Raw genomic sequence first — 144,179 nt, 5'->3', positions numbered from 1 at the left:
GATAAATGGCGGCAAGCTTGGCAAGTAATAATGGCCTGGTAGGATGTGAAGGAACCTCATCTCTTTGATAAGGAGGAGGATGCTTAAACGGGAGATAAGGTAAGTTTTTAGTTTTCTTATTGTCTGCTTATGTCCCAAACAATTTAATTCTGTTAACCCCATAATGGGTGGAACTCTTATAGAGTTGCGTCAGTTTTTTTTATTTCCTATATTAGTATGTTCTAACCTTGTTTTGCAGATGTTCCAGAATTTCACGCGTTTCCATGATATTTTTCTACCCTCTTTATTTAAATGCTTTGAGGACAAAGCATGCTTCTTGTTTGGGGAGAGGGCATAGAAACACGTGTAATTAAGGCATCTGTTAGGATATAGATATGTATAATATGCATTTGTTTTCAAGTTAAAAATTTCAAAAATATAAATAAATAAGTTTATGCTATACACTTAGGAATATTGGTATTGTTTTCTTTCTCTATGCTCTTAACAATCTAGAAGTCTCAATGTAGCTTTTGCATCGTAATAATTGTTGTTAGAAACTTAGGTTAATATGTAGGTAATAATCTTTACATCTATCTATAAATATATTACATGAGTATCTATGATTGTTAGCAGATAAGTTTTCAAAATCTAGGCTAGAGTACTTATTCTACAAATCCTGTGAGAATATAGCCTAAAGCCTTATATGAAATAAAACATTTGAGAAATGACACAAGGGAGAAGTAAAATCCGGATAGAGAAATCACACGTCCACTTGCTTGATCACTATGCCATATCCTAAGCGAGAATTTAGGCCCTCTTTGGATCGATATAGCCAGAAATTCAAACCTATGAATTATTTTCCGCTAGTCGCCCCTCTGAGCCTTTCTTTAGCCTTCCATAAACCACAATTCCTTTACCCTGTTACAAAAACAAAACAAAATAAAAAAAAAAATCAACTTACCCAATCTAGAATAAGTCTGAGAATAGAATGAGTGAAGAAAGAAGAAGAGAAAAACCTGTGTAAACAAAAATTAGTTAGTTGCTTCAGAAAAAGAAAAGAAGTTTCCATCCAAGGAAAAGAAAAAAAAAGAAATAAATAAAAACTCCAAAAATAGAATAAAAGGGAGTCAAAAGCCAAAGAAAAGAAAAAGAAAAATATGGCTAAGGATGGAAACAAAGTATAGAAGAAAAAGAAAATAACAAGGTTTTCTTTAAGTTACATAATATGAAGACTCTATTATCTCGTGACTTGTCCTTTTGAATATCCATTTTCTTCCTTCTTAAACCATCTCCTCGATCCCCACAACACCTAATAAAGACCTCTAGCTCAATTAGGAATAGGTTAGTGTGATAGTAAGTGGCGAGATGTGTTTGATCGACTCCGGCTTCCTTGTTGTCATTGAGATTGTAAGGTAAAGTGTGCCCACGCATTAACCGGAGTAGCTTAAAACTTGAGAGAAAAAAAATTAGAGTGGTTTTGTCTTAACATTTATGTGAGGACCTACTTAAGGACGCTTATTCCAAGTTTTCAGAAACTAACCTGCTAGGCATTTCATAGTATTACTTACATATATATATATATTTGTATCATAGATGATTGATTATTATGCATATATTAGCTTAGGTTTTGACTTGGTTATTCTTATTCATTTGTTTGGTGAGATGTATAGATAGTTGAGACATGAATGAGGAAACAATAGTTTTATTTCTTAGTATTTGTAGTATAGATGAAGTTTGTGAGTACCTTCAATCGGAAAACTCTCACGAGGCTATAACTTCGTCCACTAGGGAATTCCTAGTGGTTTAAGGCCTTGTTGCATATGGTCAATGCAATCGCGACTCAAATAAACGAGAGTAGTTAGAACTCCATTTTGGTCATTTATTCTAATTTCTCATATTTGCTTGAGGACAAGCAAAATGCTGTTTGGGGGTGGTTTGATAAGAGCCCAAAACTGTAGTTTTAACCCTGTAACAATCATACTTTTAGACCAATTATGTGAGTAATAATTAAGAGTTAATATTGATTACGTGTTTTTATGCGTTTCAGGCTTCAAAGTCAATTATGTGCAGAAATGTGCCACTTTGATGAGATAAAGGAGCAATGGTCGGTTGCTAAGGAGTTCTATGATTAAAAGCCAAGATTCAAGAAGACAAAGCCTTTCTAAAGCCCGGTCAAAGTTGAAAAGTCAAAGTCAACGCGGGCAGAAACAGCACACAAAGTCAGCAGAACTTCCGAAGGCCGTATCTTTGGACTCAGACCTTGGAATTGGGTCTACCTTATGTCAAAACGACCGGCTTGGAAAGATATTTCCAATGGTCCAAGCCTTGGTCCAATCAAAGGAGCAAAAGTGGACAAAAAGTCTGTCGAAGTCAACTGCAGCTGAAGAGGCCTTTTTGGACTGAAAGTATTGGGTTTTAGGCCTGATTCTCTGGCCCAAAACATGGCTCCAAGCCTATGCACGATTTTTGGATTTGAACATATAAAAACAAAAGCTTAGCTCTTTGTTAATGGTAGCTAGTTAGACCTAAAACTATAGATAATTCTAGATCTAGTTTTCATTAAGTAAAATTAAGTTTAGTTTAAATTTAATTCTTGTTTTAGATTAAACTCTTAGAATCATTGTTCTTCATTAGTTTGATAAATAAAATAGTTAGTTTGTCAATTTCGATTTTTGTCATTTACAATTGTTTAGATCTAAATTCCTTTATTACTTGTTATTCATTTCCTAGTTATTACCTAAGATTTCAATTATTGTTTAGATAAATTGCATAAAGATAGAATTTTTATATGATGTCTAGTTTTAAATAAATGGGAAATGATAGTAGTATGAATCAAGGCTAAACCTCCATTAGAGGGGTTGAAGAAACCTTAATGACGCTTGATCTTTGTTAAACTTAGAAATCGTCGTGATAATTATTCCACTCTAGAAACGATTAATTCACCATGAGAATGGGTTTAATCGCTCACATGCTAGTTATGAATTGGTAGAAATACCATGTATAATTAGGGATTATAATTACTATTTTGATATGCAAAGCATTCAATTTGGATCACGACGAGTCTTTATTAGTAGGATTAAGTCGAGTTAAGGTGGATTCAATTCCCTTTAATTCTTTATCTAGATTCAAACCCTTAGCATTCTCTCATTTCGTTAGTCGTAACTTGTTAATTGAATTCACCTCGTAGTATAGAATTCCCCTCGTAAATCTCTCATTAGACTTAAGACCGATTAATTAGACTAGAAAACATTCCATGCTAAAGAACTAGGAGTGGAACGAATTTGTTACTCCACTCTATTTCGATAGAATTGAGAGTAGAAAACTTGATAAACCTAGGCACATAATTAAGGTTTAGTTTACTTACGTTTTGAGTTTTATCGTTCATTTCGTAGGTAAACTTTTATCATTTTATGTTTTATCAGATATCACAAAAAATGGCATCAAATTTTCATCTAAACCCAAAGTAGATGATACTACTAAGCTTAGCGAAGATGAATTTCCTAGAAGTATCCAAAAATAGTAAAGACAAAGCTGAAATATTCAAAACATACAGTATATGACAACGAGGCAAAATATTCAAAAAGCGCGACATCATCTCCTACGAGCCGTTCCCTAGATATGAATATAAGATTACTCTCAAGTTCAACTAATGCACTAGTAGTATAGCACATAAATCTCGAGAGACTAGATAATCACATAACTCCATAGTCCTAAACAAATATTCGTAATATTACTACTTAGACGCTTCAAGATATAATTTATGCACGATTGCATTGTGGGGTTGGAAATATTATTTGGAAGTAACTTAATTTATTTATTCAAATTATCAGAGAATTCAAATAAAAGAATGATAACATGACCAATTACACACTTCAAGAATACCTTGAGAACTTTAATAGTGCTTGCATATGTAGAAGGCCTTCCAATCCCAAGTTCTTCAAGTTTGTTAACCTTTCAGCATAGTAGGAGAAGTGACAAGTATGATCAGCAAAAATAAGAGATTCCATAGTTACTTTTCCAATTTAAGATGCTAAAACCTAAATAGATGTCATAGCAATCAACATACATAGCAAGAAAATGGGACGCACCAATAATCCCTCATTGTACCATGACGGAGGTTGAGTGGAGTGTTCCTTGAGATCCACTTTACCAAGTTGCAATGAATCTCCTTTCTAAGGAAATGAAAAAATGATAGTGACAACAGAAAAGAAAATAAAGAGCGGCAATCATAGAAGAATGTAACTACTTAAGAGACGAGCACAATGCACCTAATAAGTAAGAGAGGTCATATAATTCTCTTAAACATGTGGTGCATATACTGATATACCAATCAAGATACTCATCGTTACCTTCAGTTTACAAAGAACTTCAAAAGCCTCCTCACGAGCGTCTCCTTCCTTCTCATTAGACCCTAGGGCAGCAGCTTCTTTGTCCTAATAACATTGACAAAATGAAGTTAAGTAACAATTAAAGTAATAGGATTTAACATATACAATTGTTGGGGAAAAGAAACTACTATGCAAAACTACCTTGAGTTGGAAGGATAATTGAAGTATATTAAGGCTTGCCGCTAAGCATCCTAGACATTTGTGTAAGACATGAAAATGGGTCTTCAAGTACTAACCATGAAAATAGTCTAGCATGTAGCAACAATAAATTTTTGCAGTCATCTTGGTAAATCTAGGACTATTAGAACATGACAAAGTGCAATCATGTACCAAAAGAACATCAAGCTTTACTTTTTAAGCTCAAAGTGAACAAACTTTTTAAGGTAATGAACATGAAACAGGGGAAAAAAAAGCAAGTAAAAAGTAAAAACCTTGTAAACTGCTTGATATCTAGGAAAGTCGACTCTTGAACATGTAGATCGGAGACCCAAGAAACTCCCTGCACCTCCAATATCAACTTGAATCTAGTTCAATCAAGATAATATCAAACGCCATTAAAGACTTTTCACTAAATCTAAAACCCAGATGCATGAGCGTAAAAAATTAATAACGTTGGTCTCTTAAAATTTCAAAATTTGGTAGTTAAAGTTTGAAAATCGAGCAGAGCAGTGAGAGAAAAGATAACAAAACCCTAACATTGGTAGCAGCTGTGAGAGAGAAAGAGAGGGTTTTTATTTCGACATACGAGAGCGATTTCTTTTTTGTTTCCCTATTTTTGAAATTTCAAAGTTGTTTTGGTTTTTTGGATTTCTAACACTTATCAAACGGTTTTAAGCGTTAGAAATTAATTCTTGTAATTCATGCGAATTTAAGCAACACTTAACAACATTCCCAACGCTTAAAAACCGTAAACGACTTACCATCGGTAAAAAACTGTTGCAAAGAAAAAAATATGTGTGTTACAAATTTCCTGTTATGGTGTAGTGCAAGTTGCCAACCATCCCATGGTTTGGCATGCCTATGTAAGACAAATCATGAAAAACAACCATAAGTCACCTTCACGCAATCACCATCTCACCTCTGCTTTGTTTCACATCTCTTCTTTATAAGGGAAAGACTACTCAAACGTCAATAGTGAAGATTGAAGGAAAGAACTTATGTAAGACAGAAAACTGGAAAATAATATAAAGTAGGAAATGGAAAGTAAATGACAGGAAAAGAAAATGTTTTAAAAAGAATGTAAAATAAAGAAAAAGAAAATTATATACTTGCTCCATAATGGTACACTATTCAAATTACGAGTAAAAGTGCTAACAAAGAATATGCAAGGTATACGTGGACTCAAGGCTCTGACACTTACAACCACACACTCAAAGTAGAGGGTCCGGTTACTTTTAGGATACACTCCCATGGAATGCATCAAGAAAATATAATATGAATATTTTATAGTCAGATAGTCAAGACTATAGGTGTCATTTTAAGTCAGATTCCCCAAGACTATGCAGAATATGGATGATATGCTGTTTACTATATACTAATAGTCTAAACAGTTGGGGATATTTATAGAAAAATATATGAAAGCATACACCCCCAAACAGAATGAAAATGATGCATTTAGAGTGTAATATGCAGAATGATAAAAGAAAGTTTATGTAACACATCATGAAATTTATACAATAACCCATCATATTTGAATTGTCCAAGAGAGTGTGAGTGTGGTAGTAGTTATTCTTCATAAGGCTTAGATGATGAGACATATGGCAAACTGGGTTTTACAACCACTTGAATAAAAGGATCATCGTATGCTCTCAAGAACTCATATTCCACCTTAGATTATATTTCCTCTTTTTCTGGCACTTCAATCAATACAGGGCTATTCTCAACTGGAATGATAGTCTCGAGAGTTTGTATGTTGGGAAAAGTCTCTTTACTGGGATGGTTTAGAAAATTATGAAGGATTTTAAAGGTAATTGGCTTAAGTGCAAGCTTAAGGTTTCTTTGAAATGGTTTAGTGGTGCAGTTCTCAAAATTTGGTGGATTTTTGATGAATGGAGGTTGGCTTTCAAGAGGTGTTAACTCAGGGGAATGATGGTCGGGTGGTAGTTCTTCATATGATCTCGAGGACTCAGAGAACTTTTCATCTAGCTTTGGTGTTTCCACAAAATTGTGGTTCATATAGGCAATATTAAGGATGTCACAAATTTGTTCCATCGATAAGTCTTTAACAGCCAAACTAAAATTAGTTCCACTTTCCACTATAAAATTTATATCAGTTTCTCCAAGCACTTGATTTTCTTTGTCCTCTTTGTCATTGTCCAAGTGTGTCAAGTCATTTTCCAACACATGTTCTAGATTTTCTTCTGCCGGGCTCATCCATGGGTGTAGTACCAAGACAAATGGGAGAAACTATAATTTTAGGCATGTAATCATCATAAGAACTATAATTCACATGATAGTCAGGTGGATGGTGATGGGGTTTTAATTGGTCATAAATATCAAGATAGACTTTAGCAATTGGTTTTGTTACAGCAATACCTTGTTCATCTTGTTAGTTGGTTTTTGAACTGGTGGGAAGAACATTAGTCTCAGACATGGTATTGATTGAAATAGATTGGAGAGAACAGAAGCTCTTTGCTATCTGTTGTATTTGAATTGTTTGCTCGGACATTGCTTGGTAAAGTTGGTCTATGATAGATAGTGGAGTGGGATATAAATTAGATATGGATGGTGATGTAAATGGTAATGGGATTTGGGTGAAACCACGCTCTGACTGACCATATGGATACATGAATGGTGGTTGACTATCTGTGATGGAACTCCATGAATTGTTTGCATGATTAGAAAACTCTGGGGTGTATTGGGTACTACGAAAGTTTGAAAATTGAGGTTCGAAATTGTAAGGATTTTCCGTAATATACTCAACTTCGGCATATGATGTGCATTGAGATGCCCAATGATATGGACTACCACAACAAGAACATGGTTCTGTGTTTGCATTGTAATCCCATGACGGTTGTTCCATATATTGGTAATCCATGAAAGCTCAAACAAGAATGATACACAATCTGCAGAAATTCATTTGTGACCTTGAAGTTTTTGAAAAGTTTGCATGGAATATCTGTAGATTAGATATTATGCCCTGTTCGAATCGAACAATGGGCGCAAATCTAGGATTTTCGCTCTACACGCGTCAAGAGAGAAGATTGCCACTTCACCAGATGGTGTGCCACTAAGAATCTCATTCACATTAAATCTGAGGGAGGGGAGTGAGTAAGGTGGTTGGTCCACTGGAATCTAGTAGTTTACTACTCTTTTTGTTCATGCTAGATGTTTGTCCTGATGAACGTGACTAGATTGGCTCTGCTTAATTGATTTTATCTTTTTAGTTTAGTCTATGTAACAAACAGTTCACGCAACGTCCATTCTAAAGTGAGGCTTAATCCCACTTTTTGTTCTTTTAGGGCTCGGGTTTAGCTTTAGCGTTAATGTAAAGATGAGACTGAAATGTAAATCACACAATCATACAATCATGCCTTGAGCATGCAAGTATCCTCTAACACTTTGGATTGAGGAGGTTTAGAAAGTATCGCCCAAGGTGTGCGTACACAACCCTTAGGGTGAAGGCGACGCGGTGAGGTTAACGGAGTATTTGGTGTCTTCCGTGTTAACCCACCATTCAAACATTTTCTTACGGTTACAAATATAATCTATCTAAGACCCACAAGTCGGTCGAAATGTCGCAAAGCCAATAAGATACAATTGGTTGCCTTCGTGCGCTTAAAACTGTGAAAGCGGTAAACACAAAAAGTAACTACGTTTAACGAAATTAACTAAACTTGATTTAACTATTAACTATGTGATTATGAAAATCTAAAAATAAATGTCAAAGATTGAATTTTTAATTTTCGAATTGATTCATAATGCGCGAGCGTATTATCACACTACTCGCCTCGTGCATTCTAATGTCCCAAGTTAATAAAAAATCCAACACTTAGTAAATTTAAAAAACTTAAACCAAAAGACAAATATTTTCTATTTTAATCCTAAGTTTGATATTATCCTAAACTTTATCTTTAAGTAAGTTGATATTATCCTAATTAATAATGATAAAAACAAAATATGAAATTTTCTAAAAAAACTTAAACTTTTTCTACAAATGATAATAAACTAATATGTTTTTATTTTCTTTTGTTTTATCTCTATTATAGTTTTATATTTTTGAATTTGAAGAACACTAAATCTTTGAAATCTATCTAGTTTTAAATCATTAACAATTTGACAAATACGAGTTAAGCAGAGAGTTATACACTTCCAAATCTTCAATCTGAGCCAAGGGTTTGCCCTGGTTCAGCGAGGTGGACGGGCGGATTGCAGGTAGACGCGGGTCGATACGGGCAGGCACTAGTTGAGCACGGGCGGTCGCAGTCGGTGCTCCAGCCACTTTTGATCGGCTTCCTCCAGTTGCTTCCCAAGGTTATTTCCAACTCAGATGGAGACCTTAAATCACAAATAAAATGGATCAGTAAGATCCAACACGAAAAAAAACTAAAAATTAAGAAAAACAAGTTGAGAAATTTTGGAAAAAGAGATAGATACTTTCCTTTTGATTCACTATTCTCAAATCTGTAGATCCATGATGGCAGCGTCATTTGGTATTTGTAAATCGTGGTTTGAGTTAGGGTTTTTGTTGTTCATCTTAAATCTAAGTGGGAAGAATGGTCATGGAGAAAACGCCACATTTTTCTTGATTTCTTTATTGTTTTTGGGTTTATTTTTTATGAATAATAAAGTTAGAACTAGCTATTGTTGTTTTGATGTTGAAAACATTGAAATAAAAGTTTTTTGATAATGAAAAGTATGAAGAACATGATATGAACAAGGTAACTTGATTAGCAAGTTATACTCATTTGAATGATTCAAATGAGTATAACCAACTTATGTTGGGTGAATGAATGAAATAAGAGATGTTTTGAAGAACTATTGTTATGAAAATCAAGATAACACAACTTGAATGGAAGAAAAGCAATAAGATTCAAACAAGCTTCAAGATTTAAGTAATGAAAATGGAAAATAAAGTAAATAGCAATTAAACTATATATTTAAAACATTTAAACTACTCTTAATTACCAAAGATTAATTCTAGGGTAAACTTCTCTCTCCTCTCACTTTGGTTTATATACTACACCATTTACATATTACAACTTTGCCCTCATCCTTTAGAAATAAGACACATCATTAGGGTTTTGGTATCTTCTTGAACAAGCTTGCTAATGATGCCAACTTTTGAGTTGAGGACATAATATTTGGTATTGTAGGTTAAGGACATGATCTTTCATCTTTTGGTTTTGAGTCCCTAACTGTTGACCGTTGACTTTGACCTTGGCTTTTCGGCACTTTTTCTTCTAAGCTAGAATCTTCCCAAGCAACGTCAATAGCAATCATTTTGGCGCTAAAATACACGTTTTAGGAATATACGTCCTAAATGGCCTGTATCCTGCAAAAAGTAGCAAAAACTATAAGTTGTCTATTTATTAAGCATAAGAATGACATAATTGAAGCATTGTAAAGGTAATCAAACGCATATTTGGGGACTGATCACCTATAATTAGGACTGAAAAGAATAATATTTTGAAATAGTTTATTAAGAGCATTTCTATGTGGTGGAGGCATCAACTGCATGTTTGAGGACAAAATTTGAGGCAAGCTGTGGTGGTAGGGTAAAAGCCCAAGGAGATCAGCTGGCTGATACGCCCAAGTTAGCATATGGTACATAGCCACAGTTCACAGGATCAAAGCAAGGATAGTAGGTCGCGGTACGAAAACCCTATACGTGGAAAGATAAGGACCGCGAGATTAGGGGACAGATAGAAGGCTAGGATGGAGGGAGGGCAGGATATAAAAGAAAAGGAGAGAGAGAAAGAAGAAGAGGAGATTCATTAGAAAGAGGAGGAAGACCTAGAAAGAAGATGAGGTGGCCAAGATAGAGAGGGAGTGAATAGTGTTGGATGGGAAGGGGAATAGTGGTGAAAAAGAGTGAATGGTGCTTGTATTAGTGTTAGGGGTGAAACATTTGGGGCCGTCTGTGGGGACGATAGCATAGAAATGGCACCAAAGAAGGCAGTGGGTAGACCCAAGAAAGTAAGGGTTCAAGAACCGATGCCGGAAGCAGTAATTGAGGAAATGGAAGAATGAGAAGAAGGCCGAGCAGAGGAAGAAATGCGACTGATGCAAGAAGAGATCGAGAGGCTGAGGGAGGAAAACAAGGAGTTGAGAAGAGAAAGAGAGAGGGCGGAGGAAGGAATCGGGGAAGAGCCAAGTGAGGGGTCGGAGAGCGAGAAAGCAGGGGACGAGGAGGAGCATGGACCGACTCTGGTGGAAAACCCAGTGGTGGGGTTAACAGTGGAGCAGGTCCAGGAAATGATAAACAATGACCGGGAGGTGAATCTTCAGTAGACGAAGACTCAGGTAGGCACGGGCAGCCAGGTGGTGGCTGGATTGAATCGCAACCCGTTGGCGGATGGGATATGGACTTCAGAGGTACTGAAGCGGTTCAACCAACCAAGGTTTGAAAGGTACGATGGAACAGGGGACCCAGTAGACCACATTCACCACTTTAGGCAACAGATGCCACTCTGGCAAGAGCCGCGGTTTGATGGGTTGCGGTGCATGATGTTCCCGGCTAGCTTGAAGGGAGGAGCTTCGGACTGGTATTACAGGTTGCCTTCGAAGAGTATAACTAATTTTCAGGAGTTGGAGCAGGCGTTCAAGATCATTTTATACATCAGAAGAGGCGGGTTGTGGACATCGCAGCCTTATTTAATGTAAGACAAAGGTCTGCGGAATTGGTCAGGGAGTATCTGTGCCGCTTCAAAGCCGAGACCTTGAAGGTGGAGAATTTGGACGAAAGGACGGTGGTGATAGCATTTGAAAAGGGTTTGCGGCCTGGAACGAGGGTCCATCAGTCCGTGGCAAAGAATGAGATTGCGACCTTGCATGAGTTATATCCGCGGGTAGAAAAATATATTAGGTATGAGGACACCATGCAGAAAGATTCTAAGAGGGGAGCAAAGGCAGTGTCATCGGTAAAGAAAAGGGGGGGACCGCATAAAGATAAAGGCAGCGGACAAAAGTAGCGAGCGGTATCGCGGCCAATCATAGCGTCCGGAAAGGAGTAAAGAGGTAGCGCGGAAAGAACAGAGAGAAAGGAAGCCATACCACGAGCTAGAACACACGCCTTTAAACAAGCCATTGAGTGAGATATTGTCGTTGATCAAAAACATGCAAGGGTATGAGGGACCCCCGACCGTCCCCGCCGAAATGCCAAACAAGTCGTACTGTGCGTACCACCAGGTATGCAACCATGAGACTAATGATTGCTACACATTGAAATGGTTGGTCCAGAGGTTGGTAGAAAAGGGAATGATGAGAGAATTTATAGCGGAGGCCCCGAATGTGGAGCCGGTGCCAACTCCAAGGAGAATATTGGGAACCATTAATGTTATCTTTAGTGGAGAAGTGCTGAGTCACAACGCCCACAGAGACAAGGTGAGGATGACAGCAAGTATCCATCAGGTCAATGAGTCGACTAGAGGACCGCGATACAGTGCAAAGGCAATGGGCGGGGAAGACAAGATTACATTTTCTAGTGCAGATCTCTGAGCCGTCGATACCTTACATGAGGATGCGTTGGTCATTACGGTGGCAATAGGCAATTACATGGTCAAAAGGGTGCTGATTGATTGTGGCAGTGCGGTGGACTTATTATTTAGGGGAGCGTTGGAGGAAATGGGGATTGATCCGGGGCAACTAAGGCCGCCGCGGTCCAGTTTGTATGGATTTAATGGAAGCGTCACGGAGCCTATGGGATAACTTTTATTACCAGTGACGACAGGACCGGTGACTGTGTTTTCAAGAATCATGGTGGTCGATTCCAACTCTCAATATAATGCGATCCTAGGGAGGCGGTGGATTCATGAGATGAAAGTGGTGCCTTCGACATATTACCAAGTTATTCGATTCCCCACCACGACAGGAATGTACGAGGTCCGCGGCGATCAGGTGGCATCGAAGAACAACCATCAGGATACCGTTAAAAGGATGGTTCGCGGGCCGGGAGGCAAACCATTCTACCCCAGGAAAAGGCAAGCATAGCAATTACAATGCGGGGTAGCGGAAGGGGATGATGAGGCCGCGGTAGGACCAAAAACTTTGGATGAGGTTGAGATAGTGAATTTGGGAGAGGGCGAAGAGGAGAAGTTTACATCAGTAGGGTCTAATTTGACGGAGGAGTGGAAAAATAAGCTGGTACAATGCTTAGCGGAGAACAGGGATGTGTTTGCATGGGGGATAGAGGATATCACCGGGTTGGACCCTGATTTCGCATGTCACCGGCTGCATATAAGAGAGGACGCGAAACCAGTTAGACAGAAGATGAGGGGTGTGAGACCTAAATATGTGGAAGGAATCCGAGAGGAGGTTGCCAGGTTGAAAGGAGCGGGGATCATAAGGGAGGTGGAGTTCACGGACTGGCTGTCCAATATAGTCGCAGTCCCAAAGAAAAATGGCAAGGTGCGAATGTGTGTTGACTTTATGGACGTAAACTTGGTGTGTCCCAAGGACAGTTATCCTATGTCGTGAGTAGATGAGTTGGTGGACAGAACGGCCGAGTTCAAAATTTCCTCATTTATGGATGCATCCATGGGGTACAACTAGGTTGCGATGTACGGACCTGATCAGGAAAAAAACGTCATTCATAGTGGAAGGGGGTACATACTGCTATACGAGAATGCCGTTCTGGTTAAAAAACGCAGGAGCCACCTTCCAGCGGCTTGGTGAGAAAATGTTCAAGAGTAAAATTCGAAAGGGAATTGAGATATACATAGACGATATGGTGGAGAAGATAATGTCAAAGTCAGAGCATTTGGAGGGGTTGAGGGAAACATTCGGGATACTGCGAGCACACAATTTGAAACTCAATCTAGAGAAGTGCACATTCGGAGTCACTACGGGGAAATTCCTGGGGTATATTGTGACACAGCGAGGAATAGAGGCAAATCCCGAACAGATAAGGTCATTGGTGGAGATGCCATCGCCTCAGACGGTGAAGGAGGTGCAATGGTTGGCAGGACGAGTTGCGACCCTGAACCAATTCATTTCAAAATCATCCGACAAGTGCAGGCCACTGTACAGATTGCTGAGGAACACCACAGATTTTGCATGGACAGCAGAGTGTGAAAGAGCGTTTCAAGAGCTAAAAAGGTATCTTGGGGAAGTACCTCTGTTATCGCGGCCCGAAGTAGGAGAGAAATTATATTTGTACCTGGGGGTCACGGAGCATGCTATCAGCTCGGTCCTCATTCGCGTTGTGGATAAAATGGAAAAGCCGGTGTATTTCCAAAGTAAGACTTTGCTAGATGTGGAGACTAGATACAGCCGAGTGGAGAAGTATGCTCTTGCCTTGGTATTTTCGGCCCTTAAGTTGAAGCCTTATTTCGAAGCTCATGCAGTGGTCGTGGTGACGAATTTGCCTCTCAAACAAGCTCTGAGAGCGGAGAAATCAGGAAGAATGTTGAAATGGGTCGTGATGCTAAGTTTATATGAAATTCAATATCAGATCAGAACGGCGGAGAAGGCCTAGGCAGTGGCGGAGTTTTTGGATGAGTTCCCGACGGAAGATCCTACGTGGGGGGAAGAGATGGTCTTAGAGCCCGAGCGAGCAGAGGAAACGGATTGTTTGGATCCGTGGGACGAAAGGAATGGATGGAGGGTCTTCGCGGATGGATCAGCAACAGATGCAGGCAGCGGAATAGGTGTGGTGCTGGTCACGCCGGATAACAATAGACTGGAACAAACAATGAGATTGGGATTCGCGGCTTCAAATAATGAGACAGAATATGAAGCAGTGATTGCGGGCATGAGGATGGCTGAGAGTTTGGGCATGAGGGAACTTATCGTTTACTCTGACTCGAATTTAGTGGTATGTCAAGCGAACGGCGAGTTCACGGCAAGGTGCCCTAAAATGACAAAATATTTGGGAATCTTACGAAAGTGGGCAGCGAAGTTCACACAGATCTGATTTGTACACTTAAACCGCGGGGAGAACCGCCATGCAGACGCTCTGGCCTATGTGGCCGCAGCCATGCCAGGATCCGAGGAAAGGATTATCGGGAAACTGGAAAGACCACCAAGTATTGAGGAGCCTCCGGAGGTACTGAACACCGCGGAGGAGGATGAAGGGTGGATGGAACCTTTTAAGCAATTCTTGTCTCAGGTTGAGGTGAGTGACCCGCAAGAGAAACGAAGACTGGAACAGGCGTCCCAGAGGTATACGCTGTTGGGAGGGGAATTATACAAAAAGAATTTCAACGGGCCTTTACTGAAATGTCTGGGGCCGAGGCTGGCGCAAGAGGTGCTCGGGGAGTTACATGGGGGCGATTGTGGGAGTCATTCAGCGGGCAGGACAACGGCACACCGGCTGTTAACGCAGGGATATTTTTGGCCTCACATGAAGAGAGACGCTGTAGAGTTTGCCAAGAAATGTGAGAAATGTCAAAGATTTTCTTAACTGATATTTGCCCCAGCTGAGCCGCTACACAACGTGTCTAATCCATGGTCATTCGCTATGTGGGCCCTCGACATAGTAGGACCGCTACCCATGGCCAGAGGGAAGAGGAGATTCATGTTGGCTGCGACCGATTACTTTACAAAATGGATTGAGGCTGTGCCGCTGCAACAGGTGAAAGAAGTGCAAGTGATCAAATTCTTGTGGAAAAACATAATATGTCGGTTCGGGCTGCCCTATGCTATTATCGGGGACAATGGAACCCAGTTCACGGGCTCTAAAGTGAAGAGGTTTTTGCAAGCCTATCATGTAAAATAGGGATTTTCTGCCCCTTACAACCCCGAGGGTAATGGACAGGCTGAGTCCTCCAACAAAACCATACTTAATAACAATCTCAAGAGGAAATTGGATGATAAAAAAGGGCCTGGCCAACGAATTAAACCATGTGTTGTGGGCCTATCGAACTACTCCACGGACAACCATAAGGGAGACTCCCTTTTCTTTGGCGTATGACGTAGAGGCCGTGATACCATCAGAAATGGTGGCGACTACCACTCGAACTTGAGCTGTCGAGAATGGGTCCAACTGGGGCATTGATAAGAGCCCAAAACTGTAGTTTTAACCCCTTAATAATCATACTGTTAGACCAATTATGTGAATAATAAGTAAGAGTTAATACTGATTACGTGTTTTTATGCATTTCAGGCTTCAAAGTCCATTATGTGCAGAAATGTGCCACTTTAGCGAGATAAAGGAGCAAAAGTCAGCAGAACTTCCGAATGCCATATCTTTGGACTCAGACCTCGGATTGAGGCCTACCTTATGTCAAAATGACCGGCTCGAAAGAGCTTTGCAATGGTCCAAGCCTTGACCCAATCAGAGGAGCAGAAGTGGACGAAAAGTCTGTTGAAGCCAACTGCAGCTGAAGAGGCCTTTTGGATTTGAAAAGACTGGTTTTTGGGCCGATTCTGGCCCCAAAACATGGCTCCAAGCCCATGCACGATTTTGGATCTGAATGTATAAAACAAAAGCTTAGCTCTTTGTTAATGGCAGTTAGGTTAGGTAGATAGTTAGACCTAGATTAGTTAGCCTCCATTAATTAGTTTTAGAACTTAGTTTAATTAGTTTCAATTCATTGTATTAGATTAAACCTTTGAATCTTGTTCTTCATTTGATTAGATCAATAAAGTAGTATTCTTTATCAATTTTGATTTTGTCATTTCCATTTCTAGATCTAATTTCAATTCTTGTTCTTATTTCATTTTAGTCATTAATTTAGATTTCATTATTGTTTAAATTAGTAAATTTCAATGCTTTATATTATGTTTAGTTTTAATCTAAATGGAAATGATTGCGGAATGATTCAAGGCTAAACCTCCATTAGGGGTTGATGAAGCCTTGATGAAGACTTAGTTGTTTAGTATAGAATTGGTTGTAGAATCTATTCCACTCTAGAAGGTCGTGTTTTAGCCATGAGAATGGGTGGACGACCTCACATGCTAGTTAGTATCCCAGGTAGAAATGCCATGAACACTAGGGATTAGACTCAAATTCTTGCCGTGAAAACGTAAGAATCGAGATCGACAATCTATACTAGGTTATTAAGTTGGATTCGAGGTGGATTCAATTCCCTCTAATCCTTTATCTAGATTCAAACAATCGTATTTCCGTAGAGCTTCATTGATTAACTTTAGTTTATATTTTATCTTGTTACTTATTATATCTCGTTAGTTAAATTAACGCGTCTTGTTAGCATAACATTTAAGTAAAGCTCTCATTGACTTAAAGACTGATTTCTTAGACTTAGAAGACAATCCATGTTAGGGAACTAGGAGTGGAACGAACTTCTTACTCCACTTAGTGCAATTCGCATTGAGAGTAGAAGCTTTGATAATTGAGAGTAAAAGAATAGTTGTTAGTTTACTTACGTTGTGAATTCATCGTTCATTTCGTAGGTAGACTATACATTTTACGGTTATCAAATGGCATGCCCATATCTTTAGTTACACTTTAGCATTGTTTTCCTTGTAGAAGTAGTCATTTTAAGTCCCATTAAACCCACCCACCCTTGTTTGTTTCATACCGTGGTTGCCCATTTCAAGCGTGACAAATTCGCGAGAAAATACCGCGGGCGCCAGCGCCAGCAAAGGAGAGCGACCACCCACGCTAAGTTACTTGGAATTTAAGCCTTAAAAAAGCCAGCGCCCATTCGCATACAAAGCGACCAGCGACTCAAACACTGTAATTCAATTTACACCGAGCCCGCCCCATTTTTGAGCGCGCGACCAGCGCTAAAAACGTAATTTGAATTTGACAATTACTTATCGAGCAGCGACCGCCCGCAATGTTAAATTTTTCGGTTTCACGGTTTTGATTCGAACTTTGATCTTTCATATTTTTCGGTGTTCTAACCTCGCTCTATACACCAACAACAAGCGTAAACAAGACGCTATTCATAAGCGAAACAAGGACCTTGTCAGGTATTCCTTTCTTCCACACCTCGCGATCTCCGGTTAGAGGTTTCTACTAGTATATCGAATTGTTTGGAATGTTGCATGTTTAGTTAAGTTCGACTTAGTCTTGCATGAGATTAAGGTCCCACCGAACAAAAACACCGAACGTAAATACACAACAACATCAACAATCAAATCTATCTAGTATACCACCCACTACACCTCTAACTACTATTTCACACACACCACCGATATAATGGGGAAGAAAGAGAGACTCCTCTCTCGGACTTCTACAAAGCCTTGGCGATAGCCCCAAATCTTGCATCGTTCTAGCGGACCCAGTTTGGGATTTCCAAAATCCCTCCAAATATTTTTAATTTGTTACCTTATCGACACATCGTAGGATTGAACAAGTCTTAACAACATTCCACCATCCTACGGTTGGTGCGGAACAAATTAAATTAAGGGTATTCCCTTTCACCTTAGCCGATAAAGCGCGTCTTGGTTAACTGCCCAAGCGCTAATTACGTGGACTCGTGGGCTAAACTTGTTCAAATGTTTATGGAACATTTTACCCACCCCTAAAGACGGATGAGATGCTTTCCAAGATTCATTTCTTTTCACAAAAACCCTCAGGAATCATTTTCGAGGCTTGGAATCGTTTCACCGATCTGCTTATAGAGTGTCCACACCATAACTTAGCGAAAGACACGTTAGTTCGTGCCTTTTTCAAAGGACTTCTACACCACCATAAAGAAGTCCTTGACATAATGAATGGGGGTAGTTTCTTAAGCAAAGGAGCCCTGAGGCTTATAAATTTTAGAGGACCAAACTAAAAATAATAATTGGGGGGTAGTGGCGATTACTCCCGCTCGCGCTAGTTCTTCTTCAACAGTAAAGGCCGGTATGTTTGAAATTAAACATGATTCGAGCTTAAAACTCTAATCGAATCACTCACTAAAAAGGTAGAGGCCATTTCAGACAACAAAAGCCTATCCCGTCATGAATGTAAATTCAAATCCATGTAGTTTCGTTGGAGCCTGAGCATCCCGACTCCCATCGTCCTATAGCCTATGAACAGGCTTATTTTATTATAATAGTGAACCTAACGCCCTTGGAGACAAAAAATCCCAACTTCGGTTGGAGAAATAACCAACACGCCACACCTCCGTGGTACAATAATCAATATGTTAGGCCAACGAACGCGGCTTTAACCAAGCTCCACTACGACAAGGGCGAGTCGGGGTAATTTTAATAATTATAACAACCAAGTGCAACCTCGACAAGGTCAAGCACAAGGTCAAGGTAATTATAATAATTATAATGCTAATAGAGGTATCGTTCCTGTAAATAATAATTATCGAATCCACCAATAAATAATTCACGTGAATAGTTCCAAATACCACACCACCCGTGACTACTACACCCACACAACCGGATCGCCTTGACACCTTCATACAAGTGAGCCAAAACTTTTCCAAACCATGGCTCAATCTAACCAACAACTTCTACAATCCGTTAATAATTTAACCCAACGGTTGGCTCAAGATAAAGCCCAAACCAAAGGTGTGTTGCCGGTCAATAAATACCTAATCCTAAAACAACAAACACGCCTTTGAGGTAACCGATAATACTAGTAATGAATATGAAAATGTAGGTGAGATAAATGCCATCACCACTCTCTCGTTTAGCAGATTGGTTGATAACAAGGTAACTATGCCTATAGTTCCCCCATTAGCCCACTACACCTACTATTTTACTAGATACCTAAATAGAAACTGAAGAGCCTACCACCGTAGAGGTACCAATACAACACAACCTAAGAAACGAAAAGCCACGGTTAAACATCCAGGTGATACCATTGCTAAATATAGACGAAACCACCGTTTCCACAAAAAATTAGCCATGTTAACTAGGGATACAAATTACGAGGAGATTAGGGACGCGTTTTCAAGAATCTAACTATAAACCTTCCCTTCCTCGAAGCTATTAAAAAGCTACCATATCATGCTAAGTTTCTTAAGGAATTGTGTACTACTAGGCGCAAGACAAATATACCAAAAGACGCTTTTAACGAACAATTCCCAACCTTATCCTGAAAATAATGGAATTGTTAAGTACAAGGACCCCGGTCGCCCTATCGTCATAAATGCACCTTAGAGATTCCTATACGACGACCGTTATTAGACACGGGGGCTAGTGTTAACTTACTCCCATTTTATTTGTATAGACAAATAGGTCTAGACAAGATGCAACCCACTAAAATGACGCTTGCAATTAGTCGATCGGTCTATTAAGTATCCTAAGGGTGTAGTCGAAAATGTGGCTTTGGTAAAAGTTCAAGATTTCTACTATCCGGCTGATTTTGTAGTCCTCGATACAGAAGTCGCTAACGACTCTGTCCCGATCATTTTAGGGCGTCCTTTCCTGGCAACCGCCAATGCGCTCATTAATTGCCGTGATGGTTCAATGTCCATGTCTTTTGGCCATCTTGTCGTTGAAGTCAATGTTTTAAAACAAGGACACGGTTACCGATTCGCCTATGGATGGAGAGGTCGACATGATCGAGAGCTTCAACCGAGATTATTTCAACAACACGCGTTCCCCGATAGTCATATGCCCAAAATTCTTTCCTTTGGAAAGTCAGACTCCAACATTTTCATCCCTACACTAGTCGATACACATATTATTGATGAGGACGGGATAGATGACTTTCTCAAAGATGTAGAGGACTACCATAGTAATGTGGATATGACCAATCTAGATGAGGAATTCGATGAGTTTTTTCGAGTAGGTGACAATTCACCCTATCAAGAACTAACTTGCACAACCGCCACCTTCGATTCCCCTCCTTCCACCCTTTCAAAGGAATCTCGAGTTTGCACTTTCGATCCTTTTGTTTCTCCCCATGCTTCATAATTTTTTTTAAATCCTCTTAGCAAAACGATACTTCCGAAGGACAAACTATTTAACACCTTCATTTTCAGATTGAGACAGTCCCTACACAATAATGAATGAGTTCGTGCTAAAACCACATCCTCATTATTAATGCAGTCGTCTTTCTACAACTTATCCATATCCACCATATTATCCACAACCATTCACTTTTCCACACTTATTTACTAAAACACCCACTCATTCAAAAATTAAAAAGAAGGTGCATGATAGGTTACACAATAGGGTTATCCGACTTCGTTTTCATTCCACTAGGTCGTCGTAGGAAATCTTGGTGCTTGATTGTGTTTGGATATGTTTTCTGTGATATTTATTTATGGAATGATCCACAACTATTTCGGTTGTTGATATATGATCAACTGCATATTCATACATATGTTTTAGATAAAGTCTCGAAAGTATCCGACTATAAACGACTCAATTTTGTGTTTGGTGCACTTCCTTTCACTTTAATATATTGGTGAGTGCACCATTAAGGTAACCGCCCCCCCTATGGAGTGTGTGGTCTGTAAGTACCGGGATCCTAAGTCCACGGTTCACATAGTTCACGCTTTCCACTCTTGCATGTTTTTCTCCGGATTTTTTGAGTCATGTTTTTCTATGGTGTGAATTATTATGTCTTTATTGCTTATTGTTTTCCTTCTAAATAAATAAATAAATAAATAAATAAATAAATAAATAAATAAAAAATAAAAATAAACATAGTAATCTAGGAAGTCTCGGGAATCTGACTTTAAAAGACCATTTGCTAAAACAAATTTTCTAAGCTTCATTTGTAAAAAAAATTTGTTTGGGGGTCAGGTGTTAAATGTTCCGTACTAAAATGTTTTATGTCCCATTAGAGTTGTTTAGGCCGTTTAATTGTATTACGATTTGGATTGACATAATCTATTAATTTAGAGTTCATTCGTTCGCATAACTTACGTCATGCACGCACTTCGAGGCGTTTTCCACTATCTCGTATGTCACCTGAAGTCGGAATAGAGTGTTTTATGGGTCATTGGATAGGAAATTCTCTCCTGATCATTTCCATATCTCATTCGCAAAAATCGGACCGGTAACGAAGCGGGAATTTTGAATTGAAGTTCGCAAAAAAATCGAAAAAATCAAAATTTCGATTTTGGGCTTGGGGGCCCAACCCCACGACCGGTTCAGCGCCCTTACCTTTAGCAACAGTTCATTTTTTTTTTTTTTTTTTTCCTCCATTCCGCCATTAACAAAGCTCCAAACCTAAACAAAATAAAAATTAAAAAGGAAATACAATAAACCCAGCCCAAAATCAAATCCTAACCCCAAATCTTCTCTAAAACCAAACCACCACAACCCCCACCGATTTAAATCACTAAAACCACCGAAATTTACAAATTTTGGTCTTTAGCAATTACTCCCACCACCACCACTGCTCTTTCAGTCGGTCAATTTAAAACCACCACCACCACATCATATTTAAACCCTCACTCCATTTCAAACACTAGATGGCTCAACAACGCCGAATTATCACCGAGCAAGTTTTCATCTTTGCCGACCACGCGCCGTTTTCTGGTGTGAAATGGCTAGTAGAGATGGGGTAGTTTGTGGTACTTTCGACCCGAAGCCTTCTACCATGAAGACTTGGTCCGACGGTTCTACAACACCGGGGGAGTTGGAGGGGAGTAGGATTTTTGTGATGGTAAGGAAGAAGAGGAGGAGTTGACTCTTTCGATCGTTGTTGGCTGAGATTCTAGGCATTCCGCCTAGAATCCATCTGGATGCCACTCTACAGGAGCCCCAGTTTGACGGGGTAGAGCCTCTGATGGGCGTGACTGTCATCAATGGGAGCTACAATACAAACTCCCATTGTGTTCGCCAGGCATCCCTCAGGACCAACCAGCTGGCTACAGCCCAGTGGATTGGTCGGAATGTCCTAGGGAAGGACAAGGTCAGCGACATCGGTCTGACCTGCCTCCACGTCTTATGGGTACTCCAGGAGCGTAATGCGATTTCTGTATCTTGGAGTTTTGGCGAGCATGATTAGGGGGTCGGAAAGTCTTTGGCACCTCTTCCTGTGTTAATCACCAAGATCATGCTGAAGATGAAAGCAACTCCGGCGTCTGATAGGATTTACATTACCCTGCACCGTAACACGCGTATCTATAGGGAGTGTGTCCAACAAGTTTGGAGGAGGGCTGAGGATAGAGAAGAAGAAGAAGAGGATGGTGGAGCTGAGAATGAAGAGAAGGCTGGGGGACATCAGGATGCCTCCGAGGATGAGGAAGACTTGACCTGCTTTGATGTGGATGCCTTCCAGAGGTGTTGGTCTGATGCAGAACGCATGGCTATGCTTCATAGGGGCATGCGTTCACTAAACACTATCTGTGCAGACCTCCGGACTCGACAGGAGACTATTCATCACAACCGAGATCCGCACCGAGGATGAGGATGAGAGATGAACAGCGGTGAGATGGAGGCCCGCCCGGTTTAGAGTGGACATGCTTGCACGCTTCCCACCTCATCTGACTCTGCTTCGAGGACACAGCTCTTTTGAGGCATGGCGTCGTCGGCGAAGGACGACTTCTTCTTTGGACCTTCGGGAGCCCGGGGAGCCACCACTAGAGAGTGTGCCCTCCACCCGATGGCGAGGTGTTTAGAAGTCCGAGGTTTGATAGTGGTTGTTGTTTTATTTATTTTTGTTGTTTTTATTGTAATGTAATTTTTATTTTCATTATTTTGAATTTTGTAGTGAAAGGTACTCACGAATGAAAATTTTAATATAAGGGTTATTTTCAGTATGTGTGGTTGTTTCATATTGATCCCACCTTCCCAACTTGTTTGGGGTGGTTTTATCAATTCAAGCTTTATTTTTATATAACCCTATTTGTTAGAATTTATTCTTGAGTCAAGGTGAAAATATGGTTGTTTAGGCAGAATATGATTAAGTATCATTGTAGGATGAAATCTAGATTAAATAGGTACATTCAATCATATAATCAACCTAAAAGATACTGGGTTTGAATTAGAATCAAGAAAATGAGTTGTTTCCGTTTTCGGGTTTGGAAATTTTAGGATCTCCGGAAACTGCCGTAATTAGTTTTGGCAACTTTCCGACCCATTTTAGCAACTTAAAACCTATATAAACTTGATACAATCTATCCTCACAACTCACACTACACCTAAACTCCATCACGCACCTTTCACACCCGCGATTCCCACGTTTGCCTCCATTTTTGCAAATCGCAACTTCGAAAGGCGCCAGCATACGGAGGAGGCCTTCTCTACACTTCCCGAGAAAAATTTTACTCGGGCGCCCGCCTGAGGCAAAAGCGCGACTTCGCTAAAACACCGGAATTCCAAAATACAAAGCGCGACTTCGGCGCCTAGTTGGCCTTCGGCCTTCGCCCTGACTTCCGTGGACCAGAAATTTTCCAGTTTTTCGCGTAGTACCGGTTGTTTTTGCAGTTGTTCCAGGCGTAGTTTTGAGATGACATCTCCTATAATAATACCGAATAGTCTTTCTAAGATTTGTTCCAAAGCACTACTTCACGGTGCTTGGTTTTGTGAGGTGATCACATACGTTGGTAGGGAACCTCTTATGGTAAAACCGGCTGAACTTTATTCTCCGGACTTGCATCTTATTTTTATAATAACTGCATTTTCTTTGAGAGACCGGATGGAGAACAAGTGTTCTCCATCAACATTGACGATGAACCAATGGAAATTACCGTGTTCTTGCTAGCATTTGTTCTTGGACTTGCTATGCCCGGCTGAGATACAAGACCCATGGTGCTATTGGGTCGATAATATGCATGTCTACACTTATGAGTCTTTGCACGAGGCTTATGGGGCGGCATTTTCCGTATTGAGGACCAAGGGGACTATAATGTTGCCGCGGTAGCTTTGTCCATGAACATAGGAACTGTTATGTTTTGGATTATGCTAAATATTTTAGGGGAATGGCATTTTTCTTACGTGAATGGCGCCACTTGCAGCGTTTTCCTTGCTTTAGCCACGGGGCGCTGGTTCTATGACCTTCCCGAACTTTGATGTCTAGTTTAGCACGAGCCCATACCATGAGGCATAAGTACCTTCTTATGCCTGTTCTAATTTCAATGTATTATGCTATGTTTCTTTCCCTCTTTTTGTACACGTTTCCGCGGATTGGATTAGGGTAGACACGGGTCGACCCACCAATAGTCTTATTCGATCTTTCCGTTGCAATGACTTGGCAAGGGTGGCGGATACAACCTCACTAGGTTGCACCCTACACCCCATCGGACCAAGTGGCACTTAATAGGTTAGCAACCATAGATGATAAATGGCGTGAAGCCCGGCAAATTATCATAGCATGGCGGACGCCTTGAAGGAGCCTCACTTCTTTATAGAAGTGGAGGATGACGAAGATGACGAATAACGGCGGAGTGGAGGTAAGTTTTAGTTTACGTTGAGTGTGCGCTTATGTCCCAAGCAATTTAATTACATTAACCCCATACTGGGTAGAACTTGTATAGAGTTCGCGTCGGTTTTTATTTCCTATATTAGTATGCGTTCTAACCTTGTTTTGCGGATGTTTCTGAATTTCCGCGCTTCAATGGTATTTTTCCTACCCTCTTTATTTAAATGCTTTGAGGACAAAGCATGCTCCTTGTTTGGGGGCATAGAAACACGTGTAATTAAGACATCCGCTAGGATATAAATATGTATAATATGCATTTGTTTTCTAGTTAAAATTTCAAAAATTTAAAAATATAAATAAATAAGTTATGCTATACACTTAGGAATATTGGTATTGTTTCTTTCTCCATGCTCTTAACAATCTAGAAGTCTCAATAGGTTGTTTAGTCGAGAATAATTGTTAGAAACTTAGGCTAATATATAGGTAATAATCTTTACATCTATCTATAAATATATTACATGAGTATCTATGATTGTTAGCGATAAGTTTCTGAAATCTAGGCTAGAGTACTTATTCTACAAATCCTGTGAGAATATAGCCTAAAGCCTTATATGAGTGAAACATTTGAGAAATGACATAAGGGAGAAGTAAAATCGGATAGAGAAATCACACGCCCACTTGCTTGATCACTAAACCATATCCTAAAAAAGCGAGAATTTAGGCCCTCTTTGGATCGATATAGCCAGAAATTCAAACCTATGAATTATTTTCCCGCTAGTAATTAATCGAGCCTTTCATTAGCCCTTCCATAAACCGCAATTCCTTTACCACATTACAAAACAAAACAAAAATAAAAAAATAAAAAAAAAAAAAAAAAAAAAAAAAAAAAAAATCAACCTACCCAATTTAGAATAAGTCCGAGAATAGAATGATGAAGAAAGAAGAAGAGAAAACCTGTGTAAACAAAAATTAGTTAGTGCTTGAGAAAATAAAAGAAAATAAGTTTCCATCCAAAGAAAAGAAAAATAAAAATAAAATAAAATAAAAACTCCAAAATAGAATAAAAGGGAAAAGTCAAAAAAAAAGAAAAAAAAAAAAATATGGCTAAGGATGGAAACAAAGTGTAGAAGCAAAAGTAAATAACAAGGTTTTCTCTAGTTACATAATATGAAGACTCTATTATCTCAGACTTGTCCTTTTGAATATCCATTTCCTTCCTTCTTAAACCATCTCCTAATCCCCGTAACACCTAAGAAAGACCTCTAGCTCAATTAGGAATAGGTTAGTGTGATAGTAAGTGGCAGATGTGTTTGATCGACTCCGGCTTCCTGTGTGTCATTGAGATTGTAAGGTAAAGTGTGCCCACTGTACACTGGAGTAGCGAAACTTGAGTGGAAAAATCAGAGTGTTGTTTCTTGACTATGATTGTGAGAACCTACTTAAGGACGCTATTCCGAGTTCTCATAAACAAACCTGCTAAACATTTTATAGTACTACTCATTGTGTATATGTTTATTGTAGATGATAGATTATTATGCATATATTAACTTAGGTTTCTGACTTGGTCATTCTTATTCAATTGCTAGAGAGATGTATAGATAGTTGAGCATGAATAAGGAAACAATAGTTTTATTTTCTTAGTCGTTGTAGTATAGATGAAGTTTGTGAGTACCTTCACTGGAAAACTCTCACGAGGGCTATAACTTCGTCCACTAGGGATTCCTAGTGGTTTAAGGCCTTGTTGCATATGGTCAATGCAATCGCTCAAATAAACGAGTAGTTAGAACTCCATTTTTGGTCACTTATTCTAATTTCTCATCTTTGCTTGAGGACAAGCAAAATGTTTGTTTGGGGTGGTTTGATAAGAGCCCAAAAGTGTAGTTTTAACCCCTTAATAATCATACTTTGTTAGACCAATTATGTGAATAATAAGTAAGAGTTAATACTGATTACGTGTTTTTATGCATTTCGGGCTTCAAAGTCCATTATGTGCGCGAAATGTGCCACTTTAGCGAGATAAAGGAGCAAAAATCAGCCAGAACTTCGAATGCCATATCTTTGGACTCAGACCTCGATTGAGGGCCTACCTTATGTCAAAACGACCGGCTCGGAAAGAGCTTTGCAATGGTCCAAGCCTTGACCCAATCAGAGGAGCAAAAGTGGACGAAAAGTCTGTGGAAGCCAACTGCAGCTGAAGAGGCCTTTTTGGACTGAAAGAATTGGGTTTTGGGCCTGATTCTCTGGCCCAAAACATGGCTCCAAGCCCATGCACGATTTTTGGATCTGAATGTATAAAAACAAAAGCTTAGCTCTTTGTTAATGGTAGTTAGGTTAGGTAGATAGTTAGACCTAGATTAGTTAGCCTCCATTAATTAGTTTTAGAACTTAGTTTAATTAGTTTCAATTCATTGTATTAGATTAAACCTTTGAATCTTGTTCTTCATTTGATTAGATCAATAAAGTAGTATTCTTTATCAATTTCGATTTTGTCATTTCCATTTCTAGATCTAATTTAAATTCTTGTTCTTATTTCATTTTAGTCATTAATTTAGATTTCATTATTGTTTAAATTAGTAAATTTCAATGCTTTATATTATGTTTAGTTTTAATCTAAATGGAAAATGATTATGAATGATTCAAGGCTAAACCTCCATTAGAGGGGTTGATAAAGCCTTGATGAAGACTTAGTTGTTTAGTATAGAATTGGTTGTAGAATCTATTCCACTCTAGAAGGTCGTGTTTAAGCCATGAGAATGGGTGGGCGACCTCACATGCTAGTTAGTATCCGGTAGAAATGCCATGAACACTAGGGATTAGACTCGAAATTCTTGCCGTGAAAACGTAAGAATCGAGATACGACAATCTATACTAGGTTATTAAGTTGGATTCGAGGTGGATTCAATTCCCTCTAATCATTTATCTAGATTCAAACAATCGTATTTCCGTAGCCGTTAGATTAACTTTAGTTTATATTTTATCTTGTTACTTATTATATCTCGTTAGTTAAATTAACGCTCGTCTTGTTAGCATAACATTTAAGTAAAAGCTCTCATTGACTTAAGACTGATTTCTTAGACTTAGAAGACAATCCATGCTAGGGAACTAGGAGTGGAACGAACTTCTTACTCCACTTAGTGCAATTCGCATTGAGAGTAGAAGCTTTGATAATTGAGAGTAAAAGAATAGTTGTTAGTTTACTTACGTTGTGAATTCATCGTTCATTTCGTAGGTAGACTATACATTTTACGGTTATCAGGCATCCTGTCGAGGGACATGAATTTGGCTAAAGAAATAAGGGACACCGCGCGCATCAGACTTGAAGAGTATCATCGCCGCCTCCAAAGGCAGTACAACAAGAGGGTGAGGGTGAGGAGGTTCAAGATAGGAGATATGGTGCTCCACAGAGTGACCCCCAGCACAAAGAAGGTGAGCGAGGGGAAGTTGGGCCCAAATTGGGAGGGACCCTATACGGTGGTCGATGTTGGAGGGACAGGAACATACAGGTTACAAACCTTGGAAGGAAAGATGATAGAGAGACCTTGGAATGTAAGATTATTGAAAAAAAATCACGAATGAATGTAATGGGAAAGACCATCAGCTGCATGAGCTATTTGTACATATATAACACCATAGCACTTTTGAGATGGACATTGTTGCATGAACTTCGCTTGCCCTTCAAAGTGAAGGTGACGGAGGAGATGAGCCCTCCGCGGACGAGAGGTCCGAGCTAAGCAGGGGCCAAATGAGTTGCACTTGATGAGTATGAGGTCCCAATCGGGCCGGGGCAAAATGAGTGACCCCGAACGACGGACATGAGATCCTAGGCATGTGTCGGCGAGGGAGTTTCCATCGGCTGTGGACAAGGGGTCCGGCCTGAGTAGAAGAAGAGGGGCCCTGGCATAGGCAGGGGCAATCAAACCGTTGAGTCAAAGGAGGAGGGGCAAATCGAGTTGCCTCCAGTAGGGAAAGTAAATGTGGGAGCATGAGTTTCACTACGACAAGTGCATTACCGTGTAATGAGTCCATGAAGAGATAAAATATAGACAACAACATATTATGTAGAGCAGTTAACACAACCATCACAAGCAAAAGGAGGCAATAAGACCTCATCAACCATCATAAGGGGAATAAAAGGGAATAAAGTGTAGCGCAACAAATGTAGCCAAAAAACAACGGCAATGGGAGAAAATACAAGATACACAGAAATTGTTCTCAAGACAAGGGACATTTAAACTTTTTCTTGAATCACTACACCCGCGGCCTCTTCAATGACAGCATCTGCGGCAGCATCAATGGCCTTAGCTACCAATTCTGCTACCTCGGGAACGGTGACCAGCGGTGGAAGAGGGAGGATCCATGGGTGCCATTGCGACCTCGAACCCAAAGACAGATACAGGGGCTTCGGGAAGGAGGCAGCCTTCTGTGATAAGCATGTCATACTCCTCTTTGATTTTCTTAGCCACCCTCTTGTCTGCCTGGGCCCTGAAGTGATTCTGGAGATCATCCATGTCAGATTCATGTTGTTTGAGGAGGGCTGTCGTATCTTCCTGATGTTTCTGGGAGAGAGAGGAGATGGCGGCATTGTGCTGCGATAGGAGGGTTTCACGCTGTTGACTCAGGCGGTCATTAACCTTATCCATGTAGGCCAGATGGGAGGCCTCAGCAGATTTGAGTTCGTCCTGGGCTCTGAGTTTGTCCATCTCCGCGGCCTCACTAAGTTGTCCAAGTCGGGCAACTTCTGTCTCCAGCTGTTCAACTTTGGACCGAACGCCAAAGAGGTCGTGGATCATGTATGAGATATCCAGACTTATCTGAAAGAGAAAACAAGGGTCAGGCAACCTAGAAATGAGGAGGAAAGCTATCTAGTGCAAGGAGGAGAGAGTACCTTTTCCCAGCCAGTATAGAACGAGGTTCGGTGATGATCAAATGAGCCCCCTTCCTCGTAAGCAAGATCTTTGGGAAGGTGCGACCCATAGAACAGGGAGGAGGCCACCGGGGTTCTCCAAGGCCGAATCGTTGGTATTAATGACGCGATTCCGGACCTTAAAAGTGGGCGCGCGAGGGGGCGGTCGCCCGACCCCTTTGCCGATCCGGAGCGGCTCCTTACCATGTCGCTGTTCTGGACGAGCGGGGGCAGCAGGCACTGTAGTAGGTAGATTGGTGGGGCGCTCATCAGATGCAGAAGGCCGCGGACACTTGGAAGCCGGGCTAGGAGATGAGCGGATAACAGTGGAGGGGGCAACCTCGATGATAGCATCTTCATCCGAGTCGCTGTCAAACAGCTTTCGTTTGTTAGCATCCATGTCAAAAGGAGGTGAAGCAGTAGATGGGGAATGAGGAGACAAGTATTGATCTTCCCAAGTGGTCAGGGAGTGGTAAGAGGGATGAACCGCGGAATGAGAGGAGGAATTGGAGGAACGAGTTGGGGGCTGGCGTATAGAGACTGTAGGGTGTTGTGATTTCCGGGGATGGTACCTTTTTCGGACAGGGGGTGAATTCCGAGGTTTTCGTTCCTTGGGTGGAGGGGGCGGTATACCCTCCGATGACCTTCAGTTGGGGGTCAGACAGCAGCGGAGTGGCAGTGTTGGGATCGATTCAGACTGCGGATTGGGAGAGTCCAAGATCGTAGAGCTTCTAGAAAATGGTGGAGGAAATGTGGTCGTAGGGTCGTGACTTCGAATCTGGGCACCAACCTGCAAAAAAAAGTCACAAGATTAGAGGAGGAACCAAGGTGCATACACATCAAAGGATAAATAAAAGGGGGACTCACCACTGGGAAGGAAAGCCAAATGATTAAGGTTCAATTCAGGAGGAAGATCCGCGGATAGGAAGTTTCCTGAGATATACAACGGATAATGGTGCCACACCTTGTCCGAAGAGGTGACACGAAGGACAAAATGTTGTTTTCTAGGGCAGGATCGGACACAGAAGGAATGATAGCCCACGCTGACATCCTTCATGCTCTTTTTAATGTAAAAGTGAGCGACCATGTCGCGAACCGTTATCTTGGGAATCCCAAATCTGTTGTAGTGGTTCGCGGCATACATGACCCTCCAGAAATTGCCAATGCCTTGGCAAGGGGGGATGTTAAAATGGTTACACACCTCGACATCCAAACGGGCGAGGGGTAAGCGAAGACCAGCAATGATTTGCCCTACCGTGGCCACGAGACACCCCGATTTGTAAGGGACCAAATGGGGATAGTAGGTTAGGTCAGGCATGTGTTCTAAAGTGACATCAGCAGAAATACCATAGGCCGCCTTAACCGCCTCTAGGTTAGGTTTACGGCTATGTGGGGGAGGCGGCGGAAGGGAAAAGGGTTGGCCGGAGGTGGAGGGGGCCTTGGTCGGATCAAGGGGAGGGGGAGAGGCAACACTGCGAGAGGGGGAGTATGAAGAGTCGTCGGATCTAGAGTCCAACATGTTGGGGAAGACTTCAAGGAAAAAGACACACAGTCATAGCAGGTGGGAAAGGGAGGAAAAAGAAAATCACAGTTTAGGGGGGAAATACACAATATAAAAAGAAAAGGGAAATAGAGATAGAAGAAGACCAACCTGAAGAAGGAAGGAGAGTGGCTGACACAGAAGCTGGAGCACAAAGAAAATACGGGAGACGACCACGCGCTTGAGCGGAGCAACCAAAAGACAAGATGAGAGTAAATTTGGAAGAGAGTAAAGTGAGAGAGAAGAAGTAATCGAGCGGGCTTTTATAAGAGGGGGGTAAAAATGTAATTTGAGAGGAGTTGAAATCGAGGAGACCCCGAAGGGACCAGCCAGGGGATGACGCGTGGAAACACAAGAATCGAAGAGGCGCAGACCGTAGGCACGTGGGAAGTGTGTGAATCTAGCGAGGCAAGGAAGGAGGAAAACCCCGACCGATGGCTAAAATAAGCCGCACTCTCGACTCCCCGATGATATGAGGATCGCGGACTCGAGAGGGGGCATCTGTGGTGGTAGGGTAAAAGCCCAAGGAGATCAGCGGGCTAATACGCCCAAGTCAGCATATGGTACATAGCCGCAATTCACAGGATCAAAGCAAAAATAGTGGGTCACGGTACGGAAACCCTATACATGGAAAGATAAGGACCGCGAGATTAGGGGACAGATGGAAGGCTATGATGGAGGGAGGGTGGGATATAAAGGAAAAGGAGAGAGAGAAAGAAGAAGAGGAGATTCATTAGAAAGAGGAGGAAGACCTAGAAAGAAGAGGAGGCGGCCAAGATAGAGAGGGAGTGAATAGTGCTAGGAAGGGGAATAGTGGTGAAAAAGAGTGAATGGTGCTTGTATTAGTGTTAGGGGTGAAACACAAGCATCCGCAAACAATGACCAACTTTAGGTGGACACAAACCAGAATCTCAAATTTCGTGTAGGATCGACCTACCCCACGCGACATTACCACTGTCGCGTGATAGTTGGAGTGTCGCACGTACCATTCCAAAAGTCAGAAAAACAACCCACGACAGTGGGAATGCCGCGCTACCAGTACCATTCCCAAAAAAAAAAAAAAAAAAAAACTCGCGACACTAGAAGTGGTGCACGACATTACCACTGTTGCGCCACATTCGCATCCAAAACTGCAAATTTGTCTCCACAGATGCGACTAGACAGTTGATACCTCAATATTTGCCTCCATCTAGAGATGGTTTTTAGCAAAATTCCGAATGGTGGAGGTAAAGATGTAGTTGATGCCTCCACTTAGAGATACTCTACCAATCAAAACACAAATTTTCTTTTACAAAATTTTTTAATATTCAAAATCAAAGTTTGGAGGAACCCCAACATGGAAACAAATAAGTCTCATAATAATTTACAAATCAAATCCATAATTTTTCTCTACATTATTACAGTTGAAATCAAAACAAAATATTTAATGAAATTATTCAATCACACATTTGAATACGCCAATTCGTTCAATTTTATGAAAGATGATTAAAATTTTGAATTTTTTCAACATTGAAAAGGCATGTTGATTCAATGGAACGTAAGATAAAACCAAATTAATCAAAATTAAACAATTCTTTTTATTAAAAAATAAATATCTTAAGTGGTGCCTATTCAATTTTCAAGTGATTTCTCATTTGGTCTTAGAATTCGTTTGGTTTTGTTTTGGGTGTGGACAGCCCTTGGTAAAATATATAAGTGGTGCCTTTATGAAAACCTTTAGTTAAACTAAGCTAAATATCAGTTGGTACTACTTATCATTGACATATATATAGTTGTCTTTATAGGGTAATGAATATTAGAGACAAGTCTTAAGTCTTAACCCCTACTATTTATCTATTGTTTCATTATATTTTTAAGTTCGGCACTGAACTAAGCAAATGTCAGTTACGAGATCGATTTTGGTAGTCTGGTTCTTTGAAAACTACTAGCTTTTAAGCCCGGGCCTATGGCTGGGCTGCCTACCTTAATAGTTAAGGATTCAAATGTCCAAACTCCACTTGAATAAATAATATGTGTACATTGATAGTTAATGATTTAATAACCCAAAGTCTTCTTGAATAAATAATTATATATATTGGATTTTGAATTAAAATCCCAAATCCCATTAGATCGAGTTATTAATTTTGATTTGGACATTTTCTTTTGTTCATTTGTTTTTGTCTGCTTAAGCCCAATTAAACAGTAATTACCTCTTATATATCGACATAAAAAATAAACTTACGTGTTTGTTTGTTTATTCCACGTGTAACTAACACTCACTAAGCTCTAAATTTTGAGTACATCTTTGATAACTTCATTTCCATATTGTCCTTCTCGGTTTTTAAGTGTTCCAACTTCTCCAATGAGCATTTGTATGACACAAACTTAAAATCGTAGCTTGGACTTTAGCTTCCTTCTTGAAGAACCTTGGGATCAGATGTAGAATGAAAATTTTGAGCACAGCCGTTGTTAGGAAATCTCTCTCTAAATGAGTCATCTTGAACTATTTTTTTTCTACCTTTTTCTCTAACAAAGTCACCCTGTGTACACAGTCAAAAGTCAAAACTAATATTTTCTCCTTCGCAACTCTTGGAACCAAACAAATAAATGGTTAGTTCACTTGTTGTTGCCAAAACAATATCCAAAATTGATTTTGCTGCATACTTACACTATTCACAATATTAAATTAAAGTCATTTCTGATGGGGTTGTTCCTCCCTAGAAAATAGCATTGAAGAAGAATTTGATTCAGGCTGTTTTTGAAATATAGTGTGTCCATGTTACATAGATCAAAAGAATTGAAGTAATACATCCAAAACAAAATTCAACAAATTCTTTTCCCAAACTCAAACTAATAGGCACTAACTATAAGTCTAATTAAAATTGACTGTATGTAAGTTCTATCCAATTTATAGGTTATAGGTTCGATTCACTGAACGGGTGCCATTTTTATGTACCTTGTGAATAATTTTTAAAAATGAAGCAGAAAATAATTATTATATAACTTTATTTATAGAAAATGTGAATTGGATAGCAGGTTCCACTATTAATTAAAATGAAAATTAGAAAAATAAAATAAAATAAATGGGTTATTGTCAAATATTCTAAGAAAATAGTTTTAACAGTTAAAAATTGAGTTCAATGACTTTTCCAATTTGTGTGTGTGTGTGGGGGGGCACACTTTTAATTTGCTTGTGGATGCATGAGTAAGGTATTTTGGTTATGGTTGCATTTAGTTATTACTCTTTCTTTAATCTCAAATTGCTTGTGTTCTGCTTAAATTGGTGTCATCTTGGTTGAGAATAGTGTTCTATATTGAAATTTTAATAGTGTCATACTTGACTAAAATCATGATTGATTAATCTTTGACAGTGCGTCTCAGTAGTAAGAGGAAAAATCAGTATAATTGATTCGTTACAGTTTTACTTGGGAAAAGCATACACATTATATTACATTTGAGATATATTTCTACAAACAACAAATGATCTACAATGACCAAAATGGATAGTGGATATACATAATATTATTCAGTTCAACCAAATTTCTACAATCCCAATGTACTAAAACACTTCCCTGCAAACTGTTCAAGCATGGATTAAGATGGCTCATTCCTCATTTTTAAAATTTCCTTGAACATCATGCCCGCATACCTTACTGACAACGACTCCAATGATCTATGTTTCTCAAGTGGCGTAGTATCAGTATTCCTTTCAAACTATTTGGTCGCCATTGCTGCGCACGGCTATATACAGTGAAACTTGCTAGCATTTCTTTTATCCCTTTTATAATCAAACTACAATATATATTCACAACTAGAATAAACATAATAAGCAATGAGATGAATGCGTGAAAGAAAAATGTAAAAGAAATATCATGTTGGAATAAATCAAAATAACAAGTAAGTGCCTTCTAGCTTAGTTGGTAAAACCTTTGGGTGATGATAGCATAGGTCTGGGGTTCGAACCACACTACACACAACTGAGTTACTGGTCTCTTTAAAAACAGGCTTGAAGATCGTGCAACTGTGCGTCGACAACGGTATTATTTACATTAGTTCTCAAACACATGTTGGTTTCAAACAAACTTGAGAAAATATTAAAACACGATGATTTGTGTCTCAAAGAGCCTCACCAATATACAGTCTGTGGTAACTTCTCTGCATTCTCGCTATTTGATATAATACATTCTTGTTGTGCTTAGTGTTTGTCTCAACCATAACCACAAACTACACTTTCAAATAGAAATGAAACTTCAAAATATTTCTTCATCTCCACAGCAATACAATGAAACATACAAATTTAGAACACCAAGTCACCGAAGTCGCGTGTCAAAATACAAAAGCTAAAGCAATCAAGTTATGAATGTGAAACTTTAATAGTAAAAAAACACTCTGAGTTTGACTTTTTCTTTAACTATCTATCTATCTATAAGATGAGTTGATCTCTATATACTATTATCAAGAAATCAAGTTCTACATAAGAATAGACATGTTACATAGCATCGTCCATTGGTCTTCATCTATTACCACCCTTTACATGAGTCAAGATCAGTGTGCACGTTTATATACATTCATTCCACTAAGACTAAGACAGCCCAACCATTAACATATTAAATTTCAAGTAACATATAGCAGCAAGCCAGTAACAATGTAATAATTTGAAAAAAAAAATATATTATAATAATCCACAATGCATAACGAAAGCAGGAATGCATACAGTTCAACCATCTCAAGCTTATATATATATAAATAACTTCGGAACCTAGCAGTGCAAAGATCAAATTTTTACAAAAACATTATATGTAATGGATTGAGTACTTGTGGAGAAAAAAAAAATAGTCATGAAGAAGGCAAAAAAAGGCATAACATTATAGGAGGCATGAAAAGCATGAATACTTGATGAAGAAGAGTTGAGGTTTGGTTACGCAGCTTGCTAGAAAATTTTGACTACAAATAAATATACACCTCTTGAACTTTTGAGAATTTGAATTTTCCTAAGAGAGTTTGAACAAACAGAGACTTTATGTTTGAACTATCCAGACAACCAAATTTTTGGTATAAAAATGAGTTGTTGGAAAGTTATAGACCCATAAGAATGGAGCCCTAATGAAGATGGGCACTTATCAAACGTTGCATTGCAACGCTTCAACTGAAAGGTGCACATAGTTTTATGCAATGAGTTGTATTATGATAATAGTTACTGTAGTTCATAAAGAAAAACAAACGTACTAAACCCCAACATAATATAAAAAGAAATATCTAAAGGCAGCCCTATATATATATCACTCTTCAGCTATGGTTGTTGAATTCATTGTCCTAAAAATCAATATGCAACCTTGCTCCACACTTCTCAATCTTCCCCTTGAAGTGAATTGAATCTTCCTACATCACCAAAATGCTATACACAATATGCTATCGATTCATATTAGTAAGGGATTCACACCATGTAACTATTAGAAACTACGAATATACAATTATATACCTAAAGTACGTGACTTTTCTGAAAAATTTCGACAGTCACTTCTGTATTTTCGACATTTTATAAATATAAAATCTGTCATAACCTAAAAATTTAAAACAATATACTTCTCATTGATTAACCCAGCTATTTAACCGTCTTGACTAATGCCAAAGCAGTTAAATAACTGGTTTAAAAAATGAGATCACTGCAACAGTAGGACTGAGTACAGCAAATAACTTGAATGTCTCGACTAATGTCAGATCATCCAAGCACCTCGTACAAATATACTTCTCATTGATTAACCCAACTACTTAACCGTCTCGACGAATGCCAGAACAGTTAAATAACTGGTTTAAAAAATGAGATCATTGCAACATTAGGACTTAGTATAGCAAAGAACTTGAATGTCTCGACTAATGCCAGATCATCCAAGCACCTCGTCCAAAGCCATTACTGAAAATACATATTAAATATATACTTTCGAGTCCAACGCCCCAAAACTCGAACAATTATATACCTAAAGTACGTGACTTTTCTGAAAAATTTCAATAGAGTCTCCTCGGTATTTTCGACATTTCATAAATATAAAACCTGTTATAACCTAGAAATTTAAAACAATATATTTCTCATTGATTAACCCAACTACTTAACCGTCTCGACAAATGCCAGAACAGTTAAATAACTGGTTTAAAAAATGAGATCACTACAACATTAGGACTTAGTACAACAAAGAACTTGAATGTCTCAACTAATGCCAGATCATCCAAGCACCTTGTACAAATATACTTCCCATTAATTAACTCAGCTACTTAACCGTCTCGACAAATGCTAGAGCAGTTAAATAACTGGTTTAAAAAATGAGATCACTGCAACATTAGGACTTAGTACAGCAAAAAACTTGAATGTCTCGACTAATGCCAGATCATCCAAAGCCATTACCAAAAACACATTAAATATATACTTTCGAGTCCACCACCCCAAAACTCGAACAATTATATACCTAAAGTACATGACTTTTCTGAAAAATTTCGACAGTCTCCCTCTGTATTTTCGACATTTCATAAATATAAAACCTGTCATAACCTGAAAATTTAAAACAATATACTTCTCATTGATTAACTCAGCTACTTAACCATCTCAACGAATGCCAGAGCAGTTAAATAACTGGTTTAAAAAATAAGATTACTACAACATTATAACTTAGTACAGCAAAGAACTTGAATGTCTCGATTAATGCCAGATCATCCAAACACCTCGTACAAAGCCATTACCGAAAAGACAAATTAAATATATACTTTCGAGTCCCATAGCTATCAAAAGGTTTACATCATTAACAAATTCGAATGAAGACATACCTCTTTCGACTCAAATTTTTCCAAAAAACTTGAACCATGCCAAACTCCTAATCAAATAACCATAGCTCCATGAGCCACAAAGTCAAAAGTTAAAACCAACCTGACACAACTAACAAAATATACTATGGCAAACAGTAAAATTCAAATGTATGAAAAAAATGATGTTAACCTATAGTTCAGGTTAGTTCTTCGAGATTTGATAAACATGCTACTCATTAAACTCACTGTTTAGCGACAATACCATCCTTGTATATAAACAAAATCTGAATAGCTTCTTGAATCTTACAAAAACAATATCAACATTCATCACATACAAATCTCAGATTAATTAAAAGGCTACTCAAAAAAATATCAAGTCATGTCTATTTCGTGTAAACAACACATAAGTGGTTTCCATGTAGTTCATATACACTTCAATAAGTTTTAAAAAAAAACCCCTTTGAATGGGTGTTGAAAGCTTAGAAAGACTTCTCTATCAAGAACCTAACTTCTTAGAATTCATCACATGGTTTCTATCCAGTAATGACAGAATGTGTGACTTCATTTAGAAAAGTTGTGCAACTCCCCAAAGGTTAGCTTGGGGATCCTTTTAAGAGGAACTTCAGTTGGGCCTTTTATTTACTATGGTATATCTAGAAGGGTCATTAATATAACTAAAAGTTTTAATGCTGCAACTTTGATTAGTTCCATGTAAAACAATGTTATCATGTAGATCTTGCACTCTAGATATGAGACTCAGTGTGTTAATGATGACCAAATCTGGCATTTGTATGTTTCAATTTTCAGACTCGGGTCTTGATTTATCTCAAACCTTAATTTCTTATGCCTTGCCCAATTAGACAGCATAAAGCAAGAGTACTCCGGGCATAATAATTTGTGAACAACTAAAAGAACCTTGGGATTAAGAGTTCTATAAACCTCAACAGCGTAATCGAAGTAATTATTTCACATGCTTAGACAGTCCCAAAAAACATCCCACCAACAATTCATATATGCTCACGAAAAATGAAATACTCGCACAAAAGTAATCCAATGTAACTTTTATCATGGACCAAGTTTGTTTTATCAATACTTTATCTAATCATATAATTGTAATGTTATTCAATTTCAATCCATCAGTTATTTCCACAACCACAGGGGATCCACTTTCATGTACTTAGATTCTTAAAGTCTGAAAAAATAAATAAAATAAATGAATAAAAAGTAAAAGTAAAAAACAGCGTAGCATGCATGTTTGTATGTAGAAAAAAGAAGATGGGAAACAAAAAAGCAGCTTCCTCTCTTCAGTAGTTTTAATGCACAGATTTAAGTTGGAAAAAAAACTCCAAATAGGTCATGTTTAGACATTTGCTAAAAAGCAATAGTTGAAATGACAGTTAGTTATGGCATGAGAATTCATGATAAAACTTTCACTCAATATGAAACAATAACTGCATTACCTAAAGCTTTTCACTGGTGAAGTCAACTTCCTTCAAAGGTTGATTTGCATCTGTGCATTAGGTACTTACATGTTGCTGTGCAAATAAAGCAGCCCTAAAAATCCAAGTATTCCATCAGTTTGTTGCTATCAATTTGATCCTTTTCACTGAGCATCAACAATAGTAGTCTAGTGGAGGTGAACATACCCATTAAAGCATCTTTGTGGTAGCAAGGACTTCTATTTGGTGGGGAAGACACCATAATGGCTCGAACTTAATTTATTGGAAGTCTATTGGTTAGAACCCAATATCTCATAGTTGTAATGGGTTGAACACAATGCCCAAGTTTATTGTGTTTGGAGTGAATGCTTAACAAATATAAGTTTAATTAATTGATATAAATTTAGAATTTAGTCATTTATTTTCATAGTTTCGTTAATATCGATCAATTATTCTAATTTAGTGACTTATCAAACCAAAAGGAAAAAAAAAAATGAAAATCAAAAAGAAGAAGGAAAAGAAGTAATACAACACCTATAGAGAAGATAAAACTATAGCATTCATTATCATGAGATATCAAGAGAGACATAAAATTACAACATAAAATTGATAATTAAAACAAAAAATATGATAGATTAGAAAGAAAACCAAAATTTTATTTAAAGAAGTACCTGAAAATTGAAGATATCAATAGATGTTTACTTCAAAAGCCTCTATTAGTCGTCCTCTGCTTCAATTTTTCTCAACCATTTTGGCACTCGTTCATTATTCATACCAGGTAGAATTGGCACTTGCGGATGTCACTCCCATTGGCACTAATGTAATCATTGAATGCCCTATAGTGCAAGTTGCAAGCATCAATCCAGAAGTTGTTATTGCAATCCAGATTCCAGAAGCACTTCCCATGGTGGGTGCAGTAGTGGCAGCAACCACAATCATAGTTTCAGTTTGAATGGTGTGAGGACCCATTATATGATAGACAAATTGATTGTTCAATACCTAGTGAGTTTTATGCTAAAAAGAGTACAAATATCAGCAAGAAGCAAGAAGCAAGAAAGAAAGCATGTATAGATAGGATAAACAAACTATTGCTTACCGTGATACAACGATACAAATATGTTTTATTTATCACAGTATCAGGTAGTATGTTGACGTGTAGATTCTTATTTTTACACGTGATCTTATATTCTCCCATTCCACATAAAGGAAGCAAAACAAACTGGCCACTTATATATTTTTGTAGAATGAAGGAGATAAATTTGGTGTCAACTTATACTAAGAACCCATGAAAAGAGATCTGGTAATCAGTATATGACGCGTTTCCGAAACTAAAATTTCATGCAAAATAATATACATAAACAAATAACAGTACAATCTCACTATCTCAGGCAAGAGAGTATGAGTTACCCTTCTCGGAGGGGCATGTCCGTTAGGAATATCGAGGACAACACCAGTTTCGTGTAAGTTATGGTGGTTAAACATGAGAAAATGGTTAGCATAAAAGGCTTCGAATGGGTGTCGTTATATAAATTATTCTGAAAAATATTTGCTACTATGATATATAAATATTATATTGATTGCTCATTCAAATTTCCATTAATAACATATTATAGTAGATATATGTGAGCACTTTTTTCTTGTATCCAAATTAAATCTCAATTTCTTAGAATATATTGTCATAGCTTCTAAAGCTATGTCTTTGGGTTCCGATATAAAGCAAAACTCTACATTCTCCAAATAACAAAAAAGAAAAATGTTTGTTCAAGGAATGATCTACATTGCATAATAAGGATAATTAATTGTGCAAGCAAATCAATTGAAGAGTTGGACAGTAAAGTCTCGACTATGTAGTTATTATAGCCACAACTGTCAAATGTCAAGTTGAATCTAAATTAGAGTGCATAATATATTCGAAAGTGTTTACCACTAAAATCATACTAAACCCAATAGGCTAAATCCCTATGGAAAACAAAAATATCAAATTGAGATATTAGTAAATTAACATCAACCATACTCTATAGATTAATAAGAGTTGTATGGTTACCTTTTGTTGAACAAATCATATTTTCGTCTTAAAAAACAAAGGCTTTGTTCTAGGTTCTTATTAAGTCATCCTTTAATAATCTTTCAAAAAATTAACTACATCACTAAGATTTACCTAAGGAGTACTTGACGGGAGAAGAAATCATGTTTTCGTGTTGAGAATCTCGAAGAGAGAGGGTCTAAACTAAGAGAAATCATATTTTCGTCTTTACTGGAGTCTCTCCTGTTTTTTCGTAATACCTCCGTCTTAACTTTCGTGGGTTTATTTTTTAGGGTTTTTTTCTCCAACTTTTTCGGAATACCCCTAATTACCGAATTCGCCTCATTACTTAATACCTCAACTAACGTGAACAGCCACATCTAATTGAAACTCGCCTTGCAAATGCAATAATGAGTGCATATGTAGTAGAAACAATGGAAAGTCAAAATAAAACAAAGGCAACTTACCATGGATGCATTTCTCACCACAAATAACTTGAAAGAACACTTCCAAATATGCAAGAATAGTGTTTAAACCTAACTGTACCAATATATATGTGTTGACTTCTTTAAAAATATGAGGCATAAGTGTCGTTCTTAAATTTTTATGTAGCTTATATGAATGTATCTTAGTTTATCCATGCTTCAGTGGTTACTTTAATAACTTCCACGTATATGATTGCATATGATAGCTAAAGCTCACTTTACAACGTAGATGCAAACCTATCTCTTCCTAACTTGTTGAGGACATCCTGTTGGAATAAAAATAGCATCACCAAGGTATTGCTCAAACGTCCAAGGTTCAACATCTGCAAAAAGTAAGCATCCAATATCAACTATGACATTTTTCTGGGTTTGCCTTTGCAAAGATGCAATCACTTACCAAATTCATTTTCCAATTGCTTCTTATGCTTTTCATCCAAGAAAAATGATTGGTCATGAATAGGGTGGATGACCTGAAAAATTAACAGCCAAGTTTACTAACGTATTATTTAACCAAAAGTTGAAAATACTATGGTACTATGAATACTATCAATGATACTCACGGACTTGACTGAAAGATTGTCAATATGACGAATTTTTTTCCAATGCTTCTACATAAACTCAACTAACTTTGGTACATCTTGACTCTGGAAAATATTCCAAATGGCACTCCCTTTGCCAACTTTAGCAATGTCATCACTTTAGATAGAGTTCTTCATATCTCCGCCTGACTTCTTCAGTTCTTTACAATCAACTTCTTTATCCGCTGAAGTAGAAGTTAAGAGACCATCTGTCTCCTTGACACGAATCTCTGCCAAGTTGGCATTATTGATTGAACAGAACACTATCTTGATTGAACGTCATCTCCTGTTCAGATAACGGTTCACACTCTGCATCAATACCAAAAGCACAATAGAAACATTCAGTAGTAGGAGTGCAAACACACTCACCTCAAATATTAAAAATACAGGTTTAAAATCAACATCCATCCAATCTAAGTAGCACAGTATTTCACGACACATCATCCTCGATCTCCCCCGTAGTTACATATCAATTTGCTCACAAATAACTTTCTTTCAAAGAAAACAATGAAATATATCTTTTTGCAAATACAATCATATGACTTGGAACACATTAGAATAAGACTATAAAAAATGCCACCATTTTTGTATTGGTCTTTAACTTAAAATAACTTAGAAGTTTATCTAATACTTATTTTTACTTTTTTGGAGAAACCAAAAAGTGACCCTTTAACTCCAGATTTCTTATTGTATGGTTAAGATTGCCAGTCCATACAACTATTCATTTTCACTCTATAACTTCCTAAGGTACTTGCACAATCCATCAAAAACAAATTCTTGATATATCTAAAATTACTCTTTGACCCATCTATATTAATAAATAGGACGTGATATAAACCAACTAGCCAAAGTGTAGACTGCAGACACACACATGAACAAAGAGTAATGTAGACACTTCTCAAAATGACGTTCTAAGCAAGATGACTAACGTGCTTTAGGCATTAATAAGAAACAAATGCTTATAATTTAGGAAAACATAATTCTACTATTGAACATTGAAGAAGTGAGCAAGGAATACAATAAATAGGATATATTCGCTAACCAAAACTTTTACAGTTCCAATTACCCGCTGTGATTGTAGTGGCAGGATGTAGCACCGGGATATCAATGGTGAGATGGGCCGGGTCAGCATAGCACATAAGTCCGCGATCCACCAGATCGGGGTGACAGTGTGTGGTCACGGTACGGAAACCCTACACATGGAGCTAAGAGGACCGCGAGATGGAAGGACAGGTGGAGGGCCATGATGGATGAAAAGAAAGGTATAAAAAGTAATAGTGGGGGAGAGAAAAGGGGGGGGGGGATCCATTAACCTAAGAAAGGAGGAGACCTAGGAGAGAAAGGAGAGTGAGAGGGCTGAGAAGGAGAATAGTGCTTAAGGGCTAGGGAATAGTGCTCGTAAGAGAATTAAGGTTGTAACATTTGGCGCCATCTGTGGGGAAAACGAAGTAGAAATGGCACCAAAGAAGGCGGCGGGTAGGCCCCGAAAGATAAGGGTCCCATAACAGATGCCGAAAGCGGTGGTAGAAGAAGGGGAAGGACGAGAGGAGGGAAGAGCAGAAGAAGAAGAAGCCGCTTATCGCGGGAAGAGATTGAAAGGCTGGGAGGAAAATGAGGAGCTGAGACGAGAGAAGGAGAGGGTGGAGGAGGAGACCGAGGAAGAAACAGGGGAGGAAGCAGAGAATGAAAAGGCGGAGGACGAAGAGGAACAAGGACCGACCCTAGTGGATAATCCGGTGACCGGGTTAACGGTCAAACAAGTACAACAAATGATTAACAGTGACCGAGTGGCGAATCTTCAACAAACAAGGGTCCAAACGGGCGCGGCCAGTCAAGTGGTGGCGGGGCTGAACCGCAACCCGCTTGCAGATGCGATATGGACGTCGGAGGTACCAAAGCGCTTTAATCAGCCGAGATTCGAGAGATATGATGGAACGGGCAACCCGGCAGATCACATCCATCATTTTAGACAACAGATACCTCTTTGGCAAGAGGCGAGGTATGATGGTCTGCGGTGCATGATGTTCCCGGCCAGTCTTAAGGGTGGGGCTTCCGATTGGTACTATCGGTTACCTTCGAAGAGCATAACCAATTTCCAAGAGTTAGAGCAGGCGTTTGTTGACCACTTTATACATCAGAAGAGGAGGGTTGTGGACATCGCGACCCTATTTAACGTTAGACAGAGATCCGCGGAATCGGTCAGAGAGTACTTATGTCGCTTCAAGGCAGAGACCCTAAAGGTAGAGAATTTGGATGAGAGGACAGCGGTAATAGCATTCGAAGGGTCGCGACACAGAACGGCGATTCATCGATCCGTGGTGAAGAACGAGATAGCAACATTGCACGAAGTTATATCTGGCGGGTAGAAGTATATAAGATATGAAGACACCATGCAGAAGGAGTCGAAGAAAGGAGCCAAGACAGTATCGGCGGTAGAGAAAGGGGGTGAACGCAGAAAGATCGAGGGAAGTGGCCGAGGCGGGGAGAGGTACCGCGGACAGTCCTCAAGGCCGAAAAGAGGAAGGGAGATAGTGCGGAGAGAGCAAAGGGAGCAGAAGCCATACTGCGAGGTGGAACATGTCCCGTTGGCGAAACCGTTAAGTGAGATACTACCGCTGATTAAAAATTTGCAAGGATATGAAGGGCCGCGAACCATTCCGGCCGAAATGCCCAACAAGCCATACTGTGAGTATCACCAAGTGCGCAATCACGAAACCAATGATTGTTATGCCTTGAAATGGTTAGTCCATAGATTAATAGAGAAGGGGATGCTGAGGGAATTCGTTGGGAAAACTCCAGACCGGGAGCCTGGGCCTGCCGCGGGACGAATATTAGGAACCATAAATGTTATCTTCAGCGGAGAAGCGTTGAGTCACAATGCCCACCGGGATAAGGTCAGGAGGACAAATGAAGTATTCAGCGGTCAATGAGTCCCACGCGGCAGGCAGAAATACAAAGCAGATTTAATGAGCGGGGAGGAGAAAATTATGTTCTCCAAGCGCGACCTCGGGCGTGGATATACGCCACACGAGGACGCGTTAGTTATTACAGTGGCGATGGGCAATTATGTGGTCAAAAGGGTCCTGATAGACTGTGGTAGCGCCGTGGATTTGCTATTCAGAGGAGCTCTTAAGAAGATGGGGATCAACCCGGGCAACCTGAGACCTCCGCGGACAAATTTGTATGGATTCAATGGAAGTGTGACAGAGCCTATGGGGGAACTTCTGCTGCCAGTAACAACGGGGCCCGTGACAGTGTTCTCAAGGTTCATGGTGGTCGACTCCAATTCACAATACAACGCGATCCTGAGGAGGAGATGGATACATGAGATGAGGGCGGTGCCGTCGACTTACTATCAAGTTATCCGATTCCCTACCCCAACGGGAACATATGAGGTCCGCGGAGATCAGGTGGCATCCAAGAGCAGTCACCAGAATACAATCAAAAGGATGTCCCGCGGACCAGAAGAGGAGTCGATGAGCTCAAGGAAGAGGCCGGCATAGCAATTACAGTGCGGGGCCGTGGAGGAGGGAGAGGAGGTCGCGGAGGATCCCAAGACTTTAGACGAGATAGAGATAGTAAACTTGGGAGAGGGCGAAGAGGAGAAGTTCACATCGATAGGGTCGAGTCTTACAGAAGAATGGAAAGATAGGTTGGTCCAATGCTTGGTGAATAACAGAGACGTCTTTGCGTGGGGGATAGAGGATGTCACTGGGTTATATCCGGAGTTTGCGTGTCATCGCCTGCACATGAGGGAGGACGCGAAGCAAGTGAGATAGAAGATGAGAAGCATGAGACCCAAATATGCAGAAGGAATCCGAGAAGAGGTTGCGAGGCTAAAAGGTGCGGGGATAATAAGAGAGGTGGAGTTCACAGACTGGTTGTCCAACGTAGTCGCGGTCCCGAAGAAAAATGGAAAGGTCCGGATGTGTGTGGACTTCACGGACGTAAATTTAGAGTGTCCGAAGGACAGTTATCCGATGCCGCGAGTGGATGAGTTGGTAGACAGGACGGCGGGGTTCAGCTTCTTCTCGTTTATGGATGCGTCTATAGGGTACAATCAGGTGGCAATGTATGGACCTGATCAGGAAAAAATTGCCTTCGTAGTGGAAGGGGGCACATACTGCTATACTAGAATGCCATTTGGATTAAAAAATGCAGGAGCCACCTTCCAGCACTTAGGAGAGAAGATGTTCGAGGGCAAGATCCGAAAAGGCATTGAGATATACATCGATGATATGGTGGAGAAGAGTATGTCGTAACAGAGCACTTGGAAGGGTTGGAGGAGACATTTCGGATCTGCGCGAACACACAATTTGAAACTCAATCGAAGTGCACATTTGAGTCACCACGGGAAATTTCTGGGGTATATTGTGACACAGAGAGGAATAGAGGCCAACCCAGAGCAGATAAGATCGTTGGTGGAGATGCCATCACCAAAGACAGTGAAGGAGGTGCAGCGGTTGGCTGGAAGGGTCGCGGCTCTCAACAGGTTCATCTCGAAATCATCCGACAAATGTAGGCCGCTGTACAGACTATTGAGAAACACCACAGATTTCACATGGACGGCAGAATGTGAACAGGCATTCCAGGGGCTTAAAAGGTATTTAGAGGGTACGCCCGTTTGTCGCGACCGAAGAGGGAAAAATTATATTTGTACCGGGGTCACGCGGGTTATGCAATTAGCTTCGGTCCCTCGCTCGAAAGTAGTGGATAAGATAGAAAGGCCGCGAGATACTTTCGAGTAAGGCGTTGTTGGATCACGAAAAACCGATCTGATCGGGTGGAGAAATATACGCGCCTTTGATATTTTCGCTCTGGAAGGGCCCTATTTTGAAGCCCACGCAGTTGATCGTGGTCACTGAACTTGCCTCTTAAAAGCGGGCTTTGAGAGCGAGAGAGTCGGGAAGAATGTTGAAATGGGCCGTGATGCTAAGTTCGTATGACATCCAATATCGAGGTTAGGGCGGAGAAGGCTCGCAAAGGGCGGAGTTCTTGGCGAGGATCCTACATGGGGAGGAGATGGTTTTGGAACCGGAGAGGAAGAGGAACCGATAGCTTGAACCCATGGGACGAACGAAAGCGGTTGGAGAGTGTTTGTGATGGGTCAAGAACGGATCTTGGGCAAATGAATTGGTGTAGTATTGGTCACGCCAAACAACAACAAAGCTAAAGCCGACAATGAAATTGGGTTTCGCAGATCCAACAACGGCGGAGTATGAGGCGTAATCGCCGGCATGAGAATGGCGAAAGGCACGGGGGTGAAGGAACTCATCAGATATACTCGACTCAATTTGGTAGTGTGCCGAGCAAATGGAGGGTTCGCGGAGAGATGCCCCCTGGATGGCAAGATATTTGGGAGTCCCGCAGAGTCGGCGTCGGTTCGCACAAAATCGCTTTGTACATTTGAACCGAGGGAGAATCTCCACGCCAGATGCTCGGCTTATGTAGGCTGCGGCCATGCCGGTCCGAGGAAAGGACCCCGGTGAGGAAGTTGGACAAGCCAAGTATCGAGGAAGCATTGGGAGTGATGAATACCGCGGAGGGTGACGAAGGATGGGTGATGCCAATCAAGCAGTTTTTGACAGGGGGTGAGGGGATTTGTTCCAGAGAAAGACAAAGGTTGGAACAGACATCCCGAAGATACACGTTGATGGGAGGGGAATTATATCGGAGGAATTTCAATGGACCGTTGTTAAGATGCTTGGGGCCGAAACTGGCTCAAGAGGTGCTCAGTGAGTTACACAAAGGGGATTGTGGGAGCCACTCGGCGGGCAGAACAACAGTACACAGGTTGCTAACACAAGGCTACTTCTGGCCTCACATGAAAAGAGACGCCGTGGAATTCGCCAAAAAATGTGAGAAGTGTCAGAGGTTTTCTCAGTTGATATTAGTCCCTGGCAGAGCCGCTGCACAGTGTGTCTAGCCCGTGGCCATTCGCGATGTGGGCCCTTGACATAGTGGGGCCACTGCCCATGGCTCGCGGTAAAAGGAGATTCTTATTGGCCGCGACGGACTATTTTACAAAGTGGATCGAGGTCGTACCATTGCAGCAGGTGAAAGAGGTGCAAGTGATCAAGTTCTTGTGGGAAAACATCATATGCCATTTCGGGGTGCCCTATTCTATCATTGCGGATAATGGAACCCAGTTCACGGGATCAAGGGTTAAGAATTTCCTGCAAGCGTATCACATCAAACAGGGATTCTCGGCCCCCTACAACCCCAAAACGAAAGCGGACAAAGCGAGTCCTCTAACAAGACCATACTTAACAATCTCAAGAGGAAACTGGAGGGCAAGAAAGGGACCTGGGCCGACGAACTAAATCGGGTGCTTTGGGCCTATCCCCCACGAACCTCGACCAAGGAGACCCCTTTTGCGTTGGCGTATGGAGTAGAGGCCGTGATACCGACAAAAATGGTGGCGGCAACCACTCGGACCGCGGCTGTCAAGGATGGGTCAAACTGGGGCATTCTGGCCAGAGACATGAATCTAGCAGAAGAAAGGAGAGACACAGCACGCATCAAACTGGAAGAATATCACCACCGTTTGCAAAGGCAGTACAACAAGAAACTGAGAGTGAGGAAATTTAAGGTGGGAGACAAGGTGCTTCGACGAGTGACCCCCAGCACCAAGAAAGCCAGCGAGGGGAAGTTAGGTCCGACATGGGAAGGGCCTTACATGGTGGTCGAGGTGGGGGGAACAGGCACCTACAGGTTACAAACTGTGGAGGCACAGCCGGTGGATAGGCCGTGGAATGTAAGGTTCTTTGAAAAATTTCACGAGTAAATGTAATGAGAGAAACTGAAAATGGCATGAGCTATTTGTACATATATAAAACCGTAGCACTTTTGAGTTAAGTATTATTGCATGAGTTTTCATTGCCCTTCAGAGTGAAGGGAAGGGAGGGGGTGAGCCCTCGACGAGAGGTCCAAACTTTAGTGGGGCAAAGAGAGTTGCCACACTAAGATGAGGTCCCACAGTGCCGGGGTGAGAGGAGTTGCCCCGGACCTATGTGAGATAGGGGCAAACGGAAGCGAAGAGGCTTCCGCGCGCCGCAGGCAGAGTGCCTGCCAGAGGTAGAGAGAGTGGCGGAGGCCTGGTCTGGGCGTGGGGCAAGCAAATCAAATATTCCCAACCAATGGGGGTAAATACACTAATGGGGGCCGGTTATTGCTGGATCCATATACAAGTAAGAGTATCAACAGAAACAATCCAGACAAACAAGTAAAACATAATATGAACATCCCAACTGGAGGGGGTGAAAATACAACAAAATGTAGCATAAAGAGTATGACAAAGTAGCATCAAAAGAAGCCTAGCGGGGCATAAACAAGCTATTTTTAAGCGCGCGGTATTTTCGCGGATCATGGACTCGGCGGCCTGGCTGCGGATTTCATCTGCAGCCTCATCTATCGCCCGGCTACCAACGCAGCCCCCCTTGCCTTTCGTAGTGGAGTCCGAATTGGCACAAATGACCTCGGATAGTGGAGCGCGACAAAAGGGCTTCGAGGAAAGGAGACGGCCTTCTTTGGTGAGCGGTCCAAACTCCTCCTTGACCTTCTTGGCCACCCTTCTTCGCTTGGGGGCCGAAAGTCGTTTCGAGCTCGTCCATATTGGCCTCATGTTGGTTAAGGAGAGCCGATACCTCCTCCCGATGCTTCCGAGAGGGAGTCCGAGGCGCGGCGTGCTTCTTCTTGGAGGGTCTCGCTGGCCGATTACTCAAGCGGTCATTAACCTTGTCCATGTAAGCAAGGTGGGCGGCCTCTCTGCAGTTTTAAGCTCGTCCGGGCCCGAGCTTGTCCAGTCCGCGGCGCGATTCTTCTTTCTAAATGGGCGACTTCCTTGTCCAGCTCATCGATCCGTGCCCTGGCACCAAAGAGGTCGCGGATCATGAAGGAGATGTCCATACTCATCTGGAAAAGGGAATAGGAGTTAGAATACTCAGAGAGAGGGAAGAAAGATACTTGAATGAAAAGAAAAGGTTACCTTCTCCCAGCCGGTGTAGAACGAAGTCCGGTGAGACTCAAAGGAGCCCCTCAACAGACGCCATATCTTTGGGGAGATGAGACCCAAAGAACAGGGAGGAAGCCACTGCCGGATTTTCCAAGGCAGAGTCGTTGACGATTAGAGTCGCGGTTCGCGAGTTTGAAAGCGAGGTAAAACGGAGGAACGGGTCCAAATGCCCCTTTATCGATCCGGGTGCTACCTCCTTCCCGGCGCTGTTCCGCATGGGGAGGCGCGGGTAGGTGGAGATGTGTTCTTAGGCTGGGGACCCTCTTGAGCCGAGGCCGTGGACGTTTGGAGGCGGGGAGAGGAGAGGAATGAAAGCGCCGCGGGGGGCAAATTGGGACGACATCCTCATCCGAAGTCACCGTCGAAAGAGTTTGCGTTTTGTTAACACCCATGTCCGAAGCTTGAGAAGTGGTGGAAGGGAATGAGAGGATGAATATTGATCTTCCCAAGTGGTCGTGGATTGGTAGGGAGTACGGATCGCGAGAGGAGAAGTGGTCTTGCGAACGAGCTTGGGGCGGAGTGGGGGTTTCGTGGTATGGCACTTTCCGCTTAGGAGGTGGGGTGTCACGTGGCTTTCTTTCTTTGGGTGGAAGGAGGACGGAAAAATGGGGAGCAGTATTTTCCTATGGATTTCAATTCGAGGTCGGACGGTAGGGGAGTAGCGGTTCGCGGGTCAATCCCGAAAGTATCACGGGCTTGAAAGCAGGTCCCGTCGCGCGAATCTTCTAGGAAAGTGGTGGAGGAAATGTGTTCATAAGGTCGCGACTTTGAGTCCGGGCCCAACTTGAAAAAAAGAGCCGTCAAGTCGAGATGAAAACCAAAAGATATACATCAATGGGTGTAGATAAAGAGAGAGACTCACCACTAGGAAGAAAAAAGCAAGTGGTTAAGATTCATTCCGGATGGAAGATCCGCGGAGAGGAAATTGCCCGAGATATAAAAAGGGTAGTGATGCCACAATTTGTCCGAGGAAGTGACACGAAGAATAAAATGCCACTTTCTAGGCTTAACAAAAGGAGAGTGATAGCCGAATCGACATCCTTGGTGTTCTTTTGATGAAGAAGTGAGCGGTCATGTCGCGAACCGTTATCTTAGGTACCGAAAGGTTGTAGTGGTTCGTGGCATACATGACCCTCCGAAATTGTCAATGCCTTGGCAAGGGGGATGTTAAAGTGATTACACACCTCGACATCAAGGCGGGTGAGGGGCAAAACGCAGTCGGCAACAATCGTCCTACCATGGCCACGAGGCACCCGGCCCGTAGGGAACTAGATCGCGGGGAAATGAGTTAGGTCGCACATGCTCTAAGATGACGTCAGCGGGTATCCCGTAAAGCCGCTTTAACAACCTCAAGGTTAGGTCTACGCGCGTGGTGTGGTGGGGCGGGGGCAAAAAGCTTGCCCGTAGATTGAAGGGGCCTCGGTGCGGTCGGGGGAGAGGTGGGGAAGCATGGCTACTGGACCGAGAAGAGGAAGAAGTGGCGGATCTCGGGCCGACATCGTGGTCGGAGTGGAAAACACACGGCCCACAACAAAGGCGGAGAAGGAAGGGGAGATGAACAGATTCTAATACCAAGGACAAAGGATAAATGCGCAATATAGCAATTAAACGGAGCTAGAAAGAAGAGGAGACCAACCTGAGGTAAAAGGAAAGCAGCCGGAGCAGGAATTTCCACAGAAGAAACCGGAGAAGACGACCGTGAAAGCGACCGGTGCTGGGAAACAAGAAGAAAGGTAGAGGGAGAGGTTGAGAGGAACTGAAAGGCAAAAGAAAAGCTAGGTGAGAGAGGAAAAATCGAGCGGGCTTTTTATAAGAGGAGGGGGTAAGAAAGTAATTTGAGGGGAGCTGAAATCGAGGGGACACCGAAAGGAACCAGCCAGTGAAGGACGCGTGGATGCACAAGAAACGAGGGGGCGCCAGTTGTACTCACGTGGAAACTCGTGAATCCAGCGGTGAAAGGAAGACGGAAGGCTACGGTTGGAAAGTTTAATGTGGAGAACTCTCGACTCCCCGATCGAGATACTATCGCGGACTCGAGAGGGGGCATCTGTAGTGGTAGGATGTAGCACCGGGATATCAATGGTGAGATGGGCCGGGTCAGCATAGCACATAAGTCCGCGATCCACCAGATCGGGGTGACAGTGTGTGGTCGCGGTACGGAAACCCTACACATGGAGCTAAGAGGACCGCGAGATGGAGGGACAGGTGGAGGGCCATGATGGATGAAAAGAAAGGTATAAAGAGTAATAGTGGGGGAGAGAAAAGGGGGGGATCCATTAACCTAAGAAAGGAGGAGACCTAGGAGAGAAAGGATAGTGAGAGGGCTGAGAAGGAGAATAGTGCTTTAGGGCTAGGGAATAGTGTTTGTAAGAGAATTAAGGTTGTAACAGTGATCTATCACTATAAATTGTAGTTGCTAGAAAACCATTCGAGCACAACCAATATTCCAGTGAGTCGGCTCCTTTATTTGTCTCCACAAAAATTAAAGTCAGAGCTTGCTGTGAAAGCAATAACAGGAATCACTAAACAGCAGTTCACACAATAAAATATTAAAAAAACCAAGTCAAAAAGGGGAAAGTAACATAGGAAGAATAGAAGAATATATGAAGTCATTGACAAATTATCCAGTGACATGGTAGGGAAAGCTATAGGAAACAATCCATATCAACCATACTACCTTTCCATGAGATCCATTCTCCTTTTGAGCATGAAAAAGTCCATGAGGTGGCTTCTCTTATCTTACTCCTGAACATACTCAACTCTTTGAACAATCAAATTGGTACTTGAACCAATCTTTCCAACAGCCAGAAAATTGTAATTTGCGAGTTTTTTCAAATAAATATGAGTTGCCAGCATGCTTTTATCTAATGAAAGAAAAGGAAAGTTGTATGTGTAAGTATTTAGGAATTCCAACATGCAACTCAATGGGATTGTATAATGGATAACCAACGCCATGTCCTATAGGCGAACAAATTTATAGAGTAGATAATCAAACTAAGAAAGTGAGAAAGAGATACATAATTTTACAACTATGAAAGATAACCCCCAAAGTCCCCAATTGATCGTTTAATGACAACCTAAAATTGGATTGCACTGTGGTCATGAAAAAAATATAAAAATTGGTGTATGGTAGAAAGACTATTGTCTATATTTACCAACCAAATTTGAACCTCGTGCTAAATAGTGCACTTAATAATTAATTAGTGCTTAGATTATGAGATTGTCAATTCTAAACATATTTCAATGAGCTGTATACCAATAGCACCAATAGTACCTGATGACCTGGAAGTAGATGGCAGATGAACAAGATCAGAAGATGACGAATATAGCCCAACTACATAATTGTTTGATGCCAATGTAGCAGATGGTTAAGAACTATGTGGCTTTGGTCCTTGCAAATGAGAGGTTGAATTTAGGACTTTAGCTTGGCTTTCTTCTGACACTCCTCTCTTGGAAGTGTTGTTTGACTTGGCATCGTGATTTTGTCCAGGGCCCAAAAGAGATGGGCCATGCATTTGCAGTAATAGATGCCCTCTGACCTTCTGAGTTTTTGGGACCTATATGTTTCTGATCAATTGGCGTCCTCATTGGTCTACAGAAGGAGGAAGCAAAATATATTAATGTATTCATTAACGTTCAGATAAACCCCACAATAAGTTCAAACAACCAAAGTGTTAACTATTAGTTATACGCTGAAATATATGAGGACAACATCATGTTTGGTTAAAGACTTAGTTAAAGAGGGCTTTTCTTGGCATTGGGATTACAATCCGATATATCAAAAAAAAAAGAACAACAACTTTATAGCACACAACAATAAAAGATATTGAAACCTCCCAAATAATGAGTAGGATACGGTGAAGTCTTTTTTGCATAATATGTAAACCATTGAGTATACTGACATCATGTGATATTGTGATTCCAATTAGAACTGAATGAAATCAAGAATAGGAACATAGATACGAAAGACCCACATGATACACTTACCTTTTACCATGAACATTTCAAATTACTAGCACACGGGCAGTAGAAGAAGATTGAACTGATGCATGTTTTTTTTTTCCCATATGAGTATTTTGATAAAAGCATAAAGAGAGATGTTGTTAAGGATTAAGAAGAAGAAGATGGGGGTCATACCTTAAATCTCAATGGGATTGTATTGGATTTTTTTTCAATACTGAGTTTCTCTTGTTTTGTTAGAGAAGGGATTTATTTTTATTTGTGTTATTTTTTCATCAAATTGAAGTTTGAAGAGTTTGGGTTTCTGTTAACACGGAGATAAGAGAAAGAGAGAGGTTGGGAGGGCGCACGAAGGTTTTTCTTTCGAACTTTCTGTTTTTTTTTTTTTTATTTTTCCTTTATAGACGTACGAACAATTGAAAAGGGCGTGGATTTGCCTTTTTTATATGTCGAAACTGATGTGTCCACCTCAGAGAAAAAATGGGGCTTACATGTTTCACTGGGAGCATTCTCGACTGTTCAGTATTAATGGTCTTTGATAGTCATTCTCCTTATCCAATTATAATCATTAATTAATTCTCTCTTTGCAATAAAAGTTTGTGATATTAACCAAATTATTTGATTTATGCTTTGTGAGTTTGTGTATTTACTTCATATATTTGCAAGTAATTTTAACATAGTTGTTTGGTTTTATATCAATAAAATTTTAAACCCTAAACTACTAATTTATTACAAACGAAGCATTTACGTCTTTGAGAATTCTAATTCATAATGGAGCTGGTATATTATTCTTAGATTGTGTTTGCACGTTCAAACTTATTTATTCTAAAATTAGATCATCTTGTCCAACAACGCAACAACTCTCTTCTCCACTGCGTTACAGTTTCCAAATATATCACATAAATCTAAACACATTCAAGTATTCAACAAGACAAGAGAAAAAGAAATTAAATGAAAATGAAAAGGGGTATGTAAAAGACAAAAAATGGGGAAATTACGAAAAATGGAGATTTATAGCAAGTCCCCGCCACGGCTATCATCCGAAATATTATTCTACTTTGGTGTTTATAGGAAACAAAAAAACATAAATAAAATAAAAAAGTACAAAACTATATAAACGTCTGAATGCCGTAACCAACGAACTCTCTGTCCTTGATCTGATCTTAATAATAACAAATAACAAATAACAAAATAAGGCCCAAACTCTTTTTCCCAAAAATTCTTAAAATTTCAAAAAACCGGGATTCCATTCCACCCCGACCCACACCCGCATATTAAAAAAAAATTGTCCTTCCTTTCATTTATTCATTCATTCTCCCCCGGTTCGAACCCTGGTCCCGACTATTTACTTCTCGTTGATTGACAATATATATATAATTGGCAACAATTTCTTCTTCCCATTCTTTGTTACAACCCTAGAATTTTTAAGTCCATGCGTGGCAGGTAAAAATTTTAACTTTTTTTCTATTTTCATTATTAAGTTGTGTTATATATATATATCATCAAAGAAATTTAATTTATTTATTTGTATTGACAGCTGGATTTTTAATGCATGTGTTTTGATTGTTATGGTGAATTGGATAATTAGAAAATGACATGGAGCTCAGATATGAGTTAAGTGTGCTTTGATTCTAGAAGGTTGGGGTTAGCTGTTAATGTAGTTGAGGATGCTGTAAATCAATCAATTTTTATCAAAAGTTGAGATGGTACTAATTAGACTTTTTGTCGAACCCAAAATGAAGCTGCAACCACTAAAAAGAGGTTGCCTGTGAAGTATTTGTATATGAACTTTAAATACTGTTGGAGCTTTTGGAATATGCTCTTGCTTCTACAACTTGTAGATTGTAATCAAGACTTTTTGTAGAGCTGGTCAGGCACTGGAATGACAAGTAGAACATTTTCAAGGGTCTCTTGCCTGAAAGAAGACCTAGGTATGACAAGGAGGACCACATGCACCACACCAGAAACTTAACTTTCGGCCATGTTGATTCTAAGCCAGACACAAACTTAAAAAAACACGGGATATCCGTGCTGAATCTATGAGCTATTACAAGTCGTGACGTAGGAACACAACAATCTTGTCAGCAAATTGGAATTGTCGTATTAGTAATCCCCCTGCCCCATCCCGAATCCCTCAATCAGACAGTCACATTAGGTTTTAATTTATTACTTCATAGAAACTAATAGTATAGTTATCTTTAATATGATGGACTTGATTGCAACTTGATAATTTTTCATTTCCTTCTAATAACATTCTTGATAAAGGTCAGTACACATCCGATTACGCTTATTCAATTTTTATTGGTGAGCCATTCTGTTATGTTTTTTTCTTGTCTTAAAATGTTCATTGATTTACCTCTTGGGGTTTGGACAAATTATTCCCATGTGTATCAACAATCATATAAATGAATATTTAAGTATCTGAAAGTGGCTTATTAAACCATTAGTATGTCTTCTTATGTTTTTTTAAGATTAAGAGTATGATTCTTTTCGATATTTAATAAGAATGCGTACAGGTTACTAAGTCCATGTTTTCTCTCACAAAATTTATAGATATCCTGACGGTTCATTATCATCTTGTCTTCTGCTGCTATGATATGACACTATTGCCTTGGTATTGGTCTAATTGCGTTGGGTTTTCATGCTTGAAATGATTTCATTGATTGCATCTAGTTGAAAGTGAAAGTTGGTCTTACTCTTACTGTATTTTACAGGGTTCAGCAGCTGGATTGTTTGCGAACTGGAGTCTGATACACCATAGTAAACGAGTTCAAGTTTAGTGTATATTCCGTGCAAGGTTCTTTTATTAGATACAAGTTCATGAACATGCGTACTAACAAAAAGCGTTATTTCATGAAAACCTCATTATTGCACCGATTCTGATCCACGAAATGGGGATAAGATTGTCCTTTCAGTTTCAACATTGTAGTGGAGTGGTTTGTTCTGATAGAGTTTCAAGTTTTGGTTGGTGTTGGAGGTCTCTATGGTGGAATTTTGCAAATCTCTCTCTTCTTCATTAGAAATTTACGGTTTAAAGATGCATATGCAGACACATATGTCAGGACAGGTTTCTGGGCGATTACCTAATCAAGCTGGGTCCCAGTTGTCTGGCCTACCTTTGCATGCTGGAAATTCTGTACCTCTACAAAATCTGGGAGGTCTTCGTAATACGTATATCATGGATCCTGATCTTGAGATGAGAAGAAAGTCCTTAAGCGATAAGATGTAAGAGCTTAGTTCCTAACCTGTATTTCGTTTTCTAACTTTTACGATGTTTTCAAACTTCAATGCATTAGCTTGTGCGTGTGATTGGATTTGTCTAAATTTGTGCTCACTACTAAGGAGCCTCCATGGCATAAAATTTCCATGTTATATACTGTTTTATAACGCGTTCCACATGTTACCCATTCCACATCACAACTTATTTCAACTTAGATTCCAACTATATATATATATATAATATTTTTTTTTAGATTTCTTTTAGAAATATCATGTGTCGTTGTTTAAGCTTTTCCAAAGTGTCACTTTTCAAGGTGTCCAGTGGCCAAAGGTCGTGCCTTGCGAGGTTAGTCCGAAGTTCTTTGGATCAATTCCTTTCTTCACCTAGGAAGGGGGATTTAGGGGTTAAAATGAAAAAAAAAAAGATTGTAACTATCAAAAGAAAATCTTCCATTGTATATATATTGGATTTTGGAGTAAGTTTTGTTTTGTGAAGTTGTCTTTCTTGTTACTTGGATAATTGCATGCTGTGTTTATGTATAAATGCAAGCATAGTACAAAATATCGCGATATTTGGGGATATCTATCGAGATTTCAGAAAAGATATATAAATATCACGATATGTTTAGAGATATATACGACTGCAAATATCGGTGATATTTCGACGATATTTTGGGATATTTTATGTATATAACAATTTTATTTAATATTTATCATTATATTTCAAATAAATATAAATAGTGTATCATGATATATCAAGAAATATCCACAATATCCACGATATTTGTTGATATTTTGGATATATCCACGATATTTGCATGTGAAACAATGTCAAAGATCCCCAAAGAGGGGGATATATCCACGATACATATCGAGAAATTGAGTATCGATAAATACATATATCTTGATATTTTGTACTATGTATGCAAGTATATACATTCATCTTGAGATAAAATTTGTCGTTCAGATGCATGTATCGTGAACATTCCTTGTTCTGGAACATTTGATTTTCAAAACTATCTTTAATTATACAAGCCTGTATTTTTACCATTATTTCATTTACATGAAAATTACTCGTTCTTCTAGGTACGTAATATGTGGTAAAGTGAGCTTACATGTCATAGCTGGAAACTTATATGGATTTATTTCCTTATCATACTCTATCCAAGTGGAATATAATAATTTATTTGGCATTTTTCATTTTTTTTGTGTTGGTATGCACTTACTTAGTATTTTGTTGATTGTTTTCAGCTATCAAATACTTGTCCGACAAAAACCTATAAGGGCTTCACCTGAAATGCAGCCGAAAATGAAAGACATCGTAAGGAAGTTGGAGGAGGGTCTATTCAAAAATGCTGCCTCAAAGGTGTACTATTATTGTGTTTGATTTCTCAATATGACCTTGTTGAATAGCATAGGCTGCTATTGTGTTAGTGTTTGATATTAATTATTTGTTTTGAAATGGAACAAATAAACAAGAGTAAACAATGATTGTAGTGGCATGTATGGCTTATCAACAAGAGAATTGTTGGTCTTACTAATTATTAGTTTTTCCTTCCGTAACTTTCATCTGCCTGAGCACATCCGTGGGAATGTTTTATAATTACGTTTTCTTTTGTGTCATTAGGAGGAGTACTCGAATGTGGATACTTTGGAGCAGCGTTTACAGGCACTGATCAAGCTGTTACCAGTTAACCACAACAAACAATTCTCTCGCCTTCCTTCTTCTTCCTCTTCAATTAGTACCATGATACCAACCCCTGGTATCCCACAAAGCGGGAACATGAACTTGAAAGTTACATCCTCGCTGGAAAATTCTGTCAATGCTGCAAGTGGTTATAATGCCTTGGCGGCCAATACTGTAAATATTGGAAATTCGCTGCAAAATGCCAATGGGTCAACAACTGGTGGAATATATGGTGGTTCGTTCAGTACATCTGATGGTAATTTCAATTCCGTAGTCTATGTACAAATGCTTCAAGTTCACTTCTCTTGATATTTGTAAGTAACAGAATGTACTCTTTTAGGACCCTTATCTAATGGATATCAGCAATCACCTGCTCAAGTCTCCAATGGCTCCAGCGGTAACAATATGTCAGTGTTTTCACGAAGAGTTGCAAGCCAAATGATTCCTACTCCCGGTTTGAGTAATTTGCAATCTCCCATGAGCTCTGAATCTTCTTATCACAGTGGTGGGTATTCTGGTGTTGAGTCGACAATGGCATCACATTCACACCTACAGCCGACTAAATATATCGACGGACAGAACAACCATATATTGCCCAGCTTTGGAGGCCAAGTTGGTACTGGAATGATATCTACCTTGCAGCAGAACCTTTCTTCTCATGCTTTTCCAAATAGTGCTTCAAGTGTTGGGTCCGTGTTAACTGGGAATGACATGCAACTTGTGAATGGGCCTCCAGTGTCTGAGAGCTACTTGACTGCGTTAAAATATGGTAACTTACTTCAGTGATGTATCAGTACTTAAATCAAGCAGTAGCTTATGCTGAGTAGTGTTTTTCTTTATTTTGTTAGGTCTTTCTTTCTTTCTTTGTATAACTCCCCGAGCAGTATACATTTCACAAAAATTGTTGTTCAATGTCAGGTGATGATTTCAGAATGAACATGGCAGATCTTTCTGAGTCAGGGAACTTATACGGAACTGGATCATATGTTGGATCTATGACTAATAACCAGAATTCGAATAATTTCAGCGTGCATCCTAAATCAAATACCAATTCTTCCTCAACATCCACACAACCTAACATGCAGAAGGCGAAACAAACAATGCATATGAAGCCTCAGATGTTGGATTCTTCGTCAAACATGAATTTTCCAGTGCCCCATGTATCTCAGCCAGAGTTTCAGAAGTTTCAACAAAATGATCATCAGTCTCAAAAACAATTTCTTCAACAGCAACATAAAAAGAGGCAGCAAAGTCAGCCACACCAACTTATGTTGAAAATGGAAAGTGATCCTGTCAAGCAGACTCAACAAACATCCAACCTGGGTAGTCAACCAATGTCTGAGCTTCAATTGGGATCCGATATTATGCATTCCCAAAATTCTGAACAGTATTTGTTATCTGATCTGCCAAATCAATTCCAGCAGAACACTGATGCTGGAGATTCCAGAGGTGGTCAGATGCTTTGTCTCCCACCTGGGACGCAGGAATTTGACTCATCGTTGTCACAAAATTCGCAGCATATGCATCAAGTAATACATCCTAGGAAAGATAATGCAGAGTCCCCTAATAAGTTTAATTGCATTTCTGGTAGGCCAGAACCAGGTGCAGTTCTTCAGGGTCAGTGGCATTCCGAATTGAAAGAGAAGTTGCACTTACCGGTCCACCCATTGAATGAAGCTGATGTTCAGGAGGCATTTCATCAACGGACAACAGGGCAAGATGAAGCTCAGCGACCTCGTGTTTTCTCTGAAGGAGCTGTTTCTGCTGACACTGGAGCCACAAGAAGTACTATACTGCCATCAGATTCTGGTGGTGCAACCCGTGGACATGCAGTTGTGACCTGTGAACCGAGATATCTAAATATGCGAAGATGGTTGCTGTTCTTGATCCATGCTCGTGGATGTTCGGCTCCAGAAGGAAAATGTCAAGAAGTTAATTGTATAACTGTGCAGAAACTGTTGAAGCATATGAAAAGCTGCAAGTCAGATCGATGTTCAAATCCTCGCTGTGGTCAGACCAAGATACTGACTGAGCATTATAAAAATTGCCACTACCTACGTTGTCCAATTTGTGCTCCAGTTCATCATTATTTGGAACTGCATAAAGCATGTAGTCATCCTTCATCTGATTTGGGTTCATCATGGAAACCCATCAATGGTAGAGGTGCTGCTAAAGTAGCATTAAAGACTGATCAATCGACTGTTATAACTTCAGAAGATCTACAATCTCCGCTAAAACGATTAAAGACAGATCATTTCTCCAAGTCCTTCATGGATATGAGTGAAAATATTCCAGGTTCAGTTCCTGGGGTGAATTTATCTCAAGTTTCTCAGGATGCACCGAGCCAAGTATGCCAGACGATTGGTTTTCCTAATTCTGTTAAAGATGAAGCTGTGGAAAAGAAAGCTGAACTAACTGTAAGTTCTGGGCTAAGAAATCCTAACAGTAATGATACTAAAAACGAGGAATCTCTGCATAGCCGCAATAGGGGCTTGCTTCTGAATCGATTCTTCTGAAGGAGCATCCTGGTCTTGCTTCCCGAGAGACCGTGGCATTCGCTGAGAAACAGATTGGCCAGGTTAAGCAGGAGATAAGGCAGGAAACAAGTAGCGTGCCTGTGGAACATGCTACTGGGACGAAGTCAGGAAAGCCAAAAGTAAAGGGTGTATCACTGACTGAACTCTTCACTCCACATCAAATAAGAGAACATATTATGGGTCTCAGACAGTGGGTTGGTCAGGTTGGTATATTACTATATGGTTAAGAACAACTTTACTCCTAAAACCTGAGTTGTTGAGCAGAGATGTAATTATCTCTAGCAAAGGTATCACGTGTCTGCCATGGGGCATAAACACACACACACACCAAATGAAGTCCCCTAGCACAACTGGATAATCTCTTCTTTTGAGGTTCTATCTCTTTGGTACCATGTTAACAACTGCGTACTTCTATCTGTTGGAAGGAAACATAGGAATTTATATTTTAATTTTGAGTGGTTGCAATGTATATCAAGTGGTTGTGGGTCTAACACAGTCATGCACATGCTTGACCTCAACCTTGTTGGCCTGTGGGTGAACACACAACTAAAACCTTGTTTTATTGATTTATTACAACCCCAACAAACCATTCATTTTTTTTAATTTTTTTTTAAATAAAAAAAAAAAAAGCTTTCTGAGCTAAATTATAACCAATATGTATCCGAGACGGCACATACTACACTTATTATGTAGTTTGCAAATTTAGTTCTTTGTAGGAAAAGCAACCAGGAAATTTCATCATGTACAAGTGCACAACACAAATTTATTTGTCTCTACAAGGGCAAGAGGTCAAGAAAAAAGTTCATGGAGATCTAACACTGGATTCACCGGGAAAAGGGTGATTTTAGATTATATAATGTGAAAACTATCACAAGTAAAAACATGGATTTTAGAAGATGTTCATGTGTCTTGTACTAGTGCAGAGTGCTATCTGCTCCAAGTATTAAATATATACTTGTATTTAAATTGTTTAGTAAATCTTTTTATTCCACCTTTTTAGTGTTGGTAATTTTCTCATTTTATTGTGCTTATATAACTGTGCCAACTGATTTTTTTTGTGTTAATTTCTTTGTGACAGAGTAAAGCGAAGGCTGAAAAAAACCAAGCCATGGAACGCGCCATGAATGAGAATTCTTGTCAATTGTGTGCAGTTGAGAAGCTTGCTTTTGAACCTCCTCCTATGTATTGCACTCCATGTGGTACTCGTATCAAGCGGAATGCACTGTTTTATGCCATGGGAAGTGGTGATGCTCGACACTATTTTTGTATTCCGTGTTATAATGACGCCCGTGGAGACAGTATTGAAATCGATGGGACTGCTGTTCTAAAGGCAGATTTGGAAAAGAAGAGAAATGATGAAGAAACTGAAGAATGGGTTAGTGTGTATATTGTTGATGCTTTTTTTTGGGTAATCTTCAAGTAGAACGATTGAGAAAAGATGTATTTTTCCCTCGATTATGACATTTATGTTTTTCTGCAGTGGGTTCAATGTGATAAATGTGAAGCTTGGCAACATCAAATATGTGCTCTCTTTAATGGTCGAAGGAATGATGGAGGGCAAGCTGAATATACTTGTCCCAATTGTTGCATTGAAGAAATTGAAAGAGGAGAACGTAAGCCCTTACCACAGAATTCAGTTCTTGGTGCAAAAGATTTGCCAACAACAATCCTTAGTGAGCACATTGAGAATCGTCTTTTTAAGGGGCTGAAGCAGGAGAGGCAGGATAGAGCCAAGCATTTGGGGAAGAATCCAGATGAGGTGAGCATTTTCTTTTCTAGTGATATTAGTGATGTTGAATATTGAGAAAAACTTGCAAATATTTCCGACAAAATTAGTGGTTGTCAATCTTTAAAGATCGGCTATGTTCTAAACCTAAATAGTTGTTAGCAGTCATTCCTTGTCAGTAATTTGTAGACAGTGATTAATCTGGTTAATGATTGTTAGAACATTCTTCCAAAGCATGTGTTGAAGTCTCTTTACTATCCTATTCATAGTTATCAATATGGTACGATACACAATACAATATCGTATCGAAAGCAAATTGATACGTATCACACTAGTGTATTGAAAGTTTTATGTATCGCACGATGCAGGGAGCGTATCATATGATACGATACATTCTGTATCGAGCTTCAAACACATGAAATATTAAAAACAATTATCCGAAAACGAGTTTTTAAGATTTATTTAGGTATATCTTCTTCTTTCTAAGCCTTAGAAGGCCATCTAAGGTTTTAGGATATGATAAACAATAACTGTAATGCAAAAGCAACAACTAGCTTACTCATCTAACAGCTAGCCTATTCCTTTATGTCTAATACTAATTTGGGCTTAGTGGTTGAAAATGATGACATTTTGTGCCATACACTAGTAGTATTGTGTGTGATAAGACTATTTTTGTACAAACCTTACATACACACATGCACAAGCAGATATAAAACTATAACCATGAGTCTCCACTTTTCAATCCTTAATACCCTTTTCTGCAAAATATGAAGTTATTGCATATATATATTCAAATAACTCATATATACATATTTTTAATAGTTAATTTTAAAAGGGAGGGGTTTTAGGGACATATTTTATCTTGACATGTAAACAAACTCAAAATCGTTAGGGGATTTATAAGTTTCGGATTAGGCTAATATTTTGTAGATATGATTTCCTAACTATTATAAACATTGTCACAAATAATAAAAAAAATAAAAAATTTCTAAACTTGCCAAATATAGTATAAAAAATGGTGAAAATGAACGGTTTACAATTAGCCAAATTTTGTAAATTGTTAACTACATTTGCCAAGTTTGGAATTTTTTGATTATTTGTGACAATGTTTAAAATAGTTAGGAGATCATATCTACAAAAAATTAGCCTAATCCGAAACTTATATATGCCCTAACGATTTTGAGTTTGTTTACGTGTCAAGATAAAATATGTCCCTAGAACCCCTCCCATTTTAAAAATACCGTATCTTACGATATATGATACGATATGCAAAAAATGGAAAGCGATATATGATACGATTTCCTATTTATTGAAGCCTTATTACTACCATATGACTTGCTCTATATTGTGTGATACTTAAGTGATGATCAATGACGTGCTTCACAGAAATATAATGAAAAGTTTAAAGTAGTATGTAATAAATTCTACATGTCATTTCTTTTTTGTTATAATATTGTAAAACAGATTCAATTTGTAATTTAGAACTATAGTACCAATGATGGGCCTCTCATTAGCAAGGGCCTAATGGAGATCAATCCATACAAGGTCGCTATGCTATATATCTTCCAAACTTGAATATGAGGCTCTTATAACTCAAACATGTGTTCCGGATGTTGGAAGAAAATGACACCCATAAACAAGATTTCTCGTGACATAGTACTTTCTCCAAATTCATTAGGGTCGTTAAATATCTTGTCCCTTTTTCTCAATCTTTTGCTCCAACTTAATGTGTTAGAAACATCTCTTAAAGGTGTTCTCAAATAGCTTAAGGATGGAAGCTCCTTTGCTAGAAGAAGAGGTGAAAGGGGCCATTGATTAACTAGGGGGAAATAAAGCATTGGGTTCCGACGGACCGATGCAAGTAGTAAAAGAATTCTATAAAATGGGATTTCTCAATTAGAGGCTTAATATTACTTTCGTAACTTTGACACCAAAAAAAGGAGCCGAGGAACTCAAAGATTATAGACCAGTTAGTCTCTTTGGTTCGGTTTATAAAATCATATCCAAGGTTCTTGCTATGAGATTGAAGATGATGGGGGTATCAACTCTAACTACCAAAATGCCTTTGTCGAAAAGAGGCAAATTCTCGATTGTTGCTTGATTGGCAATGAGTTGATCGACTCCAATATGAAGATGGGTGGTGGTGGCATGGTTTCCAAAATAGACATTATGAAAGCTTTTGACCATGTGTCCTTGTGTTTCCTTGAATTGGTTATAGAGAAGATGGGCTTTGGTTGAGTTTGGAGGCAATGGATTAGAGTTTGTATCTCAGCGACACATGGCTTCCATTCTCAACTCTAATTATTGAGGTGCCACATGGTTTCTTTCGGAGTTCTAGGGGATTAAGACAAGGCGACCTCTTTTACCTTTCTTGTTTATCATGGCCACCGAAATTCTTAGGAGGATGACGACTTTGTTAGTGAATGAAGTTGTGCTCGATGGCTTTAGCCTTTAGAGCATCTAATATGGAAGGGGCCGTATCCATATCACACTTGCAATTTGAGAGTATATTATGTTCATCACTAGTGTCATGGTGGAGAATGCACATGCTTAAAAAATTCTACTTGTTTGGTATGAGATGATTTCATGTCTCAATCAACTTGGCCAAGTCTAAGATTTATGGTGTGGGCGTGGTGGAAAATTTGGGAAACATTGCTAATTTGTTGGGGGTGTTGTGTTGATTTGTTTTCCTAATACATATTGGGTTTGCCCTTGGGAGCTAAAAACAAATCAAGAGGTATTTGGACCAAGGTGATAGAGAAAGTTGCGTAAAAGCGGGGTGGAAAGCTAAGTAGACTTCAAGGGAGGAGGTTGACTTTTTATCCAGTTCACTATTTTTAATATTCCGAATTGCTATTTTTCACTTTACCTTGTTATTTTGGGAGTTGTGAAACACTTAGAAAAGTTATCTAGAAGATTCTTATTGGGTAGTTGATCGGATTAGTGGGTCTCATTTATGCTTAATCCACTAATTCAGACTAGATGAATGAAGGATCACCTAAGCTGGCATGAGGAATTCAGTTAGTTATTTAACCAACAAGTTTCCTTAGCAGTGAAGTTTTCTCATCCAACAAGTATTATTAGCGAGAAAGCTTCTGGACAGTCAAGCAACCTGAGATAAGCTAGCTAATCTCAAGCTTCACCAATAACAATATTGACAATAATTTTGTTAGTAAGTGGAGGCTTAGTGACTAAGTAAATAGTTGTTAGAAAAGGACAGAGATTATAACTAAGAGTTCAAATTTGAAGACTTCAAGGTTAAGAAATTTGTTCTTAGACCTATACAAGGATCTAGAGAGTGTGAGAGAGGGAACACTGGGACTTAGCAATACCAAGGTTCTAAAAAACCAATTGGTAACATTGTAAAAGTTCTTTGCTGTTATATCAAGTGAATAAACTCTCTTTTGTTGTTATTTCATTTTCAGTAAACTATTTACTTAGCTGCTAAGCCTCCTTCTCATTGACAAAACTATTGTCAATATTGTTATTGGTGAAGCTTAAGATTAGCTGGCTTCTCTTAGGTTGCTTGACTGTCCATAAGCTTTCTTGCTAATAAAACTTGCTGGCTAAGAAAATTTCACTGCTAAGAAAACTTGCTGGTTAAGTAACTAGTTGAATTCCTCATGCCAGCTTAGCTGTTCCTTCTTCTAGTTTTAAATAGTAGATTAAGCGGAATGAGACTCATTAATCAGATCAGATACTGAAAATGAAATAACAACAAAAGAGAGTTTATTCACTTGGTATAACAACAAAGAACTTTTACAATGTTACCAATTGGTTTCTCAGAACATTGGTATTGCTAAGTCCTAGTGTTCCCCCTCTCTCACTCTCTAGGTCCTTAGATAGGCCTAAGAACAGATTTCTTAACCTTGAAGTCTTCAAATCTGTATTTAATTCAGATTTGAAATCTTAGTTGTAATCTTTGTCCTTTTCTGAAAACTATTTACTTAGCCACTAAGCCTTTTACTTATTGACAAAACCATTGTCAATATTGTTATTGGTGTTAGCTTGAGATTAGCTGGCTTCTCTTAGGTTGCTTGACTGTCCCAAAGTTTTCTTGCTAATAAAACTTGCTGACTAAGAAAACTTCATTGCTAAGGAAACTTGCTGGTTAAGTAACTAGCTGAATTTCTCATGCCAGCTTAGGTGTTCTTTCTTCCAATTTTAATTAGTGGATTAAGTAAAAATGGGACCCACTAATCAGATCAGTAGTGAAGGTAATAAATTGAAGTTCTCTTTGTCAAATGTGATAGAGTGTGCCTGTCTAAAGAAGAGGGTGGTTTGGGTTGCAAAAACATTTTGCTTACGATCTAGCTTTGTTGGGAAAGTGACTTTGGAGGTATGGGGAAGATGAGGATTATTTGTAGAGAAAAGTGGTGGCAGACAAGTATGGCAAGGGAGAGTGGAAGTGGTTGATTAAGGAGTTTAGAATTCCGTTTGGCATCATTTTGTGGAGGGATATTACTTTGTTGGGCAAGTGGCTTTGGAGGTATGGGGAAGATGAGGATTATTTGTGGAGAAAAGTGGTGGTAGACAAGTATGGCGAGGGAGAGTGAAAGTGGTTGATTAAGGAGTTTAGAATTCCGTTTGGCATCATTCTGTGGAGGGGTATCACTTTTGCAGAAATCCATTTCGTTTTGGGATGTCATTTGGGCAGGTGACCTTGCTTAAAGAAGGACTCGGTGGAATCTACTGTCTACATACTTGCCTCTAATATAAAAACACTTATTTCGGACTACATGGAGAGGGGGTGCTAATGGCGTGGAATGGAATGTGACACTTAGAAGCAGATAAGAAATTTGGGAGATCGGAAGATATAAAAATCTCTTGACATCAACATATGAAGTGGATAGAAACTTTGGAGAAGCAGATAAGAAATTATGGGTATGACATGACAAGGATTTATTTATCGTGAAATCAATTTACCAAGTTTTGGCTAAAGTATATTCATCAGTGCTGCTTGTGGAGAAAGGATCACCGATTTTCCATATATGCGGATTTGGAAAAACTCGTTCCATTCCCACATAAAGTTGTTGGGGGTTTTTACTTGGGTAGGATTCAAACCATTGACAATTTTGAATCGGATAGGTATGAATATTCCCAATGTGTGCGAGTATTGCAAGGTGGTGGAGGAAGATGTGGACCACCATCTCCACAAATGTCCCATCACTTTTGGAATTTGGATACTATTTACGCATCTTTCAATATTGCTTGGGTGCCACCATCAAATATTAAGGAGGCCTTGGGCAAGAGTATTATCATGGGTCCTCTCTCTTACAAAGCCAAATAGCTAGTGGATCATCTACCATATGCCATTGCATGGACACTATGGAAAGAAAGGAACATGAGGATTTTTGAACAGAAGGAAAGGGAGTTGCATAAGTTGGTTGTGGAAATTAAGGAACTATTTGATTGGGGATGTGCTATCCATTGATTATGGGTGTAACATTTGTTGATTTCATGTGTAATTGGGATGAGCTAGTGAGATGAGCGAGCTTTTGTAATTTCCTAATTGGGGTTTCGGGGAGGTCGAGTATGGTCGAGTAGTTCCTTACTACTTAGACTCTTGAACATTGTAAATCTTCCTATGAATACAAAGTGAATTTTACCGATCATGAAAAAAACAAAGTTTTCTCCAGAATTAACTGACTCCAATATCAGTTTTCAAGTTAAAACTTGAAAGTAGTCAATTTTGATTGGGTAATGACAGCCATGGTGTAGTACACCTCATTCCTTGTTCAATAAATTATGGATTTATACATGTAGTAGGCTGAATTAGAGTGTTATAATACTACATAGGATGACAAAATTTTGCCACTATTTTGAAAGTATTTTATGGGGTTGATGGGGGTTTCTTTTGGTATTGGCGGATTAATTTCTCACTAATTACTCAAGGATTAATGACTAAATGTAATCATCATGGTTATATTAATCTATTAACTTTTGCAGATCAGAATAAAAAATTGAAAGTAATTTATCAGAACATTTAACTTAGATACAAGATATCTTCTAGGAATGCAGTGCAAAAAATTAAGATATCTTCTAGGAATGCAGTGCAAAAAATTAGTGGCAGAAGATGTTCTCTTTGGTCCGTTTGTCAGTCTTCTGGGACTGGGGAGGTTGCAGGGAGTGATCTCTGGGCTTAGTCCTACCTTCACCACTTTAGCCACTTCACTAATTATTATGAGAAACAAAAAGATTTATAAAGAAGGCATAGTTGGACATTGCTTCTGTTGTTTTCTTCTCTTAATTTTGTAGAGTATCCATTTATGCACTTCTCTCCTGTGTTAGTACACTTTAACAAGGTTCACAGATTTTGTGTCCAGGAAAGTGCAACTATAATTCTGCCTTTTATTTCTGATGCATGTAAGCTAACTTACTTATATTATCAGGTTCCAGGAGCTGAAGCACTTGTTGTCAGAGTTGTGTCATCTGTTGATAAAAAACTGGAAGTAAAGGAGCGTTTTCTGGAGATTTTTCAAGAAGAAAATTACCCAAAAGAATACCCATATAAATCCAAGGTGTGCAAGGTTTTCATAATAAAAATCAAATTAGCCTCTAACTTCATAATGTATAATAATATTTGTTTATTAAATGCTGTGTTATTTGGAATATATTCGTAGTCTTCTGAACTTGGTTAAGCTGGGTGGTCTCTCTCTCTCTCTCGATCGAATACCTCTAATTTCCAACTGTATAATGATATTTGTTTAATGGATGACGTATTATTTAATGTTTGTAGTCTTCTGAACTCGGTTGCCTAGGCGGTAGCTTTTCTAGTGTATTTCTTTTGTTATTGACGTATTACCAAAAATATTGATGCGGAAATCTTGTTTAAGTAGACGGGCCCAAGTTTTTGCACGCAATAAGCTTCCCCCTGTTTTTGTTTTATTTTATTTATTTATTTGAGTGCATCCAAATGACATGATAATATTGGTTTATTTGAATAGCAAGGTTAAACCTTGGTTATAAATAAGGACATGTAGTTCCTTTAGAGAGAGTTGATGTTTATGAGTTTTAACTTTTAAGAGATTAGAAATAAAAGAACAACTTTAGGGTTCTTGAATATTTTTCTGTATGGATTTAATTAATTGTTGCTTCCACCAATTATTAATCCGCATTAACAACAAGATAATCCACTGACGTATGATTTGTGCTTTGTTGATTTATATAATTCTTATGTTGGTCACTGGCAATTGCCTTTCCAGGTCATCCTATTGTTTCAGAAGATTGAAGGTGTAGAAGTCTGCCTTTTTGGCATGTATGTTCAGGAGTTTGGTTCAGAATGCGAGTGCCCAAATGAGCGACGAGTGTATATTTCTTATCTGGATTCTGTGAAATACTTTAGACCTGAGATAAGAACAGTTAGTGGAGAAGCTCTTCGTACATTTGTTTACCATGAAATTCTGGTACTTTGAGACTTGCCTTCTATTCTCTGTTTGACTTACTGTTTCTCTATATATTATTAAATTATTTTGTATTCTTTGAGCTTCTCTCCCAGATTAGAAACAGTGACTTAAGTGCTCTATTTTACTTTTCTTTCAGATAGGATACCTTGAATATTGTAAAACTCGAGGTTTCACAAGCTGCTATATATGGGCTTGCCCACCATTGAAGGGGGAAGATTATATCTTATATTGCCACCCAGAAATTCAGAAGACGCCAAAATCTGATAAGCTGAGGGAATGGTGAGCCTGAAACTCCATACTTATATTCATCATTATTAGGAATGCTGAGAATGATTCCCAAAATTTTATAATATAACTCTTCTTGGCGTGAACTGATTCTTTTCTTACAGGTATCTAGCTATGTTACGGAAGGCTATCAAGGAAAAAATTGTTGTAGACCTGACTAATTTATACGATCAGTTCTTTGTATCTACTGGTGAATGCAAAGCTAAAGTAACTGCTGCTCGGCTGCCGTATTTTGATGGTGATTACTGGCCAGGTGCAGCTGAAGATATGATCAATCAACTTCGTCAGGAAGAAGATGGAAGAAAACAATATAAGAAAGGGAAAACGAAAAAGATAATAACGAAAAGGGCTTTAAAAGCAGCGGGTCAAACTGATCTTTCTGGAAATGCCTCGAAAGATGCCCTGTTAATGCAGAAAGTAAGTTTTACAGCCCATTCTTTCAGTTTCGTTATTATTATTATTATTATTATTATTTGGGAGCGAACGCAAAGCCACTGTATTTGTTCTTTCTTATTCATGCCGTATCGAGAAATTTGAATACTTCATGCCTAATATTTACAAAAATAAAAACAACAACAACACAAGAAAATTATCTCATTTGTTCAAGCGGTTGTATCTTTTTGTATTAAATGATTATCTCGTGAAGGATTTTAAGCACACAAAGTTTTCCTCAAATCTGATGATTGTTTTCTTCATAGTACTTTTGTAGCACCTGGTCTAGTGGGTATTCAATTTGATTGTGTATTGTGAGGGTATCCAAAATTTAAAGAAAGAAAGGTATACTAGTTGGTAATCTGGTATCCAGTTCCACTATACATGTATCTCAAATCACATGAAAACTTTTAAAAGAAAAATAGTTTTATTGAGTTCATTATTTTACATCAGAAAAGGATTGAGTTCATTATTTTACATCAGAAAAGGAAATTATTCCATTGGTTACGAAGGAAAACAGGGAGTCCTCTTGAATTTGGAAATATATGATCAATTTGCTGCCCTCGCATATTCAGAGCCGATCATAAATTGGGGAAGTTGAAGTTTTTGGAGTTTCCTATGTTGGGTGTGTTATAGGGTATTTTGGTCACACTAGTAAAGAACCATTGGCAAAAGCAGTTTGGCCCTTGGAGAGTGGAGAGGGAGAGGGAGAGGGAGAGGGAGGGGAGAGTGGGAGTGGGGAGTGGAGAGTGGAGAGGGAGAGGGAGAGGGAGAGGGAGACGAAGAGAAGAAAAATGAGGACAGATAGACAGAAAACAACCAAATCACATTTTGGCCACATACCCCCCTCGGCCTAGAACGTTCGCTCCGCTCACTTGATTACCACTATGCAGTGGGGGCATGAGCGGAGAGGGAGAGATTGAGAGGGCGTGGAGAGGGGAGGGAGAGGAAGAGGGGCGAAGAGAAGAGATGAGGAATGAGGACAAACATTAACCAACCAAATGACTTTTTGTCCACATACCCCCCCCCCCCCAGAACGTTCGCTCCGCTCACTTGATTATTATAATTATTATCAGTATTATCAGTATTATTTAGAATTATTTATTTTTTCCTTTTTCTGTAAAGCGTATTCATTCTATTCACTTCTAGGAAACTATGTTGGAGCTAGGCAGCTAGTGTATGCTATTCGTGGAAATAGTCTGACTCTGTTAGGACCTTAGTTGCAAAACCATCAAACTTTGGCTGTACTTTTATCTTCTTGGTGAAGCATTGTTCTTATTTCTAAATTTATCTCTTTTTACAGCTTGGTGAAACCATCTATCCGATGAAGGAAGATTTTATCATGGTACACTTGCAGCATGCATGCACTCATTGTTGTCGTCTAATGGTGTTTGGTAACCGCTGGGTCTGTAACCAGTGCCGAAATTTTCAGCTCTGTGATAAGTAAGCTTTCTAGTACCTAGCAGCAGTTTCTAACTTTTTTGTATTATTGACGAAATTTCATGTACATGATACTTTTTGCTAATCCTTCTGCCTTCAAGGTTTAACACTAGTCACTTCAAAATGGACCTATGAAAACCTTCGACCACATTACATTGGATTTCATTGATTTTGTGTTGTCTAATATTTGGTGGATCGAGGATATGGATTTGACTTTTCATTTCCCCCCAACGCTTTCCCATCTTATCACTCGTGATTCAAATTGGTTCTTTACATGGGTACATCATTTTCAGAGCAAAGTCGATTCGTATTCGGATACGAAAGTGACTCAACAAGCGCTCAAGCAAGAATCACACTGTGGGTTGCAGTCTTGCAGACAACATAATGAGAAAGAGAAAAGGAGAGAGTGAAAGAGAAGAGCAAAAAGGAGAAAGATCTAGAGACAAAATGTGCGAGAGTAGTCGTCCTTTGGAACTTAATTTTTGGGTTTGTCTAGGAGATTAAAGAAAAGAAGATCCTTATATTCAAATGATCCCTTGGTCCTCTTCTATTAAAGCTTAGGATGCAGTGGTCTTGGCTCAGACTAGCATATAATGTGTTGCCTACAACGAAACTAATTTCATACAATGGGCCTAGTTTTAAATTATGATATAATGGGCTTACTTCTTTATAAATTAATCTGGTCCCTCACTATACTTAATAAGTCAGTACCAGACCTTGGAGCACAAGTTAAAAAAACAGGGCCTAGTGTTCTAAAGTGTACATAGGTAACAATAATCCAACATAAGTTTACGAAAACAGTTCCTGAGTCCGCGAATCTTAAATATATGAGGTTTAGCTCAATATCCATGTCAGAATCTGGCACAAACACCCACACCCATGCAACACTACACAACCAACCTTCTGCACGGGATGGTTTGCATTTGGGTGCGAAAATCAAGTCTTAAAGCTTTCGAACTAGATTATTGAGAAAATCTCTTCAAGATTGGCAAGTTGGAAAAATGGAGTGGAGTTGCAGGTTGTTTGACGTTGGAGGGGAAGTTCAGTTTGCCGGGGGAGAGTGGAGATGGAAAGGCCAAGCTGATCTCTAAATTGTAGATGGAAAGGCCACGTGTCGGGCTAATATGGGGTGGAAGATTGACTGCTAAATTGTAGGCTAATATAGGGTACGTGTAATGTCTTTGTACTTGGTGGGATGGAGTCTATGGAGAATTAGCTACTTGCTGATCATCCATATGTAATCTTCTGATGTAATTTCCAAATTATATCAATGAATACCAATTCTGTAAGAAAAAAAAATGATTGGCCTGTTGGAAAGCCAAATGCTTGTCCAAAGAAAGAAGACTTACCTTGATTAAGTTCAGTTAAAATAAATCCCAAATCACCTTTTCTTATCTTCGATAAGTAAATTTATAAAACCATTAGTAGATTCTTATGCAGTTGTGATGGTAAATGCTCCAATATTCATTGGGAAATATGGATTACATATTTGGATTCCTTAGTACCTTTGCCAAGGGATCAAATGATACAAACACACTTGATGTGTACGCTAAGGAATACACACTTAGTTGGCATGTCTTAGTTATTTCATATTTGCAGATGCTCACATCTTTGTAAGTTGCCTTTCCGATAAAAAGTGGATGTTGTAGCACGAAAAATGTCAAGTTTTTTTTTTTTTTTGGGGTGTGCTGTTTTTGTTGTCCCTCACTGACAGCCTCTCTTTCATTCTTGTTACTTTATTGTACTACAGGTGTTATGATGCAGAGCAGACAGTTGAGGAGAGAAATAGACACCCCATCAACAGCAGGGATAAACATGCGCTATATCCCGTAAGTATTATTGGATACTATACTTTTCTAGATTTTCATTCTTAGTTCATATGGTTAGATTTTGTCATTTTGAGTATATTTCAAGAAGCAGATATATGATATTAGTGATAGAAATTTAGTATAAGGGAAAAATTCTTATGTCTCCTATTTTTATTAAACACCAATATTTGATTGAAACCTAAGTTGTCATTGAAAATATTTAGAGGGAGAATTTTTCATGCAGGTTCAAGTCAGGGATGTGTCTGCTGATACTAAAGATAGAGATGATATTCTTGAGAGTGAATTTTTTGACACTAGACAGGCATTTCTCAGTCTCTGTCAAGGAAATCATTATCAGTATGATACTCTACGTCGGGCTAAGCATTCCTCAATGATGATCTTATATCATCTACACAATCCAACCGCACCTGCTTTTGTCACTACATGCAACATTTGCCATAATGATGTTGAAACAGGCCAGGGATGGCGATGTGAAATTTGCCCTGATTATGATGTATGCAATGCGTGTATTCAAAAAGGAGGCGTTGATCATCCTCATAAGTTGACGCACCAGACATCCTTGGGTGATCGTGATGCGCAGAACAAGGAAGGTCGACAAAAAAGAGTTTTGCAGGTATGTTTTCTTTTTCTTCCAAGGTCATGGATGTGCTCTATAGCGTACTCACATTATTTTATTATATTCTGTATTTTTAACATTGAATATCCGAAAACATTGTCTGGTTTGAATTTGCCTTATTAGTTTATTATTTTCTGTGTATTGCTTAAATATTCATGTATGAATCGTTCTAAATTTCGTTACACTCAGTACTTGATTCTAATTGCATTTGATTTTCAGCTATGAAATTTATAGTCTATCAATTAGAGAATAAAAAGTGTGGTAATAGTGCTTAGTTACTAGGATCTGCAGTAACAAGCCATTCCTTGAGCTAATTGGAATAATCTTTTGGCGAAAGTAATAGAAGTAGCCCCCTCCTTTTTCAGTTTGGTACTGTGCTTGGGTTCGCACATTGCACATAGTTGCGGTACTGTTGCCCATGACACCTAACATAGTTCTGATAAGGTGTTGTGCACACCAGCCAGGAAGTCCGGTTGTGCATAAGGAGTTTGCATCTTGCTCCATTTTAAAAGTTATCTGACCATAGGAATGTCATATGGAGCTATCCAGCAGTCCAGCCCATATCTTCTTGATCAGATGACTATCCATCTATGTTGGATGAAGAGACTCGATATCCAAACTCAGCGCTCATGATTAATATCCAACATTTTGTCACCACTATGACCTCCATCAGTACGGTACACCATTTCTTCATCATACTAACCTACTCTTTTTGGGATATTATGAGAACTAATGTATGTAGTGAGCACCTTAAGGATGATTTTGCATCTTAGATATGGTCATTTAAGAAAGCTTTTGAACATCTTTGTGAAGAATCTTGCCTCCATCTAGTGATGTAGGGATTTGGTTCACCTCTTTGCATGTGTATTCTGAACTCAACAAGCTCCTTCACCCACCCTTGACTCATGTAATGAGTCCTACCAACTTACGGGAGAATTCCGTGTGGCCGATTGGAAATTAGTCCTTAGATTCAAATATAATTTTCCTCCAGGGGTGAGGAACATATATTTTATTTTGGCACAACATTGGGTAGGGGGAGGCTCGCCTTCTGAACAGTTTTCGCATATATATATGATATTGCATCTACAAAGAATGCTAATATAGCAGAGTTTATAGTGAAAGGAGGGAACACGTTGAGTGGGGATTGGCTTTGATAAGAAGCCTTCATGATTGGAGATGAGTCTCTATGCTGATTTTGTGGCTATCATTTATCAGGATGGGAAAGATTTTGTGGAACGATCTTGGTGAGGAAGATGGGGAGAGTTTTTGGTTAAGTCCTTGTCTGGGGTCATTTCCAATTTTCCATGTAGAAGGATATGGATGTCTTCTATTTCTTTTGCTTTTTCACTTGGATGACCTTCCCTAGACGTATTAAGCTCAATGTGACTTTGGTTATTGCCAACAAGTGCTCTGTTTGTAGTGACGTGGCTAGTGCAATGCCCTTTTGCTAATAGTGTGCCAACTGTTTTTCTCATCATTGCACAAACATTGAAACCCACCGGTTAACATAAAGGAAGCCCTTGTATGACTCGAGGAAACTTGGTTGTAGCGTAGATATAATAAGAAAATAGTTTCCGAGAAACTTAGTTCATACATTTTGATGGATCACATGTTGATGGTGCTGAAATATGCACCATGTCATTTAAGCAAGCAAGACGTGAGGCCGATGTTGTTACACTTCAAAATTAATAAATTTAGAATTTTTTGTAAGGGATAGATTTTTGAACTCACAAAATGTGGTTTACTTCGACGTAATTCTGAAGTACTACAACACTAACTCTCTTTGTTCTCGATTCCTTTGACGGTTTTGAGAAAGTAGAGATTGACTAGGGGTTTCATTTGGGGTAGTGTGGGTGGCAAGAAAAAAATTCATCTTGGAAAATGGGACCGACTTTGTCTTTCTAAAGATGAGGGAGGTTTTGTGTGCAAGTACATCTCACATATGAACCATGCTTTGATGGCAAATTGGTTGTGGAGATATGGAGAGGAATAACGCTTTTGGAAGACGGTGGTGGTGGGCAAATATGGTGAGGCTCCCAAGTGGATGAAGGAACCTACAAATTCCTATGGAATTACTCTTTGGGCATTCTGGATAGATAAAACGAGTTTGTCAAAGGTATAGCTTACACTCTTGGTCTGGCCAGTCTATTGCTATTTTTTGGTAGATATTTGGGTAGGAGAAGTATTATCGAAAGAGAAATTTAGTGATTTGTTTGTGTTGGCCACTAATGAGAAAGTGTTGATATCAGATTACATGAAAGGAGGGGAGCAAAGAGTTCGATGGACTGTGACTTTAAGATGAACTTTGACTTTAAGAAGAAATTTTAGATGATTGGGAAATTGAATCCTATGAGTCATTTTTGGCTACCGTGTCAAAAAGGAGAGAAATTTGGGGAGGTGGATAGAAGGAATTGGGTGTGGGACAACAGTGAGGAGTTTTTGGTGAAGCCTTTCTACTATGTGTTGGCTTTGTATGCTTTGCACAATCTAGAAGGCCCTGTTTGGTAGGCCGTATAGCCCAACCTATTCATTGGTTAGGGTGCACTATCCTGGTTTCTATGTTTGGTTCATATATTTTGGGCTACTAGTTGGTTGGCCCAACCACAAAAGTGTGTATAATGGTATCCATGTGGAAGCAATGGATTTCGATCTACAGGTTGAGTTAGAAGAAAGTTAAAATAAAAAAACGGAAAAAAAAATAAGTGCTTCGTTTTCTTCATTCGCCAGAAAAGAGAGGCTTGATTCTTTTATGAGTTTCAAGCTTCTCTCCACTACCAAGTAAACTCTCCTCCAAGACCTCCACTCCACTCCAAAAACTCTCTACTTCTCAGTTCCACATTCAAAGACAAATTAAAATAAAAATCGAGACCCTGCCCCCCACCCTAATTAATCTACTCTCCTCTTGAAGCATTTTCTAAGCTATTGGAATGAAACAAAATCATTTTGTGTTAAAACAATATTTGATTTTTGGTGTTTAAAGGTTTGTAGAAGAATCAAGTTTTGTGTCATGTATTGAAAGAAGATCTTAGAAGAAATTGGATATGTTGTTACAAATATATTTATTTACAAATATATGTTAACTATATTTAACATTGAAATACCAACATAATGGAGCCAATCAATCAAAACACTCAATCAACGGAAATAAATATGATTAAATTGCAGAACTTTGAAGAATCAAGGGTTAATCGAGTCGGCGAAATGTCGAATTCAATGTTTAACAGTGAACTAGTAGACGGGTCGGCTAAGTAGCGACTCGGCTAATCAGCTAATCGGCTGAGTACTCAGCAATTTTTTGAGTCCTATCGCTTGTGGGGATTAAATTGTTAGACGGGTCAGCTAAGTAGCGACTTGACGAGTACTCGGCGATTTAACTGCACAGGATTTGCCAATATTTTATTTAAAATTGAGATACCTTTGTACTATAAAAGGGCTTGTAACCGGGTAGAGGGGATCTTCTTGGGCATTGCTTAGCTATTGCTATGTGGCCTATTACTTATAATACTATATTTTTATCACAGTAATTAATTAATTGAATTTTACCTATCAAACAGAAAAACAAAAATAAATAAAGACTTCTGACCATGTTGCAAGTCAAATTAAATCTAATGATTAATAGGCAGTATATTTTTTTCCAATTTGTTATTCAATTTTCATATTGATATAACTGTTGAAATGAGTCACTTGATCACTCACTTGAACCAGTAACTCAGTAAGCATTATCCCGCTGAGGAACCCTTAACGAGTGTTCTACTGAACCTAGGCACATAAGAGTACATAGGTGCAATGAATTGAAAGCTGGTGTATATGAGGATGGCACACAGTGATTCTTCTCTTTCATTTATCTTCTTTGGAAGTGTTTGACTGAAATTAGTTAAACACTTATGCTTGAAAGCCTATTTTACTTTTAAATTATATCATAGTATTGATCTATCTTTTTGTCTGCAATTAGAGGCATAATTATATTGGTCAAGGAGTTGTCTGCAATTAACTATTCGCCTTTCATGATTTTGGATTTTCGTATTATCTTTGTGGGAAGTCATCGATTGTTATTATTCTTAAAAGTCTTACTTTCATGAAAATATGCCCATCTTCTATAAGCTCTAACATGACAATTTCTGGGATTCTTTTACAGCTTAGGAAAATGCTTGATCTTGTGGTACATGCTTCTCAGTGTCGCTCTGCCAATTGCCCTTACCTGAACTGCCGTAAGGTCAAAGGACTATTCAAGCACGGCCAGATATGCAGAACTCGTGCTTCGGGTGGCTGTAGTCTCTGCAAGAAAATGTGGTATATCCTTCAACTGCATGCTCGAGCTTGTAAAGATTCGGGATGTCATGTACCACGCTGCAAGTGAGTATCTCTCATTTTCAAGTACTTGTATATGTATTTTTTTTTTTTTTTTTTTTGATTGGCAAGCCTGTTTTAAATGAGATCAGTAACTCTTTGATGCTGGCGGGGTTCGAGCCCCAGACCTCTGGTATCATCACCCAAAGGTTTTACCAACTTTGCTAGTTGGCACCTGAAAAAAAAAAAAAAATGTGTGGGCAAGCCTGTTTTTAAAGAAATCAGTAACTCAATAGTGTGTAGCGGGGTTCGAACCCCAGACCTCTGGTATCATCACCCAAACGTTTTACCAACTAAGCTAGAAAGCACTTACTCTTGTATATGCATTTTGACTTGTACAACCATTTATATGTTCCGCGTGCAATGCTACTCTCCAGGGATCTGAAAGAACATTTACGGAGATCGCAGCAGCAATCTGATTCTCGGCGGAGGGCTGCAGTAATGGAGATGATGAGACAGCGAGCTGCAGAAGTTGCAGGGACTGCTGGGTGAACAGTGTGTACATACGAATGTTTCAGAGTAAAGATGAACAAGAGAGAGACAGATACTGCTGCCTCTGAGCTACTTCAAGCAAGTTCTTTTGGGACATAGCAAGTTAACAATGGAATGTTACAGGATGTGGGTGGTGTCAAGTATTATTGGGCAAGGGTGGCTAATACCCAAAAGTCTTGTTCATCACACAGCTTTCAGTATGAACGTCATCTCTGGAGTGGTACTTGCAGTTTTGGCTTGGGTTTACGCTTGGGTAGCAGCTAATATATCCTTCCAAAGTTTCTACCTTTGGTGGTAAATGTATCATCCTGTCTGGGCTCTGTTGTAGTGATTCTTTGGTTTGTCCTCTGTACTTTTAGTCACACCTTGGTAATTGTTTACTATGTATAGATGTTCTTTCATAACAACTTAACAAGTCTTCCCTACAAGTAAATTTGGGATGACAATTTTTCTTCCCCCCACCCTCCCATTTTGATCTATAATTTTCCTTTTTCTCTCTGTTCCTTTTAACCTTCTTATTGTTTGTACAGTGCTCAAGTTAGATGAATAAAGAAAACACTTCCGGTTTAACAATTACATTCAGCTTCTTGTTTCTAGAAATTTCGTGGGTTTCATTTTTCCTGTCCCAATCATACTGTTCTTACGCCGGACAATAACATTCACTCTATAGTCTTGCTAATAAAGAAACTGAGGTCAATATCAAACTATATAATCGCAGCCGAAGATATAAGTTACGTTAGTAATTGTTGGATCATCTCGCTTTGCGACTGAGTAGGCTACAAGGTTTCACACATGTAATGACGAAGCTGTAAGGTTAACACTTTTGATTCAGCAATAGTTCACTTTTCTTTTGGAGTGGGAGAATTACCATTGCCATTTCAGCCTTAACCCATGCAGATATCATGTCTCGTCCAGCATGTGTTCAGGGCTCAAATGACATACAAAACCACATTCATATAAACGGTTACAGAAATATTTTAACGGCATTGTGATTTTGCAATTTCATCCCTAAATAAATATATTACATTGTGTCCCTCTTCCCAACTTCGTGTATCCCCTAAATGTCGCCAATGTCACCCCACTCGTAGTGACCTTCAGACATTATTGGGCCTTGGGTGGTGAACATCTCAACGCAATAAGCATATCACTATTGAAACCTGGGGGTGCATCAGAGCATAACAGAAACCATGAAACTAAAAACAGAGAGAAAGAGAGAACTAAATTAACAAAAAAGCACAACCTCATAATTCAGGAAACATAAAACACAGTACAATTGAATCCCAGTGACCAACCAAATTCCCACAAAACTCAGAGCAAAATTGTTCCAAATTAAATCAATATAACTTTTAACCAACACAAATATGAAGCAAGGTAGAGTAACTAGGATGAGGGAGAGAGTTAAAAAGGGCTGCAATCTCCTCATCCATGTAATAATACTCTTGTTCCCTTTTCCCTTCCAAATCAATATCACCAACATTGCCATTGTTAGAAAAAACATCATCATTCCCAAGCGCCGCAAAATCATCAGAAAAAAGACTTGAACCGTCTTCAACAACATCATTATTATCAAGAATATTTTCAAGTGAACCCCACCATGCTTCTTCTTCTTTACTCTCTTCAGCAACATGATCAACAACACTGTTCATGCCAACCTCGGATGCGAGTCTACTCGAAACTTTCTCTCTAAGACACTTCAAATCCACGTCGAGTTGCTGCAACTTGTCCAATGTATCGAATTCGGATAAATCAACATTCTCCCACCAGAACTCACCCTTCTTATTTCCTTCTTCTTTTTTAGTACCCGCGTTCGCATTATGATGATGATCATAGACAAGTAGAGAATTTTTAGTTGAAACGTCTGAAGATTTAAGATACCGATCGACAACAGTTTGTACAGAGGGAGAGGCAAACTCATATGATTTGCCATGTTCCGAAAACGCAAGAACGACGATCTCAGCATTGCAAAGTTTGCATAAGCTCTCGGCTTTCTTGAAGAGACCTTGTCGTCTTTTGCAAAAGGTGACTTGCCTCCTTTTTGTGTTTTGTATCCTCTCGATCTCAATCTTATTCTTTCCCATAATCTCTCAGTGGCAATAACAACTACTTGACTTGAAAAATAACTGAGAAGAAGAAGACGCTGTGTCGCAGTGAAGTGAAGTGATATGAGTGAAGGACTGAAGGGTGCGCAGCGCAAGTGAGTTTTATTTATAGGGTTCGGTGACAACTGGCAAGAGAAAGAGAGAGAGAGAGTTAACAACTACCTTGGAACACAAGATTCCTGAGTTATTTAGGCAACTCAACTCTTAAACTAGTTCCAAAATAGAAACAAGTAAGGTCTAAGGAAACAACTTAATACAACTTTTTTGTTCTTTCCGCTGTGTTGGCAGTACGAAAATTGCATAGTTTCTTTAAAAGAAAAAAGCCTTGTACGATCATTCCCCTCTTTGTATTGGTTCCATTATAACACCGGCAAACTATTTCGTAATGTATTTCATAGTGTACTTACTAATCAGAAGGCTAAGGAGAATAATTAAAACTGATAATGAATTGTACGTAAGAAATACTAATTGCTTTTTGGTTCGTCTAGTGTATGTTTTCAATTAATGGCCTGGCTGATCCTATTTAGAAGTGAGATTATTGGAGAATACGTCGAACATTTGCAAAGAACGATATTCAGCATCTTTGAACTCTTTAAAACAATACATTCACGAGATTGTTGTTAATTTGGAAATACATTGTTGTTAATTTACTAGATTAAATGTACTGACGAGAATCAAGGTAGAAAAACTGGTTATCTGAGGAACTTTAGCACTTCCTTTACAGACGAACTAGTTCTGGCATCCCACAGGATAGAGAAGTGGAGCTTCCTTACAGCCTAATTACGAGTACTTAATGGGTCTGAAGATCTTCGGAGAGAGACTTTAAGCAGTGAAAAATAGATGCCCGACTCTTCCATGAAACTTTATAAGCAAAAATCCATAAACATCTAGGCCTCGGCTGACAAGCTGACATGCATAATAGCCGGCAGAGTTAGCACATAGATGATAGCTTTCAGCGTTTCCAGGTCGGGGATGTAGTATAGTTATTATCAAAGTCGGTAGCCGCTTGGTCATTGCCTTCTCATCTTCTGAACCACTCTAAGCTTAGCACTCCTACATCGTTGATTCAGCCTCTCTTCCTCTTCAGAAGGAGTTATCGGTCGCTTTGTGAGAATAATCCCGTTTGTACCATTTATACTCTTCTTCACCCACGTTTCTTCCTCAGAACCATCATTATCCAGCTGCAAAACTCTAGATCGCTCTTCACCCGCATCTCCATCAGAGACATTAACAAGGTCAAGAAACATTTTCTTGACAATTCTGTCCTCCAAGCTGTGAAATGAGATGACTGCCAGCCTACCTCCAAAAGAGAGGCAGTCAAAACAAGCTGAGAGAGCATGCTCTAGTGTCCTCAGTTCATCATTAACTGCTATCCTCAGTGCTTGAAATACCCTCGTAGCAGTCTTCACCCAGCCCTTCCTCCCTGTAATTCATTCGCAACAGATTTTAAGTTAATGACCATTCTTGTAGTAAGAATTCAAAAGTTCAGAAACCTAGATAAAGCCAACGCATACAAGGAACAGTGATGTATCTTGTTGGCAGAAGCTTCCATTGAACAATGGATGAACATCAATAAGATTTAATAAAACAAACACTTAAATCTAGAGTTTAAACCTTCAAACATGAAGAACAATTCACAAAGAATTAATAATCAATAATAACCCTCTAACAATGAAGGCCTAGATGCCTTTATATAAGAAAACAACTACTAAACCTAATTGGAAACCAAATAGGAAACTATCCTAAATCCTATTCCTAATTGAATTAGGAAACCAAATAAAATATAAACTACTAATTAATTAATAATCCATGTTCATGCATCATACTCCCCCGCTTAAAAGAAACTCGTTCTCGAGTTTGTTGTCTTGAAAATCTTCAAACCCGCAAAAGTTCATAATCGAATACGTCACCTTCCAATGGTTGCAGAAAATTCGACCTTGAATTTTGCCCAAATATCAGCTCAAACAAATAACATGGCACCAAAATACTGCTAGTACTCTTGTCGAGAAACACAACGGATAGTGGAAGTCACGAAAGAGACATTGAACTGCTTTGTAGGGGCAAGCAAAATCCTCCTCGAAATTGGATATATACGGATCCACATAATCAGTAGAAAGTTTAAGTAACTCACTACAATTCCCATATCTTGGAGATGACGGAAGTGGGGTATTAAAGTTCACACGCAAATTAGCAATTTGAAAATCAATCCCTTCTGGTTCTTCTTTCTTATCTTCTTTCGTAATATTTTTCGTTGCCCCAGGTGAAAATTACACTATTGTAGAATCCAATAGGGGTTTCTCCTCTTCAATTGATAATAATTGTTGACGAGAAGGGAATAGATGATGCTTTACAGCAGTATCATATGCTGAAAGTTGGTTGGATTTGTCCTCACTTACCAAGATACTATTCCGAACCACATGATCTGCATGGGATTTTGTATCATCTTCAGTTGGTGTAGAAGTAGAATCTTTTGAAGCATTCCTTGGATCATATGGTTGGTGGTCAGTGTGTTTGTCTGTCATGGGATCAATGGCAGCACAAGCTTGTCGTTCATGAGAGCTTATAGAGGCTGCTCGAAACAAAAGGTGTTGGCGCTGCCGCTTGCTTTCATAATTAGACGGTGGAGGATGTTCCCATGTAGAATCACTATATCGGTGTTTCCTTGTTTGAGATAATTTGCCTTGTTGGTCAGGAAGAGAAGGTTCGTGGGTTTGCCTAACTAACAAAAGTGACTTTTTTCCATGGTAGTGGTAGTGACAATTTTTAAGAGGGGAAACATCATCCCTCTTTGTGTGGTCGAAATCGGAATCATACATCGATTCGTGGGAGGAAAATTTGCATCCTTTCTCTGACTTGAATTTTCGCCTCAAACTAACAACCAATGATGGAGGAGGGGAAGGAGGTTCATACCTTCTTGAAGGAGTAAAACTCTCGCGGTGGCTGCAATCCATATCGTAAGTTCTCTCATAATTGTGATCGGCATGGTACTTCAACCAATGGAAATGTCGATGATCGAGCGGCGGCGGTGACTCTCTTCTACTTCTCTTACGATACTCCATGACAATTAACCAAGAAAATTTAAAAAAGTTTTTTTTTTCCCGCAGTGAATAATGTTCGGCGAACAGTAACCCGCGATGAACAGTGTTCCGGTGAACAGTACTCGTGAAACAGTGTTTCCTTCTAAAAAAAAAATCCCCAAAATCGATTGACTCTTGATACCAAATTTGATGTATCTTGTTGGCGGAAGCTTCAACAATAGATGAACATCAATAAGATTTAATAAAACAAACACTTAAATCTAGGGTTTAAACCTTCAAACATGAAGAACAATTCACAAAGAATTAATAATCAATAATAACCCTCCAACAATGAAGGCCTAGATGCCTTTATATAAGAAAACAACTACTAAACCTAATTGAAAACTAAATAGGAAACTATCCTAAATCCTATTCCTAATTGAATTAGGAAACCAAATAAAATATAAACTACTAATTAATTAATAATCCTTGTTCATGCATCAAACAGTGCATGGTAAAACTGAAAAAATATAATAAAAATGTATGATCCTCAGAAGATCACCAATTAATAACAACAATGTAAAGCAGAACTCTTAAGAAAGAATGCCAAAATAACCTACCTTTAGACATCGGTGACATACTCTGCACCAGATCAACTAGCTCTCCAGTGGAATGCAATCCTCCATATGAACGAGCATTCACAATTTTGTTTTGAAGACGATGCCAGTCACTTTCCTCTCCATAGTCTCGCAGAATTCGTCCCACCTCAGCCTCGGGCCACGAATTTAAGATGTCTTCTGCTTTTAAACTTGCCTGTCATAAACTTGCAATCAGTCCCAAAGGAGGACAAATATGTGAATAAAGCCTTACTACAACTGGAACTTTCTAATAGGGTTTCACTTCAGCTCTCAAAACTTGACTTAGCAGTTTGAGAGCTGATTCTTCATCAGTTCCACGACCAAGATAGGATCTTGCTCCAGTTCTTTTGTCATCTATTATTGACCACTTACCGCATTGCAAATTGATATACTGGATAGGACAGAACAAAAGAGAATGAAGAAGAAACAAGAACAGACGAACAAGTATAACAATACTAGATGGGCAGGGAACGACACTAAAAAGTTTGAAGGGGGGAAAAAGAAACAGAAAAAAGGATTCAATGGGCACTAGGGAGCTCAGCTAATTTCAAGAACTTCTAGCAAGCCTTTCTTTCATTCTATTGTACAGATGATATTACTCTTCATGGACAAACTAAGCTGGGGGGTGGGGGGGGGGGAGAAGAGGAATCAGTGGATCTGGATATTGGTTACCAGATTTCGTTAATATATATTACTGATATATTAAAACATACATGATATTTTCGTTATGCTTCTGTAAACTACTCTAAAGAAATATCTAGATCTAGCTGCAGAGGAGTGACAAATTTCTGCTATTTGATTGAGTAGGGAAACAAGAAGTTTTTGCATGCTAATAGCTTGAGGACAAACCTACGAAGATAGACGGTGGTTACTCGGAAGAATTGCAGTGGCTTATATTGGAATAAAACTGTACGTGGGTACAAATGGAACTTACATCTTAGGGAGTTTCCAGAATAGGAGGCGAACAACCTTGCTACGTTATTTGGTCTACCAGAAGGAAAATCGGTGACAACGATTTTGCTTGCTATTGTTGTTTCTAAACCCGCACAAGAAGTGGGGTCGGCTTACCTTCCTAGGATTTTTGGCATATTTCCTGGGTAAAAACTCAGACGATTAATCAGCTAGGGAGCTTGGAGAAGGATGCGCCAAAGTTCTGTTCCAGTTGACTCTTCCACGATAGAACCATAGTCTATTAATCATCTCTTTCTGGCATGTCTATTGTCTAGTTTGGATGTCCTGGGGGCGCATAGATGCTCTTGATAACACTTCTTTTCTAAAATTACCCTCTTGTTAATCAATAAACGAATAATATACCTATTCAGCCAATGAAATTAATAAAAACATAATAAAATTAAAAGCACATTAATAAAAAATTTCCACTAAAAACACACTTGTAGCAGCACTCACCTTAGGGTTCATGCGCATGTCAAGAGGTCCATCATTAAGGACACTAAAACCTCTCTCGGCATTGCTCACCTGTGAAAACGAAGTATAAGCATGGAGAATCATAAAAACAATTGGTGTACATAGAAAACAGAATGAGTTACTAAGTGATATTTTTCACTTATATTACAATTGAAAATAACTCAGCCTACTCCTAAAACAAGAATATTGTGAAGCAACTTCCCACTGAAGTAAGAGAGGTTCTTAACTGTTTTATGTATTACAAAGTAACCCAAACCATACGACATCTCCTTCACACATGGCATACAGAGTACCATATAGAAATTCTTCAAGTGGTCCCTACAAGCCCATTTTGTTCCAAAGAAACAATTCAGGTTCATCTTACAATCTTAATAAATCTACTGCAAGCTACAGTAATCTCCCGACGATGTAGTCAGCTGGTCTCTAAGATGATTAATCAACAATCACTTCCTGAGTACTAGCTCGTAGCTTCAAGATCGAGCCGACTTTCAAATTAATTGTTAACCCAATCTCCATGACTATATCCCCAGTTAGTCAACCAAGTTGGCCGATTTAAGTCATAAACAACTCGTCAGCTAACTCGTTTTACAAGCATTTGATCCGTTTTGGTTTCACCGTGATAAAGGGAGAAAAGCGATAACAATAGACCACAACTCTTCCGCACCTCTCCCTTCCATCGCATCAACAACTCTCCTTCCCAATGTAGCAATGCCCTTAGCATTGCTTTTTTTTTTTTTAATTAAAATTTACTGTCTCGTTGTTGAATTATAACTTATTGTCAATGGATTAGGTAATAACTCTAGTGTTGCATTTCATGTTATCAATTGTATGTAGCTATACATGTTACTTTTTCTTATGGTAGATATAGAAATAATGATATATATAGTTAGGAAAAGAAAAGAAGAGTTGTCTAGGATGACACCCTACAAAAATGTGAAATACAACATTTATACAAAAAAAAGAGAGGACACAGTACATCACAAAGTAGAACACTTACTTAGGAGTGAATAATCTTATTCAGGAGGATTGACCGATTAATACTTGACCGACTAGGCCTAATCGACTAGTCGTTAATTGATCCTGTAATGACTAGCAAATGCTTTTCAACTTAATTGCTCAGTGTACTGACGACTTCCAATATTTTAAAAATGGCCCCTTTGACTTCTTAAGATATAAATTTATAACTGTCATCGACATGGCCAAATTCCAGTTGGTTGTAACTTTCACTTCATTAGTTTACAAGATGACTGGCTTGTTGAACAAGATGGCTAATATACTGATATAACAAAAAGGATAGCATCAATACTTGGGGAATTAGGAAAAAAAACTAATAAGCTAAGACCAAGCATTGAAACTACTTACAAAATAAAAGCCCACAGAGAAAGAAAAGGAAGAAGTACACATTACTATAAAAACTAAAAAAGAAATTTCCCATTGACCACATTGATTCCTTACCATATAATTTCCATTCTACTACAACTCTACAAGCTATGTCTCAACCTTGAGCAGCACATTTGCAACCCATACATGATCGACCAAATATCAGGGGTGTCAGTCTGAGTCTATCAATGTCTCAGCACAGGACTCAAATGAAATACAACAGCAAAAGTAAGAGATGCGTAATGTGTAATCCATTTAAAGAGAAGATTCTCAAGTGTCTTACTGCTGTCAGGTGCAGGAAGAGTTTCTAAAGGTTTAAAAGCATATTTACTCCAAACCTTGCTAACAAGGTTTTACACACCAATCTCAATAAATTCTACTAGAATGCATGGAACAACATTGGTCCAACTTTACAACGATTCAGATAGTAAATTCAAAGACTAAAGCACATTGCATATTTAACAAACCAATAATAAGGTTTAAACATAAGGGGCAGCCAATAATAGAAACCAAACCTGCATAGATGAAACTCCCAAGTCCATCAAAATCCCATCAACTCCATGCACTAATAACTTCTCATCAACCTCACCTAGAGCTGATTTAATATCCTTAAAATTCTTCTGAAAAGTATATACTTGTAAATCTTCAGAAGCTTTCCCACCCAACTCCTTGTCTAACACAATATTCATTAGTGTCTCAGCTTTCTCATGTGCTAGTGGGTCAACATCCAAACCAACATATATCTCCATTTCCGAATGCGCCTGAATTATCTGTTCATTCCCCAGATTAAAATTTTCAACAACAACATATTAACATAACAAATAATAATTCGACACAGTCTTATAATAATAATAAACACTAACCGCAGAGGAGTGACCAGCAGCACCAAGTGTACAGTCAACGAAAGAACGAAGCGGAACACGACTGTCAAATACTTGCAAAACTTCTCCTAACAATACAGGTATATGACCACCATCAAGATTATAATAATGCTGTTGCCTCCAGTCAAATTCTATCTTTGAACGTGTCCTCCTTTTCTCCTCATCACTGCTGCTGATGGGTGGTCTTTTAGTAGCAGTATGGGTTTTTTTTCTTAGAGTGGAATAATTGAGTGAGATAGAAAGGAGAGGAGAAAATAGGCATTGCCTGTGTCGTGAAAAGAAGACAAGTCTTGGAGCAGACACTGCCATGAAATTTGAGTATGAGTAACTTTGAAACCCCCCAGACATCATCATACGATATATAACGAGATGGTGATATATCGAGATCATTATTGACATAAATACTAAAATATGAAGGGATTTGTACCGAAATATTGAAGGTTAAAAGGAGGTTAGTTTATTTATATAATAAAGAGGGGTATTGAGATCCCAAAAACTACTTATTATTAGTAAGCAGTCCTACCGCCAAGTAATATAAATATAATAATAATTTGTTATTAAATTGGTATGTACTGACTGATTTATTATTATTTCAAGTGATGATGAGCAGGAGGAGTCGTATGGCCAATTTAGCTCTTGTTTTTCTCTTCACTACTTCACTGTACACGTCAGCAAGAGCTTCACACTCTTCGTTTGTTAAGAAAACTGTTTCGTCTCATCACATCGTTATCTTCTCCAAGTCTTATTGCCCGTAAGTTTTTTCACCTCATTAATTACTCAACATATTATATGTCCTCTTGTAATGTTGCAGTTGTAGTAGTAACTTGCAAACATTTTGTTTCATTGTTTAGTTTTTAGTTGTATTCACTATTTTGTTTTTGTAATTGTAAATAGGAATAAACTATTTGTAAACATTATCCAAATTAAAAAAAAAAAAAACTATTTCTCCTCAGCTCCTCTTTGGATTTCTGTTTTCCAACTTACGTTCAAAATCGGCTATAAGTCGTTAAAGATGCCAAAGAATTTGTATGCTTCCTTTGCTGTTCTACAGCCTTGCTCCAAGTACTTCCTAAAAAGAGAAGAACAATCATGAAACTGAAACTGTCTTCTCCAGTTGGAAATATTAAGTAAATCTTTAACAATTGCCATTTTAGTATTCACTTTGAACTTTTCTTCTCAGCTTCCTTCTCCACTGGATAACTGCTTTGTCTATCTATGAAGAATCCTACATCCTCCATTGAACAGCTGGGACCAGCTGTTTACTTACTTCCATCTGGAAGACAATTTCTTTGCAAACTTAGATCCAAAGTCCCTAGTTTCGAATCGTTGCCTCATTAGTAGAACTACATTTTGACCAACTTTCTTTTTCCTTTGCATTACCTGTGTTTCCCTTCTCCATTTTTAGGTATGTATACCTCGCAAAATAAATTGACACAACTGTCATTAGAAAAAGTGCACATCATAGCTGTTATTTTCTCTCTAGAGTTTATTTGATTATGAATAATAACTAGCGACAAGATTGTTTGATAATAAACATTCTCCAAGCACGTATGCAAAAGCTGAGTCGTTCCTTTCACCCTATGTGTTCCCTATCTATCTTTGTTACTGTGCAGGTACTGTAGGAGGGCAAAAGCTGTTTTCAAAGAGTTGAATCAGTCTCCGCATATCATTGAACTAGATGAGAGAGGTTCATACGATACTTCTTAGATGATAGCTGTAAAACAAGGTTCCGTTATAATTGTAATCCATGAATGCATGTTTAGTTTTTGCTTTTTGGTTTACCCCTTCATTACCATATATCAGCAATATCTGTAATTTATTCTAAAAGTTCTTAGAGCAATAAAATGAAAAGTGAAATGGCTAGAGCATTCTCAGAAGACAATTCCATAATAGGCATAATTTCTTATTTGACTTGGAATCCGGTGGACAGGCTGACAAAAAGGTTTATAGAAGAATCATTTCTCTTCTGACAGTCTTGTTACTCTTCATGAGCATCCCAGAAAAAATAAAATTTGATTAGATTGTCTTGGTGTAATACCTTTACTGATATGTGTATTTTTCCAGATGATGGATGGGATTTACAGGATGCCCTGAGTGAGGTTGTAGGGAGGCGTACAGTTCCTCAAGTGTTTGTCAACGGGAAACACATTGGTGGTTCAGACGGTATTCATTAGTCATTGTACTTTTGTTAATTATTCAATCAAATTCATATGTGTTTAACGATAAGATTCTACTTTAGACTAATCTATCATCCAATTGCAGATACTGTTGAAGCATTCGAAAGTGGCAAACTGGCTGAGCTCCTAGGTGTTGCAAAGAAGGATGATCTCTGAGACAAACATGAAAATAATTGCTGATTGCTGGAATATGTTTATGAACTATTCCATTTTCCATAACGCATTTATGATGGCTAGTGTTTGATTGGATTGCTCTATATTTATGCTGGAATGTTTTGCTACAGTTTCCATGTTCTTGAGATATTTGTGTTCTCTACTGAGTTTATTTTCCATTTTTCCGTTGAAGCAAAGTTTGGTGTAGAATATGTACGAGGTCTATTGTAAGCACTCGTGCTCCGTTATGTGGTAGTGTTTTCTATTAGTGTTTTGTTTGCAGATGTTTGTATCTCAAAATCGTCTAGAAACTAAGTAATGATGAGAAGTGCCTTAAGTTGAATGGAGGGTTGACCCGGCATGGAATACTGTTTAAGTACATGTAACATCATGGTATAGTGAGCAACTGAGCAGAGCCTCTTTGGTGTATGGGCCCAATGTTTACCTGCTGCATATTTTAATGGTCAGTTTGGGAAGGAAGAGTTACATGTAACCTGCAGTAGCAGAGTTGCGTAGAGATGCTATGCGTTCCTATTGGGATCGTTATTAGCATTCATGTACTCTGAAGAATATGAAAATACACCCCCATTTGGTTGCCCACCATATCATCTAACCTGTAAAAATGTCAATGTAAATTTATGCTAAAGTAGGGTGGATTTGAACAAAAGCAGATGTCTTGCAAGAAGATAGTTGAGTTTTCGCACCACTGAAAAACTAATTACAGAACAGATGCAAGTTCTGTGATAACTTTGCTGTCGGTTTCAAATTTGAAGATTTAGATCTTGGAATTTTGAAGTAGACACCAATTAACGCTGAGCTCATTTTACAGAGCAAACTGAGTAGGGTGTCGGTCTACAATAACAATCCGGGGAACTCAATGTTCCTTATGATTTATCTTTTGGAAACAGTTAAAAAGGTAATGCAAATCCATTACATCAGGTGCCTTGACAAGTAAACATACAATACATTGGCATAGAAAGAGTCGTACACCCATCTAAGACACTTCTTGTTCCTTATGATTTATCTTTTGGAAACAGTTAAAAAGGTAAAGCAAATCCATTACATCAGATGCCTTCACAAGTAAACATACATTACATTGGCATAGAAAGAGTCGTACACCCATCTAAGACACTTGTTACACAGTAACGTAGCTACACACCTACACTTTACACAGTAGCACCTGTTTACGGATCAAACTGCAAATATTGATGTTCATATTCCAGAGCATACATGCCAAGAAAACCAGACAAATTAAAGTGCACAGATGCCATCAGATCCAAGTATGAGATATTTGCTTTTGTTTCGGTGACCTACAACTTTAATGAAAACATATAAAATAAACTAGACAGTGAAGGGCAGGCGGTAACATCTACAAAGAGAGGATAGCTGCCACTAAAGAGAGGGAGGAGCAGATATCTGCTGCCATTTCCCTCAGCCGCATGCAGGAATCAAAAGTCTGTCTGGAGGACAGTACCTCTGAAAGGTCCATTTAACTGGAATATTTGCAAAAGTGCTAGTGAAGTTCAATGTCTTCTAGGAGATGACAGAGATGCCATGAGAAACAACTTATTCCAGCAAATAAATCAACTGTGGCATTAAAAGTGGCATGAATGACTAGTTGATGATTACTCTCACTTTAACAAGTTCCTGATCCAGCTGGCCTCAGAGTCCTCAAAGAGAGTCTGTCCTTGTTTAAATAAACCAACCTTAATTATGGTGGAAACATCCGCCTAACTGAATCTGTTGAGCTGAGACCCTGCATGCTTCAAAACTGATCCCCTGGAATAATCTCTTGTTGCAAGTGAGTGAAATGGTCTAGAATGTTACTCCTCGTATCATTAGTAAATCATCATTGTCTGCTTGTCCAGGTGACTTTTAAATAAGTTTCTTGCCATACTTCTCATCATACATCAGAAATTTTGAGTTACAAGTAAGCCAAATGTTCTCTTGCCCATGTCACGTGTTGTAAGCTGTGAATTCCGGGAACTGTAGATAATTCACTCACCCAACAGAGCATGGAGTATTCTGTATAGTAAGTAGTCAAGCAAAAAGAAAGTTATCTTCCTTACCTAAAAGTCAGTCAAAGGAATGAATACTTTCATCTTCATATCCTCTTTAAGCAAGTTAATGACTCCATCAAGCTTTCTTGATATCTGATGGAAGCCATCACCTGCATGAAATTCATGAACTTGATTCTCAACCTCAACCCAGCTACAACCAGGAGTCTTTGTGACACCCCTCTCTCTCATTAACCCTCTCATCCTCGCGGACTCATCCCACCTCTTTGAGTTGGCATATATCTTCGACGAGATCATATAGTTACCTGAATTCATAGGTTCCAATTCCAGCAGTAGGCACATTACCCGTTCACCAACCTCCACATTCCCAAAATTCTTGCATGAACCAAGTAATGCGCCTAATAGTATTGCATCAGGTTTTCCAGGCATCTCCTCAATGAAATCCAAAGCCTCACGCAAACGTCCTGCACGTCCTAAAAGATCAACCATACAAGAGTAGTGCTCGATCTTTGGGACCAATCCATATGTGTGTTGCATCATATAAAACCAATGACGGCCCTCATCAATCAATCCAGCATGCACACATGCAGAAAGCACACCAACAAAAGTTATGTCATTTGGGCAGATAGCTCCATCCTCCTCTAGCATGCACTTAAACAATGATATGGCCTCTTGGGCTCTCCCATGAAAAGCTAAGGCAGATATCATTGAATTCCAGGAGACAACATTTTTCTCGGGCATACCATTAAAGATTCTGAGTGCGTCATCTATTCTACCGCATTTAGCATACATATCGATCAAACCTGTCCCAACATATACATTGTGTTGTAAGCCTTTCTGCGATGCATATTCAGACACCCACTTCCCTAAATCAAGGGCTCCAATGGAGGCACTTGCGGATAATACACCAATAAGTGTAATCTTGTCTGGATCCAAGCCTGCCCTTCTCATGTCATGAAATAGCATGATTGCGCTGTTTGATGCCCCGTTTTGTGCATACCTGTTTTGGATCTGGAAAATTAAATACTCAAGTGTAAATTCCTAAAAGAAATTTGACAAAATTGAAATTTAAGTTTGTGTGATAACATCGGAGCCTATACTGCCATTTCTTTCCAAGTGTTGTGATACTGTCATGGCTCGGTGGCTACTGCAAGCATGTGGTTGCTCGGGGAGGTGGTCCCCTGAGCTCAGTGCAAAAGGCTTTTTTGGGCAAAATTTCTATACCATGAAAACCAGAATTCCAAAAAAAATTGGACCATGGAGTGGCCAAAATACCAGTGTCTCAAAAAAATCATAAATATCAACCACAATTCTGACAGATTTTGCGAACTTCCACGGCATTTTGTTTTATTCCCCTGATGCATATACTAAGTAAGTCTAGATGGAAAACCACATAGGAGTTTATTAATAACTTGAACGAACTCTTAATGGCTGTGTGGTAGAGGAGAGATAGACAAGAAGACCATTCAACACTTTCACCTGTATTTCTCCCCACCTTTAGATCAAAATTTTCACTCAATGCCCACCACCACCGGGTTCTCATATGTTGGTGAATAATCTGATCGGCAGGACTAAACATGAGAGTGTGTCAGAATTTATCACTCTTCTCTATCAAATTATTATCCATCAGGAATCTTATGGTAGAAATGGGCCAGAATTATGATCTACAAGTGGGGTACAACTGGAAATATAGTTGTTGTAAGATCTTGCCTATCTCCCCTCTACCAAAAAACCAGTAAGTTATGGCCCAAGTTATTAAACAAATACTATTTGATTTTCACGATCAAATATGAGGAATAAGATAGTTACAATTTTACCCTCGTACAATCGTCAAGTGAGAAGTAGTTACAAAATCTGTGTCTTGAGACTGACACCCTTGGCTACTCCATGCTGTAAGTAGCTTGAACGTCACAGCGAAACACTTGGAAATAAATAACAATATCACTGGACTCCAATCATTGTCACACAAATTAGAGTCCAATTTCAGAAAAAAATTGAGGAAATTTTACCTCGTGTATCTCAAAACTGGTAAAAGTAGTCAGATATTGGTCAAAACATACATTAAGTTGCCAATAATTGGTTCTCCAAAAACCGGGCAAGCTTTAAAAAGTGAGTACATTGTGTTTGGAGGGGGGTGACATGTCCCTCTTTATGCATGGGTACGTAATTTGTGCTTCCCAAACTAAACCTCAGCATACAAGGCACAAGTTGGTGATGCTCTAAAAGAGTTAATCACTACCCACCATTTAAATGTGTAATATCTGTTAAGTAATAATAAAAAGTGCAACGTCTGACACCAACTTAACATAATAGTCAGACGGTAGGAATACAACCATTCTTCTCTTCTTAGTGGCATTCACAATATTTCTCAAGGAAGTATCACTCTCTTGGCCTCTACACCAGTTCTTATAGAGCGTTAAACCTCTAGGCCGTTCTTCACAAAGACACGTAATATTTTATAAGCAAAGGTAGCACACGAACAATCCTCACTAATCTCTCCTACTTTCTCCAACATCTTTCTCTAGTTCACTCATTCATGCACAGTGCAATACAAACAAGTCAACCGAGAATGTGCTTTCTCCTATCAGTCTGGATATAAGGGTGTGAACAAGTATAAGAAGAAATCAAAACACGGACCAAACTAAGATGTTGATATCGAGTAACTTACCCGGTGATCATGGCATTCCAAGCAACCAAATATTTGTTTGGCAACCGATCGAAAACCCCCCTGGCTGATTCCAAATCCCCACATTTCCCATACATATCAATGAGTGCAGAACCTACAAACGAATTCAACTCGATCCCATTATCCACTACAAAACCCTCCACCCACTTACCAAAATCCAAATCCCCAAGATGACCACAAGCACCCAAAACACTAACCAAAGTCATCTCATCCGGCTGAAAACCCGCCACCCTCATCCTCTTAAACAGCCCAACCGCCTCCGCCGAAAAACCCATCTTAGAATAACCCGAAATCATGGAATTCCAAGAAACCAGATCTCTTTCACGAATATCATCAAACAGTACCCTAGCAAAACCCAATTCACCACACCTCGAATACATTGTAATCAAGGAATGTACAACATGAGAATACGAGTCGAACCCGAGTTTAATAATGAAAGAGTGAGCAGTTGTACCATGACTCAAAGAAGGAAGATTGGCACATGATATGAGTAAAAAAGGGAATGTGAAATTGTCTGGTTGAATGCCTGAAAACTTCATTTGGTAGTAAACTTGGAGAGCAAGGTTGAATTGGTGCCACGTGTTTGTAAGTCCACGTATCATGACATTGTAACAAAAGTCATTGGGTTGAGGAATGTTAGAAAAAAAGAGACAAGTGTAAGACAAGTCTTTAAGTTGTATTAGTTTAGTTAGAAGTAAATTGTTGTGTTTCTCAATAATTGAAGAAACTATCATTTGAGACTGGATTTGTTTTAATTTCTTGACGGAATCGCAACGCTTTAAGAGACTACTAATAAGGACTGCCATTTTCTACTTGTCAATTTTCATACATATATTTGAAGGGCTTCTATTTTGGGTCGGGCTTCGGGTCGTTTTTTTTTTTTTTTTATGGGTAAAAGTAAGCAGTATTTAAGGATTTTAAGTCCCTAGAAACTAAACAAAAGCTAGAAAGCTTGCAGAATGGGTATTACACCACCTTCCTTTTTCAAGGTTTTGATTGGTGATTTTCAGAACAAGCTGGTAAGACTATAATGAACTTCATTTACACCTTTATTACTACTTATGTATTGTGTTTACATTTTTCTCTATTTTGATAATTATTAATAACTCCAATCTTTTACATTGTAGTTTCTGCCAAAAGCTTTTATAATCAAGTACTTTGATGATGATAATGTGCCCATAAATTTCATTCTTAGAAGCTCTACTAGCAGATCATGGACAGTATCTGTTAAACAATTTGATGAGGGCGTGTTTCTGTGCAAAGAGTGGAGAAATTTTGTAAGCCATCATACTTTAGAATTGGGTGACATTTTAATTTTTAGATACAATGGTAATTCAGAGTTTATCTATAAGATATTTGGTAAAGACACATGTGAGAAGGAGGAACGTTTTGCTAAGAACCTTGATGAAAATGATTCACATTGTGCTGAGCAAGAACCTAGAAGAAAACAACCTGGTAAGTGTATTAATTATTGTAAAATTAATCTTGATCAATTCTTGTTTCGTGGCTATTATTCTCGTTAATGAAAAATGCGATAACCAGGAGTTGCTTGCTTCATGCAGAGTCTACAACTGCATTTACTTCAGAACATCCCTTCTGCAAAATTAATATGTGTTGCAGCTTCGTGAGCAGGAATTTTACTCTGGTGAGCACTTAACATATTGTGTGACATTTGCTTCAGTTTTGAAACTAAATACATCAGTAAGTGAAACAGTTCTTCCCAAGGATGGAGACACAAAAAATAATTATCTTTGCAGCTAATATTTGTACTCTCCTCAGTTTTTGTTAATCTAGTAACATAATGCGTATAATATACTTGCAGAATATACCTACTTCCTTTGCCAGAAAATATCTGAAAGATGCTCCTAAAGATAGAGATGTCACTCTTCGAACTTCACATGGTGGTCCATGGCATGCTCGTTATGCTGTTCGAACATTTCAGAAGGGAGTGCATCATTACAAGCTAATCATGGGGTGGAAGGCTTTTGCTTTAGATAATCACTTGAAAACTGGTGATGACTGTATCTTTGAGCTTGTTGATAGGAATCAAATTGAGTTCAAAGTTTCCATAGTTAGACATTAGCTGAACCGATGCATCAGTATTGTCCTGGAAGGATTTCGTGGTGCGCTTTAAGCTTCTTTTTCTGTTTAGTTGTTTGTTCTAGACTTATAAATATATAAATATTTCGGATTTGATCATATCACCATTTTGTTTGGCGCTTGTAATATGAGAATGCCTGTGAACACCTTGTTTAAAAGAGTTCAGGAATGCTGTATATCGTCCTTTGTAAATGCTCTTAACAGTTCCTCTTCTGCTTCCAGTTTTAAAGCTTTCCTTTCCCCTCTGGACACTCATCAAGAATAAAGGCATTTCCTAGTTGCTAGAAAAATGGTTCTGCTGTTGGTCATATTATCCAATCGCATTGCCACATGAAATGACCCAAATCTTACACTTTACAATAGTATATTTTGCAATAGACTATCAGATCTTTTTTTTTTTCCCATCGATTTCTAAGATATTACACATTGAAGTACATACCTCTCGTTATTTATCACTTGAAATAGGAAGTTCTGATGGTTAATATTCCAACTGGATTGATGTTTTCATGGTACCAGACTACCAGTGCATAAGGGGCCGGACTGATGTAGATCCAAGGATGCTAAAAAGAGACTTGGATCCAATATACAATTAAAAAGGGTACTTATGTTGAACTTTAATTGTATTCGTTTCCTAATCCGTCAACGAAAGAAATCTTAACGACACAGAAAGATGCCATGTGATATGATAGTAAAATAGAATTCATTGTATCAACCAGAGAAAAATTGGTCAGACTACCAGAGGTTTGTCTGCAACTGGGATCCTTTCTAGGTAACTAAAGTCAAAAAATCATCCAATTCAGACTTCGCAGTCCCAATGCAAAGTCTTTTTTTTTTCGGTAGTACCATGTGACTAACTATAGTCACCTAGTAAAGTACGTCACCATGCACAGGAAGGCGTTACAATGCTTTGACAGATGACAGACGTTCTAAGCTAGCGAGTTGTTCATCTTAGGAGAAACCATCCGTTTCCTTTCCTGCTTACTCCTTGATATACACTCCGACGTACAGTCCTTGACCTGGGTTTTGCATACAACCAAAACCCTCCAGAACTACAGCCCTTCTCTTTGTTGCTTTTATATTAGTACTACTAAGCTACTATACAATGGTTAGAATGCTAAGGAATGGAAGCAATAAGCGGCCTTCCTTCTTCAAGGTTTTGATTGGTGATGTTAGGAAGAAACTGGTAAGACTTCTTCATCAACACTATTTCCATATTTTATATTGTGAGTATAGAAATGTAGTTCTCCTTTGATAGCTATACTTGTTATGACTTGTTAGCTCTGTGTGTTCTCTGTTTTTTTTAATCTACTTGGAAATCTTTAATATTGAAAACTTTGAAGTGGGATTGGTATGTCATGTTATGATGAAAGAAATCATATATGTAAAGTGGTTGCTACGGTATATTTTGGGTGAGAACTCACACAAACACACCAATGATCTTGTTAGAGAGGTTAATAGAGAGTGAAGAGACTGTACCACCAATGGCTGCCTACGTATCCAAATTGTTCTCTGGAATTAAGTCTAAAAAATGCACGAAGTTCTTTGTTTGAAATGATTGTTGGGTATTTATAGGAATCTTATTGCTTAAAATACCCTTTCCTTATTTGATGAGATATTTCCCTTTTTGTATGAAATCTTTCCAAAAGCTTCATATAGAAAAAATCCCTTGACATATCTCCGGACTTGCTATATATAACTTGGGTGCCATATTAGTGGGCAGTGTCATTGCTTCAATAGAGGACATGCCCGAATGCCACACTAGTAGGCAAGCGGGACTGCCACAGTAGCGGGCAAGCAAGCCCGCCTCACTAGTAGGCAAGCGATGCCATAGTAGCGGGCAAGCAAGCGGGACTCCCATGGTAGTGGGCAAGCAAGCACGCCTCATTAGTGGGCGGCTCTTATAGTAGTACCCAATGATGGTTGTTCGTAGGGGTACAAGTACACTGATACATACACCGCCTCTCTTTTGCGGATGGAATTCGTTCCTTGCGGCAAAGAATAGACATCACATTACTGCAAAAAAATGAAACAGTGTGATTGAAATTTCTGCGATGCCATGTGAATAACTTAGTTAAGGTTAACTTAATTTAGAATGCTTTGTAATTGTGAGATCGGCTGACCTAGCGGGTAACTCGGATCCAGTAAAGTCAGTGACTTTGACCATGTGCAATTAATTACATTAGTAAGGGTAATTTAGTAAATGACGGTATATGGTTGCTAATTGGACCCATGGAAATAAAGATGACGGCAAATCAAATTAGGGAACATGCGCCTCACACTAATAAGCTTGATAAGTGCTTGTTTAACTAAGAAGGAATTAATCTTAAAAAAAAAATTGTGACCGTAAAAGAAGGTGTGTCGAGGATCGGTTGGGGTTTGCAAACATAGAGTTGAGATGTGGGTACTTGCAAGCTTTGGCCTTTTGATATAGAAAGAGATATTCATGAAAATAGAAAAAAAAATCTATCGACCTTTGAATTGGGAGATCGAATCGTGGTTACCTGCCTATAAGAAGGTAATGTTATTTTGTACTTGTTGAATATTAAGTGCTACCCGTTCCAAGTATTTAAGGTTTCGTATACCTCAGGGCGATATGGTGAATGGGAAAGAAAACGATGGTGAGATGAAGGCTAAAGTTGGTGGCAATATCGCGGTGGATGATGACGAGTCTCGCTGGCGAGACGTTGCAACGCAGATGGATAGAGCGTATAGCCTTACTAACAAATTAAACAAATTTGCTTGTATTTGCTCGTAGTACGACCTCTGATGAACTGACAAGAATGTTCCGCTTGAAGAACTTCTGCATTGAGCAGCTTTCGGAATATAACAAAGGACACCCGGTGAAGGAGGGGGAATTAGTGGTGACTTTTGCACAGCTGGAGTATGGGTTGATGATACCTCTTGACAAGGAGGTGTCTCGAGTTCTATCTGTGTGGCACATTCCACCGATTCAAGTGTCTATGTCGTTATGGTTGGTCTTTGAGAGGGCACGCGCGTTGGCCGAAGTATATCGGTGTCCCTTCAGGGCAGATGAATTACTGCTCTTGGTACGGCCGCAATGCTATATAGAAGAAGATGGGTCCTTAATGTTTCATGTGGAATGGGCATATCCAGAGATGAAGTTTAAAGGATTACCGAAGGGATACCGAAACTGGGATAAGTACTGTTTCTTAGTATGTGGAAATTGGAACCCTTATGCAACCCGTGTCCCGAATAGGATTATAGGTATGGAACACGTAGACACCCAATTTTTGCACCCCAGGCATAATTCATTCACAATTTTGCCTTGAATTAAATATGATAATATAAGGTGATTTGCTTTCTAGAGTCTTTATTTCTACATCAATCTTCTTTCTTTTCATCTTCTTTTAGCGTCTTTAGACTCTCCTCATCATGTTCTAGCTATGGCTGAAGTTTCGTTGCTTTCTGAGTTTTGAGCTAAAAATGACCAAAATGCCCTTATAACCTTTTGGAGCCCAAATCTCGTTTTTTCCACTCTTTCTTTGGATGAGATTATTTCATATTTGAATTCCTCTTGAAAAATCCTTTGAGCTGAGTACAAACTTGCCTAGGTTCCTTTTGGATTTCAGAAACCCTAATCTTGCCCTATCCCGTTTCAGCCCGTTGTGCGCACTGTTGAGTGCAACGATTTTTTGGGGTAAGATTTCGACCCAAGGGTATTTTTAAGAGTTCATGGGCCTTCCTAATGGATTCATGAACAACTTTTGTGAAGAAGAGTTTGCCTAATTTTGATCCGGTCAAAAGGGATTTGCAACATTGAAAATATGATCAAAATGGGCTTTTTTGTGGATTTTGGACCCGTGCTCATGGGCTGTGGATCCAGCTCGAGTTGGACCTTTTCATTAGGGTTTCTATCCCATTTTAAAGCCTCCAAAAAACCTAGAGAACCTTCCTTAATTGTTTGATTTGATCCCAAAATCAATAATATTATAGAGAATATGCCATTTTGGAGCCATGTTTGGAAACCCTGGATTATGGACTCATTGAGGACGTGTAGGGGTTATTTTTTGCCCTAATCCATCTAAAAAATCCAAAAACCAAGGGTTAAGATCGCACCCCTTATCCCACCTCTTAAATCAAGGGCCAGATTTAGGAGGTGCAACCAAAAAGATATCAAGCCATTGGATTTTTCTTAATCAATACTCAGCCATTGGATCAAACTCATTACCATATTTGAATCCATCCCAAAAAGCTATAAATATGGGTCTCATTTACCCACAAAAAAACATCTGGAGCTAGGAATTCGGAGTTAATAATCTGGACCTAGCTATTCAGAGCTAATAGCCTAGTAGTTTTTTTTTCTTGAGTATTTTTTTTTTCTTTTCTAGTTCATCATTCTAGAGTAGAATTTCTTTAGTTTAATCTGGAATTGAAGGTAAAATTTTGACTTTGAGGTTTTTATAATGAAGTTCTTCGTGTTCTTCGTCTTTAGCCTCCTTTTCCCCTCTTTCGATCTTGAGTAGAAACTTCTTTTCACCAAAAGTTGTTTTTTTTCTCAAATCACCTGTTTCAATCCAAAAATCACAGTTGTCAATTCTAGATCAAGTTTATCATCATCATTCATCAACAATCAATCAATTTACAATCAAGTATGAGACAACATTCAAAACAAGGTGACATCTTTCTTTTCTCTTTTATTTCATTTAGCATTGCATATTAGGTTTTTTTTTTTTTTTTTTTAGCATATAGTTATTAGTTTTTAAATAATTTAGTGAAGATCATCCAACTTGGTAGATTAATTTTTCAATCTTTCTTCGTTCGCCTATCTTAATACATTACACCTCAATAGAAGTAAAATTTGGTTTTACCAGCGAAATGTAGTGCCTAACACCTTCCCACATCGTACCTTGACTCCCGAACCCAATCATCATCTAGTTTCGAGGGCTAGTCCTTTACATAGGTTTTACTCAACTTTTCCTTAATAAAGTTAGTGATGACTCTAAAATCAATTGCATAGACCTAGGTACACATTTTTGTGCGTACAGAACACGAAGGGTGCACCTGCACAATCACTATCTTGTGAATTATCTATATACTCTTGTTACTAACGTTTTTGTTTTTAGGTGATTAGCCAAATATCACAAACTTTGACGTGAGCAGCGAAGCTTTGGAGCATCTCAGATTTTACTTTAGCATGGACATGGACGAGAACATCTGGGGCTTGTCATGGCCTAACGAAGTGGTTCGTAACTGCCATTATATTGAAGAAAAACACTGTGGACATGCCCTTGATGTTCCCAAGTGTCCATATGGGTCGTGACGACAGGCTCCCCGACAACAAGTAACCATGTTAGAAGCTCAACAAGTTAGTGATGAGCAGCGTGACAATGAGCAGAGGCCCCTTGTAACTGCGTCTCCCATTTTAGAAGCTAGCTTGAAAACGCATAAGAGAAAAATAACAAATGAAGCTGCTAATGATGGCGTTGAATAATTGAAAGCTCTTGAAGTACTCCCTAAATCTACCACTTCAATGGAGAGGCGGAGTAAGCGCAAAGCGAACAAAGACTTTAACGGGACTCACTGACCAGAAACTATAGTTGCTAATAAGAGTGTGGAGGTTGGTGTGAAAGAAGTTACCTGGGCTGAAGGTACTCCAGATGATGGGCGTTGGTTGCCTCTTGTTCCTTTGAATAATTAAGGTATAGGGAGTAATATGCTTGTAATTGAAAAAGACTCTAAAATTATCCGGGGACAACCTCAGTCTATGGAGATTGAGCAAAAGTCAGCCGCCCCTAATGGTGCTATGGAAGAAAGAACTATGCGTGATACAACGAGTGTGTCCATGCCTGTTGGAGATATTACCTTAGTTGAACCATCAGAACTTGTCTCGACAGTTTTTCTTGATGACGAGGTGATAGAGGCGTTAAGGCCTCATGCCGACATAGATTTTTCTGCTAAAATGGTCGAGGAGTATATGCATAACTGATAAGAGCCCAAAACTGTAGTTTTAACCCTGTAACAGTCATACTTTTAGACCAATTATGTGAGTAATAATTAAGAGTTAACACTGATTACGTGTTTTTATGCATTTCAGGTTTCAAAGTCCATTATGTGTAGAAATGTGCCACTTTAGCGAGATAAAGGAGCAAAGGTCGATTACTAAGGAGTTCCATGATTAAAGGCCAAGATTCAAGAAGACAAAGCCTTTCTAAAGCCCAGTCAAAAGCTGAAAAGTCGACGCTGGCGTAAATAAAGAAGACAAGTCGTCGAGAACTTCCGAAGGCCGTATCTTTAGACTCAGACCTTGGAATGGGGCCTACCTTATGTCAAAACGACCAGCTCGGAAAGAGCTTTCCAATGGTCTAAGCCTTGATCCAATCAGAGGAGCAAAAGTGGACGAAAAGTATGTTGAAGCCAACTGCAGCTGAAGAGGCCTTTTTGGACTGAAAGAATTGGGTTTTGGGCCTGATTCTCTAGCCCAAAACATGGTTCCAAGCCCATGAACGATTTTTGGATCTGAAAGTATAAAAACCAAAGATGAACTCTTTGTTAATGGTAGCTAGTTAGACCTAAAACTATATAGAACTCTAGATCTAGTTTTCAGTAGAGTAATTAAGTTTAAGTTCCATTTCCAATTCTTGTTTTAGATTAAGTCTTTGAATCATTGTTCTTGATTGATTAGATAAATAAAATAGTTATTTCTGTCAATTTCAATTTTTGTTATGTCAATTTATAGATCTAGTTTTAATTCTTGTTGATTATCATTTCGTAGTTTAAGTAGATTGAAGCATTGTTAGTTAAATTAGTTAAGTTAGAATTTTAATATGATGAGTAGTTATAATTCAATGGAAATGATGGGTTGATTGTTTTAAGGCTAAAACCTCCATTAGAGGGGTTGATGAAGCTTTGATGAAAACTTAGTAGTATAGTGTAGAAGCATTGTAGAATCTATTCCACTCTAGAAGGTCGTGATTTGCCATGAGAATGGGTGGACGACCTCACATGCTAGTTAGTATTTTGTAGAAATGCCATGAACACTAGGGATTAGAACTCGAAATTCTTGCCGTAAGAACGTAAGAATCGAGATACAAGAATCTATGCTAGGTTATTAAGTTGGATTCGAGGTGGATTCAATTCCCCTCTAATCCTTTATCTAGATTAAAAAACAATCATATTTCCATAGCATTCGTGATTTAAATTCAACATAATCAATTTCATATTGTATCGTAGTATAACACCCTTCGTAAATCTCTCATTAGACTTAAGACCGATTAATTAGATTAGAAAACATTCCATGCTAGAGAACTAGGAGTGGAACGAATTTGTTACTCCACTCTATTTCGATAGAATTGAGAGTAGAAACTTTGATAAATATAGACACGTAAATAGTTTTAGTTTACTTACGTTTTGAGTTTCATTGTTCATTTCGTAGGTAAACTACCAATTTTATGTTTATCAAATGGCTACGCCAATTTTAGTTTCACTTTAGCATTGTTTTCATAGTATAATTAGTCATTTTTAAGTCCCATTAAACCCACCCACCCTTGTTTGATTCATATTGTGGTTGTCCGTTTTGCTTGAAAAGTTCCGCAAAATATACACGCGATCAAGACGCCTATCCGGAGCGCGATCGACCGCTCTATCCGAAAGCAATTCCTGCAAAAAAGCTGGAACCTTGAGCGACCAGCCTAAAACACTGGAATTTCAAGTTACACGGAGCGACACGCCCTAAGTGCGCCTCCCAGCTCTAAACTAAATTTTTTTTCAGATTTCTACAGGTTTGTTTCGAACTTCGATTTTTTAGTTTTTCAGTGTTCTAACTTGTTATTTACACTGAACACGCGTAAACAAGACGCTATTCATAAGCGAAGCAAGGACGCTATCAGGTATTCCTTTCTTCCATACCTCGCATCTCCAGTTAGAGGTTTATACTAAAATATCAAGATTGTTTGGAGTGTTGTCGTGTTTAGACTTAGACTTGCATGAGATTAAGGTCTGGTCGGAGAAAAACACCGAACGTAATTAACCGTCAGCATCAACAAACAAATCTATCGAGTATACCAATCACTACACCTCTAGCTACTATTCCACCAACCACACCTGACATAATGGCTGAAGAAAGAGAGACTCCTCTCTCCGATTTTACAAAGCCTTGGCGATAGCCCCAAATCTTGCATCGTTCTAGCGGAGACCTAGTGGGGATTTTCGAATTCCCCCAAACATATTTAATTTGTTACCCGTTTTCCATGGTTTAGACCATGAAAAACCTTATCAACACATGCGTAGGATTGAACAAGTCCTTACAACATTCCATCATCCTACGGTTGGTACGAACAAATTAAACCGAGGGTATTTTCTCTTCACCTTAGCCCGATAAGGCGTCTTGGTAAGCTGGTTAACTCGCCTGCCTAACTCTGTGGACTCGTGGGCTAAACTTGTTCAGCTGTTTATGGAACATTTTTACCCATCCCTAAAGAAGGATGAGATGCTTTCCAAGATTCATTTTTTCCGACAAAATCCTCATGAATCATTTTCTGAGGCTTGGAATCGTTTCACCGATCTGCTTATAGAGTGTCCACACTATAACCTAGCAAAAGACATGTTAGTTCGTGCCTTTTTCAAAGGACTTCAACATCACCATAAAGAAGTCCTTGACATAATGAATGGGGTAGTTTCCTAAGTAAAGGAGCCTGAGGCTTACAAATTTTTAGAAGATCAAACTAAACGTAATAACAATTGGGGGTAGTGATGATATCCCCGCCTGCTAGTTCTTCTTCAACAGCTAAGGCCGCAGGTATGTTTGAGATGAAACCCGATCTAGAACTTAAAAATTTAATATCGAATCTCTAACTAAAAGGTTGAGGCTATTTACGTGCAACAAAAGCCTATTCCCCGCCATGAATGTTAACTCCAACCCATGTAATGTTTGTTTGAGTCCCGAAAGCACCCTGAATCCTATTGTCCTCGCCTATGAACAACAACAATTAGAGCAAGACAATGTTTGCTCCATTAATAGCTATCCTATTCCTAATGCCCCATGGAGACAACATCCCAACTTTAGTTGGCGAAACAATCAACAAGTTTCACCTCTAGGGTTTAATAACCAAAATGTTAGGCAAGCAAATAACTATAATCAAGCTCCACCTAGGCAAGGACAGGGACAAAGTCAGGGAAATTATAATAATTATAACAACCAAGCGCAACCACGACAAGGTTTAGCACAAGGTCAGGGTAATTATAATAGTTATAATGCCAATAGAGGTATCGTTCCGGTTAACAATAGTAACTATCACAACCCACCCATAAATAATCAACGTGAGATAGTTCCAGTCGCACCACCTGTGACTACTACACCATCACATCCGGATCGTATAGACGCCTTTATACAGGTTACCCAACAACTTTTCCAATCAATGACTCAATCAAACCAACAGATCTTACAATCCATAAATCAGGGCATACAACAATTAGCCCAAGAGAAAGCCCAACCAAAAGGCGTGTTTCCGGACAAAAGCGATACCAAACCCTAAAAACAAAAAAACACACCTTTGAGGTAAACGGTAATACTAGTAATCTTGAAACTACAATCATAGGTGACCTTAATGCCATAACCACTCTCCGCTCTGGAAGAGTGGTTGATAACACAGTAACTATGCCTATAGTTACCCCATCAGTACTCCCTACACCGGATATCGAACTAAATACCGCAGTAGAAACTGAAGAGCCTACCACTGTAGAGGTACCAGTTAAATAACAAACTAAGAAACAGAAAGCCAAGGTAACACATCAAGTCGAGCCATACGCTAAATATAGAGCGAAACCACCATTCCCTCAAAAGTTAGCCATGCTAACCAGGGATACAAACTTTGAGGAGATTAGGAACGTTTTCAAGAATCTAACGATAAACCTTCTTTTCTTGAAGCTATTAAAAAGCTCCCTAACCACGCTAAGTTTCTTAAAGAGTTGTGCACTACTAGGCGTAAGACCAACATACCTAAAGACGCCTTTCTAACTGAACAGCTCCCAACTTTATCCGAAAATAATGGAATTGTTAAATATAAGGACCCTGGTCGTCTTACTGTAAAATGCACCTTAGGAGATTCCCACACGACGACCGCTTTATTAGACACGGGGGCGAGTGTTAACTTACTCCCCGTATTATTTGTATAAACAAATAGGTCTACAGGAAATGCAACCTACAAAAATAACGCGTTGCAATTAGCGGACGTGTCAATTAAGTATCCTAAAGGTGTAGTGGAAAATGTGCTTGTTAAGGTTCGTAGATTTTTACTATCCCGCTGATTTTGTTATCCTCAATACGTAAGTCGCTAATGACTCAGACCCGATCCTCTTAGGCCCCCTTCTTGGCAACCGCCAAACGACTTATAAATTGCCGCGATGGTAAGATGTCCTTATCTTTTTTGGCCATCTTACAGTTGAGGTAAATGTTTTTAAAATGATGAAACAGTTACCAGATTCGTCTATAGATGGGGAGGTTAGCATGATCGAGAGCTTAGCTCAAGATTATTTTAACAACACGTTTCCCGAAAACAATATGTACAAATTCCTTTCTTTTGGAATTTCAGATTTTGTAAATGACTCATACTTAGAGGAAGTCAACACCATCCTTGAGTCCACACCAATTGTAGACCCTTCGGTTGCTCCATATACTGAGTATGAAGACTTGCTACCTAAGCAAGTATTCATTATGCAAAATGAGGACCCCGACGAAACATCTATTGATTTTCCTTCCACCCCAGTGCTTAAACCTCTTCCCCCGGAGTTAAAATATATTCAACTTGATCCGGATGGTAGTCATCCGGTAATTATATTTTCTCTGTTATCTAAGAATGAAGAGACACGTTTAATCCGGGTGATTAGGGAACATCGGTCGGCGATTGGTTGGTCCCTAGCCGACATTAAGGGAATTGACCCTAATGTTTGCACTCATCGTATCCATTTGGAGGATAACGCGAAGACTTCTCGTGAACCTCAGCATCGCTTGAACCCTGCCATGAAAGAGGTGGTTAGGGAAGAAGTCTTATGCTTACTCGATGCGGGTATCATATACCCAATCTTTGATAGCGAATGGGTAAGCCCCATTCATGTAGTTCCTAAGAAATCGGGAGTTACCATGGTTCGTAACGGAAAGGGTGGCTATGTTGTCACACAAGGTCCTATGAAATGGAGGATCTATATTGATTACAGACGCTTTAAATGCTATGACACGAAAAGGATCACTTTCCTTTACCTTTTATAGATCAAATGCTCGAACCCTAAGCTGGTCATGCTTTTTATTGTTTTCGGATGGCTACTCGTGCTATTTTCAGATTATTATTGATATTAATGACCAAGAAAAGACCACCTTCACATGTCCCTTTGGAACATATGCCTATAAACGAATGCCTTTTGGCCTTTGTAATGCTCCTGGTACCTTCTAGCGGTGTATGCTTCATATATTTAGTGACATGGTAGAGTGCTTTATGGAAGTTTTCATGGATGATTTTTCTATCTATGGAGACTCCTTCACGCATCGCTTTGTCTAACCTGTCTAAGGTTTTGACACGTGGTCGCGAAGAAAAGAGCCTCGTTTTAAACTAGGAAAAGTGTCATTTCATGGTGAAAAAGGGCATAGTACTAGGTCACATCGTATCTAGTGATGGCAAAGAAGTAGATAAGGCCAAACTAGATAAGATAGCGACCCTACCTAAACCATGGACTGTCCGTGATATTAGGGCCTTTCTAGGCCATGCAGGTTTTTATAGGCGGTTTATTAAAGACTTCTCGAAAATAGCTAGGCCTTTAACTAATCTACTTTTGAAAGATGCAATCTTTGATTTTAATTTTAACTGTACCGCAGGCTTTTGAAACTTTAAAAGTCGCTCTAACCTCTCTCACCCAATTATACAGCCTCCCCGATTGGTCTAAACCTTTCAACTCATGTGTGATGCTAGTGACTATGCAGTTGGTGCAGTCTTGGGACAAAAACTAGATAATAAGTCCACTGTTATTTATTATGCTAGTAAAACCTTAAACATTGCTCAACGAAATTATTCAACTACCGAAAAAGAATTATTCTTAGCTGTCATTTATGCTTTAGATAAGTTTCGTCATTATTTGGTTGGTTCTAAAACTTTAGTTTACACGGACCATGCAGCACCCTTAAGTACCTTCTTGCAAAGAAGGATGCTAAGCAGATTAATTCGATGGATCCTTCTCTCCGCAAGAGTTCACATTAGAAATAAAGGACAAAAAGAGGGTCGAAAACGAAGTTGCCGACCACTTATCTAGACTCACAAACGACGATCGAGTGATTCCGAGTCCATACCGGACTCTTTTCCGATGAGCATCAGATAATTTTTTCAAAGACCATGGTATGTTGACATTGTAAATTATTTAGCGAATGATGTTATGCCTTATAATTGGTCAAGAAATGAACGTAAGAAGTTCTTGGCCGAGTTTAGTTATACTACCGGGATGAGCCATACCTTTTAAATATTGTGGCGGATCAGATTATTCGTCGTTGTATTCCCCAGTGGGAATATAATGAAGTCCTATCGTTCTGCCATGACAAAGAGTGTGGTGGCCATTTTAGTGGGATGAAAATAGCCGCTAAAGTTCTTCAATGTGGATTTTATTGGCCTACCCTTTTTAAGGATGCCCAAGTGCATTGCAAGACGTGTATTCGTTGCCAACAACTTGGGCGAATCACGAAACGTAATATGATGCCATTAAATCCAATCTTGATAGTAGAAATTTTTGACATTTGGGGCATTGATTTCATGGGTCCCTTCCTTGTTTCCCACGGTTTCATTTATATTCTAGTTGCCGTGGACTACGTGTCTAAATGGATAGAGGCCCTAGCTTGCCGTAGCAATGACCATAAGACCGTTGTATTTTTTATTAAAGAATATATTTTCTGTCGGTTTGGCATTCCTAAAGCCATCATTAGTGATGGTGGAACACATTTTTGCAACAGAGTTGTTGCATCCCTAGTGAAAAAGTATGGAGTTACACACTGAAAAAGTATGGAGTTACACACAAAGTAGTAAGTCCTTATCATCCACAAACTAGCGGACAAGTAGAAGTTTCTAATAGGGAAATCAAAAAGATTTTAGAAACAACTGTAAACCCCGATAGGAAAGATCGGGTCGGTCGTTGCCTATCGGATGCCTTATGGGCGATAAAACTGCTTTCAAAACTCCTATAGGTATGTCTCCCTTTAGACTTGTATTTGGGAAACCATGTCATTTGCCCATTGAATTAGAGCACCGCGCTCGTGGGCTATAAAAAGCCTTAACTTCAATATTGATGAGGCAGGTGTCAAACGAAATTGCAATTGAATGAGCTTGAAGAAATCCGTGAAATTATTCTTACGATCTCGCTGGGCGGATTATAAAGCTAACATGAAACATGTTCATGATAAGCAAATCTTGCGCAAAGAGTTTGTGGTTGGTCAAAAGGTCTTGCTTTACAACTCCCGCCTACATATTTTCCGTGGAAACTAAAACCCGTTGGTCCGGTCCTTTTCTAAGTTATCAAGTCACCCCTTACGGGGCAATCACCTTGGTAAATCCCAATGACAACAGTACCTTTCAAGTTAATGGTCAACGGTTAAAACATTTTCACGAACTTCGTCCCCCTCGATGTAGAGGGAAGTCCTTTTACGGACCCCCGCCTATGAGGATTGACCGTTGTCATTGGTATACTTCCTTTCACTTCCATATAGTGGTAAGTGCACCATTCAGGTAACCGGGCCCTCCTTATGGAGTGTGTGGTTGTAAGTACCGGAACCTAAGTCCACGGTTAACATAATTCACGTTTTCCACTTTTGCATGTTTCTCGGTTTTGGAGTCATGTTCCTCTATAGGGTGAATTATGTATTTATTGTTTTTCGTTTTTCTTATAATAAACTAAAAAAAAATAAAAAATAAAAAAAAAATAAATAAATAAATAATGATAAAAAAATTCTTAATCATAGAAATAGTAATCCAACAAGTCTTGGGAATCTGACTTTAAACGACCCACGTTAGAACAAATTTTGTGTTTAAAAATTTGTTTGGGGGTGGGCAATCGGTCTTTCCATCTGGATTGTTCGAACTTTCCATTTGTGTTGCTTAGGCCCATTACTTGTAGTTCAATTGGGTTGACGTAATCTAAAACTTAGATTTCCTTCGTTCACATAACTTACGTCACACACGCACTTCGAGGCGTTTTTCCACCTTATACATCACCCATGGCTGAAATTGAGTGTTTTATGGATCATTGGATTGGAAATTCCCTACTGATCATTTTCATAACTCATTCGCCAAAATCGGGCCAGTAACGAAGCGGCAAATTTAATTTGAAATTGCGCGAAAAATCGGAAAATTTCGGAATTCAAATTGGGCTTGGGCCCAAACCGCGACGCGTCGCCCCGCGTCGCTCCTTCCTTCCCAAAATGCACAATTCTTTCCTTTTCAATCCCGCCGGTTACCAAGGTTTAAAACAAACCTTAAACACCAAAATAAAAAAAAAATAAAAATAATAATAATAAAATAAAATAAATAAAAAAAAAAAAAAAAAAAAAAAGAGAGAGAAAAGGAAACCTAACTACACCCACGCCAAGAAATTCAAATTCAACTAAAATCTTCTCCAAACCATTACCACCACCAACCTAACTCCGAAAAACAGCCACCAATTCAAGTAACCACCGCCACCACCGTTGTTTTTAGTTGTTTTTCTTCAAACTCGCCTCCCCCATAGTCTACAAAACCATTAGTTGTCTCAGAAACTTCAATGGCACTACGACGAAGAATTTTGCCGGAGCACGCGTTTGTCGCCGACAAAATTTCGCCCATTTTACGACGGAGATGATTAGGAGGATTGAACGGATTGTGGTACTCGATCGAGGAGTTCTATCACTATGATGTGGTAGAACAGTTTATAAAAAAGCGAATTGGGGGGATAGGATTTTTATAAAGGTAGCGAGAAACGGGAGGGGAAGTAACGGTGACATGTTAGTCAACTGTTAGGAATTACGCTTTGAAAGCAACCTCGTAGCGACAATTCAGGAATCCCAAGATACCGGAGTTCCCGCTTTGATGAAAGATACCGCCGTGGAGGGTGAATACAATCCGACATCTCATTCATTCGTCCGCCGATCATCCACGAGAACCAATCAACCGGGTCAGAGCTCGCTGGATTGGTAGGACGCCCTCGGGAAGACAAAGTCGGTGATATCGGCCTGCAATGTCCGCAGACGTTCTCTCGGATTTTGCAAACAAATAAGTATAATTTCTGCATCCTCGACTTAATGTTTAATGTGATTAGAGGAGTGGGAAAGACTTTGGCCTCTTTCCCGTATTGATCACTAAGATCATGCTCTCCTTTAGAGTCTGTCACAAAATCTGCTCCTATTAAGATCAAATTGCATTCAAATGCAAGTATCTATCTGGATTGCATCCAAGAGACGTGGCCGTTATGCGAAAGGAAAGGTTGTTGAGTCGAGGATGAAAGGGAGGATATGATATGTCCGGATGACGATGCATTAGATAATTGTAGTTCTAATTTAGAACGCATGCAAGTGTTGCAAAACTAGCTTTATGTTAGTTTATGGTATTTGTGAAGATATCCGAGATAGACAGATTGTAGTTCGAAAAAAACAAACGAACCTTCGACGAGACTTGAAATGCTTTCGAAAAGGTTCAGGATGATATCTTGTCTAACATGGAGACTATCCACCAGCATCAACAAGCCCAGTATGCATTACTCAGGACTGAGAGGGAAGCACAGCGCTTGTTCCGAATAGAGATGCTATGACGCATGCCACCCGTGGAGGACTTTGCTTCAGCCGAGTCCGACAGGCATGAGCGTCGTCGCCAAAGGACAGATGGTTCAAGCCATTCTCCATCCCAGGGCCAATCTCCATCTCAGGGTCCATCTTTATCACATAACTAGGGTTTCACCATCAGTTTGTGTTCGCTGTTATTTCATGATTTTGTTTTATTAGTTGGATTTTAATTCAGTTGTTAAATTTAAATATTAAGGTGTTTGTTTTATGTTGTGTGGTTTTAAATTTAAGTTTTAATATAATTCGTTATATGATCATCTGCTGTAAATTTGTCTTGGAGGAAAGGTTGAGAATTTGGCCGATATCGGCATATCTATGAATTGTGTGGTGGTAGCATGAAATGTAGGAGAGTTTAGAAGTTACTATTCTAAATCCAAAGATAAAAGATACCGTGGATTTTTAGAAAATCAAGAAGATGGTTTGTTTCCGTTTTGGGTTTGGAATCTTTCTATTTCCTGAAATTGCCTTTAAACAATTTGGCAACTTGCCGATTCGCTTTGGAAGCACGTAACCTATTTAAACCCCTTCATTCTACACTAACAAACCACACTACACCCCACCATCATCCCTCACCTTCCACTCCAAGTTTTTCCTTCTTTTTCCTCTAAACTCCTCGTTTCAAAGATTTACGGAGCCGCCTGCCAAGCTCTACATTAACTTTCACAAAGTTTAGTCGAAGGCCGACCAAAACTCTGAATTTAAAAAACTCGAGAGCCCGTGCCCTTGAACTCTGTAATCCAAAACTCAAATCCTAAAACCCACGAAAAGCACCACCGCCGCCATCCGTGAACACGGAAATTCCAATTTTTGAGGGTCATTCTAGGATTTTTAGAACTGTTCAAGGAGTCGTTGAGATGACATCTCCTATAGTCATACCGAACAGTCTTTCGAAGACGTGTTGGGAACCGAGACCTATGGACATTGGTTCCGGCCACGATCCCGAATTAGGATGGCGCCATCTATCGGGTAAGTGATGACGATTCATATTCACCACGACTTCTTTGCTTATTTCTAATTACCACGCTAAATTCTATTGTAATCGATGGAGAACAAGAATTCTCCGTCAGAGTCGATGACACGACACATAAATTCAATAAACATGTGGTCGCTTTAGTTTCAAGGATTACCAATACGATCCTCGCTCACACATGGGCATATATGACCGATAATGCATATCTTTATGATTATACATATTTCCATGAGTATTATGGGGAGGGGTATTTCGAAAGTAATGGACCAGGGGCTTATATAGCATTGCCCTTTGGTAGCCTTTCCCTAAACATAGGCACCACCATGTTATTCATCCCGATGAATATTTTGGGGAATGGCGCTTCATTTCGCAAAACAAGATCGGCCGGTGATATTTTCCTCGCTTTAGCTTAGGGGCGTCGCCCGATATGACATTCCCCCGAAGTTTTAGTCGCTAGTCTTAAGAGAGCCCAAACCATGAGGCATAAGTATCTTCTTATGCCTGTGTTGGTAAGCCGCATCATCGCGTAGTTGTTTACCTATATTATGTGCACAATTCACAGATTGGAAAAGGGTTGAAGTCATGAGACCCACCAATGGGGTGCTTCGCCATTGCAAATAATGACTTGGCGGGATGGCGGTGCGCGACCTCATTTGGTCGCCCGCACATCCCATCGGACATAATAACACTTAACAAAGTTAGCATTAGTAGATGATAAATGGCGGCAAGCTTGGCAAGTTATAATGGACCGGCAGGGATCTGGAGGAACCTCATCTCTTTAATGAGGAGGAGGATGCTTAAAGCGGGGAGATAAGGTAAGTTTTAGTTTTGTTATTGTCATTATGTCCCAAGCAATTTAATTCTATTAACCCCATAATGGGTGGAACTCTTATGGAGTCAAGTTCGTCGATTTTTATTTCCTATATTAGTATGTTCTAACCTTTGTTTTGCGATGTTCCGCATTCAATGATTTTCATGGTATTTTTCTACCCTCTTTATTTAAATGCTTTGAGGACAAAGCATGCTTCTTGTTTGGGGGGGGGCAGAAACACGTGTAATTAAGGCATCCGTTAGGATATAGATATGTATAATATGCATTTGTTTTCAAGTTAAAAATTTCAAAAATATAAATAAATAAGTTTATGTTATACACTTAGGAATATTGGTATTGTTTTCTTTCTCTATGCTCTTAACAATCTAGAAGTCTCAATGAGCTTTTGCATCAGAATAATTGTTAGGAACTTAGGTTAATATGTAGGTAATAATCTGTGCATCTATCTATAAATATATTACATGAGTATCTATGATTGTTAGCAGTAAGTTTCTGAAATCTAGGCTAGAGTACTTATTCTACAAATCCTGTGAGAATATAGCCTAAAGCCTTATATGAGCGAAACATTTGAGAAATGACACAAGGGAGAAGTATATTCCAAATAGAGAAATCACACGTCTACTTGCTTGATCACTATGCCATATCCTAAGCGAGAATTTAGGCCCTCTTTGGATCGATATAGCCAGAAATTCAAACCTATGAATTATTTTCCGTTTTTAAGTCCCTCCGAGCCTTTCTTTAGCCTTCCATAAACCACAATTCCTTTACCCTGTTACAAAAACAAAACAAAATAAAAATTCAACTTACCAAATCTAGAATAAGTCCGAGAATAGAATGAGTGAAGAAAGAAGAAGAGAAAAACCGCGGTAAACAAAAATATTTAGTTGCTTCCTAAAAGAAAAGAAGTTTCCATCCAAGGAAAAGAAAAAAAATATATAGAAATAAATAAAAACTCCAAAAATAGAATAAAAAGGGAGTCAAAAGCCAAAAGAAAAGAAAAGAAAAATATGGCTAAGGATGGAAACAAAGTATAGAAGCAAAATAAAATAACAAGGTTTTCTCTAAGTTACATAATATGAAGACTCTATTATCTCAGATTTGTCCTTTTGAATATCCATTTCCTTCCTTCTTAAACCATCTCCTAATCCCCAAGAACACCTAATAAAGACCTCTAGCTTAATTAGGAATAGGTTAGTGTGATAGTAAGTGGCAGATGTGTTTGATCGACTCGCTTCCTTTGTTTGTCATTGAGATTGTAAGGTAAAGTGTGCACCATCACACCGGAGTAGCTAAACTTGAGCGAAAAATCGAGTGGTTTTGTCTTGACATTTATGTGAGGACCTACTTAAGGACGCTTATTCGAAGTTTTCATAAAAAAAACCTGCTAGGCATTTCATAGTATTACTCATAGTATATATATTTGTATCATAAATGATTGATTATTATGCATATATTAGCTTAGGTTTTTGACTTGGTTATTCTTATTCATTTGCTAGTGAGATATATATAGATAGTTGGACACGAATGAGAAAACAATAGTTTTATTTCTTAGTCGCTGTAGTATAGTTGAAGTTTGTGAGTACCTTCATCGAAAACTCTCACGAGGTTATAACTCGGCCCACTAGGGAATTCCTAGTGGTTTAAGGCCTTGTTGCATATATATGGTCAATGCAATCGCACTCAAATAAACGAGAGTAGTTAGAACTTCATTTTGGTCACTTATTCCAATTTCTCATCTTTGCTTGAGGACAAAGCAAAATGCTGTTTGGGGGGGTGGTTTGATAAGAGCCCAAAACTCTGTAGTTTTAACCCTCGTAATGATCATACTTTTAGACCAATTATGTGAGTAATAATTAAAGAGTTAACACCGACACGTGTTTTATGCATTTCAGGTTTCAAAGTCCATTATGTGCAGAAATGTGCCACTTTAGCGAGATAAAGGAGCAAAGGTCAGTTACTAAGGAGTTCCGTAATTAAAGGCCAAGATTCAAGAAGACAAAGCATTTCTAAAGCCCGGTCAAAACCTGAAAAGTCGACGCGAGGCGTAAAACATCACACAAGTCGTCAGAAACTCCGAAGGCGTCAGATTTAGACTCAGACCTCGGAATGGGGCCTACCTTATGTCAAAACGACCGGCTCGGAAAGAGCTTTCCAATGGTCTAATCCTTGATCCAATCAGAGGAGAAGAAGTGGACAAAAAGTCTGTTGAAGCCAACTGCAGCTGAAGAGGCCTTTTTGGACTGAAAGAATTGGGTTTTGGGCCTGATTCTCTAGCCCAAAACATGGTTCCAAGCCCATGCACGATTTTTGAATCTGAAAGTATAAAAACCAAAGCTGAACTGGTAGCTAGTTAGACCTAAAACTATATAGAACTCTAGATCTAGTTTTCAGTAGAGTAATTAAGTTTAAGTTCCATTTCCAATTCTTGTTTTAGATTAAGTCTTTGAATCATTGTTCTTGATTGATTAGATAAATAAAATAGTTATTTCTGTCAATTTCGATTTTTGTTATGTCAATTTATAGATCTAGTTTTAATTCTTGTTGATTATCATTTCGTAGTTTAAGTAGATTGAAACATTGTTAGTTAAATTAGTTAAGTTAGAATTTTAATATGATGAGTAGTTATAATTCAATGGGAAATAATGGGTTAATGACTCAAGGCTAAAACCTCCATTAGAGGGGTTGATGAAGCTTTGATGAAAACTTAGTAGTATAGTATAGAAGCATTGTAGAATCTATTCCACTCTAGAAGGTCGTGATTCGCCATGAGAATGGGTGGACGACCTCACATGCTAGTTAGTATTTGGTAGAAATGCCATGAACACTAGGGATTAGAACTCGAAATTCTTGCCGTAAGAACGTAAGAATCGAGATACAAGAATCTATGCTAGGTTATTAAGTTGGATTCGAGGTGGATTCAATTCCCTCTAATCCTTTATCTAGATTAAAAACAATCATATTTCCATAGCATTCGTAGTTTAAATTCAACATAATCAATTTCATATTGTATCGTAGTATAACACCCTTCGTAAATCTCTCATTAGACTTAAGACCGATTAATTAGATTAGAAAACATTCCATGCTAGAGAACTAGGAGTGGAACGAATTTGTTACTCCACTCTATTTCGATAGAATTGAGAGTAGAAACTTTGATAAATATAGACACGTAAATAGTTTTAGTTTACTTACGTTTTGAGTTTCATTGTTCATTTCGTAGATAAACTACCAATTTTATGTTTATCAATAACCAACTTTTATTACCAGAATTAGGATCCAGTAACACGAAAGAGGTAGAGGAAACTTCAGAACTGTGTATCCTTGGGATGCAGACGTTGCAAAAGGTAATACAATTATACATGTTGCCTCTCTATATTACTTAGTATGGCCTATTGAAATCGTATTCAACTCGTATATATATGTATATATCTTTGTTTTTGTAGGCTATGATTTTTTTTGCTAAGCTGATGGTGGTGTTAGAGAAAGAAAAACATGCAATGGCAGGACCACTTGCTGATGGCGGATTTAGTACAGAAAGAGAAAGAGAAAGCGAAGGCTGAAAGTGCTAGAGCCCAGATGGAAACGATGCTTTTGCAAGAGAAGGTGGTAGCCTTGTCGTGTGAAAAGGAGGATGGTGCAGGCGATAAAAGGGAACGATAGGGAATGTAAGAAGGTTATGAGAGAGTTGCGTGAGGAGAAGAAGACACTATCTGAACTGACTCTTAAACTCTCATTGTCGCTGCTTGAGAAAGCTCAGCTTGAGGCTGTGTCAAAGAAGTACGTTGATGTGATAAGTTGAGCGAGATGTTATGAATGGCCTTTGCAAAGATTATACTTCGCATGTACCGCACTGCCCGAGGAAAAAGTTTGTGGGATATTGCTTCCAAGTGCTTTTGAGGATGCAATAGAAGACCTTGGGCTTGAAGATGGAGTAGGCGAGAGCGCTATGGAATTGGGGGATGGTTATGATTCTTCGCCTTAAAATATGGCAATTTGGAGTAACATAAGTAGCTCTTGCGATCGTCTACTAGATAGGTGCTAGATAGGTTGGAAATATTTGCACTTCGTTTTTCTTTTTCTTTTTTCTTTTTTTTTTCCCTTTTTGTTTGGATGTAAAGTGGAATGTGAGACGAATAAAATACTTATGTTACGCCATAAATTCTGTATTCTTGTTGCAAATGACTATACATGGACGACCCAGTGCAAAGAATTGAGAAAGATACTGGTTTGTATGAGTGGTCCATGTGGACGATGTAAGTCTAGGCTTCTTCTGAGGTTAGCAATGTTATGTTGCTTGCCACTAATGATAGAAGGAGCCATAGATAGTTTTTTATGTTATGGAACTAGAACGTAGGACAAAAAATTATGACTCAGTCCATTTCGCTGCCATAGATAGTGTATATATATATATATATATATATACGGTTTGTCTAGAGTGCCACTCTTATAGTGACACTCTTATCTCACACTTTTTCTGGTCCCTCGATCTCAAGATGAGATGACCGTGATCTAGTTTTGATAAAAACTTCGAATTTTGAAATTTCCGTAAACTAAAAAATGAGGATAAAAACGCTCTTTACATATCATCTTCTCAAAAAAAAAAAAACATTTACAAATAATGGTTATCACGGTTATTTGATTTCCGGTAAAAGGGGGCTGAGTGTGCGGTTGAGTCGCCTTTCATACCGATCATGCGGTGCATTCTATCGGCATTTAACAAGGAAAGAGGAGGTACAATAGGATTGGTTTTTGGGTACAACAAAGTTATTTGATTTTTTTTGTGTTTTGTTTTTGGTTTCAACTTGTTTTACTTTTAAGACATCATTCCCAATTAAGGTTGCACGTGATTTGAATCCCTTTGATAACGTGGACAATGGGCTCTAATAGCACCATGGTTTGAAAGGCAAAAGAAGGAACTTGATTTGAACACACGGCCAATCTTCTAATGGCCGATGGGTGGTATATGGTGTTTTACATAGGTGTCGCGACGGGTGCAACTCTTTGAGGGTTTGCTTCTTCACATTCTTCCACTTATCTTGGTTTGGATAAATTTTCTTGAAGGAATCCATGTTCAATGGAGAATTACAGGGCAACAGGATCATATGCTCCTGCTATCAAAGTTCTTGAAAGATATTGGGAACAATTCTTCACTCAAACATAGTAAAACTGTTTTGTTTGTATTTCTTGTGAGAGCTCAAGATTCTTGTTTATGAATACATGGTGAATAGCAGCTTAGACCGATGGTTACACAAAAGAAAGAGAGAATCAATATTTTCATATTCAGTTAACCATGTTCTCTTGGATTGGCCTACAAGGTCGCAGTTGGAGTTGCTCAAGGTCTTTGCTACATGCATCATGGATGCTCTCACCCATCATTCATTGTGGATGTGAAATCGAGCAATATCTTGTTGGATGCCAACTTTAATGCTACGATTGCAGACTTTGGATTGGCAAAGATGTTGGTTAAGCATGGGGAGTCGGATACAATGTCTCGGTAGCGTGCTCTTCGGATACATTCGCCAGGTGAGTCTTATTTGAGTACATTTCTATATTTTATAACATACTTAAAGTTGGAAAATCGGCTAAACTGCAGTTGGTTGATTGAATTTCGTGAGTACACTTACACAACCAAGGTGAATGAAAAGATCGATGTATACGGTTTATCTTTAGTTATTCGTGTTTTATCTTTAGTTCCTAATGATATTGTTCCAGATTTTTGTCACTTCACTGTTCATAAAAAGGGATTCATATGTTTATGAATAATCAATAAGTTCAAATAGAATGTATATGGTTAATTTTTTTATCATTCCCTTTGCTTACCCTACAACCGCGTGTTCTTTTTGAACTATCTAGGAAAATGCAGTTCGCTCATTTGCCTCATCTTTCAACCAAAAGTTCCTTCATCTCCCTTTCTTTTGATTTTGTTCTTTACCCTGGAAAAAAAATTTTAACTTCATTGGCTAAACCATTATATCCTAATTCGATCAACTCTTCTTCATTTTTCCCCTTATATTTGCCCCGAATTTGAGTTTGTAGTTTTTTGCTAGATATTAAGGGTTCTTGCTCATTGCAACGCCTTTTCTAATTTGGAACTCATTCATTTCATTTTTTCAGTTAGACATGAAAGTGTTTGGACGCCGAAGTGGTCTACTAGCTTGTGCTCTTCCCCGTCAAGTTGCAAATGGCGGGTAGCATTCGAATTTGCTTCCTTATTGGTCATAGGCTATTGATACTTCAGTTTTTTGTTTGTTCTTGGTGAGGTGTTTAATAGCATTTTCTGATTTTACAACTTCCAAATAGGGATCAAGGGCACCACCTCGGTTGAAATTGCGGCCGGTCTCAATTGGTATTTGAAGTATTGGTGCGGTGCTCATATTTCGGGGACAAACCGGTGTTCAGTTGTCGCCCATTAATTCCAAGCCCCGAGCACTACCGGTTGTAAAAAGTTGATGTATCTAATGTTATTACTCATTAGCGAGTCGCGTGTTTCTTATAATATTGTAGTGAATATGAAGTCCTTTTTTTTGGTAAGCCATTTAAGCGCATATGGATGTGCTTGAATTGAAGAATGTAGGATCTGCTCATGTAAAAGTAATTGATTATACTTTTATCAAATTTGTCTCTTTTATTTGCCTAGTATTTTTTTTGTCTTTCATATTTCTAGTACAAGGAAACAATGTGAATTGAGAAACAAAGTTCATTGCAGTCGCTTTTTTACCTGAGCCCAAAGATGACAAAAAAGAAGCCTATGCCCTAACAAGGCATCTTGTGATGTTCCTTAGCTTCCAAACAATATGACTATGTTAGAAGAATCTAGCTTTGTGGAATTTTTAAATTTGATGAGAAGTAGGCTTTTGGGATCGACGCGGTGTACTAAAGAGGGGGCAAGTAAATTAGGCTTTTGTGCTAGTGGGAAGTGTTGGAATAGCAAGCAAGTACTGCTTTTTTTTTCTAACTTTTGAGAAGCCGTACATTGCAGCTATACATTGCTTAGTAATAGAAGTTTATGCAGTTCCTTAAAGCTCAGGGAATTGCACATCAAAATTCTAGAATGAGCAGGATAGACAGATTTTACTTGCTGGGTTCTCTGGCAAGTTCATCTAGCTAGAGCATCCCATCTTATAATTCTGACTCCTGACAAAACACACTCCTGGCATAACAAAACTCTGACATGCATACCAAACTTACACTAACACTATAACAAACTCTGACATGCAGGCCTAATGTATAAACTATAACTCCTGACATAGTTTATGACTATAACGTTGACTATTTCTTGCGAAATTTTGTTGTTATATCGAACCTTATGAACTTGCAAAAAAATGGCGTGTCTGTTTGGACTTTGTCCCAAACGGCATGGCCACACCGTTCGCATACTAAGGCCAAACGGTGTGGCCATGCCGTTGGGGACAAAGTCCATACTGACACGCCATTTTTATCAAGTTCAAATCCAAAACGATATGGCCACACCGTTTGGACTTAGTCCCAAAACGCATGGCCACACCGTTTGGGACTAAGTCCAAACGGTGTGGCCATATCGTTTGGATTTGAACTTGCAAAAATGGCGTGTCTGTTTGGGACTTTGTCCCAAACGGCATGGCCACACCGTTTGGACTTAGTCCCAAACTGCATGGCCACACCGTTTGGTACTAAGGCCAAACGGCATGGCCATACCGTTTGGACTTAGTCCCAAACTGCATGGCCATACCGTTTGGACTTAGTCCCAAACTGCATGGCCATACCGTTTGGACTTAGTCCCAAACTGCATGGCCACACCGTTTGGTACTAAGGCCAAACGGCATGGCCACACCGTTTGGGACAAAGTCCAAACAGACACATTTGATTGTTGAAGGTGTTTGATAGTTTTGTAACATACATTAAGCAATCAAATTATTGGAATCCATTCCAAGGGGAAAATAAGTTATCCCCAAGGTCGATTAGTTTTTCGGTTTCTTCCATTTTGCAAAATATTTGACTTAGCTGTGATTGTTATTTGCATTTTGTTAGTTAAAATAGTTAAGAGAACTTTGTTTTCTGATCATGTTGAACGATTTATTCCCAGGGGATGCCAAGTCTTGTGGAAGGGAGTGTAATTAATAGCGAGGGTAGGATTCAAGGTGCGATAGCAATAGCTAGAACCAATTTATACACTCTTTGATTCCTTTTGCCTCACAACTTTGCCCAGAAAATTGAGTTGCCTCACAAATACCTGAAGACAAGCCAAAAGAGTGAAAATAACTAAATAAGCCACTTATAGTTCCGCATCAGCTTATAGTTTTATACTGAAGGCACAGTTGATACATGAAATTCATAATATATGAAATTTCTATTTCTCACTCCCGAGTATAAATAAGTACGACCACAAGACAAATACATGAAAAACTTCAGCTCATCAACCTTATTTATAATCAAGCACAATTGAATTGTACTTCAATGATCCCAAGTGACTATCCTTGTAGCAAAGAAGGTAGCTACTAGTTGTATCTCTGAGGGGATCGGCGTCATGCATGTTCTCGTTTTCTTAAATGCGTTGATTTCTTTGAGAGGGCCACATCGAGTAGGACTTGCAATACCTCCGTCATTGAAGGTCGCTTTGAAGGTAAAAGCACAGTACATATGATCCCTAGTCCTGAAGACCAAACTCATTTCATGCAAATAACATGGATCCCCGATCTCCTCGCCCGGGCATTAGTTATAGATTTTTCCTCATTAAAGTGACGCCATGCCCATTCGGCAAGACTTATGTGCTCATCTCCATCATTAGGTTCCTTTCCGTAGTCAATTCTAGGAGTACTACCCCAAAACTGTATACATCGATCTTTTCATTCACCTTGGTTGTGTAAGTGTACTCACGAAATTCAATCAACCAACCTGCAGTTTAGCCGATTTTCCAACTTTAAGTATGTTATAAAATATAGAAATGTACTCAAATAAGACTCACCGGGCGCAATGTATCCGTAGAGCACTGCTACGCGAGACATTGTATCCGACTCCCCATGCTTAACCAACATCTTTGCCAATCCAAAGTCTGCAATCGTGGCATTAAAGTTGGCATCCAACAAGATATTGCTCGATTTCACATCACAATGAATGATGGACTGAGAGCATCCATGATGCATGTAGCAAAGACCTTGAGCAACTCCAACTGCGACCTTGTAGGCCAATCCAAGAGAACATGGTTAACTGAATATGAAAATATTGATTCTCTCTTTTCTTTTGTGTAACCATCGGTCTAAGCCGCTATTCACCATGTATTCATAAACAAGAAGTCTTGAGCTCTCACAAGAAATACAAAGAAAACAGTTTTACTATGTTTGAGTGAAGAATTGTTCCCAATATCTTTCAAGAACTTTGATAGCGAGGAGCATATGATCCTCTTTGCCTGTAATTCTCCATTGAACATGGATTCCTTCAAGAAAATTTATCCAAACCAAGATAAGTGGAAGAATGTGAAGAAGCAAACCCTCAAAGAGTTGCACGCGTCGACACCTATGTAAAACACCATATACCACCCATCCGCCATTAGAAGATTGGCCCGTGTTCAAATCAAGTTCCTTCTTTTGCCTTTCAAACCATGGTGCTATTAGAGCCCATTGTCCACGTTATCAAGGGATTCAAATCACGTGCAACCTTAATTGGGAATGATGTCGCAAGTAAAACAAGTTGAAACCCAAAAACAAAAACAAAAAAAATCAAATAACCTGTTGTACCCAAAAACCAATCCTATTGTACCTCCTCTTTCCTTGTTAAATGCCGATAGAATGCCTGCATCTGGTATGAAAGACGACTCAACCGCACACTCAGCCCCACTTTACCAGAAATCAAATAACCTGCATAACCATTATTTGTAAATCTGTTTTTTTTTTTTTTTTAGATGATATGTAAAAGACGTTTTTATCCTCATTTTTAGTTTCTGAAATTTCAAAATTTCGAGTTTTTATCAAAATTAGATCTGGTCATCTCATCTTGAGATCTGAGGGACCAGAAAAAGTGTGAGATAAGAGTGTCACTATAAGAGTGGCACTCTAGACAAAACCGATATATATATATATATATATATATATATATATATATATATATATATATATATATATATATATATATATATATATCATATAGTATATATATCTTGAGTCACTCGGGACTAATTCTTATATATATATTGTAGGGACTATCGTCACTCTGGGTGGAGCCATGCTCATGACATTGTATAAAGGCCCTACTATTGACATGGTGTGGTCGAGAAGCTCAACAAGATAATGGAACCAACAAAGACTTCCACAAACTCAAAATTGGGTTGTCGGGACGCTAATGCTCCTTGGCAATTGTATTGGCTAGTCTGGTTTCTTCATATTGCAAGTAAGAGTTTTGTTTTAGCCATAGGGTACAAGTCGTTGGACTGCAAACCAACTTATATTTGTGTGGTAGAAAAACATGGACATTTTATTGCAATCGAATAGCTTGATCCCTTTGCCCATACGTTGAATTTTCACAATAAAAAGTATACTCTTGCATAGTAATATATCGTGTTCTGTACGCGTTTGTGTGTTCAGTCGATCACCTTAAAGGAATACCCAGTGTTTGACAAAACAACTTTGCTTAAAAGCCAATTAGCATCCCTTGCCAGCCTTAACTAAGAAATATTTTGCACCATGATGATGAGCTTGAATCAAATCATCTTTTTTGAAAAGACAATAGGAAATATGAAATTTAGGCTACTCCTGGTGTTTGACTACTTAAGGCTGCTCAGATGAATGTGATTTGAGGTTGCAGCGTTTAGCTTCTTTAATTTGCTAGCCAGTATGGTATGTTTGTGTATTGGAATTGGAATGCTTTGAATTAAGTGCCGGTGCGTGCACAGTCTCTTTTATAGTGAAGAACACCTAGGTGATAATGCAAAATTTGGGAAACATAAATTCAATATTGTTGATAGACACGATAAACCATTTTGCATTTATATAGTCATTCCCGCTTGATTGCTATGTGATTTGTGATGAGTGGGGTAAGGTATTGCAAATGCCAACTCCACGACTTTCTGGTGCGTGGGGCAAAGATGTTGCATATGCAAACCCCATGACTTCTTGATGCGTGGAGTAAGGTGTTGCAGACGCAAACTCCACGACTTTTTGATGCGTGGAGTAAGGTTTTGCAAATGCAAACTCCACGACTTTGTGATGCATGGAGTAAGGTTTTGCAAACGTAACCTCCACGACTTTTTGATGTGTGGAATAAGGTTTTGCAAATGCAACCTCTACGACTTTTTGATGTGTGGAGTAAGGTTTTGCAAACGCAACCTCCACGACTTTTTGATGCGTGGAGTAAGGTTTTGCAAACGCAACCTCCGCGACCTTTTGATGCGTGGAGTAAGGTTTTGCAAACGCAAACTCCACGACCTTTTGATGCGTGGAGTAAGATTTTGCAAACGCAAACTCCACAACTTTTTGATGCGAGGAGTAAGATTTTGCAAACGCAAACTCCACGACTTTTTGATGCGTGGAGAAAGGTTTCGCAAACGCAAACCCCACGACTTTGAATTTGTGTAGGTTAAATACCAACCTCACCTAACTAAGGTGGTGGTGACTGAACTAGAGTAATTTGACGTACATTGCTTTTGAGGAATTTATATACACTATGTGTGCCTTGCTAAATGGAAGTAAAAAAGTCAAATGTGGAAGAATGGAATTTTATTGATGATTTGAAATTTGAAACAACATAGCTAGTTTGTCTCATGGACAAGCACTAAGGAGCTGTCAATCAAACTACCAATTTGTACTAATGGGAAACCAATTTAACGATAAAAACACCTAAGATGGAGCGCATTCCATGGTTTCAGGAGAGGGGTTCCCGAAATTGTGTGAAGGAAATATGCTCCCTTAGAGGCAGTACGGTCAATGGTAAGAGGTCCTTCCCAGTTTTCACCTAGCTTCCCTGCATCAATGATCTTTGATTGTCTACACAAGACCCAGTCGCCCAGATGAAAAACTTTCAAGCGAAGCTTCTTGTCATATTGCTTCTTCATTGTGGCTTGGTAATGGAGGAGACGAGCAATACTTTCCTCGCGCACTTCATCTAGATTGGCCTTTGAATGAGCTAGTAATTCGTCATTATGGCCATCATTTAAGGCAGAGGTGCGGGTCGTCCCAGCAAAAATTTCCGTGGGTAATACCACTTCTGCTCTATAAGCTAGGTTAAATGGTGACATTCCTGTCGAGCGCTTTGGAGTTGTTCTATAAACCCATAGAATGGCTGGTAACTCCCTTGTCCACTTGCCTTTAGCCTGTTCGAGTCGATGCTTGAGGATTGCTAAGATGGATTTATTTGTCGCTTCGGCTTGCCCATTTGCTTGGGGTGATAGGGTGCAGAAAAATTGTGTTGAATATGGAGACTAGCACAAAGCCTGTGTATTTCTTCTGCATCAAATTGCTTTCCATTATCTGATATTAATTCAGCAGGGATACCGAATCGACAAATTATATCCTTCCATAGGGACCGTTTGACGTCCGAAGCTTGTATGTGCACCAAAGGTTATATTTCTGCCCACTTGGTAAAGTAATCTGTAGCTATGAGCAGAAAATGAACATTCCCAGGAGCTCTAGGTAGGGGCCCAATGATGTCTAAACCCCATTTTACAAATGGCCATGGTGAGAAAATCGGGTGCAGCTTAGTGGCTGGAAGAGTACCCAAATGATAATGTTTTTGATAAGGAATACATGTCTGGGAAATGTTTTTCGCATCCAATTGCATATGAGGCCACCAATATCCTTGCGTCATTGCCTTATGAGCCAAACTTCGACCACCCGAATGATTTTTGCATATCCCTGCATGGATTTCTTGTAGCACGGCGGCTTCCTCCTTCCCCGTGTTGTGAGACACTTCAAAGATAGGAGACAATGAATTATCTTTCCTGTACAATTGCAGAGTTCCTGTGGATGAAGAGACGAGTATAAACTTCCATGTATCTCTTTTGACGCTATCTGCGATCTTGGGCTCTGAAGGGACTATGCCATTGCATAGAAATACAATGACCGGTGTGCGCCAATCGTCGATGTCTGCCACAACGTTTGGGTAAGTGAAGTTGTCGGGCTCTTTTGCAATTTCGTCGTCATCACCTTGATCGTTACTTTCAGGTATAGGGCAGGAGTCTACATCATTTTTTTGAATAGTCCTGTTTCTATCTTTCTGGGAAGCGTCTTCACTGGGCTTGTCTTGTAGGGAAATATCATACTTCCTTTTCCTCGTATTGACAATATTAATGTCTGATGGTAGATGTTCCCTATCAATACTGAAAAAGCAACACGCGTTGATGTAGATGTCTGCGAGTTGTTCTAAGGACAAGTCAATGCTCGGGTCTTGCTAGAAATCAACGTTAACTTGTCTTGGTCCATCAATGTCTACTGCTATGATAGATATGCTAAAGGCCCTGCATGTCGAACATTTCCGAGGCCTTTGTATAATCTGGATGGTTTCAAACTGGTGAGCAAGTATGTGAATTAGGTCTAGGTATGCTGCCATTTTATCGTCTCGGGCTTCAAAATAGCCGGAGAATTGCCCTGCCACCAACCGTGAGTCAGTGAAAATTTGTAATTTTTGAACTCCTAAGTCCAAAGTCAGGCGCATTCGCATACATGACGACTTCATATTCTGCTACATTATTGGAGGCCTTGAACCCAAAACGAACTGAGTGCTCAATGGTTGATTTATCTGGCTTGATAAAAACACATCCTAATCCAGAGCCGGATTTGTTGTGTGAGCCATCCGTGTAAACAATCCATGAATTGGATGAAGGGTCAGTATGCTTTGGCAGGGCTTCCTCGCCCCCAACTATAGCCATTTCGCTATAGATACCATTGTCTTGGTTGACTTCGGGGACAAAATTGTCGATATGGAAATCTGCCATTAGGGATGCAAGTGCATGACCCTTTTCTGAAATGCGAGGTTCAAAATTGATGCTATAAGCACTTAAGTAGATGTCCCATTCCGCGAGTCTACTTGATTCCTGGGCACTTCGGAAAACTTTGCGTAGAGGATATTCCATGTATACTTTGATCAGTCTTCCTTGGAAATACGGCTTGAGGCGTCTGGCAGCATGAACCAACGCTAGAGCAATTTTTTCAATTCTCGAATATCTGCTTTCCGCCCCTGTTAGTCTTTTACTAATGAAGAAGATCGGATGACCGTCTTCTCCATCGATGAACAGGATTGCACTTACTGCAATATCTATAGCGGCCAAGTAAGTTCCAATAGGTTGCCCTGTAGATGGGCTGGCCAAGATTGGTGGCAAGACCAGGTAGTTCTTGATTGATTGAAAGGCATTTTCACAATCATCATTCCACCTTGCTGAGTCTTTTAACGTCTGAAAGAAAAGACGACACCGGTCCGAGTATTTAGAGATGAAACGATTTAGTGCTGCTAAGCGCCCTATGAGCTGTTGAATCTCCTTTTTTGTTTTTGGAGAGGGCATGTCTTGAATGGATCGGATCTGTTCTGGGTTAGTTTCGATGCCTCGACGAGTCATCAAATACCCTAGAAATTTTCCTGATATCAGTATGAAAGCACATTTCAAAGGATTTAGCTACATGTTGAATTCGTCAATTTTGTTAAAAACTGATTGTAAGTCAGAGATGTGATCGCCACTATGCTTGGATTTTACAACCATGTCATCAATGTAAGCCTGCATTGTCTTGCCCAACATATCTCCGAATATGGTGTTGATCATCTTCTGGTACGTAGCCCCTGCATTTTTTAAACCGAAAGGCATAACTTGGTAACAAAAAATCCCTTGGTCAGTGATGAAAGCAATTGCTTCTTGGTTTTTAACAGCTAGCGGGATCTGGTGGTATCCCGAATACGCATCCATAAATGATAAGCGTGGGTAGCCAGACGTGGCATCTACCAATTCTGATATTCGTGGAAGAGGGTAGGGATGAATTGGGCAAGCTTTGTTAAGGTTCATGAAATCAATGCACACTTTCATTTTACCATCTTTCTTGGGCACTGCAACCATGTTAGACAACCACTGCGGATATGAAATTGCTCGTATGAACTAAGTTGAGAGTAACTGATCAATTTCCTCTCTGACTTTGAGTTTTCTATCCGGGGCCATGGGCCTAAGCTTCTGCCGAACTGGCTTGATGGTAGGATCCATGTCAGGTGTGTGGCATGCAACTTTTGGGCTAATTCCTGGCATCTGCTCGATTGACCAAGCAAAGATCTTTTTGTTCTTTCTGAGGAGTGCTACCATTTCTTTTTGTTCATTTTCTGTCAGTTCTGCTGATATGAAAGTTGTTTCTCCGCCTAAATTCCCAATTTGAACTTCTAAGAGGCGGTCGATAGTCAACGGTCCTTCATTTTGTGAAATAGTAGTATAAATACTGTGCGTGACTGATTTTGATTTAGACACTGCTTGCAAATTACTGAGAATTGTATTTCCTCGCATATCCGATTGATAATATTCCTCAAAGACTTTTTCATGACAGCTGTGGGAAGCCATCTAGTCGCCGCGCACCTTACAAATTTTGTCAAGAGATGGGAATATTACCGCATGGTGAAAAGTAGAGACTATTGTGCCCATGTTGTGGAGTCAGTCTTTTCCTAGGATTGCATTGTAAGGGGACTTGCAATTCATCAGGAGGAATTCAATGTCGATGGACTTGTCCATGAGCGTGACTGGTAGAGAGACTCTTCCTACTGGGGTTATTGCGGTTCCGTCAAACAAAATGATTGGAGTATTTTCTGCAATAATTAAATTTTCTGACAGCTGCATGTTCTTGTAGCAACCTGTAAAAATGACACTGACAGAACTTCCAGTATTTATCATGATGTGCTGAACTCGCCATAATCCAATGAAAGCTTAGATGACGACAACATCATAATGAGGATGATTGATGCCAATTAGATCTCTATCACTAAAACATAGGTGACCAGGCTCTGTAGTTTCTGAACGAATTCCTTTAACAAAATCAATGTTATTGACGTGATAAATTTCCCGCAAGAAACCAAACTTGGCTCGTTGTTCACACTTTTGCCTTGTTCGTGAAACATCATTGATTTTGGCATGACCAGCTAGTACGACATTGTGGCTAGTCATTGCTACATTTTGCTTCACAGTTTTTGAAAGCACAAACTCATCTAATTGTCCTTTGTCGACTAACCTCTGTATTTTTCCCTTGAGGGATCTACACTCTCTGTTTTCATGGCGAAATTATCATGGAATTGACACCAAAGATTTTTGTCACGTGTAGACTTAGTGTTTTTAGGCAAGGGTAGCGGAGGAAAAAGTAAGTTGCGTCCCTTGATCTTTTCATATATCGCATCGTACTTGGCATTTAATGGAGTGAGCTTCATTTCCTCACAAACTGTGTTAACCTTGTTGTATTCTGACTTCTGTTGTGGCCCTTCCGATATGTTCTGCTTCTGTTTGCCTTTACCTTCGTTTGAGTCTTTACTCCGAAAGTCTTGTCTCTTGAGACTTTTGATTTAACATCTTCCTCCATGTTAATGAACTGCTACGTTCGTGCAAACAAATCGGATTTTGATTGTGGGGGGTCCTGTACAAGGGAGTTGTAAATTCCATTTTTATCGAAATGGACTCCTTCCTTGAATGCATGAATGATCATTACGTCGGGACATCGGTGACCTCTGCTTGCACTTGGCGGAAACGAATTACGAACTTTGTCAATGCTTCATCCTTTTGCTACTTGGTGTTGAGCAAGATGTTGACATCCTTAGGACGTGTCCAATTATGCTTAAACCAATCTATGAACTGGTTTTCTAATTCCTTAAATGATGCGATAGATTGAGCTGGCAAGCTAGAAAGCCAACGTAGAGCTTCTCCTTTTAACGTAGATGGAAAAAGTTTGCGCAGGAGGGGGTTATCTTTGCGCCATAGAATTAGCCTGCTTTTAAACTCCATAACATGATCGTTCGGGTCTCCTCTTGCTTCGTTGAAAGTAGGAAGGTCTGGTTGTTTGAATCCTTTCTGATGCTCTGCATTTTGTATCTTTAGGGAAAATCTCACGACGACATCTTCATTCACTGCAAGGTCTTTCCATCGTGCTTCAGTGACACCCACATTGGTCATTGTTTTCTTGATGATGTCTTTGATTTGTTGTTCCGTGAATGGTGCACCTGTGGCTTCTAGATTTACGACTTGAGGAGTAACTTCACTACGTTGCATCTCACGGTGTTGCCTTCCCCAGTTGTTTGCTTTCTATATTTGGTCGGTTTCTTAGGTTCGCGAGACCTATGCCGATAAAACGGGCTAGGCTGTCGAATTGGGGAGCCATTTCTTTGGTGTCGCCATATTCTGGGCTGACTGTCGTTAACCTATCTGTATCGGTTTGCTGCATTCAAGCCATGTCTAAGGTCATGTTGCAATTCGTCTTTAAGGTCCCGATCTTGGCGTCCAAAGATTAAGGCCTTTATGGTGGATGTTGTCCACCTTTCCGATCTTGCTATGATCAACATTCAATGATCTTGTCATGTTATGACCACTTCTACGCCTAGTGTTGTTGGTATTTTGAGATCTGGATCGTCTTCTTGAATAGGATGAATGTCTGCTTGACCTTGAGTGATGATGCTCAGGGACAGGCTCCAATGGACGGGATGTACCGTAATTAAATTGTAGTCGGTTGGATACACTCCAGTTTTCACCGGATCTGGGAGCTCTTGCCGGTGTGGAAGATACAGCATCGGCGTCATCCCTTTGTACTTGCTTCCCTTTGTCCAGTTGCTTCTGCAAGTAGTTGCTATGCTTCTTCTCTCTTCTGAACCTCTGACGCAGTACTTTTAACGGCACGTTTTCATCTCCTATCTCCATATTTTCCGGATCTACTTCGTTTGCATTTGTAACATCTAAATCTTGAAGGTGAGTTACTGGAGCCTGAGATGGCATACGTCTAGATCTGGGTTGTCGTGGCACTTGGAGTTGAAAAGGCTAATCTTGCAGATTTGTTGCAGCAGGTTGTTCTATCACCTCCTGATTGATTAGTACTTCTGGATTTTTGTCTTGTTGTTGGTGTTGTTGTTGTTGTGTTCTTGCATTCTTGTTCGCCTGAGACCTTGTAGTTTTTGCCATTAATGGTGCTTGGAAGAAGGAACGTGGAAGAGGGCCCGTCAATAAGGACTACGGACGGCGCCAATTATGTTTGGAAACTCACACAAACACACCAATGATCTTGTTAGAGAGGTTGATAGAGAGTGAAAGAGACTATACCACTAATGGCTGCCTACGTATCCAAATTGTTTTCTGGAATCAAGTCTCAAAAATGCACGTAGTTCTTTGTTTGAAATGGTTGTTGGGTATTTATAGGAATCTTATTGCTAAAAATACCCTTTCCTTATTTGATAAGATATTTCCATTTTTGTATGAAATCTTTCCAAAAGCTTCATATGGAAAAAATCCCTTGACATATCTCCGGACCTGCTATATATAACTTGGGTGCCATATTAGTGGGCAGTGTCATTGCTCCAATAGAGGGCATGCCCGAATGCCACACTAGTAGGCAAGCGGGACTGCCACAGTAGCGGACAAGCAAGCCCGCCTCACTAGTAGGCAAGCGGGACTGCCATGATAGTGGGCAAGCAAGCACACCTCATTATTGGGCGGCTCTTATAGTAGTACCTAATGATGGTCGTTCGTAGGGTACAAGTACACTGGTATATACAGTATATATGGTGCAAAATGATGGAAAGGTTGTGATATCTATGAAAAATCTGAGTCGGCATAATAATTCACAACAAACCAATATAATTGCATGCAGGCTTTGTATGTGAATCGCAAAAAATTGATTGTTAGAATGTATTTACGGGACGAAATCTTCGCTTGTTCTTCACAACATTGCGGTCATGGAAATATTCCTTACATGTGTGTAAGTTCCTTTATTTCCATGTTTCCATACTGTGGATTTCATTTCGTTCCTTTTTTTGCTATGTTGGCATTTTCACGAATTTCTTAAAAATAAGTTGTGAACACTATCCCCTTTTCAGTCCCTAAGATTTTCTTCTTGGAATTTTAAATATTATGAAACATACCGTTTATCTGATTAGTAAGAATCTGGTGTGTTCCTTTACACTATTACTGTGTAATATCTATAGTATCAGTATGCCTCTGTTTCTAGGATTAATTAACTCAGAATCCTTACTTTGTAGCTTTTACCAAAAGCTTTTATTGTCAAGTACTTCGATGATAATGTGCCAAGAAACTTCATCCTTAGAAGGTGTACTAGGAGATCATGGACGGTATCCGTCAAAAAAGTTGATGATGGTGTGTTCCTCTGCAATGAATGGCAGACCTTTGTAAAACAACATGCTTTAGAAGTCGGTGATTTCTTAGTTTTCAGATACAATGGTAATTCAGAATTCAGTGTTAAGATATATGGTAAAGATGCTTGTGAGAAGGAGATACCTCTGGCTCAGGACCTCTATGGAGATGGTTCACGTTGTACCAAGCAAGAAGCTAGAATGAAACAAACCAGTAAGTCTGGTTCGATCAATCTTGACCATTTCTTGTTTGAAGTCTATTCTCCTCATAAACGAGAAGTGTTATATGTATTGCTTTGAAGTCTTTATACAGCTTCTGAAGTCAGCAAGCCTTTGGTAGCCCAGGGAAAAGAAAGAACGTATTCAGCAACAACGGAATTCACTTCAGAATACCCCTTCTGCAAAATTACTATGCGTCGTAGTTTTGTGGGTTGGTCTTTTGAGCTGGTGAGCACTTCACATGAATATTTATCTAATACAAGTTCATTATATATGTTTTGTGACAGTAAATTAATTGTGAAGGCACGTTAACGTACAAATATAAAACAGGAGTTCATTTCATAGAGACGTAAAAAACTATGTCTTTGTAGTGAATCCTGACCTGATGCTCTCTATATTTTGATTCTCGTCAGTACATATAATCTAATAACATAACACACTATATTTGCAGTATCTACCTGCTCTCTTTGCTAAGAAATATCTGAAAGATGCTCCTACAGACAGAGATGTCACTTCGAACTTCAAATGGTGGTACATGGCATGTTAAGTATGTAGTTCGAACATTTACCAGTGCAACACATCGCAAACTTGTCAAGGGATGGAAAGCATTTGTTTTAGATAATCAGTTAAAAGCAGGTGATGACTGCATTTTTGAGCTTGTTGATAGGAATCAAATTGTATTCAGAGTTTTCATAGTCCGACATTAGCTAAACCTAGCTTGATGTATTATGGTCTTGGACTGATCTTTTGGTACTTTGTATCTTTCGATTTGATGTGTTCGTGACTGCCTGGTATATGAATGTATTGTATGAAAGAGTTGAGGAATGTGGAATATTGTTCTTTGCTTGTGCTCTTAACACTTGTATGTTTCCACTTTCAAAGTTTTTCTTTCCCCTCTGATCAAGAAGGCACTTGTCTCTCCTAGAAAAGATGCTTTAGCCGTTGGACATACTATGAATACGTAAGACCAAATTTTCGGGCTTGAACTGCTAAATTGGAGCATCCAAGGCACCAATTGACCAAAACATTAAAACCCAACCAAGAAGCACAGTTTAGTACATTGCACATTTGTTTTCATCAGTTTTGTACTTTTTTTTTATTAGTTTTCGATTTCCCTTGCCTTCTGAGTAACTAGCTGATTGTAAACTTCGATGCACAATTAGTGGTGCAAAATCACGCTACAATAATCTTACATTGGTTCTATATATGTGTTAAAGAAACTGAGAAGGAATTATGTTTATGGCCTTACAGTGAAGTTGTAGACTAAAAGTTTTATAAGAAAATATATGATGATCCAAAAACAAAGAAAAACCTGACTATTTGAAAATTGCTCATCCAGTAATTCATACGACCATGCGTGCTTAGAACGCTCAAATCTCATTGGATTTTATTTCATCACTTATTCACTTCCATAACTAATTAACATATGAAACAGAACGAGCCAAGATCTTAATAGAAGGACTATCATGCGTAATACAGCGCTAAAACTATCAAGAACATGTTGGTACATGAACATGGCTTGTACCAGCATGTTCTTGACGAATCGACTCTATTACCTTATGGTTATAGTTTACCAGTATACATAAGAAGTCAAAACGTGAAATAGAAGAGTTGCATTAGGATTTCTGATATCGCAAAAGAGATTCCACGCAATGTCAATAGAGAGAATGATTAGGATAAGACGAACCCTTAAGGTTCACAGAAGTGCCATTATCTAGACGTCTGAGCAAGTTATTGATGTCCAACATTGAAGTAATGTTATAACAGTTAAATTTTGAGCTTGAACAATAAAATGGCCAATACCACTTTGCGGGCGATTCGACATTTTTAGAGGAGAAGCTTGATGATGAGTAATAAACGTATTCTTCACCTAATTCCATCACTACTAGTGTCAGCATCAACTTCGTCCCAATAATCATCATCTTCTTTTTCCTCTTCTAAACCAACGAGTTTGAGGTTTCCTACTTTGAAGGAGACAAGTGTTGAGATTAAGTCGATGAATACGGATTGAAATATTTCTTGCCACTCTTCTTTCATTGCCCGCAAACGATTTCAAGTTGAAGACAGTAGGAGAAAAAACCAGTTTCGAGTCTTATAAAGTCAAACAGCCGTTTGGAAAGTCAAATACTATTCCTAATAGCGTTCAAAAAGTCGTATGAAAAGTCAAACACCTGTTACAAATAGCGTACGTGGAAAACGGAGAAGTTATCCATCATTATCTCTTCAAAATATTCCGAATAGGTTACGGAAATCAAACGGATTGAGACGGGCAAGTTAAATGAGAGTACATTTAGGAAAAAATAATGAATGTTTTTTTTTTTTTTTCGGCTAAAAATAAATAAATAAATAATGAAAATTGGTGCTACTAAATAGTTATAAACTTTTGTCAAAAATGTTTCACGTCAAAAAAAAATAAAAAAGAAACTAGTCGGCCTAAAACCCTAAACCACTACATCAACCCAAGGAAATTATATTTTTAGCTACAAAGGCTATCTCATCGAGCCACCAGGGCCATTATATAGATCAGAAAAACCCTTTCGATTGACTTAGCAACAAAAACATATTACAATCTTAGCCACAAGGCTATCACAAAATCACTTAGCCAACCATAAGTCGTATATAAACGGCATCAAGAGATGCTACTCTTTTTTTAAATAAGCATATCAAGTTTTGGCAATTAACAATCTATTTTTAACCCATGAATACTATACATTTTTTTTCATCTCTCTAATCTCCAATTTAAAGAGACCATATATTCAAGTTTTTATCGTATAAATCCTTCCTCCAAATATACAAATAATATTTGAGTAGTATTTTCACTCTCCAACATCTTTGAATGTAGCATTTTCAATTAAATAATATTTAGTTAAAAAAAGATTTTGATGTCGGAGACCTTTCTAGGGTTCTGGGGCAAAAGTTAAACTAAATTGGGGCATTATTTTTTGTTGTTAAGTAATCAATCAAACCTAGACCTTGGTGTAGCTTGGGGATATATATATATAATTATTTGTAAAACTCTTTATCATTATCAATAAAATTTCCACTTGGAAAAAAAAATCTCTATAGAAAAACACGTCGATGTACCAAGGGTAAAAAAATCATTCAGATAGGAGCATAAATGTTGATTGTTTCAATTAGGGCAAGGCGGGTTTATGGCCTATTGTAGGCCATGAGCATTTAATTTTTAGTATAGTAATAGTTTACCACAAAAAAAATTGATGTGTTGAAAAAAAAACAAGTTTAAATTAGGGCATAAAAATGGATTGATGAATATAATTATCATTTAGACCAAGCACACAGTCATAAGTTTTTTAGATTTCAATACATGAACATTCAGTAAAAAAAGTTATGCGATCAAGAAAAAATATATAGATATATATTGGGGGTGTAAATGTTGTTTTTAATTAAAAATATATGGATATACATGGTTATAGGCCTATTGTAGGTCATATGTATTCAATTTTCAATAAAACAATATTTAGTAAAAAGATTTCGATGTGTCGATAAAAAATAACATACTTAAATTATTGCATAAAGATTGGTCATTAAGTAATCATTTAGACCTAGACTTGGCTAAAGTTTTTAGTTTTTTCAACAAAAAGAAAACTATGTGATGGGGTGAAAAAAAAATATTTAAATTGAGGTATAAATTTGGATTACAATGGCTAATATAGTTGGAATTTTGGGGTTACATTTATAGATCAAAGATAAAAAAAAACCTCCTCAGATTCCAATAGTACTTTCAAAAACTAGTTTGCTAAATGGTGGTTCTCTTTCTAAGGTAAAATTAATTTTAATTTTTTTTCTATAGTTTTTGGTAATTTTTATGATTTTTAAATTTTATGCTTTTTGAATAGTAAAAAAAAAAATGTTTGTTTTTTGTAGAATAACAATAGTACTCACAAAATCAATCACAAAAAACCCGTTCCAAATGTATAATAGCAGTAACATAAACTTCAAAACAACTCTCACTTCAGTAGAAAAGCAGCAAGCACCTAGAACCACCGACCTATTATATGATCTTGTCTATAAGTTACTTAAAATTCCAGTGAATAGTGGCACTACCAAGAGGTGGAAGAACAACATTGCAATATAGAAATACATTTGTCATTTTGTATGAAGCTTGTAACCAAACAGTCTAGCTACATTTGTCATTTTGTATGAACTTGACATGTTTATTAAAAAAAAAACAATAATAGATGGAAGTAATGAAAGTAGTAGAAGCATTAAACTCTTCATCTAAGTCAAAACTAGCTTCAAGTTTCAACACCAACTTTGTCCCAATTATCATCTTCTTTGTTAGTTATTGTCCACCGTTAATAAATTTTATAAAATTGATATATATATATATATATATATATATATATATGTTTTGGATGTCAAGATAAGGTGTCAAACTAAGATGTCAAGATAGTCTGACCCATATATATCCACAACTTACACAGTGAATTAAGGGCTGATTTTATGGGAATATGTTGTCCATACAATTAAGATCATCTCCACAAAATATCAAGACATTTGAACATGTCTAACCTTGTCAAAAGTTGTATTTAAGTTCGATATTTATCTAACAGTCCACAATTTTAGCACTATTTTTTAATAAAGCTAGACATATCCAATTGAGTCGAGTTTTGGTGGAGATTCTATCCATGGTAGGAAGATTTTCTCTTCCAAAAATCAGCCCTTAGTTTAATTTGCAAGTTCACTTTTAGGTTTTGGATGTCAAGATAATGTATCAAAATAAGATGTCAAGGTAGCCTGCCCATATATATATATATATAGGGGTGGGATAGAGCCACTCCCAAAACGTACAAAGCCATATCTCATCCTACCAGTTGAATTAAGGGTTGATATTTTGTAGATATGATCTCCCCACCATGAATAACATGCCCACCAAATTTCAGCTTATTCAAATATGTCTAACCTAATAAAATATTATTATGAAATCGGAAAATTTTGGATCGTTAAATAAACGTTCAAAATTGAACACTTGTTTTCGCAAGTTTAGACATATCCAAATATGATGAAATTTTGTGGGAATGATATCTATTGTGAGAATATCATATCCACAAAAAATTGGGTCTTAATTCAATTTGTAAATAAATGAAGTGGCTCGGGAGTGGCTCTATCCCTTATTTTGACATCCACAACTTACACAATGAACTAATGGCTGATTTTTTGCAGAGAAGATCTTCCTACCATGGATAGAATCTCCACAAAAATTCTTCTCAATTAGATATGTTTAGCTTTATTAAAAATAGTGTTAAAATTGTGGACCGTTAGATAAATATCGAACTTAAACACAACTTTTGACAAGGTTAGACATGTTCAAATGTCTTGATATTTTGTGGAGATTCTATCCATGGTAGGAAGATCTTCTCTACCAAAAATCAGCCCTTAGTTCATTGTGTAAGTTGTGGATGTCAAAATAAGGTGTCAAAATAAAATGTCAAGGTAGCCATATATATATATATATATGAAGAATTCACATGATGGAGTTTTCTATAATGGTTGCTTCTATTGCGGGCTATAGCAGAATATCTCTTCTTCCCCCCAATTTTTGAAGTTCAAAATTCAAATTCGTTCTGTGTTGTCTTAGTCTTTTTCAATATAGTTATAGCACGTGGCTAGCTGGATCTTTCTTAGCTTTGTGTTCTTTACATAGCATCTCAGTTTCTTTTTACTCTCTCTATTCTAGTTTTCCTTATTCTCGCTCTTTCTCTCGTTGGATCTTGGTAAGGTTCTCGCTTTCGTCTGTGTTCTTGGGCATTTGTGATCATGCATGCTAAGGAGATAACTTTAGAAGAATCATCCTCAGGGACTAGTAGAGACCACAATAAGATAGAAAAACTTCAACAGGACATGCACAAACTCTTCTTTGCTAGGAAGGAATTAGTTGTTGAGATAGATTGTCTTAATATTGAGGAACCGGTGAACGATGCCTTGACTATAATGGGGAAAATGTATGGAGGACATAACATCAATTTGGAAGGTTTAGGTGGAGATCTACATAGAACTTGGCAAACAAAAGGTAAAATTAACCTGGTACTCATTGATAGAGAACATGTAAAGATTGTTTTTGATGAAGGTATGGAGCGAAAACATGTTCTAGATAATGGTCCTTGGATCATGTATGGATACATCTTCATTGTAAAAGAATGAATAAGGGCTAACAAGATGGAGGAATATCATTTTGACTTTGTCAAATTCTGGATACAAATTTGGGATCTACCAAGAGCCAGGATAAACAAAGCAAATGTGCGGAAGATAGGGGCTGATTTGGGCACAGTCATGGAGGCTGATCTATCATGTCCACCGGAGATCAGCAAACCAGTTGCAAGACTGCGGGTGGAAATGGATATAAAAGAACGGTTACCTAAAGACCAAAAGGTAAGACTTGAGACTGGAGAAACAATCACGGCCAGGTTAAAGTATGAGAAACTGGAGGTGTTCTGCTTTTTTTGGGGAGTGATTGGACATGATCAATTTACTTGTAGAATATGAGCACAATACATATATGACTTGCCCAAATGTGGTGTTCACCAAAGGGCATCAAACCATTCTTCACCAGTCAGTTAAGGGCCAATCAGTTCTACAACGAAATAGCTTATGCAGGTAAACAAACCATCACTATCTCGAGAACACTAGAAAAGCTTCGTTTGGATGAGATGCCGGCTAGCGGTGGAGAAGTACAAGAGTACGGTGGTCGGAATCCTAATAGTAAAGCCAAACAGGATAAATGGGAAAAGGCCACATCACCAGTCACGAGGGCAAGATAAGACAAAGGTAGAGGGGTAGAAATCAGTATCACAGATGGGGGCCAAGGCTCAAGCCCTACGGATATTTCAACGGACAAAAAAACAATGGTCACTTTTAGGCAAGATGAAAATAGGGTGGTTAATAATAGAATTGGTCAGGCCAGGTCTGCTAGGCCCAAGCCCAAAGAAAACATGTGGGACAGTTGAGGTGGAAAGATTCAAACAATGGAGTAAGGCCTAAGGAATGAGCCCACGACCTTGGGGTTCCAAGGTCAACCTAGCTCAGACAGATTGGAATCAACTGAGGGAATAAGATCTACACATGGGGCTAATAGGGCAGCGAATCTGGAGCTGAGCCAGAGGGAGGCTTCTAGACACAAGACTACCGAAGTGGTGTTAGAACTCAAAAATGCTCGAAAAGAAGTCTCGCCCTCCCAACCAAATCTTGCTAATTCCCAAACAACCTACTAGCCTCTTGAAATGTCTAATCCAGCAACAATATCCTTTCCTCTCTCATCGGGTCAAGAACACATTTACTGATTCACTAGAAAACCTACACATGGAAGATGAGTTAAAACTATGGTTTTGAAAGGTCAAAAGAGGAGGGTGAGCAGAGGGGGCTTCATTTATGGGGAAGTAAAAAGTGGTAAGGATTTGCAAGTTATAATACCGGTTGGATCTAAAATGAAACAAGTTTACATATAAGAGAAGGAAGTTATGGCATAGAATGGAGAAGGGAATTGGGCTCGAAAAAGTATGAGGGTGATGGTAGGCAGATCCAAGAAGGCAAAACGGTATGCTGATGAGATGAGAAGGTGAGGACTACGACAAGAGCTTATCTTTGCAGATGCTCAGATTATCCCTGATAACCGTAAAAATAGTAGAATCCTAAATATTAATGTTAACAACACTAATACGTAATCCTACCGTTCTTACGTTTAAATCAATTCTTCTTACTCTCAAAACATAATCATGCAATATAATGAGTAAGGATTCGTTCCACTCTTAACTGTCTAGACTTAAATTGAATTCAACTAATCAAACCCAAAAGGAAAAATGGTGAGAGTAATGATTTGATGTGAAATTTCTATACTACCATTCCCAACACAAGAACAATAATAAGAACATGTCATTATGGAATAAGTAATTAACTTTATAAATCTAATAGAACAATAAGAACAAGATATGATTGAATGAATAACAACTACTTATTAATCTAATGAACAATAAAAATAATGATTCAATACTCAAGAAATAAACTAATTAATTCATCTAAAACTTGATCTAGAACTAAGGTTTAATGGCTACTTTTCGTATCCTAACCTAATTTATTTTCTAACCT

The 144,179-nt window shown here is 38.8% G+C and overlaps 9 protein-coding genes and 1 long non-coding RNA gene across 14 annotated transcripts; 5 read left to right on the top strand and 5 right to left on the bottom strand.

The window, feature by feature from the left end:
• Positions 1 to 3,860: 3,860 nt before the first annotated feature.
• LOC147509596 (uncharacterized) lies at positions 3,861 to 5,086 on the bottom strand. 2 transcript variants are annotated; one of them, XR_015216584.1, is made up of 4 exons: positions 4,799 to 5,086; positions 4,329 to 4,412; positions 4,068 to 4,151; positions 3,861 to 3,930 (listed from the first exon to the last, which is right to left on the bottom strand). It is a non-coding gene; the product is annotated as an uncharacterized LOC147509596 (long non-coding RNA). The 2 variants fall into 2 exon arrangements; XR_015216583.1 differs by lacking the exon at positions 4,799 to 5,086 and adding an exon at positions 4,604 to 4,764.
• Positions 5,087 to 14,505: 9,419 nt separating this feature from the next.
• LOC147509595 (uncharacterized) lies at positions 14,506 to 14,931 on the top strand. Its single transcript, XM_086597861.1, has one exon. The coding sequence runs from the start codon at positions 14,506 to 14,508 to the stop codon at positions 14,929 to 14,931; it is 426 nt and encodes a 141-aa protein (XP_086453987.1).
• Positions 14,932 to 55,683: 40,752 nt separating this feature from the next.
• LOC147509594 (histone acetyltransferase HAC12-like) lies at positions 55,684 to 81,010 on the top strand. Its single transcript, XM_086601888.1, is given in 18 exon segments — positions 55,684 to 55,861; positions 57,133 to 57,643; positions 58,889 to 59,003; positions 59,265 to 59,580; positions 59,665 to 60,093; positions 60,243 to 61,822; positions 61,825 to 62,064; positions 62,940 to 63,236; positions 63,342 to 63,620; positions 69,980 to 70,108; positions 70,793 to 70,993; positions 71,130 to 71,272; positions 71,383 to 71,695; positions 73,014 to 73,153; positions 74,901 to 74,979; positions 75,203 to 75,592; positions 79,731 to 79,948; positions 80,320 to 81,010. Coding segments are annotated over 17 exon segments (5,172 nt in total). The 5' UTR covers positions 55,684 to 55,861; positions 57,133 to 57,455; the 3' UTR covers positions 80,435 to 81,010.
• Positions 81,011 to 81,707: 697 nt separating this feature from the next.
• LOC147509593 (truncated transcription factor CAULIFLOWER D-like) lies at positions 81,708 to 82,869 on the bottom strand. The gene has a single exon (XM_086599237.1). The coding sequence runs from the start codon at positions 82,510 to 82,512 to the stop codon at positions 81,781 to 81,783; it is 732 nt and encodes a 243-aa protein (XP_086455363.1). The 5' UTR covers positions 82,513 to 82,869; the 3' UTR covers positions 81,708 to 81,780.
• Positions 82,870 to 83,076: 207 nt separating this feature from the next.
• Positions 83,077 to 90,237, bottom strand: LOC147509592 (mraW methylase family protein). Its single transcript, XM_086601884.1, has 5 exons — positions 89,857 to 90,237; positions 89,509 to 89,763; positions 87,596 to 87,664; positions 86,171 to 86,363; positions 83,077 to 83,956 (listed from the first exon to the last, which is right to left on the bottom strand). The coding sequence occupies exons 1-5, from the start codon at positions 90,226 to 90,228 to the stop codon at positions 83,544 to 83,546; spliced, it is 1,302 nt and encodes a 433-aa protein (XP_086458010.1). The 5' UTR covers positions 90,229 to 90,237; the 3' UTR covers positions 83,077 to 83,543.
• A 65-nt stretch (positions 90,238 to 90,302) lies between these two features.
• On the top strand, positions 90,303 to 92,486 carry LOC147509591 (Glutaredoxin family protein). Of its 3 annotated transcripts, none has more exons than XM_086601886.1 (5): positions 90,303 to 90,383; positions 90,472 to 90,625; positions 91,488 to 91,561; positions 91,939 to 92,037; positions 92,137 to 92,486. In XM_086601886.1, coding segments are annotated over exons 1-5 (399 nt in total). In that variant the 5' UTR covers positions 90,303 to 90,382; the 3' UTR covers positions 92,208 to 92,486. The 3 variants fall into 3 exon arrangements, with proteins under 3 accessions (XP_086458012.1, XP_086458013.1, XP_086458011.1); XM_086601887.1 differs by having other exon boundaries at positions 90,304 to 90,325; XM_086601885.1 differs by lacking the exon at positions 90,303 to 90,383 and having other exon boundaries at positions 90,420 to 90,625.
• Positions 92,487 to 93,171: 685 nt separating this feature from the next.
• Positions 93,172 to 97,803, bottom strand: LOC147509590 (Pentatricopeptide repeat (PPR-like) superfamily protein). Its single transcript, XM_086601881.1, has 2 exons — positions 96,891 to 97,803; positions 93,172 to 95,222 (listed from the first exon to the last, which is right to left on the bottom strand). The coding sequence occupies exons 1-2, from the start codon at positions 97,712 to 97,714 to the stop codon at positions 94,274 to 94,276; spliced, it is 1,773 nt and encodes a 590-aa protein (XP_086458007.1). The 5' UTR covers positions 97,715 to 97,803; the 3' UTR covers positions 93,172 to 94,273.
• Positions 97,747 to 99,210, top strand: LOC147509589 (B3 domain-containing protein REM9-like). Of its 2 annotated transcripts, XM_086601883.1 has the most exons (5): positions 97,747 to 97,927; positions 98,036 to 98,185; positions 98,261 to 98,363; positions 98,471 to 98,553; positions 98,731 to 99,210. In XM_086601883.1, the coding sequence occupies exons 1-5, from the start codon at positions 97,868 to 97,870 to the stop codon at positions 98,989 to 98,991; spliced, it is 657 nt and encodes a 218-aa protein (XP_086458009.1). In that variant the 5' UTR covers positions 97,747 to 97,867; the 3' UTR covers positions 98,992 to 99,210. The 2 variants fall into 2 exon arrangements, with proteins under 2 accessions (XP_086458009.1, XP_086458008.1); XM_086601882.1 differs by having other exon boundaries at positions 97,750 to 97,927; positions 98,036 to 98,363.
• A 29,915-nt stretch (positions 99,211 to 129,125) lies between these two features.
• Positions 129,126 to 130,635, bottom strand: LOC147509588 (uncharacterized). Its single transcript, XM_086597860.1, has 2 exons — positions 130,226 to 130,635; positions 129,126 to 129,882 (listed from the first exon to the last, which is right to left on the bottom strand). Exons 1-2 carry the CDS (start codon positions 130,633 to 130,635, stop codon positions 129,126 to 129,128), a joined length of 1,167 nt encoding a protein of 388 aa, XP_086453986.1.
• A 4,762-nt stretch (positions 130,636 to 135,397) lies between these two features.
• Positions 135,398 to 136,626, top strand: LOC147509587 (uncharacterized). The gene is made up of 4 exons (XM_086597857.1): positions 135,398 to 135,469; positions 135,750 to 136,074; positions 136,174 to 136,307; positions 136,531 to 136,626. The coding sequence occupies exons 1-4, from the start codon at positions 135,398 to 135,400 to the stop codon at positions 136,624 to 136,626; spliced, it is 627 nt and encodes a 208-aa protein (XP_086453983.1).
• The last annotated feature ends 7,553 nt before the right edge of the window (positions 136,627 to 144,179 follow it).

Source organism: Coptis chinensis, chromosome 3 (assembly GCF_015680905.1).
Source record: "Coptis chinensis isolate HL-2020 chromosome 3, ASM1568090v1, whole genome shotgun sequence".
NCBI classification, from domain to species: domain Eukaryota; kingdom Viridiplantae; phylum Streptophyta; class Magnoliopsida; order Ranunculales; family Ranunculaceae; genus Coptis; species Coptis chinensis.
This window is presented reverse-complemented; position numbering and strand designations above follow the sequence as displayed.

Coding starts and splice junctions, on each gene's coding strand:
- LOC147509595 (XM_086597861.1), top strand. CDS start 14,506: ATGCCAGGATCCGAGGAAAGGATTATCGGGAAACTGGAAAGACCACCA.
- LOC147509593 (XM_086599237.1), bottom strand. CDS start 82,512: ATGGGAAAGAATAAGATTGAGATCGAGAGGATACAAAACACAAAAAGG.
- LOC147509592 (XM_086601884.1), bottom strand. CDS start 90,228: ATGATGATGTCTGGGGGGTTTCAAAGTTACTCATACTCAAATTTCATG. Junction 86,364..87,595: donor ACATGCGCATGAACCCTAAG/GTGAGTGCTGCT, acceptor AGTTTATGACAG/GCAAGTTTAAAAGCAGAAGA. Junction 83,957..86,170: donor TATGTCACCGATGTCTAAAG/GTAGGTTATTTT, acceptor AATGAATTACAG/GGAGGAAGGGCTGGGTGAAG.
- LOC147509591 (XM_086601886.1), top strand. Junction 91,562..91,938: donor CATTGAACTAGATGAGAGAG/GTTCATACGATA, acceptor GTATTTTTCCAG/ATGATGGATGGGATTTACAG. Junction 92,038..92,136: donor ACACATTGGTGGTTCAGACG/GTATTCATTAGT, acceptor ATCCAATTGCAG/ATACTGTTGAAGCATTCGAA.
- LOC147509590 (XM_086601881.1), bottom strand. CDS start 97,714: ATGGCAGTCCTTATTAGTAGTCTCTTAAAGCGTTGCGATTCCGTCAAG. Junction 95,223..96,890: donor TGGAATGCCATGATCACCGG/GTAAGTTACTCG, acceptor GATCCAAAACAG/GTATGCACAAAACGGGGCAT.
- LOC147509589 (XM_086601882.1), top strand. CDS start 97,868: ATGGGTATTACACCACCTTCCTTTTTCAAGGTTTTGATTGGTGATTTT. Junction 97,928..98,035: donor GTGATTTTCAGAACAAGCTG/GTAAGACTATAA, acceptor TTTACATTGTAG/TTTCTGCCAAAAGCTTTTAT. Junction 98,364..98,470: donor ACCTAGAAGAAAACAACCTG/GTAAGTGTATTA, acceptor TGCTTCATGCAG/AGTCTACAACTGCATTTACT.
- LOC147509588 (XM_086597860.1), bottom strand. CDS start 130,635: ATGGAATATCCTCTACGCAAAGTTTTCCGAAGTGCCCAGGAATCAAGT. Junction 129,883..130,225: donor GCAGAATATGAAGTCGTCAT/GTATGCGAATGC, acceptor TTGCTTTTTCAG/TATTGATAGGGAACATCTAC.
- LOC147509587 (XM_086597857.1), top strand. CDS start 135,398: ATGTATTTACGGGACGAAATCTTCGCTTGTTCTTCACAACATTGCGGT. Junction 136,075..136,173: donor AGCTAGAATGAAACAAACCA/GTAAGTCTGGTT, acceptor GTCTTTATACAG/CTTCTGAAGTCAGCAAGCCT. Junction 136,308..136,530: donor TGGGTTGGTCTTTTGAGCTG/GTGAGCACTTCA, acceptor CTATATTTGCAG/TATCTACCTGCTCTCTTTGC.